Source organism: Bufo gargarizans, chromosome 4, assembly GCF_014858855.1.
Source record: "Bufo gargarizans isolate SCDJY-AF-19 chromosome 4, ASM1485885v1, whole genome shotgun sequence".
In the NCBI taxonomy this organism is placed as follows: Eukaryota; Metazoa; Chordata; class Amphibia; order Anura; family Bufonidae; genus Bufo; species Bufo gargarizans.
In genome coordinates, this window is record NC_058083.1 from 38,832,109 (window position 1) to 38,976,287 (window position 144,179).

The 144,179-nt window shown below is 46.5% G+C and overlaps 1 protein-coding gene across 1 annotated transcript; it reads right to left on the reverse strand.

The window, feature by feature from the left end:
* Positions 1 to 1,925: 1,925 nt before the first annotated feature.
* LOC122935058 (cytochrome P450 2K6-like) lies at positions 1,926 to 91,398 on the reverse strand. The gene is made up of 10 exons (XM_044290781.1): positions 91,323 to 91,398; positions 90,962 to 91,149; positions 56,661 to 56,823; positions 25,897 to 26,046; positions 24,748 to 24,908; positions 24,365 to 24,541; positions 6,162 to 6,303; positions 4,224 to 4,405; positions 2,919 to 3,060; positions 1,926 to 2,215 (listed from the first exon to the last, which is right to left on the reverse strand). Exons 2-10 carry the CDS (start codon positions 91,133 to 91,135, stop codon positions 2,037 to 2,039), a joined length of 1,470 nt encoding a protein of 489 aa, XP_044146716.1. The 5' UTR covers positions 91,136 to 91,149; positions 91,323 to 91,398; the 3' UTR covers positions 1,926 to 2,036.
* Positions 91,399 to 144,179: the final 52,781 nt, after the last annotated feature.

The following is a 144,179-nucleotide window of genomic DNA, read 5'->3' on the forward strand; positions in this document are numbered from 1 at the left end:
ATTCGCCCCCCATTGACTTACAATGGAGTTCATGACTGATCCGTCTTGGGTATGTTAGAGATAATACAACCGGATCCGTTCATGATGGAGATGGTTGTATTATCAGTAACTGAAGCGTTTTTGCTGAACTCTGCCGGATCCAGCAAAAACGCAAGTGTGAAAGTAGCCTAACAGATGCTTGTTATCTGAAGTTACATCTGTTCAAAGTACTGTTCTTTTGCTTGCAGAATGCATTGCGTTGTGTGCTCTAAGTGTCAAGAATTTTTGTGTCTCCTTTACTGACAGTAGAAACTAAGCATTGTGTACCTTTGTACACGACAGTTGTGTTAGTGATGTTCAACTGTTTCAATTTCTTAGGTCTCTTATTCCTCTTCTTAAATGGAAACCTCACAAGAGAAGATACCATCTATCAGATAACAGATATATAAAGATGTAGAGAAATAGCAAGACATTTCAGTAACAAACAAATTAAACATTAACAAAAAAATAAATAAAAATAAAAAAGTTTCAGATTTCGTTTATTTATTCATGTTTCTTAAAAATACCACCACCTCAAACATTACAACACCCAATTTTTAAAATAACTTTTCTTGATTTTCTTGATTAGACATAGCACATGTAGTACTCATAACCTTGTAGTATCCTCATAACCATAACAGCCCATACAATACACTTATCACATTAGTTATTGTGACTGGTAAAAGCATAAAAGAGTGAATTACTTTCTTGTTCTTCAGCTTTCCCATGGATATGCATTAAACTGAACAAAGATGTCTTACATGTCATGTATTCATTCAAATATATATACAGTACAGACCAAAAGTTTAGACACACCTTCTCATTCAAAGAGGTTTCTTTATATTCATGACTATGAAAATTGTAGATTCACACTGAAGGCATCAAAACTATAATTAACACATGTGGAATTATATACATAACACAAAAGTGTGAAACAACTGAAAATATGTCATATTCTAGGTTCTTCAAAGTAGCCACTTTTTGCTTTTATTACTGCTTTGAACACTCTTGGCATTCTCTTAATGAGCTTCAAGAGGTAGTCACCTGAAATGGTCTTCCAACAGTCTTGAAGGAGTTCCCAGAGATACTTAGCACTTGTTGGCCCTTTTGCCTTCACTCTGCGGTCCAGCTCACCCCAAACCATCTCGATTGGGTTCTTGTCCGGTTACTGTGGAGGCCAGGTCATCTGGCGCAGCACCCCATCAACCGGATGGAATAGCATGCCACTGCAAGATGCTGTGGTATATAATTCCACATGTGTTAGTTCATAGTTTTGATGCCTTCAGTGTGAATCTACAATCTACAGTGTGTCCAAACTTTTGGTCTGTACTATATATATATATATATATGAAATATTGGATATATTAGTGATGAGTGGATCGGTTCATCCCGCTATGGATAAACCTAATTCATTCAATATATTATTTGCACTGTGGCCCAGGAACTGTCTGTATAGCGATGATAAAATGTATTCTTTCTGATAAGGCTATATTAAGATGGTCGCCAGTATCGGGAGACCTTCTTAATCTCGCACATGCACCTTTACTGTGAGAAGCTGCCCATGCACGAATATACTCCACTACAAATCCAAACCCAGATTCATTATGATTGTGGAATGTGCCAAAAATCCTTGGTGTGGATTTGTGATGATGCATATTCGCGCATGCGCCGATGCTCATAGTAAAGACGTCTTGAGAGATGGGCAGCCATCTGTATATAGCCTCATTAGAAAGAATACATTTTAACATTGCTATACAGACAGTTCCTTGGTCATCCGTAGTGGGACAAACTAAGTCAGTCATTATTATATTAGTGCTTCCTAAAAGAAAACAGGACATCACTCAGCTCTATTTACCTAAAAAATTTAAGGTTACAGCTGGTGGTAAAAAGGCTTCTAGTCTGAAATGGTTTCCTCACATCTACTCTAGATATCTGGCTAAGTGTTTGTCAAAATATATATTTTTTTTTCTGAATGTTTGTAAAAGACTATGGCATGAAGGATTGATGTAAACCAAAGTCTATCTACGTGGTACAGCACACATTGTATAAGGCTTGGGGCAATTAATAAACCCAAGTCCTGGAGTAAGGTCCAGTTCTGCTCCCGGTGGTGAATGGAATATGAAATTTTGCAACAGTGATGTAAAGAAGATAAATATCTCCATCTTAGCCAAGCTCTTTCCAATACAACTTCTTTTTCCTAGAAAGTAATACAAATAAATACAAGAATAAATAATTAAAATCATTTTTGCTTTGCTTTTTTAAACTTTTTTCTAATTTGTTTCCATCTAAACCAATGGGTCAAAAAGAAGCAATTCCACAGCAGTTTTTATCATTTTCTTTTTTTTTATTATCTGTGTTAATTATGATTGTAAATAAACAGGTTGATACTGATAAAAAACTATTCTAAGGTTGAGTTCACACTTCAGTTTTTTGGTCAGTTATTTCCATCAGTGATTTTGTGAGCCAAAACCAGGAGAGAAGCCTATTCAGGGATAAGGTATAATGGAAAGATCTGCACCTGTTCTGTGTTTCTGACTCGCACCTGGTTTTGACTCACGATAACTAATCGAAATAACCGATCAAATAACTGAAGTGTGAACTTAGCCTAATGCCTCATGTACACGACTGTGTGCTGGCAAGGCCTGTGCTGCGGCCGCAATTTGCACAGACAGTAGGGCAGATGCATGCGGACGTGGACCCGGCTGGGCAACGGCCAAGGCTGGGCAACGGCCATGTGCAAGAGGCCTAAGTCTGTAATAGTTATCAAGGCATTACATCCGTTAGTGCCCACACATGCCTTTGAATCCTCGTGTCCTAACAATATTTTATAGTTTAATGATAAGTAAAGCAATACAGTGACCTGATCCCTCTGAAGCAAAAGTCAATTTTATTGAAGTTACCTAGTGAGAATGGTATGAAGGCATCTTTCTTCGCAAGTTTTCCATTGGAGTCAAGAAAATGTTCTGGATAAAATTTGTCTGGTTTCTCAAAGAACTCTTTATCTCTGAGAGCCGAATGAAGGAGCATAATCAGAGTTGTTCCCTGAAAACAAAAATGAGCAAAAATAATAATAGTAAGACATTTTGGAATAGAATGATTTACCATATATACTCGAGTATAAGACGAGTTTTTTGGCACATATTTTTGTGCTCAAAAAGCCCCCTCGTCTTATACTCGAGTCTCGATTTGGCCGACCTGAAAATGCCACTGCAGCGAGCGGCCCGGCCGTCACTTAGTAACGCTCCTGCTTCCTGAAGTGGGAGGAGCGTTACTAAGTGATGTCAGTCACACGCCGGCCAGCCAGCTCCCGCTCGCTGTAGTGCATTCATCCTGACAGTGAGTACAGAGGCCGGACCTGTTATCAATAGGAGAGAGATTGTTTTGCACAGGAATAACACTTTACACGCAAAGGCAGTTATGTGCGCAGTTTAGGACACGAGGGGACACATAGGGCCATGAGGGGGACCAGCATAAGATGCTATATGTCTTATGCTGCCCCCCCCCCCCCTCATGGCCATATGTGTCAAAGCACATATCCCCTATAACAGCGTCCTTATAAGTGTCCTCCACAGATCCCCCATAACACTGTCCTCCACAGATCCACCCCATAACAGTGCCATCCACAGGTCCCCATAAGTGTCCTCCACAGATCCCCCATAACACTGTCCTCCACAGATTCACCCCATAACAGTGCCACCCACAGGTCCCCATAAGTGTCCTCCACAGATCCCCCATAACACTGTCCTCCACAGATTCACCCCATAACAGTGCCACCCACAGGTCCCCATAAGTGTCCTCCACAGATCCCCCATAACACTGTCCTCCACAGATCCACCCCATAACAGTGTCATCCACAGGTCCCCATAAGTGTCCTCCACAGATCCCCCATAACACTGTCCTCCACAGATCCCCCACATAACAGCGTCCTCCACAGATCCCTCACATATGCTGCATTTCCCACCCTAGTCTTATACTCGTAAATCTAAGCATTATATTTTCATGTGTTAACAGAGTTAATTCAGTTTAGTATTGTACTACCTATAGGCCACAGCCTTTCAAGTTCCTACCACCAATTACCCCTTAGTCTCCTCTCATTTTTTCCAGACTGTCTAACCAGGGTATATGGCTGAAATAACCATACTGTAATTAGACTTTTGAACAGCCTAAGAGGGAAAAAAAAATAAAAAATGATAGAGCTACAGTACCTCTGGAATAAAATAGCCTCTAAATGTAAAATCTTCAGTAACTGAACGGAAAGTAGTTGGTGAGAGATCCACAAATCTGAGAATTTCATGGATGACGGCATCTGTATACGGCATTTGTTTTCTGTGCTCCATTTGAGGGCAGGCTGATCCGATCACTCGTTCAATTTCATTTTGCACTTTTTCTGTCAAAGCATAGATGTATAAATATGTGCACCTTAAAATGCATGTTAACACATTTATATAATTTGTGGAATTACACAGAGAATACTATCAGTCACTGATAACACCTGCCCCATGTACAGCTATCAGTGACTAAATGCTATCTCTGCATACACACTTAGGGCTTGTTCACACGAATGTATTTTGCTCTCCGTATACGGGCCGTTTTCTGTGTACCGCATGCGGTCTGTATACGGAACCATTCATTTCAATGGGTCCACAAAATATGCGGACAGCATTCTGTGTGCTGTCCGCATCCGTTGCTCTGTTCCGTGGCCCCGCAAAAATTATGAGTTCTGTCCTATTCTTGTCCTTTTGTGGACAAGAATAGGCATTTCTATAATGAGCCTCCAGTTCTGTTCCGCAAATTGCGTAAGGCACACTGGCGGCATCTGTTTTTTGCGGATCCGCACGGCACGGTCGTGTGAACAAGCCCTTACACCGAGAATACTACCAATCACTGATAACACCTCCCTGTGTACAACTATCAGTGACTGACAGCAATCTCTGTATACACACTTACACAGAGAATGCTATCAATCACTGATAACACCTCCCCCATGTACAACTATCAGTGACTGACAGCAATCTCTGTATACACACTTACACGGAGAATGCTATCAATCACGGATAACCCCTCCCCATGTACAACTATTACTGACTGAGAGCCATCTCTGTATACACACTTACACAGAGAATGCTATCAATCACGGATAACCCCTCCCCATGTACAACTATTACTGACTGAGAGCCATCTCTGTATACACACTTACACAGATAACACTATGCATTATGGAAGCACTTATTAGTACCAGGGAGCGGTAAATACAGCACTCCTTGTGATGGCTCTGTACTCACTGCTCCCTGGTCTTCTGCTGACAGCGCACGCTGTCCTGTGTCCTTCACACAGCGTGAGGACGCAGGCACACTCTGTGACCTCACGCTGTGTGATGTTGGGTCACAGAAGAGCAAAGCAGGAAGAAAGCAGAATCACAGGGAAGGTTGAGCCAACTGGAACAGGAGAGATGTTTTATTTTATTTTTTCTTTGATCTGTGGACTGATCTAAGGTCTGATTGGGGGTCTAATTAACATTGGGGGTCTGATCTGAGGTCTGATTGGTGGTCTGATTAACAAAGGGGTTCTGAGCTGGGGTCTGAGTTTGGGACTAATTCACATTAAGGGGTTTGGCTGAGGTCTAATTAACATTGGTAGTCTGGGCCGGGGTCTAATTACTGTGACATTGGGGGTCTGAGGTCTGGTCTGAGGTCTGATTGGGGGTCTGAGCTGAGGTCTAATTAACATTGGAGGTTTGAGCTGAGGTCTAAATAAAACTGGTGGTCTGAGCTGAGGTGTAATTAACATTGGGGTTCTGATCTGAAGTCAGATTAGGGGTCTAATTTACATTGATCTGAAATCTGATTGAGGGTCTAATTATCATTGAGGGTCTGATCTGACGTCTGATTGGGGTCTGATTCAAATAGGGAGTCTGAGCTGGGGTCTAATTAACATTGGTGGTGTGAGCTGGGGTCTAATTAACATTGCAGGTCTGAGGTCTGATTAGAGATCTGAGCTGAGGTCTAATTAACATTGGAGGCCTGATCTGAGGTTTGATTAACACTGGGGGTCTTATCTGAAGTCTGATGCTAAATATTTTTTTCCTAATTTTCCTCCTCTAAAACATGCGTCTTATAGGGTGAAAAATATGGTATATTTCTTACTCTGAATTTCCGGGTATTTCATCATGAGCAGAATAGCCCATCTCAGTGTGATTGCCGTAGATTCCACTCCAGCTGCAAACATATCTACCATCAGACCAGTCAGATTATCATTGTGGTAATACTGTGTGGATTCCAGATTTCCCTGGAAAATAAGAGAAACATCATAAATACAGAATGCTAAAGACCGGCATTTGACATGCTGCTCTTAACAGAAACCCTGCTGAAGGAAGATCCAACTAATTTATTAAGAGGTGCATGTCTCTTAATAAATGTGTCACATATTTTACTGTTTGTGTGCCGGAACAGAAATCTACTCCAGCCAAGCGCTGCGGTCCATTTCTGGTGTAATTTGCTCCAGCTTTCTGACACACATGTATATAAATGAAGAAGGCCATGGGACTCCTGCCAAAGCCTGCCTCTTTCCACTCATACCGCACCGTCCGTTTGGAAAAGTGGTGAGGGCATCAGTAAAAGAAACACACAGAAAAGTAGCCTAGAGTGTGAGGGCATGAACCCTATTGTCTTCAAAATAGATTTTTTTTTAACTGTAATGTTCATTTATAGAACAGGGAATAATCTATGCGTTTGCTCACTTGTTTGGTTATTGCCGGTACCTTTACAAAAAGTGAGTATTAGGGAACGAGAGCTTGTACATGCTTAGTTATCAACCAAAGTAAGAAGAACTTTTTGTTGAGGTTCTTGGAGGAGCCGGAAATCAATTCCAGCACTGCTTCCTCTTCATTACACTGCCTGTTGTCTCGGAAGTGCAGCATAATTACATGTACTCACTTGAATGGAGAGAGTACTTGAAATTACACTATGCCACCACTACCAGGGAAACAACCTGTAGTGTAATGAAGAGGAAGCAGCTGCCTGGAGCACCGCCTCCTCTTCAAACAACCACTGTTGATCAGATATTGATGACTAGAGATGAGCAAATTTCTCAAAAATTTGATTCGGCCTGTTTGACGAATTTTCTGAAAAGATTTGATTTGATCTGAATTTATTTGCGGTGAATCGTGTTAAAAAACAGCTATTTCCTGGCTGCAGAGAGCCTGTATAGTGGTGTAGAACACTGTGCCTTGCAGTAACATGCATAGGGAGTCTGCTGTGGTAATGAAACAATACTATGAGTCAGTATGACACACACATGACAGGCGTCGCTCTTAGAATCACTGCACACTTCACTTATTTGGGCAGTTACGGTGTCAAAACTGACCAAATAACTCAAGTGTCAACTCAGCCTTACAGGTCAATGTTAGCGCCAGTTATAAAGAACTGTACAGAGGCCCAAAATCCCACTGTAGTGTGAAAGAGCATACTCCATTTACACCGTCGTCAGCTGATTCCACACAGATGTCTACAGAACCTGTTCTATGAAAAACTTATACAAGTAGAGCCCCCCCTGACAGAGTGGAGAGGGTGTCAGCAGTAAATTTGTGTTGACATCACTGATTATTTTGCCCTTCCTCTGATTTATCAAACAATACCCCACAAAAAACGGATCCTGTCTGTTGAGGATCTGCCATCACTCGGTCAGCATTTGGTCAGTATTCCATCAGAATTGCTAAAGCCAAAAAGAAACAGGAGTGAATCCAAAACAGAGATGACACGTGAATGTAATATTTGCATGTCTTCTGTGTTTTGTACCCTCTTCTGCTTTTGGATACAAAATCATAACCCAATTCTGATGGGACCATACAGGGGCCATACAGCTGCTACACAGGACACTATACAGGATCCGTTGTGCGGCTCATTTTTCCATCCTTCTGAGAGATCAGAAGAAGGGTCAAATAAATGATGATGTCAACCAGGCCAAAAGGCAAAATAGTGGTCATGGAGTGGGGAGAACAGCTTGAGAAGTCTACAAGGTGGCCCAATGACATAGTGTTGAGGTAGCAGCAGCATGAGGAGACCACAAAGTGGCCCAGTGACATAGCGGGGAGGTGGCAGAAGCAGCAGCATGAGGAGACCACAGAGTGGCCCATTTACATAGTGTTGAGGTGGCAGCAGCATGAGGAAGCCACAGAGTGGCCCAGTGACATAGTGTTGAGTAATCAGCAGCATTAGCAGGCCACAGAATGGCAAGGTGACATAGTATGGAGATGGCAGAATCAGCAGCATGAGGAGGCCACAGAGTGTCCTAATGACATAGTGTTGAGTTAGCAGCAGCATGAAGATTCCACAGAGTGGCACAAATGACAAGTGTGGAGGTGGCAGCAGCATCATGAGGAGACCACAGACTGACCCAGAGACAAAGTTATGAGTTGGCAGCAGCATGAGAAGACCACAGATTGGCACTGTGACATAGTGTGGAGGTGGCAACAGCAGTGTGTTTTTTTTTAATATATGTCAGCTGCTGAAAATAGTGTTGCCATCTGCAGACTGTGCTGTTAACCCATAAGTCGCGGTAAGCCCAACACTCCAGCATTAAGAAGGTACCTGGCCTCCCATCACCAAGCCTAGTGGGAGCAACGCCGTCAGAACCCACAAAGCCACACTCCCGGCGCTCCACGTCCTGCCTCTTCTCCTTCTTCTCTCTCCTCCCATTTGTTCTCCACCTTCCACCGTGCCGTCGTCGCGCTCATCAGGCAGAATGCAGTCTTCCGTGGCCCAAATGTTCGAACGCAAAAAGTTGATGATGCCGAATAACCCTCTTGACCAACGGCTGACCGCTGGCTTATCGGAACAGCTAGCCTGCCAACCACTGCCATATAAACTGGTGGACTCGAAGGCCTTTAGAAAATGTGTGGCCATTGGCACACTGCAATTGAAGGTCCCCGGACGGAAATATTTCTCCCAGAAGGGCATCCCAGAGCTATTTTGCCACGTTCAGCGGCAAGTGAATATATCTCTGGCACACAGTGTAGGTGTCAAGATACAGCAGACCACAGACATGTGGTCTAGCAAACATGGGCAGGGAAGGTACATAACTTTTACTGCCCACTGGGTGAACTTTCTGACGGCTGTCAAGCATGTAACCCGGGGCTCCTGTGTGGATTTGGTGTTACCGCCAAGGATTCATGCAGGCTTGCCTCTTCTTATCCTCCTCCTACTCCACCCTTCATCTCCTCCTCGGCTGACCCCTCCTTTTCCACTGCTACCGCCTCTTCCTCTCCTCCCCTCAAGCTCCCAGAACCTATTTGACGTCATAGATGAGACTTTGTCATGCTGTGCTGTGGCTGTTGTGTCTGGAAGCCAAGAGCCACATCGGTCCTGCACTGCGTTCGGCTTTGCGATCACAGGCTGATCAATGGCTAACCCTGCTCAATTTGACAGTGGGTAAAGTGGTGTGCGACAACGGTGCAAATCTGCTGAGTGCGCTGAAACAGGGCAACATGAAACACGTGCCGTGCATAGCACACATCCTGAAGTTAGTCGTGCAGTGATTTATTGCCAAATACCCCGGGGTCCAGGACGTCTTGCTGCAGGCCAGGAAAATCTCTGGCCATTTTAGAAGTTCTTACACGGCCATGGCTCGCCTTGCTGACTTTTAGTGGCGACACCACTTGCCCGTCAGACGTCTTATTTCTGACAGCCCGACGCGCTGGAACTTCACCTTGTATATGCTTGATAGGCTGCTCCAGCAGCAACTTGCTGTTAACTACTACCTGTATGAGCTCTGTAGCAGGACAGGTTCTGGGGAGCTTGGTTTCTTTTCACCGTGCCAGTGGCTGCTCATGCGCGACGCATGCAGACTTCTGCTGCCATTTGATGAGATCACCAAACTGGTCAGTTGCAGCCAGGGCGCCATCAGTCACATCGTACTTTTATGCCTTTTTTCTGGAGCATGCATTGCATCGTGTCATTGATCAAGCTGTCGAGGAGCAGCAGTTGGAAGATCAAGAAGTCGCAATGCTGAATGAAGGGGGGGCTACTCCATCTGAGTCTGAAGAGGAGTCAGAGGAGGATAGTGGCTGGGGGGAGGAGAAGCAAGAAGAGCAGGCTTTGAGTGGGACTTTGGTGTTGTCCGTGGCTGGGCGGAAGAGACTCAGGACGACAATCTCCTAGGTTATGAGCAGGAGCCAGGGCGCTCCACTGCTTCCAATTTAGTGCAAATGGGGGCCTTCATGCTCCAGTGTTTGAAGAGAGTCCCCCGTATAAAAAGCATAAAAGGCAAGGACCAGTACTGGGTGGCAACGTACTTAGACCCCCGGTACAAACACAAAATGGCGGACATGTTACCAGCATCACAGAGGCCGTGCTGCGAGAAATGTTGCATTCTGCTGTTGCGAGCGCTGGCAGAGGAATTTCCACCCACAGCGAAACTGGTGCGGGTACCAATCCTACCACGCCTGCAAGAAGAGGATGGTTTAAAGATGTGTTGGTCACTTCGGATATGAGATCATTCTTGCAGCCAACCCAATCGACAGCTGCCCTCCGGATCCAGCCTCAGGGAATGCTTAGACCAACAGGTGTCCGACTACATAGGGTTAACGTCCGGTGTTGATGCTCTGAGAAGCGAGGAACCCCTGGACTACTGGGTGTGCAGGCTTGACCTGTGGCCAGAGCTGGCACAATTTGCCATGGAACTCTTGGCCTGCCCCTTGTCGAGTGTCCTGTCCGACATTCAGCTCAGCAGGAAAGATCGTGACTGATAAGTGCACTCGCCTAGCTCACAAACTACCTCACATTTGTAAAAGTGAATGAGGCATGGATCTCGGCGGAACACCTGTGACGACCACATGTATTATAATTTCCTCATGCCAGCTGTAACATAGTGAGAGGTTTGGTCTGGGAAAACAAGTATTTTACTCCCAGCATGTGCTGCTGGGCTGATTTACAGCCAGGTGAGCTCAAATACCAGACCATTTTTTTAATACCAGTGCGGGTTTTGGCAGCACTTGGCTGTCCTTAAATAGGCAGAAGCCAGGTCTCTGCGTTGGGATATGGGAGCCTTGTGTCTGGATGAAGACTTGCTATCAGCAAGGACTCTTTGAGGCAGAATTGCTGCATGGTGTGAATTACCACCAACACCGCAAGGTGACTTTTTGTTTGAATATGACTGCTTGTATTGTCACTTGCCTAAAGTGTGAATAAAACACTGAACTGTTTGATCCAAATAACTTGTTGTTCCCTCTATATTGTGTCCGCTAATCCTGTCTACCAGAGCGAGTCCCCACAATTGGTGGAGGATGTGGGCAAAAGCAGTGAGGCTGGCGTATAACCAGGTATATTACAACCAGTGCCCCATGACAAAATGGAGGCTGTTGTGAAGGTCCTCATGGAGGCTAATCTTCAGCAGCGAGAGACAAACCTGCAGCAACGCGAGGCTAATAAACAGCAGCAGGAGACTAACCATTTGCTGCTGCAACATATGATGGCTTTGCAGACAGCAGGAGCAACACTCAGCATCCACGATGCCCGGAAAGCAGTCCGTGCCGCGATTCCGAAGATGACCCCCGCAGACGACATCGAATCCTACCTGGATTGACTTACTCCACCTCTTGCAAAAGTGGCTATAGCCTGATGTGCTGAGTTCCCCGGCTATGCTGGATAGACTATTAGCCGATATGTTCTGGAGGGTTTTGCCATACCCTCTCCAGCACTAGATTGGTCAGGTGTCTCCTGGCAATACCCTTGAGATGGTGGACCTGGTGGAATGCAGCTACCAGGAATCTAAAGGAGGGTTCTTTTGGGAGGGGGTTCGGCAAACCCCAGAAATCTCCACCCCAGGCCCAGAGATTTGAGTCGATAAAACCCACCCAGGATGTACCCACGGCGGACCTGGCTCCGATAGTCTGCTGGTGGTGTCAGGAGCCTGCCATGTAAGGGCTGACTGTCCCCATCGGGTAGAGCCCATGGACACTAACTATGGCTACTATCAGTCACTATATGCCAGGAGGCTGTGTGCAACAGGTACACCAGAGTCTCTATATCACTGGAAGTGGGAGACACTCTGGCGAAGACTCTGCTTGACTCAGAGTCTAGTGACCCTAGTAAGGGCTACCCTGGTGCAGTCTACTGAGTATACTGGCTGGAAAGTCGGAGTGATGTGCATCCACAGAGACTTAAAAGACTACCCCACCGCGCTGGTGTCTCTAACCAGATGGACCCATGAGTTGGCTGTCACCAGAAATGTACATTATGAACTCACTGTTGCCTGCTATGAGAGTGACTGATAGCCATGAGACAGGGGTAACCCTAGCAGAGTGGCCCAGCTCAGTGGGGAGACCAGAACTCTGGGAACCTGAGACCTAAGGTCCAGCGGTATGGGTGACCGCCACTTCGGTGGAAGAGGGGGAGACAACCCCGCTAAGTGTGGTGGTGGGAAACATGGAGGTATTACCGCTGATTCCAGATTTGGCAGATCTCAATGTCTCCAGGTATAATTTTGGTACCGCCCAACATCGGGACCAAACCCTATTCCGCGCCTGTGAAAATGTGTTAATAGTAGATGATGAACCACAACAACCTGGGCAGAGTCAGTGTTTCCCCGTTTTGTGGTTCATCAAGATATGTTGTATCGGGTAAACCAACTACGGGGTGAGCCTATTGAACAGTTGGTGGTCCCCAAGGCTTATTGCAAGCTTTTGTTAGATCTATCCCGTATATCACTGAAGCTAGTAAATGTACCCTTTAAAATTTCATTTTTAATATAAAAGTTAAAATAAGACCCACCAAGGTATAGACAAACAAATATATAGACAAAATAGACAATATGAATATTGGGACAGATAACCCACTGGACTTAAATCTAGTGATTAGAGGCAAAACAACTGAAGGGTTACTGCTATGCGGTTACTCACAATACCGTAGATCATAGGTGGGATGGTATGAAGAATAATACGTCCAGAATTAGATCAACAATTCTTGATAGATGTCGAATGGTGGTAAATCGAAATGGCCCATCAAGGATATGATAATGAAGACAACTTGCGGCGCACATATATGGATAGGCAAAAAAATGGGATGACTATCCCTAACAGCCTATACTATCCCTACCTAGAGCAGGACAGCACCCCCATGTGGGAGAACTATCCTACTTAAATACGTTGCCTCTAGAATTAGAGTCCCTGCCTGAAGTATTCCATACTAGGATGCCTAATAAACAACAATCAGGAAGTCCAAGGGGTGTCCCAAATACAAACTCTCCAAATGCGTTTCCCCAGCTTCAATATGAAGGTTCATCAGGGGAGAAAACAAGTAGCACAATGGCTGTGGCGATAGTGGCCAATGTGATGACCAGCGGTGCGCATAGATTACTGCCACCAGTTTAAATACCCACTCACCTGATGCGACTGCGTCCTCATGTTGTTACTACGCATGACGTCATGATAGACACCCGAGTTCTCATGATAATCCCGGGAAGCAAAGCGCATGCGCAAGGACTCTGTCATGCCCGTAATCACAGGTCTCGTGTTTTCTAGGACGCTGGCTGTAAAAAGTAGCAAATAGATGGGAGATGAACCTTATACCTACGTCCCCCGCACCATGGCAACCAGGCATACACATACAATGTCCACAAGATAACAACAACGGTTCGGGGTAAATATCAAGAAACCTAATAAATCAATCGTAAACATTGGCCCAAGTATGTGGGTAAATAAAGGTCAATGGAAGTAAATGTATGGGAAATTCTTGGCCAAAGACAGATACAGGCCAAAAATATAATAACTCAAACATTATGACTATCCTTGACCACAATAGATAAATAAAGGTGGAAATTAGGCATTCTGTAGGTCCATGTATGAATGACACCATCCTGCAACCTAATATCGAGATCAAGAAATGATATGTAGTCATCATGTAATTTGTGTGTAAAATGCATACCAATGTCATTAGTATTAATGACCAGCATAAACTCCAAAAAGGCCTTTCTAGGGCCACTCCACAGGAGAAATAGGTCATCTATGAAGTGGCCCCAGAAGATGATATATACGGTGTCCACCACTGATCATCGGTGAAGACAATGGTATTCTCTCACTAGCCCAGGAACAAATTAGCATAGGTAGGCACACATGTACTACCCATTGCAGTGCCCCTGAGCTGGTGGAAAAATTTGTGACTTGGGTTGAGCGAACCCGAAGTGTAAAGTTCGGGTTCGTACCAAACTTTAGGATTTTTGGAACCCGAACCCGAACATTTTAGTAAAAGTTTGGATTTGGGTTTGGTGTTCGGCGATTTCTTAGCACTTTTTGAAAGGCTGCAGAGCAGCCAATCAACAAGCGTTTAACAGTTTGACCTTAGAAGCCATCACAGCCAGCATGCATGGCTGTGATTGGCCAGTGCAGCATGTGACCCAGCCTCTATATAAGCTTGAGTCACGTAGCGCTGCATGTCACTCTGCTGTTACTAGTGTAGGGAGAGGATGCTGCTGGTGATTTCAGGGAGAGAATAGGAGAGAATCTGTGATCAGAACTCAAATCTAACTCAGCGATCTACATACATTTAGTTGTGTGGGTGCAGTGCACAATTTTTTTACCCTGCCCTGAGCCCAGTGACAGAAAAAAACTACTTTTATCCGTCTGTTAGTTAGGTGGGCGGCGGCTGTCATTTTATGCAAACTCAGTGCACCAGAACTGCATCTGAGCTTTTGTGACATTCAAATCCAAGCTTGAAATACTGCACTAATAATCTGGTTTTAAAAAATAATCACCCTTTTTTGGCAATACACAACATCTGGTGCATTTGCAGGATTAGTCGGTGTGCAATTTAAGCTAGAAATACAGCCATCATTTTCTGGGTTTTTAAAAACACCCTTTTTTGGCAAAATACACAATTTTACAACCCTTGCAGCAACAGCACATGTGAAATTCAAGGGTTATATACTGCTGTCATATTCAGTTATTAAACAAGCACCCATTTTGGGCAACAAACTTAGATTGCGGCCTAGTCTGGATCAGTATGTGTGAGACACAACCTTCACATACTGTGGTTCTATTCAGTTATTTGAAATACAGCCATTTTGGGCTAACAAATTTAATTGCGGCCAAGTCTGGATCAGTCGGTGTGAGATACACCATTTATATAATGTGGTTATATTCTTCTATTAATAAAACACCCTTTTTTAGGCAAAATACACAATTTTTCTGGCCTTGCAGCATCAGCACGTGTGAAATTCAAGGGTTATATACAGCTTTTATATTCAGTTATGAAAAAACACATTTTTTGGGGGCAATATCTAACATCTGGATTAGTCAGTGTGCAATTTTAATTAGAAATGCAGCCATAATTTTCAGGGTTTTTAAAAAACACTTTTTTGCCAAAATACACAATTTTACAGCCCTTGCAGCATCAGCACATGTGAAATTCAAGGGTTATATACTGCTGTCATATTCAGTTATTAAACAAACACCCATTTTGGGCAAAAAACTTAAATTGCGGCCTAGTCTGGATCAGTACATGTGAGATACACCCTTTACATACTGTGGTTCTATTCAGTTATTTGAAATACAGCCATTTTGGGCAAACAAATTTGATTGCAGCCTAGTCTGGATCAGTTGGTGTGAGAAACACCATTTATATACTGTGGTTATATTCTATTAATAAAACACCCTTTTTTGGGAAAAATACAAAATTTTTCTGGCCTTGCAGCATCAGCACCCGTTTTGGGCAAAAAAGTTTATTTTGCTGCCTTTGCTGCATATATCATTGTGAGATACACCCTTGACATACTGTGGTTCTATTCAGTTATTTGAAATACACCCATTTTGGGCAAACAAATTTAATTGCGGCCTAGTGTGTATCAGGACGTGTGAGATACACCCTTTACATACGGTGGTTCTATTCAGTTATTAAACAAATACCCATTTTGTGCACAAATCTTTAATTGTGGCATAGTCTCTATCAGGGCGTGTGAGATACACCCTTTACATACGTTGTTTCTATTCAGTTATTAAACAAACATTATTTTGGCACAAATCTTTAATTGCGGCCTAGTCTGTATCAGGGCGTGTGACATACACTTTACATACAGTGGTTACATTTAGTTATTTGAAAAACACCCATTTTGGTCAAAAATCTTTTATTGCGGCCTAGTCTGGATCGGGGCGTGTGAGATACACCCTTTACATACAGTGGTTACATTCAGTTATTGAATAAACACCCATTTGGGCACAAATCTTTAATTTCGGCCTAGTATGGTTCAGGGCGTGTGAGAGACACCCTTTACATACTGTGTTTCTATTCAGTTATTAAACAAACACCCATTTTGCGCAAAAAACTTTAATTGCGGCTAGTCTGGATCAGTACGTGTGAGATACACACTTCACATACTGTGGTTCTATTCAGTTATTTGAAATACAGCCATTTTGGGCAAACAAATTTAATTGAGGCCTAGTCTGAATCAGTCGGTGTGAGATACACCATTTACATACTGTGGTTATATTCTTCTATTAATAAAATACGCTTTTTTGGGCAAAATACACAATTTTTCTGGACTTGGAGAGCCAGCATGTGTGAAATTCAAGGGTTATATACTGCTCTCATATTTAGTTATTAAACAAACACCCGTTTTGGGCAAAAAAGTTTATTTTGCAGCCTTTGCTGCATATGTCATTGTGAAATACACCCTTTACATACAGTGGTTCTATTCAGTTATTTGAAAAACACTAGGATTGAGGGAACCCGAACTGTAAAGTTTGGGTTCGTACCGAACTTTAGGATTTTGGGACCCCGGACTCGAACCCGAACATTTCAGTAAAAGTTTGGGTTCGGTGTTTGGTGCTTTTTGAAAGGCTGCACAGCAGCCAATCAACAAGCGTCATACTACTTGCCCCAAGAGGCCATCACAGCCATGCCTACTAATAGCATGGCTGTGATTGGCCAGAGCAGCATGTAACCCAGGCTCGATATAAGCTGGGTGCAGGGAACTATTGTTTTACCCTGCCCTGAGCTCATTGACCCAAAAATACTAACTTTTAGAATTCTGTTAGTTAGGTGGGTGGCGGCAGCCATTTTATGCATGCTCAGTGCACCAGCACTGCATCTGAGCTTTTGGGACATTGCAAATCACCATTTCTTTGGGACAAGCTACAACATCTGTATTAGTCAGTGTGCAATTTAAGGTAGAAATACACCCATCATTTTTTTGGGTTTGAAAAACACACTCTTTTGACAAAAAAACACTATTTTCAGGCCTTGCAGCATCAGCACGTGTGAAATTACAGGCTTATATACTGCTGTCAAAATCTATTTTTAAACAAACACTCATTTGGGCACAAAAAGGCAGTCTCTTCTGCTTTTTGATGACTCTGTTAGCAGGGTTTCCCAGGGCCATCCACCTAGCCCTGCCCCAGAAGTGGAAGAGATTGAGTGCACCAATGCCCAACCACTTTTTTTCAAGATGAGTACATGGGAGGACCATCGCAGCACTTCTCGGATGATGACGAAACACAGGTGCCAACTGCTGGGGATTTCAAAAGTGTGCAGACCGACAAGGAAGGCAGGGGTAAAGACTGGGTCGAAGATGATGTGGAGGACGATAAGGTCCTCGACCCCACATGGAATCAAGGTCATGCGAGTGACCTATGTAGTTCAGAGGAAGAGGCGGTGGTTGCACAGAGCCACCAGCACAGCAGAAGAGGGAGCAGGGTGCAAAAGGGGAGCGGCCGTCCTCTAGACAGTACGCCTTCTACTGCCCACCGCAGCAAGGGACCGAGCACACCAAAGCCAGCTCCGAGGAGTTACCTGGCATGGCAATTCTTCAGACAATGTGCTGACGACAAGACACGAGTGGTTTGCACGCTGTGCAATCAGAGCATGATGCGAGGCATAAACGTTCTAAACCTGAGCACAACCTGCATGACCAGGCATCTAAGTGCAAAGCACGAGCTGCAGTTAAGTAGACACCTTAAAAACCAAGAAAGGTCTCTGGCTTCTCCTGCTTCCTCTTCTGCTGCAGTCTTGGCCTCTTCATCCACCTCTGGAGTGACAGTGCCACCTGCCACCCCGCAAACAGAGGATCTGCCAGCTACACCACCACCACCTGGGTCACCAAGCATCTCCACAATGTCCCACAGAAGCATTCAGCTTCCATCTCCCAAACACTGGAGCGGAAGATGAAGTACCCCCTACCCACCCGCGATCCCTAGCCCTGAATGCCAGCATTTCAAAATTACTTGCTTTTGAAATGCTGTAATTCCGTCTGGTGGAGATGGAGATTTTTAATAGCCTTATGGCGGTGGCTGTACAATAGTACATCGTGCCCAGCCGCCACTACTTTTCCAGGAGATCCATCCCTTCCCTGCACAACCAAGTGGGGGACAAAATCAGGTGTGCACTGCACAATGCCATCTGTGGCAAGGTGCACCTGACTACGGATACGTGGACCAGTAACCACGGTCAGGGATGTTATATCTCCATAACAGCACACTGGGTAAATGCAGTGGCGGCTGGGCCTGAGGCGGATAGCAGTTTGGCGCATGTCCTTCCACCATCGAGGATTGCAGGGCGCTTCAGTTTGCCTCCTGTTGCTTCCTTCTCATTCTCTCTGCTTCCTCATCCTCTACCAGCTCCTCATCCGGTCAGCGTAACACCTTCACCACCAACTTCAGCACAGCCAGGGATAAACAACAGCAGGCAGTTTTAAAAGTTATCTGTTTAGGGGACAAACCCCACACCTCGCAGGTACTGTAGATGGGCCTTGAACAACAGACCGATGAGTGGTTTGTGCCAGTCAGCCTCAAGCCTGGCCTGGTGGTGTGCGATAATGGGCGAAATCTCGTAACAGTTCTAGGACTAGCTGGTTTGACACACATCCCTTGCCTGGCGCATGTGCTGAATTTGGTGGTGCAGAGATTCCTTAAAAATTTCCCCGATATGTCAGAGCTGCTGCATAAAGTGCGGGCCGTCTGTGCGCGCTTTCGGCGTTCTCGCCCTGCTGCTGCTCGCCTGTCAGCGCTGCAGTGTAACTTCGGCCTTCCCGCTCACCGCCTCATATGTGACGTGCCCACAAGGTGGAACTCCACCTTACACATGCTGGCCAGAATGTGCGAGCAGCAGCAGGCTATAGTGGAGTTTCAGCTGCAGCATGCACGGGTGAGTTACTCTGCGTAACAGCACCACTTCACCACCAATGACAGGGACTCCATGCGAGACCTGTGTTCCTTGTTGCGCTGTTTCGAGTACTCCACCAATATGGCCAGTGCCGATAACGCCGTTCTTAGCGTTACTATCCCACTTCTATGCCTCCTTGAAAAAACACTGCTAGCGATGATGGAAGAAGATGTGACAAAGGATGAGGAAGAGGGATCATTTCGTAGGGTTTCAGGCCAGTCATTCACAAGTGGCTCCGAGGGTGGGTTCCTGAACCCGCAAACGCCAGGTACACTATTGTCCAGCCAGGGCACAGCTCTGGAGGATGACGAGGTGGAGGATGAGGAGGAGGAGATGGAGGAGGAGGAACCTTGTTCACAGCAGGGTGGCACCCAGACCAGCTCATGGCCATCACTGGTGCGTGGCTGGGGGGATACAGAGGACACAGACGATACACCTCCCACAGAGGACAGCTTTCCGTTGCCTCTGGGCAGCCTGACACACATGAGCGATGACATGCTGCAGTGTCTCCGCAACGACCGCTGAATTGCCCACATTCTAACTTGTGCTGATTACTGGGTGGCCACGCTGCTGGATCCCCGTTACAAGGACAACGTACCATCCTTAATTCAATCACTGGAGCGTGATCGTAAGATGCGCGAGTACAATCGCACGCTGGTAGACGCGCTGCTGGTGGCATTCACACCTGACAGCGGGGGCACAGTGGAAGCACAAGGCGAAGGCAAAGGAAGAGGTCGCCAACGCAGCTGGGGCACTGCCAGCACCTCAGAAGGCAGGGTCAGCATGGCCAAAATATGGAAAAGCTTTGTCAGCACGCCACAACAACCAGCACCACCAGCTGATATGGAACGTCTTAGCAGGAGGCAGCATTTCAACAACATGGTGGAGCAGTATGTGTGCACACGCCTACTCATAATGAATGACGGGTCTGCCCCCTTCAACTTCTGGGTCTCCAAATTGGGAACATGGCTTGACTTTGCCCTTTACGCCTTGGAGGTGCTGGCCTGCCCTGCAGCCAGTGTATTATCTGAACATGTGTTTAGCATGGCAGGGGTATTTATCACAGATAAGCGCAGCCGCCTGTCCACAGCCAATGTGGACAAACTCACGTTCATTAAAATGAACCAGGCATGGATCACACAGGAATCGTCCGTACCTTGTGCAGAATAGACATGTATACCGGCACTAACCAGCCATTGTTATACTGCAGCACAATTGCTCATTATTGTATTTTTGATATTTCCAACTCTTTTGGAGTGTACACCCTAATAAAAAAAAAAATATAATAATTAAAACCAAAAACCAGTGTTGGCTACCTCGTCCTCCTCCAATGCCGCTTCCACCTACACCGCTACGTCCACCGCATCCTCAAACTCCTACTCCATATGGAACTCCACCTCATAAATCAAATATATATTATTATTTTTTTATATGTAATTTATTTTATGTCATTTTACTACTTTGTCTGTTACATTTTCGGGTGAGATTCACCAATTTTTGGTTGGAATGTACCACTGCTATACCTAGTAGACAGCTAAAAAAAATACACAAAATTGTCTGCAACACTTTCTGCTGAAATTCACCAATATTTGGGTGTAATGTACTACTGCTATACCTAGTAGACAGGTAAAAAAAAAATGTCTGTTACATTTTCTGGTGAAATTCACCAATTTTGGGGTGTGATGTACCACTGCTATACCCAGTAGACAGGTAAATAAAAAACACAAAATTGTCTGTTACGTTTTCTGGTGAAATTCACAAATTTTTGGGTATGATGTACCACTGCTATACCTAAGTAGACAGGTATAAAAAAAAATATTGTCTGCAACATTATCTGGTGAAATTCACCAATTTTTGGGTGGGATGTACCACTGCTATACCTAGTAGACAGGTTAAAAAAAATTGTCTGTTACATTTTCTGGTGAAATTCACCAGTTTTTGGGTGTTATGTATCACTGCTATACCTATTAGACAGGATTTTTTTTATTTTTATTGTCTGTTATATTTTCTGGGGAAATTCACCAATTTTTGGGTGTGATGTACCACTGCTATACCTAGTAGACAGCTAAAAAAACAAAACAAATTTGTCTGTTACATTTTCGGGTGAAATTCACCAATTTTCGGGTGTGATGTACCGCTGCTAAACCTAGTAGACAGGTAAAAAAAAAAAAAAAAAAAAAAAATTTGTCTGTTACAATTTCGGGTGCCATCTGAGTCTACGGCTTCAGGTTCAAATCCTTAACCCACCCAAATGAATTATATCTGGTGGTGGGAACAAAGGAGATGCCCTTACATAGCAAGCTGACTTCATTACTATTAAGTGATCTATCTGTTAGATTAATAATCTGCCCATGGTATAACAAAGTGTGGATAGAATTTATTTTGTCTGGGGGCGGTCCCTTAAGTGATAAGGGGTCGACCCCCCCCCCTTGTTAAAAAAAAAAAAAAAACAGGAACCAGATTGTTGATAGGATTGTGATGAATACTGATTTCTTGACCCAGCTATATTTTGGGGATTCCATCTGCCTGCTCGACCTCAACCACGTTTATTCATATATTAATTAGTAACCGGATATTCAGTATCAGAAATATCGGGTTCAGAGGAAAAGATCTCAGTATATGAGGTTGGTTTTTTATTATCCGTAAGTTGTGGATAGGGCCTCTTCTCTTTAAAATCCAACAGATCTCTCCTAAATTGTTTGTGTTTACGTTCCTTGATAGATGACTGAAATCTTTCAGCTGAAGTCTGCAAGCGTGATTCACGCCAGGAAAATTCAGGATCATTTTTATACTCTTGAAGGGACACAGGTCAACACAATTATGGTTCGCTGGGATCATCGGGCGGTAGAGGCTTTCTCCGCTTTGAAGTCGGCCCTGTACGGGTTTTGGTTTTGGTGACACCCGAGTTCATAAGGGAGTTTATAATACAGACTGATGCCTCCGAAGTAGGCCTCGGTGCTGTACTGTCTCGGGGAGGAGCATCCTATTGTCTTCCTCAGCCGTACGCTCACCCCAGCTAGGACCCGGTATAGTGTAGTGGAAAGTGAGTGCCTGGCTGTCAAGTGGGCACTTGAATCTCTCCGCTATTATTTATTGGGGAGAAAATTATGCCTGGTGACTGACCACTCCCCTCTCAAGTGGATGAGCCAGGCCAAGGACAGAAATGACTGTGCCACCCGATGGTTTCTCTACCTACAAAACTTTAAGTTTTCAGCGGAACAAAGGGCAGGCCGGTTACAGGGAAACACAGATGCCCTGTCCCGGGTACAATGTCTGGTGTGTGTGTTCACCACCGCAGGGTTGAACAAAGGGGGGTATGTGAGAGGTTTGGTCTTGGAAAACAGGTATTTTCCTCCCGGCATGTGCTGCTAGGCTGATTTACAGACAGGTGACGTCAAATATCGGACCGGATTTTAAATGCCAATCCGAGTTTTTGCAGCACCTGGCTGTCCTTAAATAGGCAGCTGGGCTCAGAAGCCAGGTCTCTGAGTTGGGATCTGGGAGCCTTGTGTCTGGATTAAGGTTTGCTACCCGTTTGCAGTGAAAACAGGTTGGTGCTGCTATCAGCAAGGACTCTTTGAGGCAGAATTGCCACAAAGTGTTAATTACTAGTGATGAGCGGCAGGGGCAATATTCGAATTCACGATATTTCGCGAATAATTGGGCGAATATTCGCCATATATTTGCGAATTTGCGAATTCATGATCTCCAGGCATTATTTTCTTGATTGCGAAAATTCGCATAAAATTCGCATAAAAATTTTGCATAAAAATTCGCATGAACTGGTATTCTCACAAAATCGAATATATGCAATTACGAATATATTTTGCGATATTCGAAATATTCGCGAATTCTTGAAGTGCCGATATTCGCGATTAAAATTCGCAATTCGAATATTCGTGATCAACACTATTAATTACCACCAACACCGCTGAATATGACTGCTTGCTTTGTCATTTGCCTAAAGTTTGAATAAAACACTGAACTGTTTGATCCAAAGAACTTGTTGTTGCCTCTATTCTGTGTCCGCTAATCCTGTCTACCAGAGCGAGTCCCCACACAGCCCACACATATCCGCCACCACCCAGAACAAAGAATGGTCCTTGTTTTATGTATATGCAGTCGCATAAAATACCATTTCTATCAGGTGAATTCCTAATTTTTGGGGCCTGTACTGGCCGACAGTAACATTTTTATCCAGTGACCGCCTAATGTACATCCAGCCACATCATCACAAGTTCTTTTCTGTCAGGTGCATACCAAATTTTTGTGGCCTGTACTCCCATGGCCCAAAAAATAATTCTTCTAGGCTCCAGCAAGGCACATTTTTAAGAGTTTCCCTTTAAGACGCATAAAAATGGCCCCTGATTAAAATACATATTTTTTGTGTTAATGTTTGCCAATGACCCCTCTCTCGTATGTCACTGTCCATGTTCTGGGACTATTTGTGCACTTCTAGTAAGTATTTGGTGGCTCGCGAACACGCATTAGCGAACCATCCTGGCCGATGTTCGTCCATCACTATTTCCTAGCACTTTCTCTGGCGCCTGCTAACGTCTTTCCCTGCACTTAATACACTGGCAAATGGCTGAATCCAAGATGGCTGAGGCTATTTATAGGGCTGTGACATCACAGGGTTAGCTGGCTGCTGATTGGCTGCATGCATGGCATTGTTGGTGATTCCTCGTTTCTAGAGTTCTTTCCTCTATGTCCTAACATGTGCAGTAGCCATTTTTTTTAAAAATGTGATTCGTTACCACGAAGCGTCAGTAAATTCGGATTGGGTGCAAATCAAATTTTTCCCAAAATTTGGATCGAATTCCACTTTGTCAACTTTGATTGGCTCCTCTCTGATGATATAAGCTATCCTGAGGATAGGTCACCAATATAAACAGGCTGCACAATCCTTTTAATTTGTATGGCAAGGAATGACTCTCCAATTAATTGCAATTCATCTGATCGCCGTCATAACAGTCTAAAATTAATGTAATGTAATGCAGCAAACCTTGCAAATGCAAAAATTTGTGTCTTTCTCAAAATGTTGTGTCACAACTGTAGAGTACTGAATCAACACTTTGTGTTTGGTCAAGCAATTTGCATAATTAATTAAATAAATTGTGGTATGTTTTGATTATTTTTTTCATTGCTGCATTTGTTTGCACAATTTTTTTTCTGAATAAAAACGGATACATAATTTATCATACCTCTAGTTGCTTGGCTAAGAAGGCATCAACAAGGTTCCTTTGGTCATTTACATCCAGTTCTTTCCTTTGTTTTCTAAATGTTTTTCTTACAAAGCTCTTAAGCTCCTTCATATTTTTACTCATTGTTCTGTGAGGTCCAGGCAGCCATTTAAACAGAAATGGAAAACTATTGTACAGCTACAACATACATGAAATACAAATACATGTTTTACAAATTGAACTTAAAGAGATAGATAGATAGATAGATAGATAGATAGATATTAAATGCAAAGTCATGAAACAGATATAAGACAGACAGGCAGACAGATTGATAGAGAAAGAGAGAGAGAGAGAGAGAGAGAGATACAAAGATAGATAGACAATATACTGTAAGAACCACTTACCATGACCCAGGGACTGTTGAGAAGTTTTGTATTTTCAGTAACTATAGCAAAAAGCTTCAGTATGGTTGGATCTTCATATTCATATCTTTTATTCAGCAGTATAGTCACAATTATATTGGTTACAGCAGATTTAAAAATCATCTGATTATCACAGGGCTTTCCTGAAAAAGAAAAAAAGAAAAAACATGATTTTCATTTTTTAACAGATTTTCTTTGCATTTGTTTGACACATCAGATTACATGATGTTGATACCCAGAATGTGCACCTGAGAAGTCACCTCAAATAATAGGTGCATGTTACTCTATCTTATATCCATAGAAGGTTATAAATGTCCAATAGGTGGTGGTGGTGGTGATGGGACTCCCCTTTGCAACGTAAGGTGGCTGTCTGCAAAGAGGGGTAGTAGCTAAGGGAATTGTTTCAGTAAGTCCCATTTACTTCATAGGCATGGGAGTAGCTATACGGGGTGCAGAGGTAGCAGTAGCTACCAGGCCCAGGAGACTGAGGGGGCCCAAAGACCCTTCTGCCACATAAGAAGACACCAGTGTTACAGAAAGTGCATGCTGGTCAAGATACCTCTGATTGGCTGTCGCTTCCTGAACCAGGAAGCCCAACCTTGTTGTCTTGATAACTGTATGCAGGCGGCACTGCCTGATGAGGAGCGCGCCGTTGGAAGAACATGACAGTGATCCTCTATACACAGGATATAACTGTGGGGGGCTTTCCACTGGCACCCCTATCGATCACGAGAACAGGGACCCTGTACCCCATGGAGTGGCCACTCTGTCAACTTTGATTTGTCATGTTTGTAATGGAAAATTCTTAATTTGTTTCACAACTTGTATTTATTGAATAGAGTGCTTGGTTTTAATCAATTTATGTTAGAAATGTAACCGTTGACCCCTACAACCAGGGAGGCCCCAAAATAGGTTGCATTTTGAACATTGAAGCTATTAATCTGAAACATTCCATGAATATTATCCTTGATGACAGAACCAGCAAGCAAGATCCTATTTTCTTACTGTTAACTATATAACAGAGATGACTATGTCAAATATGTCTTTAGGCAGAAAACCCCTGTAACGACCATAGGCACCATATTTGATGGGGTGATGAACTACTAAGGAAGTGATGAATTATCCACTCACCTTCATATAATCTTATTTTCTGAATTAGGAATTCCGACTCTTCAATGATCTTATCTTGTATGGTTTTTTTCCCCATTCCATAGTCTCGTAAGGTTGAGAGTGTAAATCTTCTCATCGCTTTCCAGTTGTCTCCATTGGAGAAGACGACACCTGAATGAAAGAGATATGTAGAATGTGATACATAATGTCTACAAAAGAACATAGTGAGGGTATGGCAAACCCCATTTCATAAGGAGCCCCTTAGGATGGGAACCCTGAAAGCAGACTGAAGCCATTCACTATTTTATATTGTGGTATTATTTGGGACTTGAATGGCAGTACTATGTGGAAACTATATGACAGTGTTAGGCTACTTTAGCACTAGCGGCATGGACCTCCGGCAGGCTGTTCCGTCGGGTGAACAGCCTGTCGGATCCGTCCTGCCGTTAGTGAACGTGTGCCCCTGGACTGACGCTACGTCCCCATTGACTATAAAGGGGACAGGGTTGGAGTTCCGTGGGAGGCACGGCAGCGAACGGTGAGAGGCTGCCGGAATAAATGTCGGACATGTCGTAGTTTTATTCCGTCAGCCTCTCGCCGCGCGCTGCCGTTCCTCCGCCCCCGCCCCCATTATAGTCAATAAGGACAGAGCGTCAGTCCAGGGGCACACGTTCAGTAGCGGCAGGACGGATCCGACAGGCTGTTTACCCGACGGAACAGGCTACCGGAGGTCCGTGCCTCTAGTGTGAAAATAGCCTTATATAGGATCTTTAAGGTTTAATTATTTTAGAGCTTGAACAAACATTTTGACATTCGTTTTGCTTCAGGTTCGCCGAATTTTTTAAAATGTTCGGTTAAGTCCTAATTTGATTCTACCTGAACCAAAATAACTCCAATAACCTGAAAATTGGAATATGCCACTCTCCCATCTCTGATGATGATTCCCCCTTTTCATACATTTTTTATGACTTTTTCTCTGCTCCTTCCCTAAACTCTTGAACATAATGACACCAATAGCAAATAATGTCAGAGTGACACTGACATATATCTATGGGTAAACACATGGCTGATGGTTTTTAAAATCACCTCACCGTCATGTGCTTTTTCATATTCCAAAAATTAGCTCTTACAGAAGTTGATTGTGTTTAAACACACACAATGCTATTGCAAAGAAGACAATGTCTTGTTTGAGAAGCAAGCTTCCATATGACACGCACAACTGTTACTTGTGAGAAAAGAGTGGCTCATTGGGTCCAAGCTTCCAAAAATGATATGTTCAAGGGGCATTCCGAGATTGTTCTTTTATATTTCACTAGCAAAAGGACTCGGCTTTGCACGGGTATATTTCATCTATTTTATTTAATGTTTGTGAGTATCGTTAAAAGATATTGACAGTATCCACTATACCAATAATATCTACAGGACACCTCCCCTTTAATAGTGACCTCCTCAGCGGCCTGCCCACTTAACAGTAACATCCACAGCGCCCTCCCCTTTAACAGTGACATCCACAGCGGCCGCCCCTTTTTTAGTGACCTCCACAGTACCACGTCTCATTAACAGTGAGTTTCACAACAACCCACCCCCTTAACAGTGACCCCTACAGCACACCACCCCTTAACATTGACGTCCATAGCGGAACATCCCCTTAACTGTGACCTCCACAGCACTCTGCTCCCTTAACAGTGTCATCCACAGCTCCCTGCTCCTTAAAAAGCTGACCTACAGCAGTGGGAAAAAAAATGGCTGGTTAGTTATGGAAACCTGGTGTAAAACTGTGTGTATGTTAAGACTAAGGGCCTGTGAGCTTCTATTGGCTGATAAGGGTCATTTGTAGAGTTGAGCGAACACCTGGATGAATTAGTCTGCATGTCATAGCAGAGAATGAGGCTTCACGTCAGCCACCACTGCAACAGTCCATTGGCATATATTTAGGCCCAGCACACAGGCAGAGGAGAGAGGTCCCGTAACAGAAAATCTGTCTTCATGTCAGCAGAGAATTAGTCTGCATGTCATAGCAGAGAATGAGGCTTCACGTCAGCCACCACTGCAACAGTCCATTGGCATATATTTAGGCCCAGCACACACACAGGCAGAGGAGGGAGGTCCCGTAACAGAGAATCTGGCTTCATGTCAGCAGAGAATCAGTCTTCATATCATAGCAGAGAATGAGGCTTCACGTCAGCCACCACTGCAACAGTCCATTGGCATATATTTAGGCCCAGCACACAGGCAGAGGAGAGAGGTCCCGTAACAGAGAATCTGGCTTCATGTCAGCAGAGAATCAGTCTGCATGTCATAGCAGAGAATGAGGCTTCACGTCAGCCACCACTGCAACAGTCCATTGGCATATATTTAGGCCCAGCACCCAGGCAGAGGAGAGAGGTCCCGTAACAGACAATCTGGCTTCATGTCAGCAGAGAATCAGTCTTCATGTCATAGCAGAGAATCAGGCTTCACGTCAGCCACCACTGCAACAGTCCATTGTCATAAATTTAGGCCCAGCACCCAGGCAGAGGAGAGAGGTCCCGTAACAGAGGATCTGGCTTCATGTCAGCAGAGAATTAGTCTGCATGTCATAGCAGAGAATGAGGCTTCACGTCAGCCACCACTGCAACAGTCCATTGGCATATATTTAGGCCCAGCACACAGGCAGAGGAGAGAGGTCCCGTAACAGACAATCTGGCTTCTTGTCAGCAGAGAATCAGTCTGCATGTCATAGCAGAGAATCAGGCTTCACGTCACCCACCACTGCAACAGTCCATTGGCATATATTTAGGCCCAGCACACAGGCAGAGGAGAGAGGTCCCGTAACAGACAATCTGGCTTCATGTCAGCAGAGAATCAGTCTGCATGTCATAGCAGAGAATCAGGCTTCACGTCAGCCACCACTGCAACAGTCCATTGGCATATATTTAGGCCCAGCACCCAGGCAGAGGAGAGAGGTCCCGTAACAGACAATCTGGCTTCATGTCAGCAGAGAATCAGTCTTCATGTCATAGCAGAGAATCAGGCTTCACGTCAGCCACCACTGCAACAGTCCATTGTCATAAATTTAGGCCCAGCACCCAGGCAGAGGAGAGAGGTCCCGTAACAGAGGATCTGGCTTCATGTCAGCAGAGAATTAGTCTGCATGTCATAGCAGAGAATGAGGCTTCACGTCAGCCACCACTGCAACAGTCCATTGGCATATATTTAGGCCCAGCACACAGGCAGAGGAGAGAGGTCCCGTAACAGACAATCTGGCTTCATGTCAGCAGAGAATCAGTCTGCATGTCATAGCAGAGAATCAGGCTTCATGTCACCCACCACTGCAACAGTCCATTGTCATAAATTTAGGCCCAGCACCCAGGCAGAGGAGAGAGGTCCCGTAACAGACAATCTGGCTTCATGTCAGCAGAGAATAAGTCTGCATGTCATAGCAGAGAATCAGGCTTCACGTCAGCCACCACTGCAACAGTCCATTGGCATATATTTAGGCCAAGCACCCAGGCAGAGGAGAGAGGTCCCGTAACAGACAATCTGGCTTCATGTCAGAAGAGAATCAGTCTGCATGTCATAGCAGAGAATCAGGCTTCACGTCAGCCACCACTGCAACAGTCCATTGGCATATATTTAGGCCCAGCACCCAGGCAGAGGAGAGAGGTCCCGTAACAGACAATCTGGCTTCATGTCAGCAGAGAATCAGTCTTCATGTCATAGCAGAGAATCAGGCTTCACGTCAGCCACCACTGCAACAGTCCATTGTCATAAATTTAAGCCCAGCACCCAGGCAGAGGAGAGAGGTCCCGTAACAGAGGATCTGGCTTCATGTCAGCAGAGAATTAGTCTGCATGTCATAGCAGAGAATGAGGCTTCACGTCAGCCACCACTGCAACAGTCCATTGGCATATATTTAGGCCCAGTACCCAGGCAGAGGAGAGAGGTCCCGTAACAGACAATCTGGCTTCATGTCAGCAGAGAATCAGTCTTCATATCATAGCAGAGAATCAGGCTTCACGTCACCCACCACTGTAAGAGTCCATTTTCATAAATTTAGGCCCAGCACCCAGGCAGAGGAGAGAGGTCCCGTAACAGAGGATCTGGCTTCATGTCAGCAGAGAATCAGTCTGCATGTCATAGCAGAGAATCAGGCTTCACGTCACCCAACATTGGAACAGTCCATTGGCATATATTTAGGCCCCGGCACCCAGACAGAGGAGAGGTTCATTCAACTTTGGGTAGCCTCGCAATATAATGGTAAAATGAAAATAAAAATAGGATTGAATGAGGAAGTGCCCTGGAGTCCAATAATATATGGTTAAGGGGAGGTAGTTAATGTCTAATCTGGACAAGGGACGGACAGATCCTGTGGGATCCATGCCTGGTTCATTTTTATGAACGTCAGCTTGTCCACATTGGCTGTAGACAGGCGGCTGCGTTTGTCTGTAATGACGCCCCCTGCCGTGCTGAATACACGTTCAGACAAAACGCTGGCCGCCGAGCAGGCCAGCACCTCCAAGGCATAAAAGGCTAGCTCTGGCCACGTGGACAATTTAGAGACCCAGAAGTTGAATGGGGCCGAACCATCAGTCAGTACGTGGAGGGGTGTGCACATTTACTGTTCCACCATGTTAGTGAAATGTTGCCTCCTGCTAACACGTTGCGTATCAGGTGGTGGTGCAGTTAGCTGTGGCGTGTTGACAAAAGTTTTCCACATCTCTGCCATGCTAACCCTGCCCTCAGAGGAGCTGGCATTGACACAGCTGCCTTGGCGACCTCTTGCTCCTCCTCTGCCTTGGCCTTGGGCTTCCACTTGTTCCCCTGTGACATTTGGGAATGCTCTCAGTAGCGCGTCTACCAACGTGCGCTTGTACTCGCGCATCTTCCTATCACGCTCCAGTGCAGGAAGTAAGGTGGGCACATTGTCTTTGTAGCGTGGATCCAGCAGGGTGGCAACCCAGTAGTCCGCACAGGTTAAAATGTGGGCAACTCTGCTGTCGTTGCGCAGGCACTGCAGCATGTAGTCGCTCATGTGTGCCAGGCTGCCCAGGGGTAAGGACAAGCTGTCCTCTGTGGGAGGCGTATCGTCATCGTCCTGCCTTTACCCCAGCCACGCACCAGTGATGGACCCGAGCTGCGTTGGGTGCCACCCCGCTGTGAACATGCTTCATCCTCATCCTCCTCATCCTCGTCCTCCTCGTCCTCCAGTAGTGGGCCCTGGCTGGCCACATTTGTACCTGGCCTCTGCTGTTGCCAAAAACCTCCCTCTGAGTCACTTCGAAGAGACTAGCCTGAAAGTGCTAAAAATGACCCCCTCTTCCTCCTCCTCCTCCTCCTTCTGGGCCACCTCCTCTTCCATCATCGCCCTAAGTGTTTTCTCAAGGAGACATAGAAGTGGTATTGTAACGCTGATAACGGCGTCATCGCCACTGGCCATGTTGGTGGAGTACTCGAAACAGCGCAACAGGGCACACAGGTCTCGCATGGAGGCCCAGTCATTGGTGGTGAAGTGGTGCTGTTCTGTAGTGCGACTGACCCGTGCGTGCTGCAGCTGAAACTCCACTATGGCCTGCTGCTGCTCGCACAGTCTGTCCAGCATGTGCAAGGTGGAGTTCCACCTGGTGGGCACGTCGCATATGAGGCGGTGAGCGGGAAGGCCGAAGTTACGCTGTAGCGCAGACAGGCGAGCAGCAGCAGGATGTGAACGCCGGACGCGCGAACAGACGGCCCGCACTTTATGCAGCAGCTCTGACATGTCGGGGTAGTTGTGAATGAACTTCTGCACCACCAAATTCAGCACATGCGCCAAGCAAGGGATGTGCGTCAAATTGGCTAGTCCCAGAGCTGCAACGAGATTTCGCCCATTATCACACACCACCAGGCCGGGCTTGAGGCTCACCGGCAGCAACCACTCGTCGGTCTGTTGTTCTATACCCCGCCACAACTCCTGTGCGGTGTGGGGCCTGTCCCCCAAACATATGAGTTTCAGAATGGCCTGCTGACGTTTACCCCGGGCTGTGCTGAAGTTGGTGGTGAAGGTGTGTGGCTGACTGGATGAGCAGGTGGAAGAAGAGGAGGAGGAAGCCGAGAAGGAGGAGGTGGCAACAGGAGGCAAAGAATGTTGCCCTGCGATCCTTGGCGGCGGAAGGACGTGCGCCAAACAGCTCTCCGCCTGGGGCCCAGCTGCCACTACATTTACCCAGTGTGCAGTTAGGGAGATATAGCGTCCCTGGCCGTGCTTACTGGTCCACGTATCTGTGGTTAGGTGGACCTTGCCACAGATGGCGTTGCGCAGTGCACACTTGATTTTATCGGATACTTGGTTGTGCAGGGAAGGCACGGCTCTCTTGGAGAAGTAGTGGCGGCTGGGAACAACATACTGTGGGACAGCAAGCGACATGAGCTGTTTGAAGCTGTCTGTGTCCACCAGCCTAAATGACAGCATTTCATAGGCCAGTAGTTTAGAAATGCTGGCATTCAGGGCCAGGGATCGAGGGTGGCTAGGTGGGAATTTACGCTTTCTCTCAAATGTTTGTGAGATGGAGAGCTGAACGCTGCCCTGTGACATGGTTGAGACGCTTGGTGACGGAGGTGGTGGTGGTGGTGTTGGTGGTACATCCCCTGTTTGCTGGGCGGCAGGTGCCAACGTTCCTCCAGAGGTGGAGGAAGAGGCCGAGGCGGCAGCAGCAGAAGAGGCCGAGGCGGCAGCAGCAGAAGAGGTAGCAGGGGGAGACTGAGTGACTTCCTTGGTTTTAAGGTGTTTACTCCACTGCAGTTCATGCTTTGCATGCAGGTGCCTGGTCATGCAGGTTGTGCTCAGGTTCAGAACGTTAATGCCTTGCTTCAGGCTCTGATGGCACAGCGTGCACACCACTCGGGTCTTGTCGTCAGCACATTGTTTGAAGAAGTGCCATGCCAGGGAACTCCTTGAAGCTGCCTTTGGGGTGCTCGGTCCCAGATGGCGGCGGTCAGTAGCAGGCGGAGTCTCTTGGCGGCGGGTGTTCTGCTTTTGCCCACTGCTCCCTCTTTTGCTACGCTGTTGGCTCGGTCTCACCACTGCCTCTTCCTCCGAACTGTGAAAGTCAGTGGCACGACCTTCATTCCATGTGGGGTCTAGGACCTCATCGTCCCCTGCATCGTCTTCCACCCAGTCTTGATCCCTGACCTCCTGTTCAGTCTGCACACTGCAGAAAGACGCAGCAGTTGGCACCTGTGTTTCGTCATCATCAGAGACATGCTGAGGTGGTATTCCCATGTCCTCATCATCAGGAAACATAAGTGGTTGTGCGTCAGTGCATTCTATGTCTTTCACCGCTGGGGAAGGGCTAGGTGGATGCCCTTGGGAAACCCTGCCAGCGGAGTCTTCAAACAGCATAAGAGACTGCTGCATAACTTGAGGCTGAGACAGTTTCCCTGGTATGCATGGGGGTGATGTGACAGACTGATGGGGTAGGTTTTCAGGCGCCATCTGTGCGCTTTCTGCAGAAGACTGGGTGGGAGATAATGTGAACGTGCTGGATCCACTGTCGGCCACCCAATTGACTAACGCCTGTACCTGCTCAGGCCTTACCATCCTTAGAACGGCATTGGGCCCCACCATATATCGCTGTAAATTCTGGCGGCTACTGGGACCTGAGGTAGTTGGTACACTAGGACGTGTGGATGTGGAAGAACGGCCACGTCCTCTCCCAGCACCAGAGGGTCCACTAACACCACCACGACCATGTCCACGTCCGCGTTCCTCACTAGATGTTTTCCTCATTGTTATGGTTCACCACAACAACAAAAATATTATTTGGCCCAATGTATTGTATTCAAATTCAGCGGGATATAAATTTGAGGCCTAGTATTTAGGCGCTGGGTGACCGGTATGGATTTACTAACAGAATTGGACTTGGAAATGCACAGTAGCGTGTGTGTGAAGTCATTCTGAATGACCCTATGTGCACCTTGAATATTATATACCCTTTTAGGGATAGATTTCAAATAGCTCTGATATAGCAGGAACCACTAAATTATGAAATTGCTAAATTGGGAATTGTATTTCAACCCAGAACAAAAAATGTGCTTTGGCGGACACTAAATAACTTGCCCATCCACAACAGGACAGCGGTAACGAGAGATTTAGCGGGATATAAATTTGAGGCCTAGTATTTAGGCGCTGGGTGACCGGTATGGATTTAGTGACAGAATTAGACTGGGATATGGCCAAAAAATAACCACACTATTGCTGGTTAAATGCACTTGGTGTGACAGCTTGACCAACCACACTACTGAGGGTTAAATGCACTTGGTGACGGGCGCAGCTTGCCCCTGATGTAGTATATGGCCAAAAAATGAACAGACTATTGCTGGGTAAATGCACTTGGTGTCACAGCTTGACCAACCACACTACTGAGGGTTAAATGCACTTGGTGACGGGCGCAGCTTGCCCCTGATGTAGTATATGGCCAAAAAATGAACAGACTATTGCTGGTTAAATGCACTTGGTGTCACAGCTTGACCAACCACACTACTGAGGGTTAAATGCACTTGGTGACGGGCGCAGCTTGCCCCTGATGTAGTATATGGCCAAAAAATGAACAGACTATTGCTGGTTAAATGCACTTGGTGACGGGCGCAGCTTGCCCCTGATGTAGTATATGGCCAAAAAATGAACAGACTATTGCTGGTTAAATGCACTTGGTGACGGGCGCAGCTTGCCCCTGATGTAGTATATGGCCAAAAAATAAACAGGCTATTGCTGGTTAAATGTACTTGGTGTGACAGCTTCACCCTGATGTAGGCTTTAGCCAAAAAACAACCACACCATTGAGGGTTAAATGCACTTGGTCGCAGCTTGTGCTGGCGCACCACAAGACACAAAATGGCCGCCGATCACCCCAGAAAAATGTGACTGACAAACGGTCTGGGCAGCCTAAAAACAGTGAGCAATTGAGTATCAGCAGCTCAATGATCCACAGCTGCAGATCGATCAATAATCAAGTCCTTTGGAGGAGTTAATCTGCCTAATCTCGCCCTACTGTCGCAGCCGCAACCTCTCCCTACGCTAATCAGAGCAGAGTGACGGGCGGCGCTATGTGACTCCAGCTTAAATAGAGGCTGGGTCACATGGTGCTCTGGCCAATCACAGCCATGCCAATAGTAGGCATGGCTGTGATGGCCTCTTGGGGCAAGTAGTATGACGCTTGTTGATTGGCTGCTTTGCAGCCTTTCAAAAAGCGCCAAGAAAGCGTCACAAAAGCGCCAAGAAAGCGACGAACACCGAACCCGAACCCGGACTATACAGTTTGAGTTCGCTCATCCCTAGTCATGTGACCAGGCTTTTATTGGCTAATGTATTTTTGGGGGAATATCTCAGGAACAATACATCCTAGAGAGCTGAGACCTGCTCTAAAACCTTCCCGGACACCTGATGAACCAGTGTGCCAAATTTTGTAATTTTAAATGCGATGGTGCGGATGCCTTTAGCGGACATACACACACACATACAAACACTGAGATTTATATATTTGATGGTTCCCCACCTTGCAGTGGCGTACATAAAGAAGTAAGGACCACATAGCAAGGCTCAAACCAGGCCCCTCACACAGGACAGAAGGGTTTCTGCCTAAACCCCATTTCATTTGCTAAAAGATGTTACTTTTAGAGGGTAGAGTCCTGACCAAATTTCTACCTCCAGTAGAAGAGGAGATAATCCCAACTAAGACTGGGCCCCCTCTTGTCCTGGGCCCCATAGCAGTTGCATGGTCTGCTGCTATGGTAGTTACGCCCCTGCCACCTTGCTATGTATTGTACCTTCGTAATATACATTTAAGTTTCTTCTGGGCTTTAGATCGGCAGCTGAGCCACATGGTATACCCTCTCCACGTCGTCCTTGCTCCCAGAACAAGAGTCATTCATTGTGCACGTGTTTCAGGTGCTCGGTTTCTACCCACCATGAACATGTCAATCAGCAGTGATGACGCTTTCATAGAATGCCCCCTTGCCCTCTTTGGACACTGAGCACAAAATATCAGCCTACTACCACCACCAAGCCAGCAACGCTTGATATCAGCAGTCAGTACCAGTGGCTGCCTGACTGTACTTACATATTATGTTGTGACAGCTCCTGCACAGATTCAATACGTGATATTCTGCCATCAGGGACACTCAACACTGCCACCACAATCCACTGCATCTACTGGACTTCATCATAACAGACCATATAGTTTTACTTTGGTGAAAGGAACAGAGCTCAATATGTTGCAGGGTCTATTCCTTTCTCTAAAGTAAAAGTTTATGGCATCCAAGTGGGCAGACAGCCTTACCTCTTCTTCTGAAGCGTGACATTGTGTGCGTGTGTGCAGTGGAGTAGCGTGGGGTGGGCATTTGCCAATAATAATAATACTAATAATACAGAGGGGGTAATAATAATAATACAGAGGGGGTCATAATAATAATAAAAATACACAGTGGGTTATTATAATATGCAGGGGGAATAATATTATGGGGAATGGGGGACTATCTGTATGGCTCTAGCACAGTATTGGGATACAGGATGACAGTGTTGAGAGGAGAGGATGATAGTAAAGTGAGGAATCACATATATTTTTTCTGTGAAGAGACGAGAAGCATCTGAAAGAAGGTATCATGGTGGTCTAATCTCCGAATGAGGATGTTGAGGAAAGAGTCAACATCCCAGGAGACATCACTGGATGTAACAGGTATGGTGCTGTATTCTACTGTATATTTCATAGCGATGTATGTAACGTGCCTCCAAATATCTGTTTCATGGTAGGGTTGGGGGGAGGAGATTGACAATTTGGCCCGCACTGCCGCACACTGGCCCCAGACTTCAGGTCACACTGTGTGTGTTCTGAATTCTGGGTCCTCACACCCATCTACCACAATATCTGTACTCAGAAAGTTATCACTGTGTTATCTGAGGAGTTACGTAGGACTGCAAGTTACATCTACTACATTTTCTGTTAAAAGGGGCGTGCCCAGTGGCTAGGGGGGGGGTGCAATTTTTGGCTTGTCCCGGGTGCTGGAAACCTACGCTACGCCACTGCATAGGAGGCAACAGGAGAAATTGCCTGGCAGAGATCCCACACTTCTGATACTGTGCCTGAAGTATAACTTTCTCTTTGTGTCTTCATGTATTGATCTTCCCAGTCCACACAGCAGCCACAGAGTTAGTTACTGGAGCAGGATGGCTGCTGCTTATCACCTATCTGTGTTCCAGACAGACAACAACTTCAGGGCAATGTTTTGTGTCCTCTATCGCCCTTGCCCCGTCACAGACTTCTGCCCACTTGTCTCTCTTCTACTTTACACAAGCTATGTCTCCCCAATAACTCCTGATATCAGTGACATGATGTAAATGTCTCAGGAGGTTATATTAGTACTGGAACGTTATGATATGATATATGATATAAATTTCTCTGGAGGTTATATCCAGGGGTGCACTGCCAATTAGGCGAGGTGAGGCGAGTGGGGTCGGCGGCAGGGTCGTGGGAAATGAGCGCTTCCATTGTCAAAGTGCTCTTCTTTCTATATTCAACTGTATCGCCAACCTCTGGACAGCGATACTTTCTAATGCTGTTGTGGGGCATTGGATCAATGTCTACTTGCCCCGTTCCCTCTGATAGGCTGCAGGCACTAGGTCTGAAGTCTATCAGAGGCTGGTGCAGGAGACCTGATGATGTCTCAGCTGGCAAGCATATACCACTGGACCCGCATCGCTAACAGCCACATGGAGGTAAGTAATTTTTTATTTTATTTTTTCATTTGGCAGCATGTTGTTGGGCTACTATAGGGAAGCTGAGGAGAGGAGCACTATGGGGGCATCTACTGTGGGCACACTAAATTGGGGCACATTGGCTCTACTGGAGGCACTAAGAGTGGGTCATTTTGTACTGGCACACAGAAGCGAACATTGGCTCTACTGTGGCACTATGGGGACATTGGCTCTACTGTGGGCACTCAGAGGAGGTATTTTTTGTACTCTAATGTGGGGGGGGGGTTGTACTAGCACAAACTAAACAAAAGGTCTTTTTTTTACAGGCACACATTATAAGTGGGTGATTTCTGTACTTGCATACATTATAAGAATTATTACTAGTGGGGGCTATAGGGAACATGATAACTATTATGGGTACTATCGGGGCATTATTACTTCTGGGGCACAGTGTGGACATTATTACTATCGGGGCTCTTTAAGGACAATGCTACTACAAAATGAACTCTGGCAGAGAATTATTACTATTTGGGGACAATATTACTGTGAGGGGCACCCTGGCACACTATCAGCCTTGCTCAATTATTTTTGGGGAACACTATGTTTGCAACGCTATTACTGTCATGGGCACTATTTGCTGGGTGAAGTTACCTTTAGAGTAATGTGTACCAATAATTATTGCAGGGGGCTAGGGCTGCAGTAAACAATAATTTTAGTAATCAAGTATTCTATCAATTATTTTTTACGATTAATCAAGTAATCTAATAAGAAAAAAATAATTAATAGACTGTTTTCCTTTATAAAAACTCATAAGACCCCCTGCCATCAGTCCCCAACACCCTTATTTCCCCCCTGTGCGATCAGCCCAAGTGCATCAGTGCCCCCAGTGCCATCAGCTCCGTTCCCCCAGTGTCTTCAGCTCTCCCCCACCCCAGTCCCCTTCAGCTCCACTCCCCCAGTGCCATCAACCCCTCCATGCCATCCATTGCAATGTCCCCGACTTCCCCAATGCCATCAGATCAGCCCCTCCATGTCCCCTACTCCCCCAGTGCCATAAGACCAGCCCTTCCATGTCCCCCAGTGCCATCATATCAGCCCCTTCATGTCCCCCATTGCAATCAGATCAGCTCCTCTTTGTCCCCCAGTGACATGAGATCAGCCCCTCCATGTCCCCCACTCCCGTCTGCTCCTCCATATCATCCATTGCTGGATGTCCCCCTTCAGTGCCATGTCCCCAGTGCTAGTGGATCCTGACGTCACACAGCTTCGGGTCATAGTGTGTGCTTACGTGCACTATGATCTGACGATGTGTCAGGATCCAGTTCAGCGCGGTACCGGCCCGCTGGTGACCACAGATCGGTAAGTAATAGCAAGCGCTTCACTCCCGCTCTGTGGTCACATGACACAAACAAATCCTCGATGCATGATTTTTTTGGCGTCAAATTACTTGATTCAATCAAGTAATCGTTTCAGCCCTACAGGGGGCACTGTCTGTGTTCTACTAGTATTTTCAGGGGGATTATCAGTTTCTGCAGTTTAGTATTGGGGAGCACAGTGAGAACAGTATTAGGGTGGCAAGATAAGGTCTTCAGAAGGTGGAAGTATGATGGAAAAGTAGGACTCTAAGATGTCTGTTTGTCAAACTCTGCATAGTTGTATTTTGTAGCACTGTATGTAATGTTAGGAGGTAAGGGGCAAGGTTGAGAATTTTCTACTATACAGGGGGCACAGAGGGCATTACTACTGCAAAGGAGGATAGGGCATTACTACTACAAAGGGGCACAGAAGGCTACTATTAAGAGGGTACAATGGACATTACTACTATGAAGGGGGACTATGGGCATTACTACTCTGAGGGATGCACAATGGGCATCACTACGGTTGAGGCAGCACAATGGGCATTACTACTATGGAGGTGGCACAATGGACATTACTACTGTAGAGGGGGCACAATGGACATTACTACTGTGAAGGAGGCACAATGGCAATACTACTGTGAAGAAGGCACAATGGGCATTACTTCTATGAAGGGGCACAATGAGCATTACTATTATGAAGGGGCACAATGGGCATTATTACTATGAAGGGGGCAGAGAGGGCATTACTACTGTGAAGGGGGATAGGGCATTACTACTACAAAGGCGCACAGAAGGCTACTATTAAGAGGGTACAATGGACATTACTACTATGAAGGGGGACTATGGGCATTACTACTCTGAAGGAGGCACAATGGGCATCACTACTGTTGAGGCAGCACAATGGGCATTACTACTATGGAGGTGACACAATGGACATTACTACTGTAGAGGGGGCACAATGGACATTACTACTGTGAAGGAGGCACAATGGGCAATACTACTGTGAAGGAGGCACAATGGGCATTACTTCTATGAAGGGGCACAATGAGCATTACTATTATGAAGGGGCACAATGGGCATTATTACTATGAAGGGGGCAGAGAGGGCATTACTACTGTGAAGGGGGTGTGCATAACTGTTATGGGGCACAGAGTGTGCATTATTACTGTGAAGGGGCACAATGGGCATTACTACTGTGAAAGGGCCACAAGGAGAGCATTACAACTGTGAAGGTGGCACAGATAGGGAATTTCTACTGTGAAAGGGGCAAAGAGAGGGCATAAATACTGTGAGGTGGGCACAATGAGGGCATAACTTCTGTGAAGGGGGCAAAATGAAGGGATAAGTACTGTGAGGGGGCACATATCCTGACAAAACTACTGTGAAGGTTGTACAATGAGGGCAATGGAGTACAATTTTTTTAAAAGTATTGTGGGAAGGGTGTGCCAGAGCAAGGAACCGCCCGTGTGCCAAACACCCTAGGCACGCCACTGCTAGAGTGTTATAACAGGAGCAGCTTATATCAGTCATACAGTCATGTGAAAAAATTAGGACACCCTTTGAAAGCATGTGGTTTTTTGTAACATTTTTAATAAAAGGTTATTTCATCTCCGTTTCAACAATACAGAGAGATTAAAGTAATCCGACTAAACAAAGAAAACTGAAGAAAAGTCTTTTCAAGATCTTCTGTAAATGTCATTCCACAAAAATGCCTATTCTAACTGAGGAAAAAGATAGGACACCCTTGCCCCTAATAGCGAGTGTTACCTCCTTTGGCTGAAATAACTGCAGTGAGACGGTTCTTGTAGCCATCTACCAGTCTTCGACATCGGTCTGAGGAAATTTTACCCCACTCCTCAATGCAGAACTTTTTCAGCTGTGAGATGTTTGAGGGGTTTCTTGCACGTACAGCCCTTTTCAAGTCACCCCACAGCATCTCAATGGGATTCAAATCTGGACTTTGACTTGGCCATTCCAGGACTCTCCATTTCTTCTTTTTCAGCCAATCTTTGGTTGATTTACTAGTATGTTTTGGGTCATTGTCATGTTGCATGGTCCAGTTCCGCTTCAGCTTTAATTTTCTAACTGATGGTCTCACATGTTCTTCAAGCACCTTCTGATACACAGTAGAATTCATCGTGGATTCTATGATGGTGAGCTGACCAGGTCCTGCTGCAGCAAAGCAGCCCCAAACCATGACACTTCCACCTCCATGCTTCACAGTTGGTATGAGGTTCTTTTCTTGGAATGCTGTGTTTGGTTTACGCCAAACATGTCCTCTGCTGTTGTGTCCAAATAATTCAATTTTGGACTCATCTGTCCAAAGAACATTATTCCAGAAGTCCTGGTCTTTGTCAACTTTATCTCTGGCAAATTTCAGTCTGGCCTCGATGTTTCTCTTGGAAAGCAAAGGTTTCCTCCTTGCACACCTCCCATGCAAGTTAAACTTGTACAGTCTCTTTCTGATTGTAGAGGCATGTACTTCTACATCAACAGTAGCCAGAGCCTGCTGTAGTTCTCGAGATGACACTTTAGGGTTTTTGGAGACCTCTTTTAGCATCTTGCGGTCTGCTCTTGTGGTGAACTTGCTGGGGCGACCAGTCCTGGGCATGTTGGCAGTTGTTTTGAAAGCCCTCCACTTGTAGATTATCTTCCGGACAGTGGAATGGCTGATTTCAAAATCTTTTGAGATCTTTTTAAATCCCTTCCCAGACTCATAGGCTGCTACAATCTTTTTTCTGAAGTCCTCTGACAGCTCTTTTGCTCTCACCATGGTGCTCACTCTCACTTCAACAGTCAGGAGCACACCAAACTAAATGTCTGAGGTTTAAATAGGGCAAGCCTCATTCAACATGCAGAGTAACGATCTACTAATTATGTGCACCTGGTGTGATATACCTGTGTGAGATCTGAGCCAATTTAAGAGGGAATACATGTGAGGGTGTCCTATCTTTTTCCTCAGTTAGAATAGGCATTTTTGTAGAATGACATTTACAGAAGATCTTGAAAAGACTTTTCTTCAGTTTTCTTTGTTTAGTTGGATTACTTTAATCTCTCTGTATTGTTGAAACGGAGATGAAATAACCTTTTATTAAAAATGTTACAAAAAACCACATGCTTTCAAAGGGTGTCCTAATTTTTTCACATGACTGTATATGATTTAAATGTATCTGGATGTAACTGGAATATTGATTGTGATAGCAGACCTAGGAGTTGGCCTGTGGGTGCCTGTTTACTGTATATATAAAGGATGATAACAGCAAACAGGAGTGAATGAGCACTGTGTGATGCATATTGTGCCTTAAAAAAGTATTCATACCCCTTGAACTTTGCCACATTTTTTCATGTTATTCATGTTAAATATATTTTATTGGGATTTTATGTGATAGACCAACACAAAGTAGCAAGTATGTGTATCTGTAATGAATAAAAATCTGAAAAATAAAATCCAGTGTGACCAATTGTCTTTAGAATTCGCCTAATTAGTAAATAGAGATGTCGCGAACATAAAATTTTCCGTTCGTGAACAGCGAACGTGGATTTTCGCAAATGACTGCGAACGGGCGAACCGGGCGAACCGCCATTGACTTCATTGGGCAGGCGAATTTTAAAACCCACAGGGACTCTTTCTGGCCACAATAGTGATGGAAAAGTTGTTTCAAGGGGACTAACACCTGGACTGTGGCATGCCGGAGGGGGATCCATGGCAAAACTCCCATGGAAAATTACATAGTTGACGCAGAGATGGATTTTAATCCATAAAGGGCATAAATCACCTAACAATCCAATTTTTTTTTTAACAACGTGGTTTAAAACATCCAGTGTGTGTATACGATCAGGTATGATGTTGTATCGATCAGGTAGTGTAAGGGTTACGCCCGCTTCACAGACATTGACAGACCAAACTCCCCTTTTAATGCACCGCAAACCACCGCAAACAGTCCATTTGCCCAACCGCAAACTTCCCATATTCACAAGGTTGGATACCAAGCTAGCCATGTCCCGTTGATGTCATTGAAGGTTTCTTCCTCCACCCAGCCACGTACAACACCAAGGGTCCCGGAAAGGTGAATTGAATTGATTTTTCGAATGGGGAGATGGTTAAAAAAACGCTGTCTCCCTCCCCTTTGTTTGAATCCACGGTCACTGCGTCTGCGCCGTGCAATTTACTGTCCCATCCGATATGAGTGCTATTTTCTATAGTTCTCTCTTCTCATCTGTTTAATCCCTGTTATGTCCCCAATCTGGGGTCCATTTATTAAATGGATTTTTCGAACGGGGAGATGGTTAAAAAATTGCTGGCTCCCTCCCCTTTGTTTGAATCCACGCCACGGTCACTGCTTCTGCGCCGTGCAATTTACTGTCCCACCCGATATGAGTGGTATTTCCTGTAGTTCTCTCTTCTCATCAGTTTAATCCCTGTTACGTCCCCAATCTGGGGTCCATTTATTAAATAGATTTTTCGAACGGGGAGATGGTTGAAAAATTGCTGTCTCCTGGGGGCGGAGCCTGCGCCGGTCTGAGATGGCCGCACTTTGCTGAGCTCCTGCACCACAGCCGTCTATAACACTTGCTATCAGCAGCTATTAGCCTCAACATGGTGAAAATTGGTAACCCTAAGCTCGGTGAACACCCGATTCTTCAAAAGACCCTTCCAGCGAGCGGCGAAATGGACAAGTTTATTAAAAAAGCGGCATCCTCGTTCGTGGCGCGGGAATCTAAGATGGCGCCGACTCAGCCTGCACAGCCTCACAGAGCCAGCGCACAGGAGAAGTCCGATGATGACAGTGACGCCGACGAGCCGCAAGGTAAAGGGACTCTCCCCATAACCCGGCACTACCTAAAACATACCCTGTGCAAAGCTATGGAGCCGATCCTCAGCGAGATAGCGGCCATGCGCCAGGACATGAGGCAAGTGGGGGACAGAGTGGAGGCCCTTGAGACCCACCAGGCCATGGTTTTGGAACACCAGAAAGCCACATCTAACTCACTACAGAAGTGCAGCGCCTATCTCAATGAGCTGCATAATGCCCTGGAGGACCAGGAGAACAGGGGGCGCCGCAACAACCTCCGGATACGAGAGATTCCTGAAACGGTGGCCCCAGGAGACGTCCCAAATGCTGTCAAACATCTCTGCATATCACTCCTGGGCCCAAATTTCACTCCAGAAATAACACTGGAGAGAGCCCACAGAGCTCTACGCCCCAAGCCTAAAGCAGAAGACCCCCCTAGGGACATAATTTGTACATTTCTTAATTTCCAGGTCAAAGCTGCAGTGCAAGAAGCGGCAAGAAACCACCCGGATATTGTATTCGAAGGGGCACAAGTATCCATTTATCAAGATTTAGCCCCCTCCACGCTCAGAAAGTGCAGGATCATGAAACCCTTGACAGAATGGCTACGTTCGAACAAGATCCAATATAAATGGAACTTTCCGTTTGGGCTATCTTTTACCCAGGAAGGACATTGTTTCAATATCTCTTCACATTCGGACTTAGATGCAATGTATGATGTCCTGCAAATCCCTCCCTTCCAGATTGAAAATTGGGACTTATTTCAAGATATTGCTGCACTTCCAGAAGTCCCGACCGTTACGCCCTTCACCTTGATGCACACCCCTAAAGCTCATAAAGTGGGTAAAAGAGGAAGACAACTAACCCCAAAGAGACTTACCCAAGACCGGTGAACTCAACTAGGGCAAATCCTGTTTTTCGATTGTCATTACCTGAATGCTATTCCAGAATCCTTTCCATACATCCTAGAACGGACGACAGCGGACATCTCACGGAGTGGACTTGTCTCAGTGAAGTCTGGAGAAGTCTTAACCATTTGATATAATTTACTGTCTGTCTGTATCCCCTATGCTCTCTACCCTCCCCCCCCCCTCGTGACCCTTTGTCACTTGCTCGTATCTGTCTTGCGCCCTCACTTATCATACCTATTTGGTCTGTCAGCTCTGTCCAATTTCTCAATGTTAATATTGCTTAGTTCCCCGCCACTAGTCAGTTGGCCTTCTCCATAAATGTTCAATAGTTTCTCTCTTACTATAGGAACCTACTATCCCATGTAGGCTGCTTATTAACGTGCTAGACAGCACACAATTTGGTCTGTAGACCTCATTCCCCCCATGATGACTAGCTTAGGGGCGACCCTACGCTTGAAATGTTATTTTTTTGTTCTAATGTTTTCTTTTTTTTCCCCGGTTTGTTCTAAGGTACATGATACTATTGTCATATCACAGTAGAGGATTTCACACCAACTTTTGGACCAAATCCTTTTCTTCAGACTAGCTGACTGGCACCCCACCGGTAAGTGCTCTCCCCTGGGGGACTGACACATTGATGCACCTCGATCCCCACTCACTAATCAGCCATGGCTGATCTACAAATTGCCACCTACAATGTGAGGGGATTTAACTCTCCATCTAAGAGAAGCCAAATTTTTGCGATGCTACGCAAAGAGGGATCAGATGTGTTGCTTCTCCAGGAGATACACTTCAGGTTCAACCATTACCCCAACCTGGAATTCTCACATTATCCTGTGTGGTTCCATTGTGGTGGTAATTCGTCGGCGTCCGAAGGTGTTAGCATTGGTTTTAAAAAAAAAGTCCCATTTAAATACTCAGAGCATACTCAAGATCCCGAAGGGAGATATCTCTTGGTGAAATGGAATATAGGCCCTCAGATATACACCTTTTTGAACCTGTATGCTCCCAACACCAAACAAACATCCTGGTTTTCCAACATTTACTAAATCATTGAGTCCTTCAAAGATGGTATTGTTGTGCTGGGAGGCGACTTTAATATTGCCCTTGACCCACTACTAGACTCATCCTCCCATAAATCATCTCACTCACTGAACTCACTAAGACAGGTGAGAGATGTCTTCTGGAACCTACACCTGGTTGACTCTTGGCGTACTCTGCATCCTAGTGATGTAGACTACACCTTTTTTTCACATGTACATAACACATACCATCGTATCAACTACCAGTTTGTATCCAAGGAACACCTCCAGCACTGTTCAGCGGCCAAGATTGGTTCTATTCACATATCTGATCATGCACCTGTTTTCCTCACAGTCACGTCCACTGCACGCAATGCCTCATGCTTTAACTAGCGTCTAAATGAATCTATTATAGGAGATCCCAAGGTTATCACTAAAATCTCTTCCCTACTAGAGGAGTACTTTAAATTAAATACTCACCCTTCTCTCTCCTCTCAAACTCTTTGGGACGCTCATAAGCCCTTCATAAGAGGACACTTCATTAGCATTGGATCATATATTAGGAAACTTAGGGAACAAAATATAGCATCTCTCCTCACTAAAATTAAAAAACTTGAGACCCTACACAAACGCTCCTTAGCCGATTCTCAGCGTCAAGACCTCTCTAGTCTTAGAGCAGAACTGAAAGCTTTATTGCATGCTAAATCCGCTAAATACTATCTGAACTCGCAGCATAAATTTTATGCTCACGGCGATAAGACTACTAAGTTCTTAATGAATAGAATTGAGGCAAGAAGAGACAGCAATTACACACACCAGCTAAATTCCCCAAATGGTGAGACCATTTTCTCTACAAATCAAATAGCTAATCAATTTAGAGCTTTCTATGAGGAGCTATACAACATCCCTTCCCCCCCATCCTCTGAAACCCACCTGTCTTTAATCTCCTCCTTCTTGGAGGCGAATACCCTCCCTACGCTTACTGATACTCAGAGAACCCTACTGGCAGCACCCTTTTCAATTGAGGAGCTATCTGTAGCTCTCTCCCAATTGCCCCTGGGAAAAAGTCCTGGCCCCGACGGCCTCCCGTCATCATATTACAAAACATTTAAGACTCAACTACTCCCGCACCTTCTTAATGTATGCAATTCTGCAATACAAGGTAATGCCGTTTCTAGGGATATGACAACTGCACACATAGCACTGATCCCCAAAGAAGGGAAAGATACCAAACTCTGCGCAAACTACAGACCTATTTCCCTCCTAAATATTGATCTCAAACTTCTAGCCAAAATGTTGGCCAACCGTCTTGCAAACTTCCTTCCCTCTTTGACACATGGGGACCAGGTAGGCTTTGTCCGCAATAGGGAGGGCAAAGATAACACAACGAGGGTTATCAATGCAATATGCCATGCCAAACACACTTCCTCTCCTCTCCTTTTACTTAGCACCAACGCAGAAAAAGCGTTCGATAGAATCAATTGGACATACTTGAGGCAAGCCCTGCTGGGCTTTGGTCTACCTGGTCCCTTTGTTCAAGCGATCTTTGCTATGTATGCACAAGCCACTGCCCTGGTAATGGTTAATGGTAGTCTCTCATTGCCCTTTCACATACACAATGGTACCCGTCAGGGTTGCCCCTTGTCCCCCCTCCTATTTGTGTTGGCAATGGAACCCCTCCTGTCCACATTTAGGAAAGATCATAATATTAAAGGCCTTAATTTGGGAGGAAGGGAACACAAAATTGCGGCATTCGCCGATGATGTAATGATCATGACGACAAATCCTACTACTTCTCTACCTTATATACAAAGTCACTTGCAACAATATAGCTCCATCTCAAACTTTAAGATAAATGCTAGTAAATCGCTTATTCTTACACTAGGAATATCTGCTCATACCAAATCCTCATTGATGAAAAATTCCCCCTTTAACTGGTCTTTCCCCACCATCACTTATCTAGGAGTTAAAATCGGCCCACACATCTCAGATCTCTTCTCCCTAAACTACATCCCCCTTAAAAACTCTCTATTTAAAGCCATAGACAACTTACAGACTAGGGCTCCCATGCTATCCTGGTTTGGGCGTCAAAATCTTCTTACCTCATTAATCTTACCGCGCCTAACATATCTCCAACAGGTCCTCCCAATCCCTATACCTAACTCCTTTTACACATCCTGGAAACAAAAGTTTAGAACTTTCATATGGAATGGCAAAAAAGCCAGACTCTCATACAAACTTTTAGCCCATCCACGTCAGCTAGGAGGCATTGGCCTCCCAGACCCAGAACTGTATGGAAAAGCAATACTATTAGCTAGAGCGGTAGATTGGCTCCGCAACCCTACTGACAAACCTTGGGTAAACTTAGAACAAAACATATTAGGCATTCCTTTTCGGACTGCTTTACTAGGTCATCACTTTCCTCCACATATACCACTGCCTAACTACCCAATTCTAAAAGCAACACTGGACGCCTGGAGATGGCTGAACTCCTCCCACTGCTCAGTTCCCTTCCCTTCCCCTATTCTGACAGTTGCAGATATCTTAGGTACGTCCTTTCCAATATTATTGCAATCCTCCTCCAAACGTATTAAATCCTCCTCTTTGCCTATCAGAAATCTCTTGGATTCCCCTGGGAAGCGCCTGGAGACAGATGTCATACATACCCTACTCAACCCCTGCCCATGTGACCTTACTTTAATCCCTCACATTAGGTCTTTTCTAATAAGAAACAATACCAAAGGTGAACTCCTTCGCCCAATAGGCTGGCTTGAAGCTCTCATCATCAATCCCAAACCCCCGAGAAAGCTAATCTCACAAATACATAGCAAACTGCAGGCTCCACCACTTATCTCCAAACCATCTTTCATACACAACTGGGAAAGAGAAACTGGGATAACCATACCTATAAGTGATTTGCCAGATTTATTTAACCTTCCCCACAAGGCTTCCCGATGCGTGCGCATTCAGGAAAATGGATACAAAATACTGACCCAATGGTATATTACTCCATCTAGACCTGCCCATTTTGCTGAATCCTCCTTAGACAAGTGCTGGAGGTGTTCCGAGGAAACTGGAACCTTCCTCCATATCTGGTGGAACTGTCCAGCAATTAACAAATGGTGGTCGGACATTTTTCATCTAAGCAACCAAATATGCCAAGAATCTGTAAAGATGTCTCCATTTGGTACATTGCTGTCCCATTACACAGAGGCAAACCAACCCCCTCCCAACTATCTCTTTAAACAACTCTTGAGTGCAGCACGCCTACTCATCCCCAAACATTGGCTCCAGACATCATTGACAACAATTGAACAATGGAAGCTTAAGGTAGACCAGCTCTATCGCTTTGAGGAGCTATCTGCTTGGGAATCCCGTACACACCCTGCCTTCCTGAAGCGTTGGTCACTCTGGTCCACTTTAAGGTTTTCCAGCTGCGCTTAGCCACACTTCTTCCCCTAGAACATCCATACCTCTTTCTTGCTTGATGGCAGCTCTCTTACTGTCGCATACACCCCTTTGCGATATCTCTGGTGCTCTATTGTCATAACTCACACAATATCTAAGCCTTCTAAGTTTAGACATGCCTATACACATGTATATGCCTTTGATATCATAGCTCAAACAATATCCAAGCCTCCTAAGCTTAGACATGCCCATACACATGTACATGCCTTTGAACCTGATTGGATAGCACTTTCTATATACAGCTTGTTGTGAATATGGTCAGCTTAATCTAATAATGTGTCCGACCGGGTCCTGTTGGTCACTGATGTTCTTGCTTCCTCTATATATGCATGATTCTTATGCTATCGAATATTATGTACCTTTTCCATGTTACATTATACCCTGTAACCTACTGTCATGCTTTACGGCTATGAAAATAAAATAAATAATAAAAAAAAATAAAAAAAATTGCTGGCTCCCTCCCCTTTGTTTGAATCCATGCCACGGTCACTGCGTCTGCGCCGTGCAATTTACTGTCACACCCGATATGAGTGCTATTTTCTGTAGTACTATTCTCATCAGTTTAATCCCAGTTACGTCCCATGTCAGGGTGGGATTGCCCTTTGTGAAAAAAAATTTAGCCCGGGTATCTTCGGCTGCCTTCACAGTGACAGACCAAACTCTGATACACCAAACGGAATTGATTTTAGGAACCGGGAGATGGAAAAAGCAGCTTGGTCGATCCTCTTACTCCCAAGTTGGGGCACTGCGCGTGTACGGAGCAATGTGCTGTGACACCCTATATGAGTGGTGTCTTAACTAGTACTATTCCTATCAGTTTAATCCCTGTTACGTCCCCTATCCGGGGACATGTGTCGAATTGATTAACCATTGTCGAATTAACGAACCATTACGACATCCTGGAATAATTTAGTTCTGAGCTTTGTACTTGATTTGTATTGGAATTGTTGGGGATTTTTTTAATTGTCTGCATTATTTCTAATAAACTATTAAGAGATTTTATTATGATTTTTATTTTATTTTATGTATTAAAAACCCACCCATACAACTTAAAAAAAGATAAATAAAAAAATTTAAGTTTTTTCTATGAAAAAACATCTAGCCGTCCCGATCGCTTTTGGTCTGATCATAATGAAGCAACGGCCTTATCATCTGGGGTGTGGCAACATTGCCAACACACTCATAGAGGTGATGATCGCTTCATTGTGATACGCAAGCCCCTTCACCACAACAAGGTAACGATCACGAAAGGGGAATTAACACTTGTATGTGCCTTTTTTTTGTTTTGTTTTTGCAGCCACAGTGCAGCACCAAAGACCAGAAAAATTAGGCATGTACACATGCCTGGAAAACAATGTTATTGTTGCAGCCGCTGTTGTAGCAGCGGCCGGAAAAATTGATGTTTTCAAGGCAGAAAGGTGACTAAAACATTGCGGCTTGAACCCTAGTTGGTGGCGGAGAATTCACGAAAGTCATCCTGTATGCAGACATTAAATACAGCAGCGTGGGGACCATTTTGAGGCCAAGGCATGTCAGGCCTTTTGTTAGTTAAACGTATCCCCTACTGTCAGTCCCTTCGGGATCCATGCCTCATTCATCTTAATGAAGGTGAGGTAATCAACACTTTTTTGACCGAGGCGACTTCTTTTGTCAGTGACAATGCCTCCTGCTGCACTGAAGGTCCTTTCTGACAGGACACTTGAAGCAGGGCAGGCCAGAAGTTCTATCGCAAACTGGGATAGCTCAGGCCACAGGTCAAGCCTGCACACCCAGTAGTCAAGGGGTTCATCACTCCTCAGAGTGTCGATATTAAGGCGAGGTAGTCTGCCACCTGTCGGTCGAGTTGTTCTCTAAGGCTGGATCCCGAAGGGCTGTGGCGATGTGTAGGACTGAAAAAGCTCTGCATGTCCTCCATCAACAACACATCTGTAAAGCGTCCTGTCCTTGCCGCCGTGGTCGTGGTAGGAGGAGGATTTCTTTCACCTCTTCCCCAGTTAGATTCCCGTTGTGCTGTGACATCCCCCTTATAAGCTGTGTAAAGCATATTTTTTAGTTTGGTTTTGAACTGCTGCATCCTTTCTGACTTCCGGTAATTTGGTAACATTTCCGCCACTTTCTGCTTATACCGGGGGTCTAGTAGCGTGGCCACCCAGTACAGGTCGTTCTCCTTCATCCTTTTTATACGAGGGTTTCTCAACAGACATGACAGCATGAAAGACCCCATTTGCACAAGGTTGGATGCCGAGCTACTAATTTCCCGTTCCTCCTCCTCACTGATGTCATTGACGGTCTGTTCTTCCCCCCAGCCACGTACAAGACCACGGGTCCCAGATAGGTGACAACAACGAGCACCCTGGGATGCCTGCTGTGGTTGGTCTTCCTCCTCCTCAAAGCCACATTCCTCCTCTGACTCCTCTTCCTCATACTCCTCTTGCAGCGTTGCCGCAGGTCCGGCAAGCGATGATGACAAGGCTGTTTCTGGTGGTGATGGTGACCACAACTCTTCCTCTTCCTCTTCACGCTCATCTACAGCCTGATCCAGCACTCTTCGCAGGGCACGCTCCAGGAAGAAAACAAATGGGATGAGGTCGCTGATGGTGCCTTCGGTGCGACTGACTAGGTTTGTCACCTCCTCAAAAGGACGCATGAGCCTACAGGCATTGCGCATAAGCGTCCAGTAACGTGGCAAAAAAAATCCCAGCTCCGCAGAGGTTGTCCTAGCACCCCGGTCATACAAATACTCGTTGACGGCTTTTTCTTGTTGGAGCAGGCGGTCGAACATTAGGAGTGTTGAATTCCAACGTGTCGGGCTGTCGCAAATCAAGCGCCTCACTGGCATGTTGTTTCGGTGCTGAATGTCTGCAAAGTGCGCCATGGCCGTGTAGCAACGCCTGAAATGGCCACACACCTTCCTGGCCTGCTTGAGGACGTCCTGTAAGCCTGGGTACTTAGACACAAAGCGTTGTACAATGAGATTCAACACATGTGCCATGCACGGCACATGTGACAACTTGCCCAAATTCAATGCCGCCAACAAATTGCTTCCATTGTCACACACCACTTTGCCGATCTCCCGTTGGTGCGGGGTCAGCCACTGATCCACCTGTGCGCTCAGGGCGGACAGGAGTGCTGGTCCGGTGTGGCTCTCTGCTTTCAGGCAAGTCAACCCCAAGGCAGCGTGACACTGTCGTATCCGGGATGTGGAATAGCCCCTGGGGAGCTGGGGGGGTTCAGTTTATGTGCAGCCAGACGCAGCAGCAGAAGAGGACTCAGCCGAGGAGGTTATGGAAGAGGATGGAGTAGGAGGAGTAGAGGAGGTGGCAGTAGGCCTGCCTGCAAGTCGTGGAGGTGTCACCAACTCCGCTGCAGAGCCACGCATTCCATGCTTGGCAGCCGTCAGCAGGTTGACCCAATGCGTAGTGTAGGTGATATACCTGCCCTGACCGTGCTTTGCAGACCAGGTATCAGTGGTCAGATGGACCCTTGCCCCAACACTGTATGCCAGAGATGCCTTGACTTCCTTTTCAATCACCTAGTAGAGGTTTGGGATTGCCTTATTTGAAAAAAAAATTTGTCCGGGTACCTTCCACTGTGGTGTACCAATAGCGACAAATTTTTTGAAGGCCTCAGACTCCACCAGCTGGTATGATAAAAGCTGGTGGGCTAAGAGTTCCGTCAAGCCAGCTGTCAGACGCCGGGCAAGGGGGTGAGTCTGTGACATTGGCTTCTTACGCTCAAACATTTCCTTAACAGACACCTGACTGTGGGCAGATGAGATGGAACTGCTCAAGGTGAGAGGCGGAGTGGCGGGTGGTTAAGAGGGGGCAAGAAGAACAGCAGTGGTTGACGTGGCTGAAGATGCTGGACCAGGAGGAGGATGGTGGCTTTGAGCTTGTGTGCTGCTTCTACTCGTCATCATGTGTTGATCCCATAGGCGTTTGCGACGACCTCCCCCTGCTTCCAACTCGTCTCCTCCTTCTCTCTGTCTCCCCTTCTGAACTTTCCCCCTCTTCTTTCTCTCTTCAAGCAGACACCCACGATCCACAGACACATCGTCATCATCAACCGCTTCACTTGTATCTGACACCTCAGCAAAGGAAGCAGCAGCGGGTACAACATCATCATCACACTGTACGTCCATGTGTGTAATGCTGCCTGACTGAGACATATCCCTGTTATCTACATCCCCTGGCAATAATGGTTGCGCATCACTAATTTCATCCAACTGATGTGTAAATAACTCCTCTGAGGGATCAAGTGAAGCGGCTGTGATTGCTGTGGTGGTAGTGGTGGTGGTGGCGGCGGGCGGGAGAGTGGTGACCAAAGCTGAGCTGGAGGAGGATGGTGCGTCAAGGTTCTTAGCGGAAGCTGTTGAAGATTGGGTGTCCTGTGTAAGCCAGTCAACTATTTTCTCTGAATTTTTGGGGTTCAGGGTACGTGGCCTCTGAACACTGGGCATTATTCCAGGGCCAGTGGAAATCACAGCACCACGAACACGACGGTCCCTGCTGGGTGGCCTGCCTCTGCCTGTCATTTTTTATTAGATAAGTGTTACTATGCGTGCAAGGTACTGTGCCACTCTATATAAGTGGTGGGCAGTGGGCACAGTACAGTCTGTGTGGGCCTGGCTGACACACATGGGCTTGCAAATGTGATTAGATCACAGTTAAATTTTAAATATAATTATTTTTTTCCTGAAAGGTATTTGGGCGAATGACACCCTGTAACGGTATGAGTGCAGGCCTAACCAGCCACTAGCCAGTGGACACAATAGAGTATGTGTAGGTGCCTGACACACACGGGCTTGCTAATGTGATTAGATCACAGTTAAATTTTAAGTAGAATTTTTTTTTTCTGACAGGTATTTGGGCGAATGACACCCTGTAACGGTATGAGTGCAGGCCTAACCAGCCACTAGCCAGTGGACACAATAGAGTATGTGTGGGCGCCTGACACACACGGGCTTGCTAATGTGATTAGATCACAGATACATTTTAAATATAATTTTTTTTTCTGAAAGGTATTTGGGCGAATGACACCCTGTAACAGTATGAGTGCAGGCCTAACCAGTCACTAGCCAATGGACACAATAGAGTATGTGTGGGGGCCTGACACACACGGGCTTGCTAATGTGATTAGATCACAGTTAAATTTTAAATATAATTTTCTTTTCTGAAAGGTATTTTGGCGAATGACACCCTGTAACGGTATGAGTGCAGGCCTAACCAGCCACTAGCCAGTGGACACAATAGAGTATGTGTGGGCGCCTGACACACACGGGCTTGCAAATGTGATTAGATCCCAGTTAAATTTTTAATAGAATTTTTTTTCCTGAAAGGTATTTGGGTGAATTACACCCTGTAACGGTATGAGTGCAGGCCTAGCCAGCCACTAGCCAGTGGCCATAATACAGTATGTGTGGGCGCCTGACACACACGGGCTTGCAAATGTGATTAGATCACAGAAAAATATTAAATATAATTTTTTTTTATCTGCAAGGTATTTTCTGTCACACCCTGTATGAATGGTGTGCACTGTGCACACAGTGCTGTCTATGACTGAGCCTGCAGCCTCTCACACACGGGCAGCCAGGCAACTGCAATATATATATATATGAAAAAAAAAAAAAAAGCTGACTGATGTACTAGCCCTGAAAAGGGCTTTTTGGGGTGCTGTCTGGATGCTGTCCTTACAGCAGATGAGTCTGTGGACACATAACACTGCCCGAGCTAACGCTTTCCCTATTGAATCAGCAGCAGCACTCTCCCTCCTCTCTCTGTGAATGCAGATTCCGAATGAATCTAAAATGGATGCTGTCCAGGAGGTGGGAGGGTCTGGGAGGGAGGGTCTGCTGCTGATTGGCTGGAATGTGTCTGCTGACTGTGAGGTAGAGGGTCAAAGTTTACTCAATGATGATGCATAGGGGGCGGACCGAACATCGCATATGTTCACCCGCAACAAGCTATGTTCGCCGGGAACTATTCGCCGGCGAATAGTCCGAGACATCACTATTAGTAAATAGAGTCTATCTGTGTGTAATTTATTCCCAGTATAACTACAGCTGTTCTGTGACGGCCTCAACATTAGTGATCAAATAGCATCATGAAAACCAAGGAAACCATCAGACAGGTCAGGGATAAAGTTGTGGTGAAGTGTATAGCAGGGTTAGGTTATAGAAAATATCCCAAGCTCTCAACATCTCACGGAGCACTGTTCAATCTATCATCTGAAAATGTATTGCACAGCTGTAAACCTACCAAGACATAGCCTCCACCTAAACTGACAACTCAGGCAGGTAGATCACTAATTAGAAAAGCAGCCAAGAGGCCCATGGTCACTGTGAAGGAACTGCAGCGATCCACAGCTTAGGTGGGGCCAAGTGTGTACTTCACATATCTGGCCTTTATGATAGAGTGGAAAAAAAAAGCCATTTTACAAAGCAAGCCATAACAAGTACTGTTTGCAGTTTGCCACAAGCAATGTAGGGATCAAGGCAAACATATGGAAGAAGGTGCTCTGGTCAAATAAGACCAAAGTTAAACATTTTGGCCTAAATGCAAAACGCTATGTGTGGTGGAAAACTAAAACTGCACATCTTCCTGAACACAGCATCTGTAATGTGAAACATGGTGGTGCCAGCAATATACTGTGGGGATGCTTTTCTTCAACAAGGATAGGGAAGCTGGTCAGAGTTGATGGGAAGGAGGATGGAGCTAAATACAGGGCAATCCTGGAGGAAAACCTGGTAGAGGCTGCAAAAGACTTAAGCCTGGGGCAGAGGGCAACAACCCTAAAAATGCAACCAGAGTTTACATTGACATGGTTTAGATCTAACCATGTTCATGTTGTAGAATGGCCCAGTCACAGTCCAAACCTAAATCCCATCGATAATCTGTGGCAAGACTTGAAAATTGCTGTTCACAGATGTCTTCTATCCAATCTGACTGATCTTGAGCTATTTTGCAAAGAAGAATGGGCAACATTTTCAGCATCTTGATGTGCAAATCTGGTAGAGACAAACCCCAAAAGACTTACAGCTGTGATTGCAACGAAAGCACTTTCCAGATTTTTAGTTATAAAAATTTTTGAAAACCATGTATCATTTTCTTTTCTCTTCTCACATACAGTGCTTACTACTTTTTGTTGATCTATCACATAAAATCTCTACAAAATACATTTAGGCCTGTGGGTGCAACAAGAAAAAAATATGGAAACGTTCAAGGGGTATGAATACTTTTTAAAGAAACTGTACAGGTAAGATCTACCCCATCAGCATTTCAGTGCAACAGACAGCCTAGCAGAAGGAAAAAAAAGCCCATGGTGTACTCACTATACCTAACAGAGCCACACTCTTGTACATATTCTCTAGACACATCCACAAATTGCATATAAGCTTATTACTTATTATTACTTTTGCCCTAGTCTGCAGGAAGTAAACAGAGGAGACAACCCTGAATGATGGATCTTGAAGACAGCAGCTTAAAGCATAATGGGAAGGCAGAACTCACAAGTTCAGGGCACAGACTTACCAAAGTCTTGTGTAAAGAATGAAAATATTGGTAAACGTGGTTTTGTCGTCAATATTTCAGCATGGTTGGTGAAAGCATCTTTAATGGTGTCATAGCCGCTTAGGACGATTGATTTTGATGGTCCTAGCTGGATACTGAAGACTTTACCGTACTCCTTAGACAACTGTGAAAACAGGAATGATTATATAGTTACCAAATGAGCTACGATATTATTTGCAACATTCTATGTACGTCTATAACTAGAGATAAGTGAAGTTTAATAAAATATGAAAATATTTTTCTTATGTTATGTTACTAAGTCCTTGTATAGCGCTCTAGAGGAACTCAATCCGATCGAAGCGCTTGTCGACGGCTATATTGGTGGGCCCCTACGTCATCCTACACAAAAAGCCAGGTCTTAACCAACTTCCTAAATTCCAGGTAATTTGATGTTGTTCTAATGTGTTCTGGGAGGGAGTTCCAGATCTTGGGGGCCAATACTGAGAAACGTCTGTCCCCCCTTGTCTTGAGGCGGGTTCTTGGCACCGACAGAAGGGAGGCTGAGGTGGATCTCAGTTCTCTAGGAGGATGTCAAAACAGAAAAAGAAATACACTGATTTAACATTTTTTGTTACCTTGTCCGCCCCAAAAAATGAATAAAGAGTGATTAAAATTTTGTCATCACCCAAAAATGGCACTGATAAGGAAATTAGCACTCTAGTATTCTGATGGGAATACTTTTCTAATTTTCAAGCGTTAAAGGTTGGGTACTCCACCCAACTTTGGATTAATGACCTCCCAGAGGCTATAGCAATCACGCTGTGCCAATCCCAAATAGTGACACTGAGGTCCTGTGAGCTACCAGTGGATGGGACTGATTTATCATGTAGTAGTTAGTATACTATGAAGCTGTAGTGCTCACTGACATCTTGGGAATGCCGAAGACAATGTGCCTAAACACAGCCATGGGACACTTTACAGCCTGTCCTAGGAAGCCACAATGTGTGAGGAATGTCCCAACCCCATACTTTGCAACCAGTTACCGTGACAAAACAGTGTGGTGGTAACTTATAACAATTACAAGGTAAGAAATAGAGTCACCTGTGAGAGAGGGATTTGCTATGTCTCTTGCAGCCTAAGTCCCCCGAAGGAAGACCCACTGAGGAGGAGAAGATTAGGAAGGTATGGGGTTATACTGTATATCTGGGAGAAATAGAAAGTGGTGTACGTCTAGAACTATGGCCACAGATACCACAGGTGTAATACAGTTGTACTGCCTTAAGGATGAGAGAGATGTTTGCAGACTATATCCTGTTATGCAAAAATGTAACCTGGACCTTAACACTGATAATAGGAGAACATGTAAAAACACCAAAAGGGAAAGATTAGCGAATGGTGGAAAAGGTCCTGTTAGTCAAATTTCTACATCTCTTCCAGCATCAGTGAAACTTAGACCGGGTACCTGCTGTCTTTAGAGAGACCACCCTTTACAAAGAGTCACTGGAAGTGCTCCACAGTATGGAGACTTACGCTGGGTTTACACCTGAGCGTTCGCGATGGAGCGCTCTGTATGCGCGATTGTACGGGCGTTTGCAATCGCGCGTTCCCGCTGAAGTCTATGTACGGGAACGCGCGACAAGACGCCCCAAAGAAGCTCATGTACTTCTTGGGCGTCGGGCGTTTTACAGCGCGATCGTACGCGCTGTAAAACGCTCAGATGAGAACCATTCCCATAGGGAATCATTGGTTCTTGCCTGCTGAGCGTTTTACAGCGCGTAGGAACGCACTGTAAAACGCTCAGGTGTGAACCCAGCCTGACTGGCAACTCTCCACAGGTAAACAATATGCAAGAGGTATCTCTCAAGGAAAGAGAACCATTACACTACTGCCATCTTGTGAAAGTGGCTCCCTATGAGTATAAAATCTAATTTTGTTTTCCCATAGAGCATTGCCAAGAAGTCTCCATACCATGAACTTCTTATAATACACACACACATGTGCCTGGAGGTGGTTTGGACAGCGAGGTAAGACTACTTTCACACTTGCATTTGTAATTCCGGTATTGAGACCTGGCAGAGTTTTTCAATAACGCAATTAAACTGTTCTGTTTAAAAATTATGAATTTGGGGGGGAACGTGGCCTATAGCTGGATGGTGTAGACGTGATTTGCCATGGCTCCTGCGGATGGGATCTAATTCTATGCCATCCACCGCATTAACATCGCCACAGGGCCCCAATTCCTGCAGTTCTGCGCTCCACTCATCACCCAACACAGTTTGAACCAATAAATAGATCAAGATAGGGACCCGCTCACCACTGTCCCCTCAAGGTAGGTGCTCTAGTCCAGAAATTGAGACACCCCTCAAAAAATGGTCTAAATAGTATAATGTATTGGACTGGCACTCATATATGGAATAGGAACATGGTTTATTATAGTAATAAAATAAGGATAATATCACCTGTCACATATATAATTTCAATAAAGAAGGATAATATCACCTGTTACATATATAATTTCAATAAAATACAATATTAATACAATAAATCATAAACAAAGCCAATATCTTAAGAATCTTAAAAAATCAAAAATATCCAATGGTGCAGGAGCTGATGGCACTTGATGTCTGTAGACCTATGTGGTCCTGGATGTAATTGGGTAGACAATGGTGCCGTCGGTTTCTGCAACCCTAAATGGTATTTCCTTTAAACATCCATTTCCATGTGCTACTCCAACAGCAACTTATTGGGTCCCATAGGTCTTTTGTGCATTAGAAATGCCCCGTATCCACGGAATTCAAGGATATCCCAATATTCAGTGCTTTCAATAAGCCGATGCTTTCAGTAAAACAATTCTCAGTGAGACAGTGTATCTTTGTCCACAATAACTTTATACTGTTGCAAGCAAATGTCAATGATCAGCGCTTTGAATAGACCAATGTTTTCACTGAAGCAACTTTCCACTAGGACAGTGTAACTATGTCTGCAGTTAACACTGTTGCAAACTGGTGGTCTGCTATTTGTGATTGCCGACAAAGTAAGTCCTTAGTAGAGCATACCTCACACAGGAACATCACGTGAGAAGCAGCGGTGAGAAACACAAGGGACGTTAACACCGCAGCCGGGACGCCGGCATATGGAGCGGAACTAAAGATTACTTAATAGTCCCATCGAGCAGAGCGCAGGCGGAGGTAAGCCCACACCCGTGGGGAAATACATAAGAGGAACAATATCCCTCTACAAAAAGTGAAACCTATCACGATAAATACCGCTGTTGTTGCATGAGGAATGAACGGAGCTATTAACCTGCAGTATATGGCAGTATACTCGTGCACAACAGCACACAGTGATTTAGTTGTTACCCCTCTACTAAGGACTTACTTTGTCGGCAATTACAAATAGCAGACCACCAGTTTGCAACAGTGTTAACTGCAGACATAATTACACTGTCCTAGTGGAAAGTTGCTTCAGTGAAAACATTGGTCTATTCAAAGCTCTGATCATTGACATTTGCTTGCAACAGTATAAAGTTATTGTGGACAAAGATACACTGTCTCACTGAGAATTGTTTTACTGAAAGCATCGGCTTATTGAAAGCACTGAATATTGGGATATCCTTGAATTCCGTGGATACGGGGCATTTCTAATGCACAAAAGACCTATGGGACCCAATAAGTTGCTGTTGGAGTAGCACATGGAAATTTATGTTTAAAGGAAATACCATTTAGGGTTGCAGAAACCGACGGCACCATTGTCTACCCAATTACATCCAGGACCACATAGGTCTACAGACATCAAGTGCCATCGGCTCCTGCACCATTGGATATTTTTTTTTTTTTAAATATTTTTAAGATATTGGCTTTCTTTATGATTTATTGTATTAATATAGTATTTTATTGAAATTATATATGTGACAGGTGATATTATCCTTCTTTATTGAAATTATATATGTGACAGGTGATATTATCCTTATTGTATTACTATAATAAACCATGTTCCTATTCCATATATGAGTGCCAGTCCAATACATTATACTATTTAGACCGTTTGAACCAAGTTGGGAGCTTCTACGACCCAGGCTGCCCAAGATACATTTGCAGCCTAACCAACCGGACAGATCCCCGGCCTCGATTTTCAGCCGCGGTGCGGCCCGAGTGGCAGCACTCCATGTCAGAGACCGTCTGATCCATCTTTAGACCCCAGCGGGGCTCGGAGGGGATTAAACGGAGACCAAGCCCCATCAGGTCAGCGCTCTCCCCCTGCCTCCCCTCACTCACCGGGTAAGACGAGTTACATCGCCATAGCGGTGGCGCCATCTTGGAGACGGCGTTCTCCTTCTCCAGCATCCTCCCTCGAGGGAGCAGAAGTTCTCTGTGCCCGCCGTGTACCGGATCCACGTTAGGGGTGAGTGATTCACAGTGAAAGCCCCCAGCTAAGTGCCCTGGGCTGGAACCCACTCCACATCCCCAGCCAGCTAATATATCATAGGGCTTCAGTGCTCAAAAGCTTCTGCCAATCACAGCAGTTTGCAAAAATCAGTACAGCAGCAGCACTGCTACATTTCCTTAAAAGGCACAGCCTTCATTTTTTACAGTAGCCTTTCCTGAGAAGGAGAGATCCACACAGGATCACCATATACCTGATAGAAGGCACAGCTTTGATTTTTTTCTGAAACATCTCCTGGAAAGCTAAGGAATGGATGTATAACACCACACCAATCTGGAGGGAAATATAACCTGTTTTCATGTAAACCCTCTAAAATAGCATTACCTTGGGGGGCATGCACGAAGTTCACGGGGGAGGATGTGCGCTGAGTGAGCTCCGTGCCCGCCACTGCTGGAGGGCTGTGAAGCGCTGCCTAGCAGCTCCATGAGCATTGACCAGAGCTTCTAGCCTACCAAGACGATGACTAAAACCAAGAAATCGGGTGCCCAGCCAACTTCCCAGCCTCTATCCCAGTCTATCCCGGCCATCTTCGCCTCTCAGGCCGCTTTCAAAATGGAGACCCCGTCCACCCCAGATGCCAATGAGGACTCTAATCAGGGAGTACCGGGATCCCAATCGCCGGCACCAGCCTCACCCCCTGCATCTCCACCGAGAGACCACTTTCAAAACATCAGACAAATGTTCTGGGATGAACTAGCCCAAGCAGGAATTGAGTTTTCCTGCCAAATTCACGACCTAGGCCAACGTGTCGCTGATGTTGAAGCAAAGGCCGAAAGCATGGTCGATGCTATAGCAGAGGACCGGCATGATATTGATGCCCATGCAGCGCAAATAGAGGCCATGGAGCCTAAATTGGAAGATCTAGAAAACCGCTTCAGGAGGGCGAACCTTCGTATCCAAGAGGTACCAGAGAGTCTCACCTCATTGCATCAAACAGCATCAGAGCTCTTTAAGACCCTGCTGCCCCAACAGGATGTTTCACTGTTGATGTGAGAGTGAGTACTCCCGTACCTGCTCTTCTCCTGTGATTATCAGTTTTTTATCATGTGTCGCATAATCTCACATAATGTTAGGTGGTTTAATTCACCCCACAAGCATAAAAAAACACTGCCCTGATATTGTTTGTCTGCAGAAGTCTCACTTCTCCATCACCTCGTCCCCCTCTTATATTCATTCTCAGTACTCTACCTTCTGTACTGCTTCATCTACATACAAGACAAAGGGTGTGGTTACTCTCTTTAAGAATAATTTCCCCTTTCAGGTTAAACAGACTTATTCAGACTCTGATAGTAGATACCTGATTATTATAGGCACCCTTCATGATACATCCATTTGTGTCGTGAACTCTTACTCCCCTAATGAGCACCCCATTCATTTTTTTCAAGAATTTAGCTGAAATAATTGAACCTCTAGAATACCAATATCTTGTATGGTGTGGGGATTTCAACTTTGTACTGAACACCACTCTGGACAGGTCACACACCTCGGACTCACACCACACATGAGAGCAAAAACAGATCATTAGCGACACTATGCACCAACTCTCTCTCTCAGACACTTGAAGAGAGCACAATGGATCAACTAGGGGATACACTTTCTACTTATCAGCTCACAATTCCCATACTCAAATTGACTTAATTCTTTCCTCAGCTAATGCACTCCCTCTTCTCCTATACAGTAGACACATTGTCTTAGCTTGGTATGACCATGATGTTGTTTTTTTTTGTTTTTGACTTTATACAGTACCTAGAAGGTCGCTTCCTTTATCTTTGCGCCTCAATGAAGCCCTGCTTTCAGACCTTGCAGTCATCCAGACTCAGATTGCCACTGACTTGACCAATTTATTCACCGAGAACACAGTGCCTGATTCCTCTCCACACTGGGTATGGTTAGCCCATAAGGCTTTTATCAGAGGTAAATTAATAGCTATTGGGTCAAAAAAGAAAAAAGATAGAGGACAGGCACAGTCCCAATTAGAGTCTAAGCTAGCTAGACTAGTCCACGCTCAACAACACTCATCCTTATACCTCCAACAGGCCATCCAAGCCACTAAGTTGCAACTAGACTCCATCTTGTCACATAGGACTGAAAAAGCCTTACGCTGGACCAAAGCTAAGTACTATAAATGGGCCAATAAACCTGATAAATTATTGGCTAGGAAGCTCAAATCCCAGCAACCCATTAACCAAGTCCTGCGGATTCAAACAAAAGAAGGCCAAGTCACTAGTAACCCTAACCATATATATCAGACCTTCAATGATTTTTATCAAGCCTTTTCTAAACACCGAAACCCTCAAATGCCTGCACTAACTAACGCCTTCCTCTTCAAAGCCAACCTCTCTAAACTTACCTCTGACGCTCTTCTACAGCTCAATAGGGAGGTATCAGCTGAAGAAGTTGAGATGACCCTTAAAAACCTGAAATTAGGAAAGGCCCCTGGGATAGATGGTCTGACTGCACTTTACTTTAAAAAATTCTCCCCAATCCTTATTCTGCACACAAGAACCTACTGTAACCATCTCCTCCATGGTAATGCAATGCCGGATGAATTCCTGGACGCTTTTATAACAGTTATCCCCAAGCCTAACAAGAATCCTTTGTCCCCAGCTAATTATAGACCGATCTTATTATTAAACCTTGATGCAAAGATCTTCACATCACTTCTAGCTAGCAGATTAAACCTTTTACTTCCACTCTTGATCCATCCCGATCAAGTTGGATTTATCTCTCAAAGAGAAGCCCCTGATAATGTTCGCAAAATTCTCAATGTAATCTCTTTGTCACATCAGCATCAACATCCTCTAACCTTACTTTCATTGGACTGGACCTAGAAAAAGCCTTTGAGTGCCCTGGAGACGTGCATGATTGCCCCATTTTCATGGCCTGCATTTTTTTGGGATACAAATCCTATCCCTATTGACCTTAAATCCAAGGTCCTATTGCCTTTCTACGCTATCAAACTATGGCGACCAGTCCGTTTTAAGGCTGGCCTCCAATCCAGGCCCGCTCCCCTCTTTCCTCTACTGACTAACCCGGCCTTCCCACCTGGGATGGACTTGAGTGGTTTCTCATGGTGGTCCGCCAATCGCTTGACAAAACTGCATGACTTCCTTATTGCTGGTAAATTACCATCTGCAGATCAGTTAAGGTCTAAATATTCTATTCCCACATCTGAAAGCTATTGTAATGATCGGCGTCACGCACAGGGAGGAAAACAGGGAAAGCCCTGCCCAAGGGAGAGGGAAAGGTGGTGACCCCTAACTCACCTTGCGGCTGGCACCTGACTGTCCTGACGTCCCTAGACGGGTTCCTCACCCGTGCGGCGATCACGTGCCTAAACCCTGGCTTTCCCTGAAATGAGCCCTAGATAGTGAACGGGCCGGTAGGATCGCTAGTCCGCACCACTGCACTAAGAGGGTAACACCAGGGAGAGGATAGACAAATACAGACAAACACAAACACCCAGGTGGGCGACCACAGCAGTCCACAAAGGTCCAACAGGGATCCGCAGGGTAGCGTTCTACAGCAACAATCAGAGAACGCAGCAACACAGCTCCAGTGGGTCAGAATAGATGTCCAGGCAGGAAGCTCTATCTCTGGCAACCAGAGAAGTGTGAGAGAGGAATATAAGGAGGTTTGGGAGTGCTGGGAAAGGAACAGCTGAGGAGAAGGAGCTACGGATCCCTGAGTGAGCCAAAAGGGTTTGCAAAGCAAACCCAGAAAGCTACCATAAGGAAAACAGCCCTATCTTAAATAGAACGTGCAGCCAACCGCTGCGACTTCCTGACCCCGGGTATAACGGAGTCAGGCGTGGTTCTCGATAACCTCGTGACAGCTATAGACTGATTTTGTCCTTTTGGCGGTCCATTGTGGGGACTATCTCATCCATTTCCTGATCTTCTTTTGAACGTTTTATCTTACATTCTTTTAGAAAAGTAGGACTGATATCTATTCTCTATTGTTGGTTAAATACTCCATCCAGTGATATCAAGCTGCCCTATATGTTAAACTGGGAGGAGGACATCCATTGCTCAATGTCTTTAGCTAGATGGCACACGTGTTGTGAAACTATCGCCAGGGGCAGCTGGCAAATATCCCTGGTGGAAACTTCTCTTAAGGTCCTCCACAGGACCTATTTAGTACCCGAAAGGCTACATCATATATATCCATCGGTCTCACCTCTTTGTTTCTGAGGCTGCATCGCTACTGGATCAATGTACCATATATAGTGGGCATGCCCTGTAGCTAGCTAGTTTTGGTCAGGAGTTTGCGCAGTATTGTCGGACGTTTTAGGCATCAATTTCCATAAGACCCCATTGGTTTGTCTCCTTGGAGATAAGCCTGTAAGCTTAAAATATGCCCCATTTAAATTGGCCCCACACTTTCTGCTCGCGGAGAGCATTCACATAGTGGCCAAATGGCGATCCAACACCCTCTGTCTTTTTGAGGTTGTGCAGCGGATGGATCGAATGGCCATATATGAAATAATTGCAGCCACTATGGGGGATACGATAGAATCATACTCAAAACTCTGGCAGTCGTGGCTGACCTGCTCCCACACTTTTCACAGGATACCGTACTTGTTATTATAAAGTTGGTTAGAGGTTCTTGACCCCCCCCCCCCATATGGTACACTCTGCCTGCAACACCTGCCCCCTCCATGTGGCTAAGAATTCCAAAAAGCCTTACTTTTAACAGGATACCATGTTTTTGTTACCTGTTGTATGTGAATCTATTGATTTTATTATTATTATTATTATTATTATTATTATTTTGTTGTTCTCTTGCTCACCAATCCCTGGTTGCTTGATACTACATGCATAAAACTATACGCTTATCATTAACCGCCTCCTGCGTGAGGTGCAATTCTGCAATATTTCTTTTGGTTGTGTAACCGTACCTTTTGCTATTCTTTAATAGAGTTGAGCGGACACCTGGATGTTTAGGTTCAACGGGTTCGGCCGAACTTCACTAAAAAGTTCGAGTTCGGGACCCGAACTTGACCCCGAACCCCATTGAAGTCAATGGGGACTCAAACTTAGAGCACTAAAATGGTTTTAAAAATATCATGGAAAGGGCTAGAGTGCTGCAAATTGCATCAAAATGTGGTTAAGAGCATGGCAAGTGCTCTGCAAACAAATGTGGATAGGGAAATTACTTTAAATAATATAAAATACGTAAAAATTAAAAATAATAATCTTGATCTAGGAGGACGAGGTCCATATGGATTAGGAGGTTGAGTAGGTGGTGGATGTGACGGTGTAGGTGGAAGCGGCAGTAGAGGGTACACTTCAAAACATTGGGAAATATAACCTGTGATAACCCCCTCCAGTCATGCTAAACACACGTTCAGACAATACACTTGCTGCAGGGCAGGCCAGCACCTCCAAGGCGTAAAGGGGAAGCTCAGGCCATGTGCCCAATTTGGAGACCCAGAAGTTGCAGGGAGCAGAACCATCAGTCAGTTCGTGTAGGCGTGTGCAAACAAAACTGTCCCACCATGTCGCACGTCCCCGTGATGTTCACGATCCAATTAGATATCTGCTCTATCAACTTTCGATGTTCCTTTCTGCGACTACCATGTTAATCATGGTTAGTGGCGAATCAGGATTCCACCCCAGAGAGAGAGCGTGAGAAAGAGAGACCACATCCAAGGGAGATCAATGGATGAAATGTAATTGTGAGCGGAAATGTGGGAAAAGCTATTAAAACGGAAGAATTGAAGGAAAGGAGGGGGCGCGCGGCAATTACCCACTCCCAACTCGGGGAGGTAGTGACGATAAATAACAATACAAGACTCTTAAGATGCCCTGTTATTTGAATGATTAATAAAAAATTATAGGGAATGTCACTGGGGTATTTTGGATTTGGAAACTTTAGCCAGGAGAGGCCGTGCTGCCGCTTTGTTTACTCTAGATAACTTCTGCCTAGTCGCACGTTCCTCTGATGTCCACCATCCAGTTGGATATCTTCTCTATCAACTTTCAATGTTATTTTCTGAGCCTACCATGTTGATCACGGTTATCAACGAATCAGGGTTCCATGCCAGATAGGCAGCGTGAGAAAGGGAGACCTCATCCAAGGACAAATTATTAAAGCAGAAGGATCGAAGGAAAGGGCCTGGCTGCTTCTGCTCCTCCTTGTCACCACCAGACATCTGAGAAGCTCTGACAGACGTCTTTCAGAACCTCCTCCTTGAGGTTCCTTTTGTTTTGCTTTCATTTTCTTATCTCGTTAGCCTCTCTCAGCTGTCATGTAGTTGCACTGATTGCATCCCTTTAAATCCCTCCCCATACTGCATCACTTTGCGGTTTATATTCCTTCCTGGAGTGTGTGCATGCTGATGCTACTACTGAGTCTTCTACAGATAAGTTTTGTTCATTCATTTGTGTTTTCCTCTTTGCTGGATCCCAGGTGACCCTGACTCCCTTCGTATCTAGTGTAGGGAGCCGGTGGTCGTGTCCCCTCACTATTATAGGGTGTTCCGGTGTTATACAGTCGAGGTACGAGGATATGCAATCATCTACCATTGAGATTTTCGCATAGGCTGAGCAGTTAGGGAGAGAGCCAGGTCTGTTGCAGGGCTCTCCCTTTTGTTCCTTAGTTTTGGATCCAGTCAGTCGGATCTTCATTTTGTGTCTTCTTGTTTTCTGTACACCTTCCGTGACACTCCTCTCCTGTCACCTGTGTAAAAAAAAAAAAATTCTCTACGCATTGCTTGTGTTCAAATGTCCTCCTCCTCTAGCTCAGCCCCCACAGGGCTCATGTGGCCGTGAGATGTAGTCACTAAGTCAGATTACGCAGCATGTGCTCCAGGACATGAATCAGTGGAATGACGTTGTTCATTTCGTAGTCCTGGCAACTTACCAATAAAATGGCCTTCTCAAAAGGGCCTGAGCAAACGGTGTTAGCCACTGGCTAACATCGAAGTTACAAAGGGGAGTACCTCTGTCCGACTGTATTATCAAGAAATTGTACAGGGACTTTCCCTGTTCATATAATCGGTCCAACATATGGAGGTTGGAATTCCAACATGTGGAAATGTCGCATATTAATCTATGTTGGGAGACGCCGGTGTGCCGTTGCAGCTCAAGGAGGGTGTGCTTTGCGGTGTATGAGTGGCTGAAGTGCATGCAAAGTTTGTTTTGGCCATGTTCAGGATGTCTTGCAGATAGGGTGAAGACTTCAGTAACCGCTTTACAACCAGATTGAACACATGTGCAATGCAGGGCACAAGGCTCAGCCCTCCTTGACACTATGCCGACACCATGTTCTTCCCGTTGTCGGTCACCATGGTTCCGATTTTGTCGAGGAGAAAGCCAGGATTCGATTTCACAGAGTAGTTCATCCCCTGTGAGTCTCCTTGCCCTGCACATGTGGTATGCTGGAGGAGCACTGTGAATTGTAACTGCAGTGGAGGCTGAGAACATGGTGGAGGATGAGGAGGCATAAGCGGACATTGTCGCAGGACCAACGTCGTGACAACGTGGAGGCGGAAGCGGCGTCACCTGGCCAAGTTGCTGGTGTCACTGGGTAGGAAACACATTTATCCAGTGGGCAGTAAAGGACATACAGATGTAATAGAGTTGACACACATGCTTTATGAGACGTGTTATCTAAACTAAATGAGTTATGCAAACACCTTCAATTGCTTTTCAATGGCTTTTGTTTTAAGATAACGTGATGAGTTAAGAAATTTGAGTTAAGAGTTTGTGTGTTAACCCTGCTACATCTGTATATTGTCCTTGACCGTAGTTACAGCTCCACATGGTGGCGCAGCTGTGCACATTGGTAGACACCGACAGGCTCAATGACTGGCCCACCTTCTGTTCTATATATGTGTGCAGGGCTGGTACTGCCTTTTTCGCAAAGAAATAACGGCTTGGGACTCTCCACCTTGGCTCGGCACATGCCATCAGTTCTCTCAAAGGTGCAGAGTCTATCACTTGGAAAGGGAGGGACTGCAGCACCAGCAACTTGGCCAGGAGCGCGTTCAGCTTCTGCGCCGTTGGATGAGTGCACGCATACTGTTGTGTCTTGGCAATCGCTTCGGTGATCGATTGCTGATGGAATGACTGACGAGGAATGGGAGGATGAGGAGCAGGAGCTTTATGACTAGCAGATGATAGGCAGGCCAGACAGCTGCCTTCAGCTGAGGTGGTGGAGCATTGACTGCATGAAATTGGTTGCGTGCCACTGGGTGATGCAGCGGTTGCTGCGGCAGGCAGGACCACCACATCGGAGCCACGTTTCTCCAAGGCCACTTTATGGTGAAACTGCATGTGTTGATGCAGAGCCGTGGTGCCAACATTGACACCTTTGACATGCTTCATCTTCTGCCCACAAATTGGGCAAATGGCCATGTTCACCTCCTCCGGCGGCCTAACAATAAATTGCCACACCACCAAGTATGGCATTTTCCCCCTAACATTCTGCACTGACTGCCTGCTATTGTTGCCTCCGTGAACCCCTGCACCCCTACCTTTCTGGGCCTACCCCGGGCACGTTTGGCTCCCGACCTCCCACTGCTGCCACCCTGCTGATTCACAGCCACGCTACCACCCTGCTGGCTTAGCCGCTGCCTCATGCGCAAGCTGCCACCCTCTTCTCCTGATGATAATAATGAAGCCCCTTTGCCTGGCTTCCAAGTGCGATCGGCTACATCATCATCATCCGCTACTGTCTGCACGTCACTGATGACACCAACAGTCTCAGGGCCAGGAGCCTGACCGCTCACAACACCTGCTTCCATGCGACTCTTATCATCACTACTTGCCTGCCTACCGGAGGTAGGGGCGGATGTCTCCTCCAAATCTTGGCTGGGCAGCAGCTGCTGACTGTCCTCTAGTAGCTCGTGGAGCCAAGCCATCAGCATATAATACTTCTCGCACTGAGGGGACTGAAAATGACAAGGGAAGGTTTATGAGAGGTGGGGGCACAGGGCATGCTCCCTGGCCATGCCAACTAAGAGTCGTGTCAGAGGAACCCACCGACTCTTGACTGGGGGTGTCTGATGTCACTTGAGATGAAGTTAAAGACCAAGTCAACCATTTTAGCACCGCTGGATTGCTGGTCTAGACTTGACCGCTAGATGACACCGGGAGCTCAGGCATCTCGCTGCGAATCCTGCTGCAACCCCCCCTTCTTCTGCTGCCTGCGACAGAAACATTTTGGCAACTGCCCGTTCCCTTTGAAGGGCCTGTCACTAGAGTTGAGCGAACACCTGGATGTTCGGGTTCAAGAAGTCCGGCCGAACTTCCCGGAAATGTTCGGGTTCGGGATCCGAACCCGACCCGAACTTCGTCCCGAACCCGAACCCCATTGAAGTCAATGGGGACCCGAACTTTTCGGCACTAAAAAGGCTGTAAAACAGCCCAGGAAAGGGCTAGAGGGCTGCAAAAGGCAGCAACATGTAGGTAAATCCCCTGCAAACAAATGTGGATAGGGAAATGAATTAAAATAAAAATAAAATAAATAAAAATTAACCAATATCAATTGCAGAGAGGTCCCATAGCAGAGAATCTGGCTTCACGTCACCCACCACTGTAACAGTCCATTGTCATATATTTAGGCCCCGGCACCAAGGCAGAGGAGAGAGGTCCCATAACAGAGAATCTGGCTTCATGTCAGCAGAGAATCAGTCTTGTCATAGCAGAGAATCATGCTTCACGTCACCCAACACTGGAACAGTCCATTGTCAGATATTTAGGCCCAGGCACCCAGGCAGAGGAGAGAGGTCCCGTAACAGAGAATCTGGCTTCATGTCAGCAGAGAATCAGTCTTCATGTCATAGCAGAGAATCAGGCTTCACGTCACCCACCACTGTAACAGTCCATTGACATAAATTTAGGCCCCGGCACCCAGGCAGAGGAGAGAGGTCCCGTAACAGAGATTCAGGCTTCATGTCAGCAGATCCACTGTCGGTCACCCAATTGACTAATGCCTGTACCTGCTCAGGCCTTACCATCCTTAGAACAGCATTGGGCCCCACCAAATATTGCTGTAAATTCTGGCGGCTACTGGGACCTGAGGTAGTTGGTACACTAGGACGTGTGGCTGTGGCAGAACGGCCATGTCCTCTCCCAGCACCAGAGGGTCCACTAACACCACCACGACCATGTCCGCGTCCCTTACTAGATGTTTTCCTCATTGTTACCAATCACCACAATAACAAAAATATTATTTGGCCCAATGTATTGAATTCAAATTCAGGCCTTTTTTTACAGACACCTAACACTATCTATTTAGGTACCGTATTACACTAATAAAGGCACAGCAGTAACGACAGATTTAGCTGAATATAAATTTGAGGCCTAGTATTTAGGCGCTGGGTGACAGGTATACGTTTACACACAGAATTAGACTTGTAATTGCACAGTAGCGGGTGTGTGAAGTTATTGAGAATGACCCTATCTGCACCTTGAATCTGATATACCCTTTTAGGGATAGATTTAAAGTAGGTCTGATACAGCAGAAAACACTAATTTAGGAAATTGCTAAATTGGGAATTGTGATTCAACCCAGAACAAAAACTGTGCTTTGACGGACACTAAATACATTGTAGTACAATGTAACTTCACTGCAAAATGGCAATTAAGACGTATTTTTTTACTATTTCTACACCACAAAAAAAGAAATTTAACAATCATAATTTACCACAGAATGGCTAATGGGACGTACGTTCGATTCCTTTTAATACACCCCATAAATTGCTGTAGTACAATGTGACTTCACCGCTGAAAGGCAATTAAGACACATATACTTTGTGTATATATATAGACACTCACCTAAAGAATTATTAGGAACACCATACTAATACGGTGTTGGACCCCCTACGTGGCATTGATTCAAGGTGCTGATAGCATTCTTTAGAAATGTTGGCCCATATTGATAGGATAGATTCTTGCAGTTGATGGAGATTTAAGGGATGCACATCCAGGGCACGAAGCTCCCATTCCACCACATCCCAAAGATGCTCTATTGGGTTGAGATCTCGTGACTGTGTGGGCCATTTTAGTACAGTGAACTCATTGTCATGTTCAAGAAACCAATTTGAAATGATTCGAGCTTTGTGACATGGTGCATTATCCTGCTGGAAGTAGCCATCAGAGGATGGGTACATGGTGGTCATGAAGGGATGGACATGGTCAGAAACAATGCTCAGGTAGCCCGTGGCATTTAAACGATGGCCAATTTGCACTAAGGGGCCTAAAGTGTGCCCATAAAACATCCCCCACACCATTACACCACCACCACCCGCCTGCACAGTGGTAACAAGGCATGATGGATACATGTTCTCATTCTGTTTACGCCAAATTCGGACTCTACCATTTGAATGTCTCAACAGAAATCAAGACTCATCAGACCAGGCAACATTTTTCCAGTCTTCAACAGTCCAATTTTGGTAAGTTCGTGCAAATTGTAGCCTCTTTTTCCTATTTGTAGTGGAGATGAGTGGTACCCGGTGGGGTCTTCTGCTGTTGTAGCCCACCTTTCTTTCTGATTCTGACATTTAGTTTGGAGTTCTGGAGATTGTCTTGACCAGGACCACAACCCTACATGCATTGAAGCAACTGCCATGTGATTGGTTGACTAGATAATTGCATTAATGAGAAATAGAACAGGTGTTCCTAATAATTCTTTAGGTGAGTGTATATATATATATATATATATATATATATACACACACACACACACACACACACACACACATACATATATAGTGGATATAAAAAGTCTACACACCGCTGTTAAAATGATAAATAATTTCAGAACTTTTTCCACCTTTAATGTGACTTATAAACTGTACCACTCAATTGAAAACCAAACTTAAATCTTTTAGGTGGAGGGAAGAAAACAAAACAAAAACTAAAATTATGTGGTTGAAAATGTGTGCAATAATATATTATATTATAACTGGGGATGTAGCTGTGTTCAGAATTTAGCAATCACATTCAAAATCATGTTTAATAGGAGTCAGCATACACCTGCCATCATTTAAAGTGCCTCTGATTAACCCCAAATAAAGTTCAGCTGCTCTAGTTGGTCTTTAATGAAATTTTTTTTGTCACATTGCACAGCAAAAGCCATGGTCCACAGAGAGCTTCCAAAGCATCAGAGGGATCTCATTGTTAAAAAGGTATCAGTCAGGAGAAGGGTACGAAAGAATTTCCAAGGCATTAGATATACCATGGAACACAGTGAAGACAGTCATCATCAATTGGAGAAAATATGGCACAACAGTGATATTACCAAGAACTGAACGTCCCTCCAAAATTTATGAAAAGACGAGAAGAAAACTGTCTGGGAAGATACCAAGAGGCCTACAACAACATGACCGGTGTATTGTCGAGTCGCTTACCTCTTAAACTCCACTCCCCCTCCCAATAATGACAGACTCAGCAAGTGGATTATATGGCCACAGCAGCCTTTTATTAATAACATAAATACAAATAAATATCATAAATACATAACTTAACCCTTGGCCTTCCCACCTGAAGGCCCCGCCCTAAAACCTTACCAAGAACCCATGAATGCCAACACGGGGAGGGTCCTTGGAGCCCCATAAATGACGGATAACTGGCCTCGCCCTCAGTTAAATTACCTCTAGCCGATAAACGCCAGCTCAAAGGCAGGAACCGGTAACCAAGGGCAACCAACTTGGGCCGCTACCCGCCATATCACACCTTAAACCAGTACCTGGGGAGTCCAGAGCCTCCTTTGGCTCCCTCCCCACCACGCCAGAGCCACCATAACCACCAACTCCAAGGACCCCCCCACCGCCCCAGGCCGCTATGACAAAGCTTACCCTCCAATCACGCAAATTGTGGATCCACAAAACATGGACACTAGCAATGTGCTTTCAGCAATTTGCCGGCACTATAATAGAAAATGCCTAATCTTGTCCTGGTTCTCTTCTGTCCCTTTGTTTACTTCCAATAAAACAATCTCTGCCCCTCCCCCTGCACTGCTAAGGGAGTGAATATAAGCAGTGATGGTCAGTTTGCAGTGTTCACCAGCGAACACATGCGGGCTGCCATCTTTAGTAACGTAGACTCACCCAACCGGCGATGCACAGGTAAGCCCTTACCTGTGCCTGTGCCTGAAGCTGGTCTGAAATCAAATGCAGTCACCGGGATCAGGCAGTTCTGAGATGAAGGCTCCCAGTGGCTGTTTTCGGAACTGCCTGCTCCCGGTGAATACATTTGATTTCAGACCGGCTCCCGGCACAGGTAAGGGCTTACCTGTGCATCGCCGGACGGGTGAGTCTACCTTACTAAAGATGGCAGCCCGCATGTGTTCGCTGGCGAAAAACTGTGGACTGACCATCACTGAATACAAGTACTGCCCTGAGTGACATGTCTGCCTGCTGGGAGACTTAGCAGCATGTTGTATGTGTAGAACTACAAGTCCCAGTTGTATAATGACACTGATGAGGGAGTGAATACAAGAGCTGCCCTGAGTGACATGTCTGCCTGCTGAGGGACTCTGCAGCATGTTGTATGTGTAGAACTACAAGTCCCAGCTGTATAATGACACTGCTGAGGGAGTGAATACAAGAGCTGCCCTGAGTGACATCTCTGCCTGCTGGGGGACTCAGCAGCATGTTGTATGTGTAGAACTACAAGTCCCAGCTGTATAATGACACTGCTGAGGGAGTGAATACAAGAGCTGCCCTGAGTGACATGTCTGCCTGCTGGGAGACTCTGCAGCATGTTGTATGTGTAGGACTACAAGTCCGAGCTGTATAATGACACTGCTAAGGGAGTGTATACAAGTGCTGCCCTGAGTGACATGTCTGCCTGCTGGGAGACTAAGCAGCAAGTTGTATGTGTAGGACTACAAATCCCAGCTGTATAATGACACTGCAGAGGGAGTGAATACAAGTACTGCCCTGAGTGACATGTCTGCCTGCTGGGAGACTCTGCAGCATGTTGTATGTGTAGGACTACAAGTCCCAGCTGTATAATGACACTGCTAAGGGAGTGTATACAAGTGCTGCCCTGAGTGACATGTCTGCCTGCTGGGAGACTAAGCAGCAAGTTGTATGTGTAGGACTAAAAGTCCCAGCTGTATAATGACACTGATGAGGGAGTGAATACAAGTACTGCCCTGAGTGACATGTCTGCCTGCTGGGAGACTAAGCAGCAAGTTGTATGTGTAGGACTAAAAGTCCCAGCTGTATAATGACACTGATGAGGGAGTGAATACAAGTACTGCCCTGAGTGACATGTCTGCCTGCTGGGAGAATCAGCAGCATGTTGTATGTGTAGAACTACAAGTCCCAGCTGTATAATGACACTGATGAGGGAGTGAATACAAGTACTGCCCTGAGTGACATGTCTGCCTGCTGGGAGACTCAGCAGCATGTTGTATGTGTAGAACTACAAGTCCCAGCTGTATAATGACACTGATGAGGGAGTGAATACAAGTACTGCCCTGAGTGACATGTCTGCCTGCTGGGAGACTCAGCAGCATGTTGTATGTGTAGGACTACAAGTTCCAGCTGTACAATGACACTGCTGAGGGAGTGAATACAAGTGCTGCCCTGAGTGACATGTCTGCCTGCTGGGAGAATCAGCAGCATGTTGTATGTGTAGAACTATAAGTCCCAGCTGTATAATGACGCTGCTAAGAGAGTGAATACAAGTGCTTCCCTGAGTGACATGTCTGCCTGCTGGGAGAATCAGCAGCAAGTTGTATGTGTAGAACTACAAGTCCCAGCTGTATAATGACACTGATGAGGGAGTGAATACAAGTACTGCCCTGAGTGACATGTCCACCTGCTGGGAGACTCTGCAGCATGTTGTATGTGTAGGACTACAAGTCCCAGCTGTATAATGACACTGATGAGGGAGTGAATTCAAGTACTGCCCTGAGTGACATGTCCACCTGCTGGGAGACTCTGCAGCATGTTGTATGTGTAGGACTACAAGTCCCAGCTGTATAATGACACTGATGAGGGAGTGAATACAAGTACTGCACTGAGTGACATGTCTGCCTGCTGGGAGACTAAGCAGCATGTTGTTTGTGTAGAACTACAAGTCCCAGCTGTATAATGACACTGCTAAGGGAGTGAATACAAGTACGGGTCTGGGATTGATGTTCTGAAGATTGTATTATTTTCCCTTATAACATGGTTATAAGGGAAAATAGCATTCTGACTACAGAATGCATAGTATAATAGGGCTGGAGGGGTTAAAAATAAATTTAAAAAAAAGTTAACTCACCTTCTCCTCTTGATCGCGTAGTTCCCGGTCTCTTTACTTCTTGAATGAGCTGTGGGCTAAATGACCTTTGGTGACGTCAGATCACATGCTCCAATCACATGGTCCATCACCGTGGTGATGGAGCATGTGATCTGACGTCACCACAGGTCCTTTAGCCCACAGCTCATTCAAGAAGTAAAGAGACCGGGAACTACGCGATCAAGAGGAGAAGGTGAGGGGGCGTGGCTTGGCCGCTGAGAGGAATGGCCGCTTGATCTCACAGATCCTGCACCTCAGCGTGTACAGAGAAGCTTCCCAGAGCTACGGACACTGCCTCCTCTACGCCTGCTTTGGCGATAAAGCTGGACACCCTCCTGGACAACATGGGCAAGTCGAAAAGGCAGCTTCCCAGGCTGCAAAGCGGAAACCTGGATGGCTTCTTTGAGCGGGGCCCAGCTAAAGATGGCGCAGGCTCCCGCACCGGAATGCGTGCCTCATCTCCTCATGGCAGCGTGTCGCCGAGAAGCCCTTCTAGATCCTCCTCACCCCCGCTGGAGCCCGACATTCTCTCTCTAACAGAAACTGAGTTTCCTTCGCTCCCACTGACACCTAGTGACCTGGGGACTCCAGGGGCTACAGCTACACAGAGCGGCGCCATTACTGACCTGGCAGGGCTCTCTCCATCTTGCAGCCCCCAGAAACAAAAGCCGCGTTTGGACCCATCATGCTCTCCTGAGGTCAGTACGGGATCATGGGCACAAGCGGTGATTATCCCAGCAGTGGTTCCTTTTAATGCATATCAGGCCTCAGATAAGCCATTATGTGAAGATTCCATGAAAAATATGCTGATGGCCTTGCACCAGTCCCTGCGTGCAGACATGGCAGGGCTGATTAACCCCCTGGCGTCCAAAGTCAAAGAGACTTCAGATAAGCTTTTGCACGTGGAGAACAAAATGGCAGATTTTGCCACTTCACAAAACAACATTATAGATGCTCACAATGACTTAGCTGATGAACTGGAGACTATTAAGAGCAAGTTAGCGGATATGGAGGACCGTTCCAGAAGGAACAATGTGAAATTCCGGGGCATTCCAGAAGAAATAGCACCCCGAGATTTACAAGCGTATCTCAAGAGCCTCATAAAAGCGTTGTTACCTAAAATACCGGTCCCTGACATGATCATTGATAGGGCACACAGACTTCCGAAACCACCACATCTCAGTGCTGATGTTCCAAGAGATAAGATTGCTCGGATCCATTTCTTCCACACTAAGGAAGCCTTAATGTTAGCAGCCAGAAACTGCAACAAACTGCCTGCTCCTTTTCAAACAGTCAGACTTTTTGCTGATCTTTCCATGGCGGCTCTGAGACAAAGGAGAGAACTGCAACCGATCACCCTGGCTCTCAGGGATAATGATATTCCGTATAAGTGGGGCTATCCGCAGAAATTGCTGATCCGTAAAGATGGAAAAACCCACGTGGTGAAATCTGTTTCAGATGGACGAGAACTACTATTGTCATGGGACATCTCTCCCCAGATGGAAAGAAGAGGGAATCGCAACCGGGATGATCGAGTATTCGCATCTGGAACTCAAGATGACTGACTTCCTTACACAGAACTTACAAGGTTTCTGATAAAACACAAGGGAGCTGTTACCAGTACAGTGCCACAGGTCGTCAGAGGTTTATTGAAATGGAGACCAGGTTGCATTCTTCACAAGGGGTCTGTTGTCTAACCTTTTATTTTAGGTGCGGTCTCTATGCTGAAAGACTCCGTGTAGTTGAGGCTCCTCTCAGCCTCATTTGTGGACTTACGCCACCTTTGTTGCACAGACAGACCTCGCTGTCTGGTGTTACATTACTTAACTTCTTCCTACTGTTCTTCCCTAACCCAATTATTTTTCCTCACCAATTGTCACTTTAACCATCTCTCTGTGGCTACTTGTAATTTCTGCTTATTGTTAGGCAGTTGCCTACCGTTATTGGAGTTGGTTTGATAATCTGTCATTGTCTGTCAGACCGTTCTAAACTTGGTTCCTCATTCCACTCATATGGGTCTTAAAATCCTATCACTGAACGATAAAGGACTTAACTGTCCACAGAAGAGATCATATGTCTGGAAAGAGGCAACCAAAGCTGGAGCGGACCTCATTTGTATCCAGGAAACTCATTTACTACAGGCGGATGCTAAACGTGTGCATAATCGATCTTTTCCTCATGTATTGCATTCTCATTTTAGCAAGAAGTCTAGAGGGGTATTCATAGCTGTCAAGAACTCAGTGGCCTTTACTACCATCTCCTCAAAAGTGGACTCCAACGGCCGATACATCATCCTGGTATGTTCTATCAATAACATCACGTACACAATAGTCAATATATATGCGCCTAACAATCGCCAAATTACTTTCCTGAGAAAATTACTGAAACAGCTAAATTCCTTGAAACAGGGAAAAGTAATTATCTGTGGGGACTTTAACTTGGTGATGGATCGGTCGTTGGACACTTCCAACTTAACCCGGCGTTCTGGGGGGACTTGGCCTCTCTCTTTCATGCAGAGGGACTCATTGATGTGTGGAGAGCTCAAGATAGTGTGGAAAGAGACTACACATTTTTCTCTGCTCCCCATCTCTCATACTCGCGTATTGATATGTTTCTTGTAGATCAAGCCACCTTATTGCATACAATTTCCTCCGACATTGGGCTCATTCAATGGTCCGACCATGCCCCTATACTATTGACCTTAGAGGATTTATATCAGTTCCCACGTGCTCCCATATGGCGTAATGACGCGTATTTATTTTCCAATCCCGAAACAATTAGGGAGTTGTCTGCTGAGTTGCAGGAATTTTTCAACTTCAATGTTGGCTCGGTCGCGGATAAATATATCCTGTGGCAGTCCCATAAGGCTTTTATTAGAGGCTCCCTGATTAGATTAAAATTAGAGAAAGAGAGATATCTCAACTGCTTAAATCTATTGCAGATCTTGAAAATCGTAATAAGCTGTTACCTACAACTCAAGTGTCCTCCTTACTGAAGGCAGAGAGAGATAAATTAGGAAGTCTGTTATCTCGTGACTATTCCAGATCCCTGCTCAGACTGAAGTCGAGATATTATGCCCAGGAGAACAGAGCTGGCAAGCTACTGGCCAATCAACTCAAGGCTCAGCAAACCAAATCAAAAATCCCATTCCTCATACATCCGACATCTAAAGCGAAGCTTCTAGATCCTAGAGACATTGCTGAACAATTCCGTACTTATTATCACAGCCTTTATAACATTAAAGAAATGGTTACTTTACCCGATAACTACTCTGAATTGGTGGAGAACTTTCTGAATCAATCTGACTTACCTACCCTCTCTCCTAACCAGCTTCTTTCGTTAAATGCCCCCCTCACGTCCCTTGAACTCCAAAAAATAGTAGCCACTCTCCCATCCGGTAAATCCCCAGGCCCAGACGGGTTATCTAATGAGTACTACAAACATTTTCTTCCTGTATTGTCCCCCTACATACTGGATATTTTCAATCGAGCTCTTGAGGGAACCCCATTCCCATCTGAGATGCTCACAGCCCTTATAGTTACTTTACCAAAGCCTGGTAAATCCCCGGACACTCCTCAAAATTTCAGACCAATCTCACTACTGAATTCAGATATCAAACTTTTCGCCAAGTTGATTGCCAGTAGATTGTCAGCTATTCTCCCTTCCCTGATCAAAGACGACCAAACAGGATTTGTTAAGGGTCGTATTTCATCAGATAACACTAGAAGATTGATCAATCTGTTTGACCATGCTGAGCGTAATAATCTCCCAATGTTGGCGGTGACGCTGGACGCTGAGAAAGCGTTTGACCGTTTACATTGGTCGTTCGCGTTCTCAGTCCTCCGCAAGATGGGTTTTAATGGCTGCATATTAAACGCTTTCTCTAGTTTATACGCCTCCCCTATGGCTAAAGTATGGGTTAATGGGGTGTTATCGGTCCCTTTCCAGATCACCAATGGGTCCCGTCAAGGGTGTCCCCTGTCACCCCTACTGTTCATTTTAGCTCTGGAGCCTTTAGCTCAGCATATTAGGAGGGCTCCCCTTGTTCAAGGAATAAATATTGGTGGAAGAGACCATAGAATCTCGCTATATGCTGACGACATCATCCTCACATTACCAAGCCCCCTCCAGTCGTTGAGATCCGCTTTTGACATAATAGCACATTTTGGCACACTTTCGTATTACAAGATCAATAATTCCAAGTCACAAGCTCTTTTACTTAATATCCCTCAGACAGATGCCGGGGAGCTAAAATCCAGTTTTTCCCTAGACTGGCAGGATATGGAACTCCCATATTTGGGGATCAAGTTGACGTACCCTTGCTCTCTCCTATATAAACAAAATTACGAGCCTCTCCTTGAAACTATGTCATCTGATTTTTCCCTTTACACCATGAAAGATATATCATGGGTCGGTAGGGTAGCAGCGTTTCAAATGATGACGCTCCCTAAGTTGGTTTATATATTTAGAGCTCTCCCTATCTCAGTTCCAGACCTGTTTTTTCGGAAGGCGCAGGCAATATTATCCAAATATATTTGGAAATCATCTAAACCCAGAATAGCCCAAAGACAGCTTTTCCTAAGGAAAAAGGCGGGAGGTTTAGGATTGCCCTGTATAGGTGACTATCACAAGGCCATTGGTTTGTCACTTGCAAGGGAATGGTGGGACAGGGACTACAATAAAGCATGGCATCAAATTGAATCCCACTAACTTAAGGAGGGCTCATTAAGGGATCTACTAATCAATATATTGTGGAATAGGAAAATTCCTGATCTTTCTCTCCGGACAGTGAAACATGTAGGGAAGCTCTGGTTACACTTTCACAATACGTGTGCAGACTCTACTGACACCTTGTTTTCACACTTAGATACCCGCTCTCTGGAATGGATTTTGAAAGACATCAATCTATGCAGATGGCGGGATCAAGGATTCGAGAGAGTTTCTCAGCTTATTGGTCCTGAGGGTGTTCTCCCGTTTAACAATGCTCAAAAGATGTTTCAGCTTTCAGCTGGAGAGATATTTAACTACCTCAGGGTAAAACACTTATTGGAGTCTATCATTTCTAAGTCTCCCCCCGTACATGTGGGGATCCTTCAGCTTTATTACTCCCAAAATTTACTAAGGAAAGGGACAACAGGACGAATATACGAATATATGGGAGACAAGTCTAAGTTTGCCAAATCCAAACCATTCCAGAAATGGGAGCAAGAACTGGGTCGTACGTTCTCTGGAGATCACTGGACCTCTGCAATAAGTTTCTTGACCTCTAACTTTAAATGTGTTACACACTTACATACAAGGACACTATGAAGCTGGGGTTAAGACACTCCTAAATTGGTACTTTACGCCCAAGAGGCTACATATCATATACCCTACTTCTTCTCCTCTGTGCTGGAGGGGATGTGGAGACGTGGGCTCATTGCTCCATATTCTGTGGGCATGCCCAGTTATCACTGGTTTCTGGAAACAGGTGTTTGTACTGCTGAGGGAACTATCTGGCCATGACATTTCCCCGTCTCCAGATCTCGCTCTTTTATTTCTGGGTATCCAACGCATTCATCCACCATATAGACCCATCACAGGACGCGTTTTACTCGGTGCTAAATTAGTCATAACCCGCCAGAGGAAAAAAGTGATCTCTCCTGATATTTCAGAGGTGGTAGTGGAGTTAAATAACACTTGTCGGTATGAGAGAATGATTCCCCCCTCAATGCTCCCTCCTGCTAAGTATAGATATACCTGGGGTCCCTGGATAGCACACTCGAAATTTTCCCAATAAGTGACCTTTACAGATCGTGCTTATATAGGTGAAGGCGCATAGACTCACTCTCAGATATCTCCATATTTGAGTCCCTCCTGTAGTTCAGCCTACTGATGTGACAGATCCGTTATCGTATGAGTTGTTTGTGGCACTTTGGTGTTCATGTAAAAACACTTAACTGACATGTCTTTGTCCGTTTGGTAATATCATTGCGATATAATATTATTTTATTTGATCTTGGTTTGTGGTTTCTGTTTGTCAATGTTATGCCATACCTTCCATAACAATGGAAATTCTGTTACTGGAACTGCCTCTTTGGTGGTTGCACCCACCTTAACATGTCTTTGTATAGTCATGATATACTGATACTTTTGTTGAAAATCTATCAATAAAAATGTTGAACTCAAAAAAAAGAGGAGAAGGTGAGTTAACTTTTTTTTTTTAACCCCTCCAGCCCTATTATACTATGCATTCTGTAGTCAGAATGCTATTATTTTTCCTTATAACAATGTTATAAGGGAAAATAATACAGTGAATAGACTGTCACCTAGCAACCATGCGTGAAAATCGCACCGCATCCGCACTTGCTTGCGGATGCTATGCGATTTTCACGCACCCCATTCACTTCTATGGGGCCTGCGTCGCGTGAAAAATCGCACAATATAGAGCATGCTGCGATTTTCACTCAACGCACAAGTGATGCGTGAAAATCACCGCTCATGTGCACAGCCCCATAGAAATGAATGGGTCAGGATTCAGTGCGGGTGCAATACGTTCACCGCACGCATTGCACCCGCACGGAAAACTCGCCCATGTGAAAGGGGCCTAAGAATCTTTGTGAGGGCTTAATTTATGCAGGACGACTTGTAATTTTTATTGGTATTATTTTGAGATACATAAATCCTTTTTTATTGCATTTGCTTTTATTTTTTTTGTGGCCTTTTTACAACGGTTCACCTTACAGTATGAATTACATTATATTTATGGTCAGGGCTAGGTAGACGTCGGCGTACGCAGAGACTCCTGCCCTGAGCAAGGTGGCTGAATTATGCCGGGAGCCACGACGAGGGTACACCAAGAAAAGGGGGCATACCCTAGTGAAACCTTGAAAAAGGGGCGGGGGGGAGGGGCGTGAAGCTCGGGCGCCTGGCTGGATGGAAGCGAGAGGAATATATGGCCAGACGCCCCTCCCACAAATACAGGCTGGAACCAGCCTTACCTATTTATGGTCAGGGCTAGGTAGACGTCGGCGTACGCAGAGACTCCTGCCCTGAGCAAGGTGGCTGAATTATGCCGGGAGCCACGACGAGGGTACACCAAGAAAAGGGGGCAAAAGCAACCATTAGTAACAACATTTTATTACATGATTTACAAAGCCAATGAACAAAAGGCACGAGAGATCTCTAATTGAGGATCAGGAATATACCTGGTGTAGCAAGAGGACCGCCACCGCCCCATGCTCCGAATGACGTGAGCAGGCACCTGATGTCGTGAGGCGGCTGAAGCTGCCCCTATGCGGAAGGAATGCCCTGATATAACTTTGGGGTCGTATCCTAGGCCTTGGGCAAGAGCCCGGATGCATGAAATGAACCGTGTGGCGGTAAGGGGTTTGCCGGCGTGCGGCAGGAGAGGACTGTCTGGCAAACCGACCCGGGTGTGTGATGATAATTGGTGCAGCACCTGAACTGGGCACCATATGTTGGAGGATGGATAAAACCTGATAGCGGTAGGGGGACCCGTCTGACTGGTTTTGGTAGAGGGTAGGAGGAGTGTGTAGCAACCTCGGCCCCAAGACAGATGCTGTTTCAACGGGTGACCCTGACGGTTTGGACCGGCTAAAACTTCCCCAGGCCTAAGGAACCCATAAAAAATGAGGTACATGGCTGCTTTCAAGACCAAACTAGTGGAGGGCCCAAAAGGACAACTGTCCAAAGACGAGGAGAGAGCCCTAAACAACTCGCTAGACACGGGTTGCCTACGGCTACGGGACCCCTTACCCTCCTTCTGAATACCCCGAAGGGTGGCCTTGATGACCTGAACCGAGAAAAAGGACCCGCGGTGTGGATCAACCAGCATGGAGTGGTGTTGAAGCCCGGCTAAATAGAGTTTAATGGTATTGTGTGACCGCCCCAGTTGGTAGTGACAATGGGCTAAAAAGGCCATGATGTGAGCAGTTTCGGTATGATGACCCCTTGGATGGGTTCTGGAGAAGTCATCATACGCCCTCAAACCGGCCTGGTAGTTCCTCGCCGTATTACGGGACAGAGATTTTCTGACCAGACCCTTGGCTTCGTCAATGAGGACATCTAGCCCAGGGTGAGAGTGCTGAAATGGGGCACGGGCGCTCCTGACCGATCCGCGTCGGGTACTTCCTGAAAAAAAAACGGAAAATTAAAGCGGGAAAGAGCGTCCGCGGCCTTATTCTGCTCGCCTGATATGTGTATACACCGGAAATGAAAATTGTGGCGGAGGGACAGCCAGACTAGCTTGCGCAAAAATGCCATGATCTTGAGCGACTGGGCCCTGCCTTTGTTAATGATGTCCACCAAGGTCTGACTATCCGTAACAAAGGACACGGAAGAATTAGACCAAAGGTGGCCCCAAACCTGGGCTGCCGCCACGATGGGATATAGCTCCAGGAGGGGAGAGGATTTAAGAGCAGCTGGATCTGAGGCCAATTCTGGCGGCCATCCGGCGGCCAACCAATGGGACCTGAAGATGGCAGCAAACCCGAACGACCCCGCGGCATCAGAAAAGACGAGAGGGGAAGCTGAACCCCACTGTGGCACGAACAGCGAAACGCCATTCCAATTGGACAGGAAACTGTCCCACATGCACAGGTCCGCGATGGCATGACCGTCGAGATGGACGACAGAATCCTGTTCTGGAGCAGAGGGCAACAGGCATAATAATCTGGCGAGAAAGGTCCTACCTTGGGGCATGATTCTGGTGGCGAAATTAAGCATCCCCAGCAAGGATTGCAACTCAACCTTGGTCAAAGAGTGGGACCGGACCGCTTGAGAGATGGCTGATCGAATCCGGTGCAATTTCTCGCTGGGGAGGCTGGCCTCCATCTTAACTGTATCCAGAATTATGCCCAAAAAGGTGACCCTGGTGGCCGGACCCTCCGTCTTGGCGACAGCGACAGGGACCTGAAGACGGGCAAAAATATCCAAAAGAGTGTGAGGAATGGATGGGACCTGACTAGGACTTTCTACCATAAGGAAGTCATCCAGGTAGTGCACGACCATGGATAACCCGCCATGATGGATGAGGATCCAGTGAAGTGCTTTGGCCAGTTGGTCGAAAAGCCACGGGCTACTTTTAGACCCGAACGTGAGGCGGTTGGCGAAATAGTACTTATCTGCCCACTTGAAGCCGTAATACTTCCAAAGCTGTGGATTGATAGGAAGTTGCTTGAAAGCGTCAGCTATGTCTACTTTGGCCAACCAAGCCCCGGCCCCCGCCAGCAGAATGTACTGAATGGCCTCGTCGACCGAGGAATATTGCATTGAATATTCCTCGGATGGGATGAGAGAATTGAGACTCGGGATGGCCGACATATGAGGCGCAGAGAGGTCGTAAATGAGACGCTTTTTATTAGATGAAAGTTTAGTCACGAGGCCAATGGGACTGATGCGCCAAGACTGGAAAGGAATGTCTGAGAACGGACCGATGACAAACCCCTTGTCGACCTCTAGTTGGATGAGAGAGGTGACTGCCTCAGGATCGCTGGCCGCGGATAACAGGTTAGGGCCCGTCCAACAGCCCTGCGGGAGAGTAATGAGGCCCGTATGGAAACCCTCTCGGAACCCATCCAACAAGAAGGAGACAAAAAGCCGATCAGGGTGGTCCCGCAGAAGAGCAGCCAGTAACCCCAAATTAATGTCGGCTAGTCATGAATCCTTGGCTGCCCTCCTGGGACAGGAGGAGCGAGGATGGGCCCGAAAACACAGGGAACAAATATGGAGCGCCCGGCAGGAATTGAAGGCACATCCCTTGGCGTTGAAGTTATTGCAAACCTGGTTGCCCCCGAGGAACACAATGGGTCTGCCCAGCTTATCTAACGACGGGGAAGACCTAGATGACCCAGAAGGACCTGCCGAGGGGGCTGACTGTGGGGCTTGCACCGGATTGGGACACCAGTCGGTAGAATGAAAAATGGACTGGCAGGTAGCACAGAGGGGGGCCTTGAGACCCGCAAAATGCCGGCAAAACAATTCCATATCCAGCTCCGCCCAGCTAGACACAAACTGGAACTGACTTAGAGCGGCCGCGGCTTTAGCTGAAAAAGAACGATGATAATCGTAAAATGCTGTGCCACCGTATTTGTGCCCCAAGTCCGTAATCCGGTACAAGTAAGTGTCCAGCTCTTCCCTGCGATCTGGCTGAGCAGAACACACCACGTCCCTGTAAAGGCTGAAAGCCAGGACAAACTCGGAAATAGAAAGTTTTCTATTAAGCCGAGCATCCTTGGCTCTCAATACCACGGAAACCTCTCCGCAGTTGACGACCCGATTCTCAGAAATATCCTGGGAGGCAATAAGGATGGATGCGAGGTTCACATCCTTGCCCGCCAGGATATCCTTTTTAATATGTTCGGGAACAAAGTGGGAAGGGGCGATCTGAGGTGTGACAGAAGGCCTACCTGCAACGTCCAGTGGAATGGCAGGGGTGACTGCCGACCCTGGAAATTGCGGTGGAACCGTGGGCCTGGATTCCAAAACCGCTACCCTAGCCTGAATGTCCGAAACTGAGCCGGCCAGCCCAGAGATGGACGACTGAATCTGAGCTAGGGCCAGCTGTATAGCATCCAGGTTGGAAGGGCCCGCCATCGGGGCCGGGGCCGTCATCAGCAGGCGATACAATTCGGCCTTGCGGGCTGACGCCGGATGCCGTATCCCCCTGCGGTTGAGCTCGGCGACCAATCTAGGCACCGTCCAGCTTCTTAAAGATGCACCGCTGTCGCGCCCCGAGACGGGAGTCCCAGGCATGGAGATGTTATCGTCCATGTCGGAGGAGACGTGGGACATATTTGACCTGAGAAAAAAGACGAGTAAAGTACACCTGGAAAAAGCAACGATACAGACGTATGCGAAGAGGCCGGACGGAAGACTTGTGAGAAACAATAAAAGTGAAAAAATGCCCATCGGACGAACCACCTACCTGGTAGGACACGAATGAATTTGGAAGCACGGCTCCAAAACCCCAAATGCTAAGGAAGGAGCAGAGAGCGCTCCGGAATTGCCTGGCCGAGAACGTAGAACGCGTACAACTAAAGTCCGAACTAAAAGGGAGGAACAATACAACGACAGAATTAAAGAACATACACAAACCCCCTGAATAAACCGGAGACACTGACAACCTGGGCGATCCAGGGACACTGACAACCTGGGCGATCCAGGGACACTGACAACCTGGGCGATCCAGGGACACTGACAACCTGGGCGATCCAGGGACACTGACAACCTGGGCGATCCAGGGACACTGACAACCTGGGCGATCCAGGGACACTGACAACCTGGGCGATCCAGGGACACTGACAACCTGGGCGATCCAGGGACGCTGACAACCTGGGCGATCCAGGGACACTGACAACCTGGGCGATCCAGGGACGCTGACAACCTGGGCGATCCAGGGACATTGACAACCTGGGCGATCCCAGGACCCCGCAAAAGGGGGAACCGGGAGCCAGCGGCCAAATACCACAGAAAATGCTGAGTTAAAACAATAACGTGAAAAACCCCCTCGACTAGACCGCAAATTCTGGCACTATGATGCAGAAGGTTTTTAACCCTGAAATATAGGCGTGAATTTATCATTATTGTTTTTTTTTTTTTTTTTTTACAACACCCCCCCCCCCCCCCCTTTTTTTTTTTTTTTTTTTAAAATACCAGCCAGCATTGCTGCTCTGAAAATGGGCCCACGAAAAGCATGATAAACCCGCTGGTGACCTGCTGGAGGGGTTTAGGAGGCATGAATGTAGCGAAGCCCCCCTGGACACAGGAGTACCCCTGCAACATAACCTCAGAATTTGTGAATACTACCAGAGCTGACAGCGTGGTTACAAGAGCATACAAACATAGCCTCGCCTTGACACAGGAGTACCCCTGCACCATGACAACCGAATCGTGAGTAGTTTCAGTGCAGACAGCGCTGTTACCAAGGCAAACAAACAAAGCCTGGCCGTGACTCTGCCACTGGCCCTTTAACGCTTTATGAACCTTATGCAGAGCGGCATAAAACGGAAGCGCGCTAAACTAGGACACCGCTCCCCCGATCCAGCCGCCTGTGCCTGCGTGGGCGGAACATGCTGGGGGAGAGCGGCATCCCCACCGGGCAACCCCCCCCCCCAACGCCAGGGACCAGACCGAACGTAAACTGGCTGGAGCGGGGACGCTGAACCCCGATTACCTGGCAGGCTGGCGGCGGAGCTGTCGACAGAGGCCCGTGACCGCGATACCCGGAAGTGACGTCGCTGGAGGAGGGAGCGTAGCCGCAGTGATGCGTGAAGCTCGGGCGCCTGGCTGGATGGAAGCGAGAGGAATATATGGCCAGACGCCCCTCCCACAAATACAGGCTGGAACCAGCCTTACCTATTTGTGTAATGCGGGTCTTACAGGCATGACTATGCTAAATATGTGGAGACAATTTTATTTTTGCAGTTCTTTTAATTGAAAAGCTTTTTTCAATGCAAAATTAATTTTTTGATTGCTTCTATTATACTTTGTACGGCTTATGCAGTACACGCCCTGCTACACTAGATTGACAGGGCCAGGCAGCCTTCACCTTCAACTGACGGCCCTGTGCGCTGGGGAAATCTCACGCCGTTCACTATTCGGCGCAGTGAGAAAGCCGACAGCTGGCGAGCGCCCTTCACTCACTGCGCCTGCGCCAAATACTGAAAGGGAAGGCGCAGGCGCAAGATTTACACGGCAAACAGGGCCGGCAGTAGGAAACCAATGCTGCCTGGCCCTGTCAATCTAGTGTCTAGCACGGCGTGGCCAGAGATGGGAGAACAGAGCCTCTAGGAGCAGGAACCACGCCCCACCTCCCCCCACTGCACCTAGAGGCGAATTAGCATATTAGAAAAGTTATATTTCTGTAGTAACGGGGGCATAGATAAAAGTAGGAATAGACTAGTTAGGTTCAGCTGACATTAGCACATCGCTAATGTCAGCTAGCGTAATAGGGTTAATTCTGGTAACAGAAACCCTTTAAGGGGTAGGTCACTGTTAAGGAGCAGGACACTGGTGAGGTCACTCTTAAGGGTTCTGGGCTCTGTGTAGGTCACTGTTAAGGGTTCTCAGTTCTGTGGAGGTCACTGTTGAAGGGGCAGGATGGGGCAATGTGGAGGTCACAGTAAAAGGAGTGGAGCTCTGTGGAGGTCACTGTTATTGGTGACAGTTAAAAATTAAATAAACAATGTTAAGTGTCGGGGTACATAGGGCTACTAGTGATTTCCCCATAAAAAAAAGGGGCACCCTTGGAACAAATCCAATAAGCACACAAACAGACCAACTATTCATATTTGTGCAGCGCCGGTACTTTTTCTAGTAGCTTTATAATAGTTAATATTTTATGTACTTTATGCAAAAACAAGATGTGCTAGAACGGAATCTGTAACATTGCCTTGTGACGGTCATTCTGACATTAGGCGACTGTATGAGGCCTGAGGCAGATAAGCTGGCAGGATGATCGGAGACAGAGGCCTCACTTTTAGACAAAACATTCCTTGTAGTTCAGTGGTGCATTTTAACTCCTGGTGTACAAGGTATGTGGCATATTCTAAGTAACAATAAAAACTACAATTTGCCCTACAGCTATGTAGATAGAGATTTAAAAAAGTTATGGGTGTCAGAAAATGGTGATGCAAAGAAATGTTTTGCTTTTTTTTTTTTTTTTTTTTTAAACGTAATACAAACTTTAGAAGTTTGGTATTGGCCGTAATAGTTCTGTTCTGCAGAATAATACTTAATCAAATCATTTTTATCGCAAAGTGAACATCACAATATCAAAACCCAAAGAACTTTTGTGGAATTGTGTTTTTGTTATTTTAGTTCTTTATTTTAATTTCAACCCACAAAGAATGTCTTTCCGTTTTCCAATACATGATATAGTAAATTAAATTGTGCCCTAAAAAAATGCAAAATGCTGCAAAAAAAAAAAAAACTGCCGTCGAAATGTAAAAAGTTCTGGCTTTAGGAAGACCGAAAAAATAAAATAAAATGGAAAACCAAAAATTGTCCCAGTCCTTTGAGGTGTTAATATAGTCAATATTTATAATGTCAATCACTTTCAACTTCTCCCGTGCCCAAATAAGAAAGCTTAGTACTGTGATGTCTAACCTCCGGCACTCCAACTGTGGTGAAACTACGACTCCCAAGATGTACACTTGCTTGGCTCCATAGGAATGAAGGGAGCATGCTGGGAGCCGTAGTTTCACCACAACATGTTATATATTGGATTCCCCATTTACTTAACAATGCCCCACAATGACTTCTGTTGTTGCACCGGAATTCTTTTTGATTCAAATCAATTTAGAGAATTTTAATATTTGCTCCGAAAAGAGCAGATGTCTGCACCTTTTTCTTGACACATTTTAAAAGTGTCCAAAAATAGGAGGCATGTATGCTCCAGCTTTTTTCAGAATGGCGTGCACTACCTTTTTGCCACATAAAAAGAAGACATAATGGTAGTCTAACCTTGAGCTGGTGTTAGTAATAGAAACTGTCTACTTCATGCCGGATGCAACAAATCACCCAAGTACTACTGTAAGTCATTTGGTGCATTCTGTGACTGCCTGGTCTATGTGCATAACTATGAGAGAGCATTAGTACATCATCCCCAGCATGGACATTCAGAATTACCTGCATAAATGTTCTGTAGGGTTTATTTCCATCCACAATGTGCATATTTCCAATGATCGGCAAAGGCGGTGGTCCAGGTGGGAAGTTTTTAGAACTTCCTTGTTTATTCTTCTTAAAAGCACTAGCCAAAAATAGGATGACAACGATGGAGAAGAGAAGTATGGCCAGATCCATGGTGAATAAAAGTTCTGTAAAGTATTTAGATGAGAGACAAAGAACAAGTTTAGGTTTGAAAATAAATAATGAATAATAGAAATATAGATTAGATTATATATAGATAGTAGATAGATATGAGCTAGATAGATAGATAGAATTTGAGAATTTATATAAACAAACTATTGAGGGACATTGTTTAGATTACATTGTATTCCAGAAGAAGAAAATCAAGAAAAGTTGGAGAAAAGTTGGTCCTGCGTGGATCCAGTCTTCTCTTTCTATCTGAAGGACTTTTATACTGGTTTACGTTATTACAATACCAATAGCTCCACCTCCATAAAGCCTACACTGGAAATGAAAATGTCAACAGTGTTTATCTTCCACAGTGTGTCAAACTCAGTTGAACGTTCTGTATAATGTACAACTGTGAAAATATTTTATTTATTGATTAATATTTATTTTATGCAATTATATAGCACTGACATATTCAGCAGCACTTTACAGACATTAGCATCACTTGCTTTCTCCAATGGGGCTCACAATCTAAGTTCCCTATCGTTATGTCTTTGGAGTGTGGGAGGAAACCCACGCAAACACGGGGAGAACATACAAACTCCATGCAGATGTTGTCTTTGGCCAGAATCAAACCCAAGACCCCAACATTGCAAGGCACCAGTGCTAACCACTGAGCCACCGTGCTGTCCATACAGTAATGAATATACTAATATTCTCAGTCCGGCTGTCTGGGGAACTCGAATGCAGATGGGGCAGAGTTTGCGTGTGTGTGTTTGGGAGGTACAAGAAAGCCCTGGGATTGGGACTGAATGTGTGTGGGTGTATTTTACTTACAGAGTATATATACACATACCTTCTAGCCTTTGAAAATCAGAAAGAGACAATTGCATTGGCACATTTTTTAATACTAAGCCACACTTTTAACTCTGCCCAATGCCTATCTATACATGTCCAATCCCACCCAGTCCTCTTAGTGCCCCCAGATGGTAATTATTCTCCCTTTGTGCCCATATTGTGCCACCTTCACAGTAGTCATGTCCACCATGTGCCCCAGTCAGGGGGGAACTAACTCTCCTTAGTGAGAGAGCACCTTAATCAGTGTTAGGAGACTTATAGGCCATCTATGCTCCTCTGGAATTTTGGGAGGGAAGGGATGCAAATGAGTTCTTAACAAGCTCTGCCTCTAATGCCACCAGATAGCTGCCTTACATCTGGTGGAATTAGAGGCGGAGCTTGTTAAGAGCTCATTTGCATCCCTTCCCTCCCAGAATTCCAGAGGAGCATGTATGGCCTATAAGTCTCCTCCCACTGATTAAGGTGCTCTCTCACTAAAGAGAGTTAGTTCCCCCCTTGCTCGGACACAGGCCTCTCGCCCAGTTAAGCCAATACTCTCTGCTCTGCACTGATGAGGGGCAATCACCCTGAAACAGCTGCCTGCAGATGAGGTGCTGGCTTATTTATTATCCAAGTCATTTCAAAAGGCTTATTTTAAGAGCTGAACATTGACTTATAGGATAGCTGCCTTTCATCTGGTGGCGTTAGAGGCAAAGCTTGTTAAGAGCTCATTTGCATCCCTCCCCCCCCCCCACATTGTGCCCCCTTCACAGTAGTTATACCCACACTATACCTTGTTCACAGTAGTTAAGACCATACTGTGTCTGCTTACAGTAGTTAAAACCACACTATACCTCTTTCACAATAGTTATGCCTACATTGTGCCCCCTTACAGTAGTTATACTTTCACAGTAGTTATAGCCACATTATGCCCCATTCACAGTAGTTATGTCCACATTGTGCTCCCTTCATAGTTGTTATGTCCATATTGTACCTCCTTCACAGTAGTTATTTCCACATTATGCCCCCTTCACAGTAGTTATCTCCACATTGTGCCCCCTTCACAGTAGTTATACCCACACTATGCCTACATGATGCCCCCAAACAGCAGTTATGCCCACATTGTGTCCTATTCTGGCAAAATTAACAGAGGTCAAAGTGGAGAAGGAGGTTGAGGAGGCGGTGGACGTGGCAGTGTAGGTGAAAGCGGCGGTGGAGGAGGAGGTAGCCAACACTGTTTTTGTTGTTTTTTATTAGTTTTGTTATAAAATTTAGGAAGGCCCAAAAACATTGGGAAATGAAAAAGAGAACGCAAAGAGAAAGTGCGCTGGAGTACAACAATGGCTGGGTGAGGCCGGTATACTTATCTACTCAGCACAAGGTATGGACAAATCCCTTGGGATCTATGCCTGGTGCATATTAATAAATGTGAGCTTGTCCACGTTGACTGTGGACAGGCGGCTGCGCTTGTCTGTGATCACCCCTCCTGCTGTGCTAAACACACGTTCTGACAATACACTGGCCGCAGGGCAGGCCAGCACCTCCAAGTGGTAAAGGGCAAGCTCAGGCCATGTGCCCAATTTGGAGACCCAGAAGTTGAATGGGGCAGACCCATCAGTCAGTACGTGTAGGCATGTGCACATGTACTGTTCCACCATGTTGCTGAAAAGGTGCCTTCTGCTAAGACATTCTGTATCTGCTGGTGGTGCTGGTTGTTGTGGCGTGCTGACAAAGCATTTCAACATTTTGGCCATGCTAACCCTTCCTTCTGAGGTGCTGGCGGTGCCCCAGCAGCGTTGACGACTTCTTCCTCCTCCTCCTCCTCTGCCTTCGCCTTGTGCTACCACTGAGGCCCCGCTGTCAGGTGTGAATGCCATCAGAAGCTCGTCTACCAGAGTGTGCTTGTACTTCCGATCACACTCCAGTGACGGAATTAAGGACAGTACGTTGTCCTTGTAGAGGGTATCCAGCAGGGTGGCCACCCAGTAATCAGCACTCGTTAGAATGTGGGCAACTCGACGGTTGGCACTGGAGCATGTAGTCGCTCATGTGTGCCAGGCTGCCCAGAGGCAACAACAAGCTGTCTTCTGTGGGAGGTGTATCATCTGTGTCCTCTGTATCCCCCCCATCCGCGCTCCATTGATGCCCATAAGCTGCTCTGGGTGCAACCCTGCTATGAACACGGTTCCTCCTCATCATCATCTTCCTCCTCCTGCAGAACTGTGCCCTGGCTGGACAGTTGTGTAACTGGCCTCTGTTGTTGCAGGAACCCACCCTCCGAGCCACTTGTGAATGACTGTCCTGATAACCGTGGAAATGATCCCTCTTCCTCCTCCTCTTGCTCCTGTGCCACATCCTCTTCCATCATCGCCCAAAGTGTTTTTTCAAGGAGACATAGAAGTGGGATAGTAACGCTGAGGACGGAATCATCGGCACTGGCCATGTTGGTGGAGTAATCGAAACAGCGCAACACGGCACATACGTCCCGCAGGGAGGCCTACTCATTGGTGGTGAAGTGGTGCTGTTCTGCAGAGCGACTCCCCCATACGTGCTGCAGCTGAAACTCCACTATCGCCTGCTTCTGCTAGCACAGTCTCTCCAGCATGTGCAAGGTGGAGTTCCACATTGTGGGTACGTCTCATATGAAGCGGTGAGCTGGAAGGCCGAAGTTACACTGCAGCGCAGACAGGCGAGCAGCAGGAGGGTGAGAACACCGAAAGCGTCCACAGACGGCGCACACTTTTTGCAGTAGCTCTGACATATCGGGGTAATTTCTCAGGAACGTCTGCACCACCAAATTCAGCACATGCGCCAAGCAAGGGATGTGTGTCAAACTGGCTAGCCCCAGAGCTGCTACAAGATTTTGCCAGTTATTGCTCACCGGCACCAACCACTCATCGGTCTGTTGTCCCATGCCCGGCCACAACTCCTGCGTGGTGTGGGTTTTTTCCCCCAAACAGATGAGTTTCAAAACAGCCCGCTGTCGTTTCCCCCTGGCTGTGCTGAAGTTGGTGGTGAAGGTATTACGCTGACTGGATGAGGAGGCGGTACAGGAGTGGGCAGAGTAGGAGAAGGAGGAGGAGGCAACAAGAAATGTCCTGCAATCCTCGGTGGCGGTAGGACATGTGCCAAACTGCTATCCGCTTCAGGCCCAGCCGCCACTGCATTTACCCAGTGTGCAGTTAGGGAGATATAACGTCCCAGCCCGTGCTTACTGGTCCACGTATCGGTAGCCACAGATGGTGCTGTGCAGTGCACACCTGATTTTGTCCGCCACTTGGTTGTGCATGGCAGGGATGGCTCGCCTGGAAAAGTAGTGGTGGCTGGGAACCACGTACTATGGGCCAGCCACCGACATAAGGTTTTTAAAAGTCTCTGTCTCCACCAGACAGAATTACAGCATTTCAAAGGCCAGGAATTTTTAAATACTGGCATTCAGGGCCAGGGATCGCTGGTGGGTAGGTGGGTACTTCCTGTTTCTCTCCAGTGTTTTTGGGATGGACAGCTGAACGCTTCCATGGGACAGTGTGGACATCCTAGGTGATGGTGGTGGAGGTGGTGGTGTTGCTGCCACATCCTCTGTTTGTGGGATGACAAGTGCCACTGTCACTCCAGAGGGGGAGGAAGAGGCAGAGACCGGAGCAGAAGAGGGAGCAAGAGGAGCCTGAGATCGTGCTTTGCATTTAGATGCCTGGTCATGCAGGTGGTGCTCAGGTTTAGAAAATGTATGCCTCGCTTCAAGCTCTGATTAAACAGCATGCAAACCACTTGCGTCTTGTCGTCAGCACATTGTTTGAAGAACTGCCATGCCAGGGAACTCCATGGAGCTGACTTTGGTGTGCTCAGTCCCTGGGTGCGGTGGTCAGTAGCAGGCATACTGGCTAGGGGAAGGCCACTCTGTTATTGCACCCTGCTCCATCTTTTGCTGTGCGGCTGGCGCTGTGTGACCACCACCTCTTCCTCCGAACTGCACTTGTCACTCGCATGACCTTGATTCCATGTGGGGTCTAGTACCTTATCATTCTCCACATCATCTTCCACCCACTCTTCACCCCTGCCCTCCTTGTCAGTCTGCACACGTCAGAAAGCCACAGCAACTGTGTTTTGTCATCTTTATCAGAGACGTGTTGCGGTGGTCCTCTCATGTCCATATTTTGAAATATAAGTGGTTGGGCATCAGTGCACTCAATCTTTTCCACTTATGGGGCAGGGCTAGGTGGATGGCCCACGGAACCCTGCAAGCAGAGTCATCAAAAAGTAGAAGAGACTGCTGCATAACTTGGGGCTCAGACTGCTTGGCTGATTTGCAAGGGGGTGAGGTTAAAGAAAGAGGCCCATGGGCTCCAGGTGCCAACTCTGTGGTTTCAGCAGGGGACCTGGTGGGAGACAATGCGAAGGAACTGGAGGCACTGTCAGTGATCCAATCTACTACCGCCTCTACTTGTTCTGGCCTCACCATTTGTACACCAGTATTTGGGCACTGAACATCTTGTCGCCTACGTGCACCTGAGGAAAGAGTTTCATTTGGGCGTGTAGCTGGCACAGATCGACCACGTCCTCTCCCTGCAACCGGAGCTCCACCAGCACCAGCAGCACCACGACCAGGGCCACTTCTCTTATCTGATGCTCTCCTCATTCTTTGAAGTCACCCAACGAACTAACAGACAGATTAACTATAATAATTTTCTCTGCCACGTATGCAGTGCAGGTGTACCTCACACCAAAAATGGGTATATGTCACTGATCGAACTAACAGACAGATGAACTATTCTATTTTTGTGTCAGGGGTACAAAGATGGCGCATTGCACCCACAAAAAATCTCTATAGGTCACCCACCGAATTAACAGCCAGATTAATTATTATATTTCTGTGTCAGGGGTTCAAAGATGGTGCATTGCACCAGTGCAGTTTCTAGGTAAAATTTCTCTCAGGGAGAGTGTCAAAAAAACTCCCCCGAGCTCTGTTCGCTCCGCGGTACAGGAGCTTTTGTTTCCTGTACCCGGCTGACAGGAAGTGCTCACTTAGTGTGCACTTCCTTTCAGTCCGGCCGGGTACAAGAAACAAATGCTCCTGTACCCCGGGCCGGACCGAACAGAGCTCGGCCACGCTACACTAACAACTCAGCAGTCGGCAGCGCAGGCAGGCTGCGCAGCACTGAGCCGGCCGCTCAGGAGGCTCAGCATGAGGGGCGCCGCCGCCCGGCCGCCCGATCCTTTAACAAATTTTTTTTTTTTTTACCTTAACGGGCGCCCCCTGCTTCTGACAGCGCCCCGGGCGGCCGCCCGTCCCACCCGCCCCTAGAAACGGCCCTGCATTGCACCCACAAAAGATCGCTATAGGTCACCCACAGAATTAACAGCCAGATTAATGATTACATTTCTGTGTCAGGGGTACAAATATGGTGCATTGCACCCACAAAAAATCGCTATAGGTCACCCACAGAATAGCCAGATGTATTATTATATTTCTGTGTCAGGGGCGCAAAGCTGGTGTATTGCACCCACAAAAAATTATTATAGGTCACTCACAAAACAAATATCCAGATTCCTAACACTCTCCCTAGCTTTAGCTGCCTGCTTCTTGTCCCTGCGCTACCAACAGCTCATAGGTGGTGCTACACTGATCCAGCTTGTATAGAGGCTGGGTCACATGATGCACCGGCCAATCACAGCCATGCCATTACTTGGCATGGCTGTAATGGCTTCTAAGTGCCCACAGCTTAAAAGCTTGTTGATTGGCTGCCCTGTAGCCTTTCAAAAGCTTTATTAAATGCCCGAATGCCAAACTCGCAAAGTACGGTATGAACCCGAACTTTACAGTTTGGGTTCACTCAACACTAGTTAAGAACATTTATGCCTCACTTCAGACTCTGACTGCACAGCGTGCAAACCAATTGTGTCTTGTTGCCAGTGCAGCATCCCATATATGCGTGTAAAAAGGGACAGTTAAAATATCTGTGTATTTGCAATGTATGGTATTTCGTAATAGCATGCTGGCATTGTCATCGCACCCATTTGCCCCTAGGTGGTGCTGGTGCCACTTATTTGGGGTGTGTCTAGAGCAATGTAATGTAGGGGTGGGCGATATGGCCTAAAATCTATATTGAAATATAATTTAAAGCATGTGCGGTATGCAATATATATTGCGATATATTATTTTCTTCTGTATGTATACAAAAAACACTAATTAATAAACTTTGCAAGAAATTTTTAATGTGTATTGTGTAACACATCTTTTTCCAAACAATGTAAAGATGAAGTGTTAGTAAAACACAAATTTCTTGAAAATAAAGTGCAAAATTTACTTAGGCTCCCTTCCATTCACATCACCGTTTCTCCTTTCTGTTCTCCGGCTCGGTTGAGGAGCAGGAGAACGGAAAGGACGGATTCTGCAGATAACTGACACTTGTGTTCGGATCGGCTATCAGAAAGGTGTCCCTAACCTATCTAACCCCATCTTCAACAAGCAGTAGAATTGTGCCGTAACTGCTGCTGTAGGGCAGCCTAAAGGGGCCAAAAAGCATGGACCTTATTTAGAGTAAATATATACATACCATTACGATGCACGCTTTGAACGCCGAAAACTCTGCCCGATGAAGGTGCGGAATATACCGTACATATCAGCGACTTCTATATACCTTACCTCTTTGTCACGTGCCGTTGTTTTAGGAGGTAGCTAAAGTTGATGTTTTGAAAGAGCGGACGGTAGTCAGAAACGATTTACCCCTATGTTGACGATCATATGAACGTATTGCAAGAAGGTCTGAACCCGGGAGCTGCGGACTGAAATAACAATGGTGAATGTGATAGAAGACTTAATGAAGTCCAACCATTCGCTAAGGGCCCTGCTCGGACACCAACTATTGCTGGTAGCAAATACTACACCTATACTTATCCCTCAGGCCACTGCTTAAATTCTTTCTTATTATTAATAAAGGACCCAAAAACTTAGAGGATGGCATAAGCCGCTTAACTCTGATAATGGATCGGGACGTAATCGCCTGTAGTCGTGACAGGACTTATTAACCTGTAGACGTGACAGGATTTCGTAATTGCCTGAAGACGTGACAGGACTTATTAACCTGTAGACGTGACAGGATTTCGTAATTGCCTGAAGACGTGACAGGACTTATTAACCTGTAGACGTGACAGGATTTCGTAATCGCCTGAAGACGTGATAGGACTTATTAACCTGTAGACGTGACAGGATTTCGTAATCGCCTGTAGTCGTGACAGGACTTATTAACTGCCAGGCGCGAGAGACCCTAATGGCGGGGCCAGGCGTCTGCGAGGGAAGAAATGTAACCTGAAGGAAAGCAGCTATGTTCATTAGGAGAACGGTATCAGAGCGGTGTACTGACTGCCCCCGAGAAAATACTGAGTAACCATGATGTAGCAATGAAAAGAAAAATGCGGCCTTAAGTGGAAGCCGAAGTGATGTATGAACAGGTGGTAGAACGCAGCTCTGGATGTGAGTAGTGCCTGAAACATGGTATGGGCCCAGCTGTGAGCATGAAGAGCACTGTATAACGCAGCTGTGAATGCAATCTGAGATAACAGGGTATCAATGTGATGCAACAGCAACTCATGAACGCAGCTCTAGTGGTGAACAGAGTATAAATTGTTAATGCAGACACATGGACATAGCTATGAAGGTAACACCCCCACATAATGCTGCAGGCTTTTTTTTTTCTTTTTTCCGGGATGGTCACCACAGCACCACCAAAAAAGAAAAACAAAAAACAAAACATAAACGTGTATGAACATGAACCTTGAAGCAACGACAATAAGGCAACATATAATGCACCTATACCCCAGCGCGGAACCGCTGACACATGCGTGCCCATAACATACAGTTTATAGATAAACCACTCTTACCTATAGGAGCATCAGAACTCAAATGCGGGCGCCTCGACTGATCTGCGTGGATCCCCACATGCAGACCCCTGGTATACATACCCCAACTCCTTGCATGTTTGGCATTAGCTACGGATGTGCCCCTGCATGTTAAAAACACACATTTTTTTTTTTATTTTTTTTTTTAATAGAGGAAACCTGCGACCATACCTACACCAGGCGCCTGCTAGGCCAACAACTATAAGCAATGACCCCCAACAAGCCCCTAGACAGCCGAGCATTCCCTAGACCGTTAGCACCCCGCTCTGCTTTGAACCAGAGTACTGTGCATCGCATGCCGCCCTGTAGGCACCATGCCATCAAATGCAATACCACAGCATTTTTTTTTTTTTTTCCTTACCATTGATATAAAACACAGCGTGCATGACTTGAACCAACTAACAACCCTCATTCAACCGTTTAGCGCCCGACTCTGCTACATCTCAGAGCGCTACATGTCGCGGACCGCAGCGTTGGTCCCGTGCAAACCACTCCGATCCTACCGTGAATACCAGCGCCCTGCTAAGACATTCTGCCATCGCCCAGCCGTAAGGAGCCTCCACACCATGCTGCTGTATCCTAGAGCTGACTCACAGGTAGTGAAATCAGCTGACCCGTCGTCAGCCTAGGCCTACAGGAGCCTATAAATAGCCTAGTACCCACCCAGCCTGGCCTCACAGGTGCAAGTAAGTAGCCGTGTAATCAGCCTCTCCTCTCACAAATACAGCAAAATACTAGTATTTTGCTTAACACCTAACTGAGCGTAACGGAGCCTAAAGACCCCATAGACTATAATAGGGTCCGTTCCGTGTTTGGCAGAGCCTCAGAACATGATTTTTGAGCGGAGGCGAAGGTACTGCATGCAGGACTGAGGCTCTGAGCAGACACTGAACGGACCCCATTATAGTCTATGGGGTCTTTAGGCTCTGTTAGGTGTCAGTTATCTGCAGAATCCGTCCTTTCCGTTCTCCAGCTCCTTAACGGAGCCGGAGAACGGAAAGGAGAACCGGTGATGTGTGAACGAGCCCTTACTTATATTGCACAAAAATAAAAAGCTGCACATATTTGAACAAAAAAGCCTTCAAGTTCAACAGGTTTCTTAACTGTAAACGGTGAAAGGGAACCTGACACCTGTCATCAACTTTCTGCTGCCCAGTGCCCATACTAACGGCAGCAGAAAAGAGAGACGGGTGAGTTGATTTCATCAGTCTGTGTAGTTTAAAATAAGTGATTGCCGAGAATAGAGTTGAGCGAACACCTGGATGTTCGGGTTCGAGAAGTTCGGCCGAACATCCCGGAAATGTTCGGGTTCGGGATCCGAACCCGATCCGAACTTCGTCCCGAACCCGATCCGAACTTCGTCCCGAACCCGAACCCCATTGAAGTCAATGGGGACCCGAACTTTTCGGCACTAAAAAGGCTGTAAAACAGCCCAGGAAAGAGCTAGAGGGCTGCAAAAGGCAGCAACATGTAGGTAAATCCCCTGCAAACAAATGTGGATAGGGAAATTAATTAAAATAAAAATTAAATAAATAAAAATTAACCAAAATCAATTGGAGAGAGGTCCCATAGCAGAGAATCTGGCTTCACGTCACCCACCACTGTAAGAGTCCATTTTCATAAATTTAGGCCCAGCACCCAGGCAGAGGAGAGAGGTCCCATAACAGAGAATCTGGCTTCATGTCAGCAGAGAATCAGTCTGCATGTCAAAGCAGAGAATCAGGCTTCACGTCACCCACCACTGCAACAGTCCATTGGCATATATTTAGGCCCAGCACCCAGGCAGAGGAGGGAGGTCCCGTAACAGAGAATCTGTCTTCATGTCAGCAGAGAATCAGTCTGCATGTCATAGCAGAGAATGAGGCTTCACGTCAGCCACCACTGCAACAGTCCATTGGCATATATTTAGGCCCAGCACCCAGGCAGAGGAGGGAGGTCCCGTAACAGAGAATCTGTCTTCATGTCAGCAGAGAATCAGTCTGCATGTCATAGCAGAGAATGAGGCTTCACGTCAGCCACCACTGCAACAGTCCATTGGCATATATTTAGGCCCAGCACACACACAGGCAGAGGAGAGAGGTCCCGTAACAGAGAATCTGTCTTCATGTCAGCAGAGAATTAGTCTGCATGTCATAGCAGAGAATGAGGCTTCACGTCAGCCACCACTGCAACAGTCCATTGGCATATATTTAGGCCCAGCACCCAGGCAGAGGAGGGAGGTCCCGTAACAGAGAATCTGGCTTCATGTCAGCAGAGAATCAGTCTGCATGTCATAGCAGAGAATGAGGCTTCACGTCAGCCACCAGTGCAACAGTCCATTGGCATATATTTAGGCCCAGCACACACACAGGCAGAGGAGAGAGGTCCCGTAACAGAGAATCTGTCTTCATGTCAGCAGAGAATTAGTCTGCATGTCATAGCAGAGAATGAGGCTTCACGTCAGCCACCACTGCAACAGTCCATTGGCATATATTTAGGCCCAGCACACACACAGGCAGAGGAGAGAGGTCCCGTAACAGAGAATCTGGCTTCATGTCAGCAGAGAATCAGTTTGCATGTCATAGCAGAGAATGAGGCTTCACGTCAGCCACCACTGCAACAGTCCATTGGCATATATTTAGGCCCAGCACCCAGGCAGAGGAGGGAGGTCCCGTAACAGAGAATCTGGCTTCATGTCAGCAGAGAATCAGTCTGCATGTCATAGCAGAGAATGAGGCTTCACGTCAGCCACCACTGCAACAGTCCATTGGCATATATTTAGGCCCAGCACACAGGCAGAGGAGAGAGGTCCCGTAACAGAGAATCTGTCTTCATGTCAGCAGAGAATTAGTCTGCATGTCATAGCAGAGAATGAGGCTTCACGTCAGCCACCACTGCAACAGTCCATTGGCATATATTTAGGCCCAGCACACACACAGGCAGAGGAGAGAGGTCCCGTAACAGAGAATCTGTCTTCATGTCAGCAGAGAATTAGTCTGCATGTCATAGCAGAGAATGAGGCTTCACGTCAGCCACCACTGCAACAGTCCATTGGCATATATTTAGGCCCAGCACACAGGCAGAGGAGAGAGGTCCCGTAACAGACAATCTGGCTTCATGTCAGCAGAGAATCATTCTGCATGTCATAGCAGATAATCAGGCTTCACGTCACCCAACATTGGAACAGTCCATTGGCATATATTTAGGCCCCGGCACCCAGACACAGGAGAGGTTCATTCAACTTTGGGTAGCCTCGCAATATAATGGTAAAATGAAAATAAAAATAGGATTGAATGAGGAAGTGCCCTGGAGTCCAATAATATATGGTTAAGGGGAGGTAGTTAATGTCTAATCTGGACAAGGGACGGACAGATCCTGTGGGATCCATGCCTGGTTCATTTTTATGAACGTCAGCTTGTCCACATTGGCTGTAGACAGGCGGCTGCGTTTGTCTGTAATGACGCCCCCTGCCGTGCTGAATACACGTTCAGACAAAACGCTGGCCGCCGGGCAGGCCAGCACCTCCAAGGCATAAAAGGCTAGCTCTGGCCACGTGGACAATTTAGAGACCCAGAAGTTGAATGGGGCCGAACCATCAGTCAGTACGTGGAGGGGTGTGCACACGTACTGTTCCACCATGTTAGTGAAATGTTGCCTCCTGCTAACACGTTGCGTATCAGGTGGTGGTGCAGTTAGCTGTGGCGTGTTGACAAAAGTTTTCCACATCTCTGCCATGCTAACCCTGCCCTCAAAGGAGCTGGCATTGACACAGCTGCCTTGGCGACCTCTTGCTCCTCCTCTGCCTTGGCCTTGGGCTTCCACTTGTTCCCCTGTGACATTTGGGAATGCTCTCAGTAGCGCGTCTACCAACGTGCGCTTGTACTCGCGCATCTTCCTATCACGCTCCAGTGCAGGAAGTAAGGTGGGCACATTGTCTTTGTAGCGTGGATCCAGCAGGGTGGCAACCCAGTAGTCCGCACAGGTTAAAATGTGGGCAACTCTGCTGTCGTTGCGCAGGCACTGCAGCATGTAGTCGCTCATGTGTGCCAGGCTGCCCAGGGGTAAGGACAAGCTGTCCTCTGTGGGAGGCGTATCGTCATCGTCCTGCCTTTCCCCCCAGCCACGCACCAGTGATGGACCCGAGCTGCGTTGGGTGCCACCCCGCTGTGACCATGCTTCATCCTCATCCTCCTCCACCTCCTCCTCATCCTCGTCCTCCTCGTCCTCCAGTAGTGGGCCCTGTCTGGCCACATTTGTACCTGGCCTCTGCTGTTGCCAAAAACCTCCCTCTGAGTCACTTCGAAGAGACTGGCCTGAAAGTGCTAAAAATGACCCCTCTTCCTCCTCCTCCTCCTCCTCCTGGGCCACCTCCTCTTGCATCATCGCCCTAAGTGTTTTCTCAAGGAGACATAGAAGTGGTATTGTAACGCTGATAACGGCGTCATCGCCACTGGCCATGTTGGTGGAGTACTCGAAACAGCGCAACAGGGCACACAGGTCTCGCATGGAGGCCCAGTCATTGGTGGTGAAGTGGTGCTGTTCTGTAGTGCGACTGACCCGTGCGTGCTGCAGCTGAAACTCCACTATGGCCTGCTGCTGCTCGCACAGTCTGTCCAGCATGTGCAAGGTGGAGTTCCACCTGGTGGGCACGTCGCATATGAGGCGGTGAGCGGGAAGGCCGAAGTTACGCTGTAGCGCAGACAGGCGAGCAGCAGCAGGATGTGAACGCCGGAAGCGCGAACAGACGGCCCGCACTTTATGCAGCAGCTCTGACATGTCGGGGTAGTTGTGAATGAACTTCTGCACCACCAAATTCAGCACATGCGCCAAGCAAGGGATGTGCGTCAAATTGGCTAGTCCCAGAGCTGCAACGAGATTTCGCCCATTATCGCACACCACCAGGCCGGGCTTGAGGCTCACCGGCAGCAACCACTCGTCGGTCTGTTGTTCTATACCCCGCCACAACTCCTGTGCGGTGTGGGGCCTGTCCCCCAAACATATGAGTTTCAGAATGGCCTGCTGACGTTTACCCCGGGCTGTGCTGAAGTTGGTGGTGAAGGTGTGTGGCTGACTGGATGAGCAGGTGGAAGAAGAGGAAGAGGAAGCCGAGAAGGAGGAGGTGGCAACAGGAGGCAAAGAATGTTGCCCTGCGATCCTTGGCGGCGGAAGGACGTGCGCCAAACAGCTCTCCGCCTGGGGCCCAGCTGCCACTACATTTACCCAATGTGCAGTTAGGGAGATATAGCGTCCCTGGCCGTGCTTACTGGTCCACGTATCTGTGGTTAGGTGGACCTTGCCACAGATGGCGTTGCGCAGTGCACACTTGATTTTATCGGATACTTGGTTGTGCAGGGAAGGCACGGCTCTCTTGGAGAAGTAGTGGCGGCTGGGAACAACATACTGTGGGACAGCAAGCGACAAGAGCTGTTTGAAGCTGTCTGTGTCCACCAGCCTAAATGACAGCATTTCATAGGCCAGTAGTTTAGAAATGCTGGCATTCAGGGCCAGGGATCGAGGGTGGCTAGGTGGGAATTTACGCTTTCTCTCAAATGTTTGTGAGATGGAGAGCTGAACGCTGCCGTGTGACATGGTTGAGACGCTTGGTGACGGAGGTGGTGGTGGTGGTGTTGGTGGTACATCCCCTGTTTGCTGGGCGGCAGGTGCCAACGTTCCTCCAGAGGTGGAGGAAGAGGCCGAGGCGGCAGCAGCAGAAGAGGCCGAGGCGGCAGCAGCAGAAGAGGTAGCAGGGGGAGCCTGAGTGACTTCCTTGGTTTTAAGGTGTTTACTCCACTGCAGTTCATGCTTTGCATGCAGGTGCCTGGTCATGCAGGTTGTGCTCAGGTTCAGAACGTTAATGCCTCGCTTAAGGCTCTGATGGCACAGCATGCAAACCACTCGGGTCTTGTCGTCAGCACATTGTTTGAAGAAGTGCCATGCCAGGGAACTCCTTGAAGCTGCCTTTGGGGTGCTCGGTCCCAGATGGCGGCGGTCAGTAGCAGGCGGAGTCTCTTGGCGGCGGGTGTTCTGCTTTTGCCCACTGCTCCCTCTTTTGCTACGCTGTTGGCTCGGTCTCACCACTGCCTCTTCCTCCGAACTGTGAAAGTCAGTGGCACGACCTTCATTCCATGTGGGGTCTAGGACCTCATCGTCCCCTGCATCGTCTTCCACCCAGTCTTGATCCCTGACCTCCTGTTCAGTCTGCACACTGCAGAAAGACGCAGCAGTTGGCACCTGTGTTTCGTCATCATCAGAGACATGCTGAGGTGGTATTCCCATGTCCTCATCATCAGGAAACATAAGTGGTTGTGCGTCAGTGCATTCTATGTCTTTCACCGCTGGGGAAGGGCTAGGTGGATGCCCTTGGGAAACCCTGCCAGCGGAGTCTTCAAACAGCATAAGAGACTGCTGCATAACTTGAGGCTGAGACACTTTCCCTGGTATGCATGGGGGTGATGTGACAGACTGATGGGGTTGGTTTTCAGGCGCCATCTGTGCGCTTTCTGCAGAAGACTGGGTGGGAGATAATGTGAACGTGCTGGATCCACTGTCGGCCACCCAATTGACTAATGCCTGTACCTGCTCAGGCCTTACCATCCTTAGAACGGCATTGGGCCCCACCATATATCGCTGTAAATTCTGGCGGCTACTGGGACCTGAGGTAGTTGGTACACTAGGACGTGTGGATGTGGCAGAACGGCCACGTCCTCTCCCAGCACCAGAGGATCCACTAACACCACCACGACCATGTCCGCGTCCCTTACTAGATGTTTTCCTCATTGTTATCGTTCACCACAACAACAAAAATATTATTTGGCCCAATGTATTGTATTCAAATTCAGCTGGATATAAATTTGAGGCCTAGTATTTAGGCGCTGGGTGACAGGTATGGGTTTAGTGACAGAATTAGACTTGGAAATGCACAGTAGCGGGTGTGTGAAGTTATTCTGAATGACCCTATGTGCACCTTCAATATGATCTACCCTTTTAGGGCTAGATTTCAAATAGCTCTGATATAGCAGAAACCACTAAATTTTTTAATTGCTAAATTGGGAATTGTATTTCAACCCAGAACAAAAAATGTGCTTTGACGGACACTAAATAACTTTCCCAGCCACAACAGGACAGCGGTAACGAGACATTTAGCGGGATATAAATTTGAGGCCTAGTATTTAGGCGCTGGGTGACCGGTATGGATTTAGTGACAGAATTAGACTGGGATATGCACAGTAGTGTGTGTGTGTGAAGTTATTCTGAATGACCCTATGTGCACCTTGAATATTATATACCCTTTTAGGGATAGATTTCAAATAGCTCTGATATAGCAGAAACCACTAAATTATGAAATTGCTAAATTGGGAATTGTATTTCAACCCAGAACAAAAAATGTGCTTTGACGGACACTAAATAACTTTCCCAGCCACAACAGGACAGCGGTAACGAGAGATTTAGCAGGATATAAATTTGAGGCCTAGTATTTAGGCGCTGGGTGACCGGTATGGATTTAGTGACAGAATTAGACTGGGATATGGCCAAAAAATAACCACACTATTGCTGGTTAAATGCACTTGGTGACGGGCGCAGCTTGCCCCTGATGTAGTATATGGCCAAAAAATGAACAGACTATTGCTGGTTAAATGCACTTGGTGTCACAGCTTGACCAACCACACTACTGAGGGTTAAATGCACTTGGTGACGGGCGCAGCTTGCCCCTGATGTAGTATATGGCCAAAAAATGAACAGACTATTGCTGGTTAAATGCACTTGGTGACGGGCGCAGCTTGCCCCTGATTTAGTATATGGCCAAAAAATGAACAGACTATTGCTGGTTAAATGCACTTGGTGTGATAGCTTGACCAACCACACTACTGAGGGTTAAATGCACTTGGTGACGGGCGCAGCTTGCCCCTGATGTAGTATATGGCCAAAAAATGAACAGACTATTGCTGGTTAAATGCACTTGGTGACGGGCGCAGCTTGCCCCTGATTTAGTATATGGCCAAAAAATGAACAGACTATTGCTGGTTAAATGCACTTGGTGTGATAGCTTGACCAACCACACTACTGAGGGTTAAATGCACTTGGTGACGGGCGCAGCTTGCCCCTGATGTAGTATATGGCCAAAAAATGAACAGACTATTGCTGGTTAAATGCACTTGGTGTCACAGCTTGACCAACCACACTACTGAGGGTTAAATGCACTTGGTGACGGGCGCAGCTTGCCCCTGATGTAGTATATGGCCAAAAAATGAACAGACTATTGCTGGTTAAATGCACTTGGTGACGGGCGCAGCTTGCCCCTGATTTAGTATATGGCCAAAAAATGAACAGACTATTGCTGGTTAAATGCACTTGGTGTGATAGCTTGACCAACCACACTACTGAGGGTTAAATGCACTTGGTGACGGGCGCAGCTTGCCCCTGATGTAGTATATGGCCAAAAAATGAACAGACTATTGCTGGTTAAATGCACTTGGTGACGGGCGCAGCTTGCCCCTGATTTAGTATATGGCCAAAAAATGAACAGACTATTGCTGGTTAAATGCACTTGGTGTGATAGCTTGACCAACCACACTACTGAGGGTTAAATGCACTTGGTGACGGGCGCAGCTTGCCCCTGATGTAGTATATGGCCAAAAAATGAACAGACTATTGCTGGTTAAATGCACTTGGTGTCACAGCTTGACCAACCACACTACTGAGGGTTAAATGCACTTGGTGACGGGCGCAGCTTGCCCCTGATGTAGTATATGGCCAAAAAATTAACAGACTATTGCTGGTTAAATGCACTTGGTGACGGGCGCAGCTTGCCCCTGATTTAGTATATGGCCAAAAAATGAACAGACTATTGCTGGTTAAATGCACTTGGTGTGATAGCTTGACCAACCACACTACTGAGGGTTAAATGCACTTGGTGACGGGCGCAGCTTGCCCCTGATGTAGTATATGGCCAAAAAATAAACAGACTATTGCTGGTTAAATGCACTTGGTGTGACAGCTTCACCCTGATGTAGGCTTTAGCCAAAAAACAAACGCACCATTGAGGGTTAAATGCACTTGGCGACGGGCGCAGCTTGCCCCTGATGTAGTATATGGCCAAAAAATAAACAGACTATTGCTGGTTAAATGCACTTGGTGTGACAGCTTCACCCTGATGTAGGCTTTAGCCAAAAAACAACCACACCATTGAGGGTTAAATGCACTTGGTCGCAGCTTGTGCTGGCGCACCACAAGACACAAAATGGCCGCCGATCACCCCAGAAAAATGTGACTGACAAACGGTCTGGGCAGCCTAAAAACAGTGAGCAATTGAGGATCAGCAGCTCAATGATCCACAGCTGCAGATCGATCAGTTAATCAAGTCCTTTGGAGGAGTTAATCTGCCTAATCTCGCCCTACTGTCGCAGCCGCAACCTCTCCCTACGCTAATCAGAGCAGAGTGACAGGCGGCGCTATGTGACTCCAGCTTAAATAGAGGCTGGGTCACATGGTGCTCTGGCCAATCACAGCCATGCCAATAGTAGGCATGGCTGTGACGGCCTCTTGGGGCAAGTAGTATGACGCTTGTTGATTGGCTGCTTTGCAGCCTTTCAAAAAGCGCCAAGAAAGCGTCACAAAAACGCCAAGAAAGCGACGAACACCGAACCCGAACCCGGACTTTTACGAAAATGTCCGGGTTCGGGTCCGTGTCACGGACACCCCAAAATTCGGTACGAACCCGAACTATACAGTTCGAGTTCGCTCATCCCTAGCCGAGAACCAACGTCACAATCATTGCAGACTGAGCCTTGAAAAGAGTCACGGCCACCTGAGAAGAGTCCTGGTTATTCATGAATTCCTGCTCTCCTGCCCACCTGCTGATGACTGACAGTCTTCTACCTAGCTCCATTTCTATCTAGGAGAGAACTGCCAATCATCAGCAGGTGGGCAGGGAGAGCAGGAGATTATGGATAACCAGGGCTCTAAGTTCTCAGGTAGATTTGACTCTTGACTCTTTTCAGGGCTTGGGCTGCAATGATTATGATGCTGGTTCTCAGGAACCACTTACTTTTAGTTAATGAGTGACACAGCGCTGAAATCAGAATATTTGTCACTATTATGCTGCCGTCAGTGAAGTCAGCATAAAGGTAAAGACACCGTGGTTCTCTTTAAATATACAACAAATTGCAAACTTGCAAATCAATATGTAGTGAGACTGAACATCAGTGTTTATGCTCCTTGGCTGCTGTCATTACATTTAATATCTCCTATTGGTCCAGTCCAGAGGACCTGAGCGTTACTTTAGCAAGATCACACCCTCACTGAATAGTTTTATAAAAATTAAACTTTATAGATATATCCTTTAAAATCACTTAGTGTTAGACAATGAACTCAAAAATGTGATTAAAATTACTCAGGGAGGTCACGTCCCTTCCCTCTAACCTGAACTCCCTGAGTAATTTTAATAACATTTTTGAGTTCCTTGTCTAACAGTAAGTAATTTTAAAGGATATATCAATATCAATAAAGTAGAATTTTAATACAACTATTCAGTGAGGGTGCAAAAGTAAAGCTCAGGTCCTCTGGAGTCGCCAAAAAGGAGATAATAAATACAGGAGTATAGCGCCTGCACGCCTCCTGAGGGGTCCTGTCATTACACTTAATGCACATCAGACAAGGTTTTTCGCCGTTTGTCCACAGTCTCGGGCTTCAGTGCAGATTGGTGGCATGTTACTATATTGCCACTGGTGCTGAATGCCCTTTCTGATGGGGCACTTGTGGCAGGAATGCAAAGATATTTCTTGGCTAGGCTTGCCACCCTGGGAAAATTAGCCTGGTGCAGCCTCCACCACTCCAGTGGGTCAGCTTCTCCTTCTACATCCAGTGCCTGCAGGTAACTCTTAAGCTCAATTTCAATCGCTTCTCTGTCAGTGAGGGCAGCTTGGCCAGGCTGAGCGGATGCATTTTTGAAAAAGCTGCCCAGACTTCGTTTACTCAGCTTGCGGTTGCGTCTCTAGCAGTGCCTGCATTTCTGCTGCTGCCTTTGTGAAGATGAACTCTTTTTGGTCATCTGCTTTATATGATGATCTGAAGCGTGGGTCAACCAAGGAGGTCATCAGTTCTAGGGTCTGAGTACTTCTCATTTAAATACTTGAGAATGGCTCTCTTCATGTCCTTCATCAGGTCCTGGTCAATGTCATTATCAGCTAGAGGAAGAACTGTGGTGTTTAGAAGGTAGTTTATTAGTCAAAATCCCTTTTAGGGACCCTCGGGATATTAGTATTAATATTACGTTGGTCTATTGAGACCTAGAATCCCTGTAGGGGTCCCTAACTAATGTTTAAATTATTTATTTATTAATTATATATTTAAAAATAAATTTTAGAGAAACACACACTCTTAAGAAAAAATTCTTTAAAATTGTCAATGTCTGGTATCATACGGGATAGATCCGGAGTAGTGTGATTGCGTTCACCTTTATTTAATGGGATCCATTGGTAGGTGTAACTCATCCCACCTTTTGTTGTAGGATGATATTAACACTAGCAGTTGTGATAATTATAATTTTCTTATGATCACATGTGGTGTACTAGTGAGGGTATCGCTCCTGCTTAGATTCTCTGTTATTTAACCTCTGTAGACAAGATAGCCATATCGCTAACAATGTTGCTGTTCTCATGTAATTATAACTATTTGCCTCTAACGCTGGGCTGCCTCTAAATCACTGGTCTCCCTCTCTCTATACTGGTTCCCTTCTATCTCTCTCTGCTTGAGAGCAGGCAGCTGCCGGCTAATGGAGTCCGCAGATGCGCAACTTCTTCAAGCACTGGGCGAGACCTGACCGACGTCACATACAGCGTCAGCAAAGCGGGCTGAAGCTGTGTGCACGCCGGCCCTGGCAAGTACAGAGCGGTGCGGAGTCGGGAGGCCAAGGAGCGGAGAGCCATAAGCTTCTGCGCAATCATTCACTACGTGGTCATATCGCGAGGCGGCGATATACACAAAATCCATATCGTGGCACAAATCATATCGCCAATATCGCAATATCGCCAATATCGCCCACCCCTAGTGTAATGTATTGTAGTGAAAGAGGAAAGCAAGTGTATGGAGGAGAGAAACAGGCCTTATCCACTATGTAACTGCAATTTCTTTCCTCCGGGCCCTGATCAATCCTGGAGAGGACAAACTAACAGTAATTGCAGCAGATTAGCACTGGACAGTAAGTCTACGTCTAAATATAAAGCAAAACTAGTGAAGGTTAGAGCTGAGTCTGGCCTATGGACTTCATAAGCACAAGTGACCAAGAGTAACTTTCCAAGTTCCTGGACACAGCTGGATGACCAAGGTGCCAAGTTGTCCTTATTGACTAGAAGCCTATAGTGAACCTGAATACTTTAGGAGAGTATCCTGCAAATAATGTCGCAGAGTTTGTAACGGTCACATCCACACACACACACATGGGGAGGATAGTGACCACTGCGCTCCACCCTCACCCCTGGCCCTGCCTACTTGCCTCACGAGTCCTAAAGACAGGGCACAACTAGACGGCAGTCCCTAACTTAGAATATGTGCTGGGAGGACAGACAAGACAAATAATGGATCGTGAACGGACCGGGTCAAAACCAAGAGAGCAACGCAGTACAGAGGGATAAGCAAAGAATGGTCAGGAGAAGCCGGGGTCAAATACCAGGAGAGTAGAGAAGTACAACAGGAGTTCACAAAGAATAGTCAGGTGAAAGCCGAGGTCAAAATAACAGGAGGGATGCGCAGTACTGGAGGAGCAGGCAAAGGATCGTCAGGGAACAGGAACAGGTAAGCATACAGGAATCAAACAACCTAAATTAACAGGCATCCACCTCCACAATAAAAGGTCTCTCCTGATCAGGCTGGATCAGAATGGGAGCGCTACTGAATGCCTTTTGTAATGTTTCAAATGAAGAAATGGCCTCAGTAGAACAATTCTCCAAATCCCCCTTTTTCTTAGTAAGGTCAGTCAATGGTTTAGCAATTACAGAAAAATTCATAATAAATTTACTATAGTAATTGGCGAAACCTAAGAACCGTTGTAAGGCCTTTAAGGATGAAGGCCTTATCTATTCCTTAATTGCTAGTACCTTACCAGGATCCATATTGAAGGCGTAAGGAGTCAGGACATGCCCTAGAAACAATATCTCCTGTACACCAAAGACACATTTCTCTTGTTTAGCGGATAGCTGATTCTCCCTCAACACCTCTAATACTTGTTTAACATGACACACATGAGATTCGAAATCAGGAGAAAATATCAAAATGTCGTCAAGATGAGTCCAAAAGGCATCACCTGATATTCAAAGTGTCCTGCCGGAGTATTGAACACCGTCTTCAATTTGTCTCCCTCCTTGATTCGGATTAGATTGTATGCCCTTTTCAGGTCAATCTTGGAAAACCAGGTTGCCCCCCAGAACCTGGTTAAATAAATCCGGAATCAATGGGAGGGAGTATCTATTTTGGACAGGGATTTTATTTAATCTCCAGTAATCAATACAAGGCCTAAGACCACCTTCCTTTTTCTTAACGAAGAAAAACCCCGCTCCCATTGTAGAGACAGAAGGTCTAATATGCCCTTTACCAAGGCTCTCCTTAATATAATCTTCCATGGCCTTGTGTTCGGGCTTAGAAAGATTATAAATTCGCCCCTTAGGAAACTTGGCCCCCTTTACTAGCTCTATGGCGCAATCATAAGGTCTATGGGGGGGTAGAACCTCCGGAGTTGGTGATTAGAATACATCAGAATATTCCCTGACTACTGTGGGTAATGTATCAGACTTTACTGAGACCCCAGCCTGTACCACGGACAAGCACGAGTCACACTTAGGTCCCCATCTCACCAACTCACCCTTGGACCAATCTATAGTGGGGTTATGTAATAGGAGCCAAGGCAACCCTAGTACCACCTCAACCGGTAAGTTCTCTGGGACTAAAAGGGAACATCTCTCTGAGTGGCACACACCCACAGTTAGAGAAACCTCTGAGGTACATGACCTTACCGTACCACCAATCAGGGGAGTAGCATCAATAGCCATGACATGAATAGGTGTAGGTAAAGCAAACATTGGAATACCCAATTTAACAGCGTACTAGGAGTCAATAAAGTTGGCCGCTAAACCAGAATCAATAAAGGCCTTACCCGGCCATTTATTTACCCCCAGAGAAATCGTTATGGGTACCAAAAGCTTACATTTAGTAAAATCAGGGTGTACCTGGTCTTTAGGTTGCCTTGCCTTAGGAGATTTGACAGAGAGGACCTTCTTAGGACACTGGTTGATCCAATGGTCAGGATCTCCACAGTAGAAGCACTCTCCACGTCTGCGGCGAAGATTCACTCGGGTCATGCCAACCTGCATGGGTTCCTCGGTAAAGACCTCAGCATTGTCTCTGGGATAGGCCTCTGGCTGGACCACCATCTGAGAAGAGAACTGTCGTTCCTGTCGTCTCTCTCTAACCCATCGGTCAAGTCGGACAACAAGGGTCATCATCTCCTCTAAGGTCTCTGGAAGTTGATAACTGACTAGCAGATCCTTTAAGTTATCAGACAGACCAGACCAGACCTAAACTGACTCTTAAGGGCTGCTTTGTTCCATCCTGAGAGGACACACCACCTTCTGAATTGGGTGCAATACTCCTCCGGCAGGTAGATTGCCCTGAACCAGTGCCTTTAGAGCCATCTCGGCTACCAGAGCCCTGTCTGGTTCATCATAGTGGCTGAAAAAAAAAAATACCCAGGGCCTGAAAAAACCCCTCCACAGATGTTAAACAACTGGCGCCAGCAGGTAGAGAGAATGCCCAGTCCTGGGGATCACCGTGTAGTCGGGAAATGATAATGCCCACGCGTTGACTCTCGGGGCCAGAGGACACGGGGCGCAAACTGAAGTAAAGTTTGCAATTCTCCTTAAAGGAGAGAAACTTCTTCTGGTCTCTAGAAAAGGGTTCTTTGAGCTTAATCTGGGGCTCAAAATGCGGACTGGAGGCCTGAGGAGTGGAAGAACCTTGTCCTAACTCAAAAGAACAGAGTTTTTCCCCTAGATTCTGCACCATCTGCGTCAGGTTAGAGACATGGTCAGTCAGGGTCACCAGAGGATTCATTATACAGTGGTTATTAGGCCTGTTAATCTGTAACGGTCACGTCCACACACACACAGGGGGGAGGATAGTGACCACTGCCCTTCACCCTCACCCCTGGCCCTGCCTACTTGTCTCACGAGTCCTGATGACAGGGGACAACTGGACGGCAGTCCCTAACTTAGAATATGTGCTGGGAGGACAGACAAGACAAATAAAGGATCGTGGATGGACCGGGTCAAAACCGAGAAAGCAACGCAGTACAGAGGGATAAGCAAAGAATGGTGAGGAGAAGCCAGGGTCAAATACCAGGAGAGTAGAGAAGTACAACAGGAGTCCGCAAAGAATAGTCAGGTGGAAGCCGAGGTCAAAATACCAGGAGGGATGTGCAGTACAGGAGGAGCAGGCAAAGGATCGTCAGGGAACAGAATCAGGTAAGCATACAGGAATCAAACAAATCGCCAGGAACCTAAATTAACAGGCAACCTGTGGCCAGCAGGCTGCCTGTTAAATACTAGCTAGATGGGGTCATGTGACATGGCCAGCGTCACATGACCCGCACCAGGAAGTACAGCTGAGCACAGAGTGCCCAGCTCGGCGCTCAGACCTCGCCTGGTTGCTAGGGGAACTGGGGCCGCCGGCCGTGCGGGGGAGACATGCGCGTCCGGGTCGTCCCGCCCCCTATCACCAAGGAGACGAGGACGCTGTGCACGTCCTCACTCCTACACAGAAACGGGATGCCGGCGGCGCTGAGGAGAGCGAGCGCCCCGGCGTCTCATTACAGAGAGTTTGCCTGCCACGAGGGAGAAACTCCCTTATTGGATAGAAAACAGTATATTTAGTACCTGAGTGCTATGGAAAGTGGATTTAAAGTAAATCTAATTAATCTTAACCTGTAAAGCTAAAGTACTAGAGAACTCCCTAACTGACAATTGCATAAACCTGATAAAAGGAATACTACTGAACCTATTTCTGAGTCATCACTCATGCAATACAAGTGAACTGTATCTGTACTGACTAACTGAAGACAATTGATTCAGCAAATGTTCAACTGTTTGATTACAACCGACTCCTCATCATTTCTACTACTACACTCAACATTTTCACCTTACGGTGCGGTCGTCACAAACACAGGAGCCCAGCCACCAAAGCACCTTAAACACCTATACCATCAAGGGCACCTCAACTTCCATCTGGCTGGTGTTCTCTGCAATAGAGAGTGCCCGGAGGATTTAGACTTGTCTTCCCCATCACTGCACGCCGGCCCCCAGGGAGGCAGTGCTAACCGTGAGTACATGCACTAATACCCCCATCGGCCCACCGTAGTCTCACATGTTGCCCCTGCGGACCTGGTCACCGCATCAGCACATTTCCCGAGGAACTGACATGCCAGGGAACTTCTTTTAGCTGGCTTTGGTGTGTGCAGTCCTTCAGAGCGGTGGGCAGTAGCAGGTGTAGTGGCTAGGGGCCAGCTGCTGTAGTTTTGCACCCTGCTGCCTCTTTTGCTGTGTGGCTTGTGCTGCTTGACCACCACCTCTTACTCCGAACTTCACACTTTACTCGGATGACCTTGATTTCATATGGGGTCTCGGACCTCATCATCCTCCACATCATCTTCCACCCACTCCTCACCCCTGCCCTCCTTGTCAGTCTGCACATTGCAGAAAGCTGCAACAGTTGACATACGTGTTTCGTCATCATAATCAGAGACATTCTGCGGTAGTCTTCCTATGTCCTCATCCTCAAACATAAGTTGTTGGGCATCAGTGCACTCAATCTCTTCCATTTCTGGGGCACGGCTAGGTGAATGGCCCATGGAACCCCCAAGCAGCAGAGTCATCAAAAAGTGTAAGTGACCTCTGCATGACTTGGGGCTCAGACTGCTTGGCGGATATGCAAGGGGTTCAGATGGAAGACAGAAGCCTGTGGACTGCAGGTGCCAACTCTTCGCTTTCAGCATGGGACTCGGTGGGAGACAATGTGAAGGAACTGGAGGCACTCTCAGCTATCCAATCTATTACCGCCTCTACTTGTTCTGACCTCGCCATTCGAACAATGGTATTTGGGCCTACAAAATGATGCAGAACGACAAAATGATGCAGAACGTCTTGTTGCCTGCGTGCACCAGAGGAAGATGTTTCATTTGGGCATGTAGCTGGCACATATTGACCAGATCCTCTCTCCCTCCACCAGAAGCTCCACCAACACCAGCAGCACCACGGCCACAGCCACGTCCCTTATTTGATGCTCTCCTCATTCTTTGAGGTCACCCACAAAACTGACAGACAGACAAACAATTGTATTTATGTGTCACGGGTACAAACGAGATGTATCTCATCCTAAAAATGGGTTTATGTCACCCATAGAATTAACAGACAGATTGTATTGTATTTCCATGTCACGTATGCAAAGGAGGTGCATGTCACCCCAAAAAATGGCTATAGGTCAGATACAGAATTAACAGCCAGATAAACAATAGTATTTCTGTGTTACCACTGGAGAACCTTATTTTAGACTGCACCCAGAGCATTATTGCAGACTGCAACCTGAGACTTTTTGCCTAACACTGTCCCTCACTTGAGCTGTGTCATGTCCCTACACTAGGTAGAGCAGAATTCCGGTGCCATGATTGATCTGGCATTTATACAGGCCGGGTCACGTGCTGCCTCGGCCAATCACAGCCATGACAATACTAGGCATGACTATGATAGATTCGAAGTGCCCACAACTAAAAAGTTTCTTGATTGGCTGCTCTACAGCCTTTCAACAAACCTTATTCAGCATCTGAACACCAAACCCGGTGCCCGAACCCTTGATGTTCGATATGAACCTAAAAATTTACAGTTCGCTCATCCCTAAAGGTGATTCAGTGGAACTCAAAAACCATTCCAATTTCCAGGATATCTTTCCCAATTAAAGCAGCTTAGAAGTGTGGGTTCCCTCCACAGGCACAAATCTGCTGTAGGCTTCTCACAATCCTATATGACTACAAAAAAAAAAAAAAAAAAGTTTAAAAATGGTAAAGGAAACGTATTATTCTATGAAATAAAGTCTACAGCTGACTGAGCATGGTGAAAGAGCTCCTGTGGCTTAGCTATTTATATAGCCCTTTTAATGTTCTTTTATAGCCAAACCACACAAATTATACTTCCTCCTCACCTTTAAATCTACTACAGAATGGAAAACTTTGTGGACACTAGCTCTGGGTAAGAATCGTCCGCTTTCAGCATTGCGGCCTAGCCTTGTGGAAAGCCGTGGCCTCAAATACCATCTAGGCCCGGCGGCGTGCGCACGCTGATCGGCGAGAGGGGGACAAGACCTGGTGGCTCACAAGTTTTTGCCAAACTTACCACCCCAGCCTGAGGGTGTGTTCATGAACTGGAATGAGGCCTGTAGTTTTGGCATCCGGGCCATTGATCTGTGGCTGGAACCGAGCAGAGTGAACAAGATAGCAACGCAGAGAGGCTGAACCGGAGGTCCGCAATCTACAGATAACATCTACCTTGCCCACCGGTGCATGGGCCCTTGCGGTAACGCTTACTGCCAGCTACAGTTGAGTCACATCACAGGGGTACCCGTCGCCCACAACACGCGGCCCTGATCTGCACTATTAAGAAGAATGACGGTAGCCACTGGGGTGAGAACACAATCTAACATTCTAACTCTGTGGATGTCCCCTCTCCCTGCTTAGGACGAGACTGTGAAAAAGGACTTAACTATACCAAGACCTGCATTGTACTGGCCCTCATTCACTCACCTCTGCTACTTTCTATATATATTTTTGGGCATTTTTTTTCTTTTTCTTTCTCCTTTTTTTAAGCTAGCGCCACATCTAAGTGCTTTACTGCTCCGATTTGCTATTTACAAGACACTGTGCAGCTTTCACCTCTAAAAGGTACCATGGCTCCACCACTTGGAGGATCAAGATAATCGAGGCAGGAGAAACAATGTACGACTGAGAGGAGTACCTGAATCTGTACCCCCAGAAGCAGTCCCTAAAGCTGTCACAGAAATATGCAAATACCTACTACTTAGAATCCTAGAATGGGCACACAGAGGCTTACACCCTAAACCAAAGCCTAGTGACCCTCCTAGGGGAATCATCTGCAAGTTCTTAAACTTCTCACAAAAAGAACTGGTGATGAAGAAGGCTAGAGAATGCACCAATAATGAATATGAAGGATGAACTATCCTGCTATCTTGCCTTCCAATGGCTCTTTCCCTTTGGGATGATGATCTCTTGGCAAGATAAGAAATTAATCATCAGGACACCAAAATAACTCCAGGATGTCTTCGCAGCTTTGAAGATTGAAGATATGGATATCCCGGATTGGTCAGCAATCAACGATGTCTGTATTCCACCTGAGATCACCCCTCCAAAACTGTGGGAGACTGTCAGTTATGGCAAAGCTCAGAGAATTAGAAAGAAACAAGAAAGCTGACACCTTGTCGCATTCTCACCGATGGAGATTGAGGGACTTTATTTGTAGTGGTAATGGCTACATAGTGATCTACAGTATATATTATGCCCCCACCATGTGCACTCCTTCTCCCGCACTCGGTCATACAGACACTGAGGCCTGGAAGACAGATAGTAAATAGGTCCTCATGCTGTGGGAGCTGCGCAGGGGTTCACATAGGTAAGTGAGGCATTAGGGTTTTTACATGACTCTAGATAGAATTTGAATATATACTCGGTGGTTAAGGTAACTTTGACCTCCTTTTTGCACCACCTAGTTCGGTTCTGGTGTACGAACCTAGTAAGGTTAACTCAGGAGATCAGAGGTCTCCTTCCGGAAAACATTGTTTGGAGGAAGGGTGTTATTATCTTTTGTGATTTTCCTGTTTTTATTTAGATTACAGTCTGCCTACTCTTCCCTTTTTCCTCTCCATTTTCCTGGCCCGTGGAGGTTGATACACCAGCCCGGTTGGCGAAATTAGCTAAACTGAGAAGCTTGTATCAGGGTATGCGTACATGGCTCTTATCTTTACTCTCCCATTATATATCACATGACTAGTGTGCATTTAGTGACTTAAGCCTCATGCAGACGTCCGTTGAACACGGTCCGTGAGATACCGGACTGGCATTGCAGGAGCGCACGGCGTCATTTGTTGCTACGAGTGTATTACTGTACTGCGGCGGAGGCACAAAGCGCACGGTGCCGTGCGCTCCTGCAATGCCTGCAATGCCAGTCCGGTATCTCACAGGCCGCGTTCCATGGACGTCTGCATGAGACTTTACAATGTTAGGCATCTAAAATCCCGACCTAAACGAAGCCACATTCTCTGCCACTTTTATAAGGAAAAAGTACAAATCATGTTCATTCAGGAAACATATTATAAGCATGGCGAGTCCCCTGATCTGCATGCTCATCATATAATATCTAGTATCATAGCACATCCTCACATTCTAATAGACTGGAAGTTAGCATAGGTTTTCATAAGCATATACATTTCACAGTCAAAGAAACGAAAGCAGATGAAGACGGCAGATTCCATTTTGTAAAAGGCTGTTTAGACTCAAAGATGTATACCTTTGCCAACTTTTATGCCCCGAATATAGCCCATTGGCAATGGTTTTCTAACGTGATGCCATTACTGGAGGATTTTAGAGAGGGAATTACCATAGTTGCTGGGGATTTGAATCTGTCGCTGGAACCGACACTGGACTCATCTATGGTTAAATCAGCGGTAACATACAAATCTCTGGCGGCTATAAAAAAAATTATGCGCCTGAGCTCTCTGTTAGACATATGGCGGTCTTTACACCCGACAATAAGAGATTACACTCATTATTCTGCCCCACACAACTCTTATCACAGGTTAGACCATGTATGTGTCACCAAGTGCCTATATAAAAGTGAATGACGTTCTATCCCTGGCAGTCAAAATTAATAATGGGACCAGATATGGACGCCAATTATCACCCATTTTGTTTATACTGACTTTAGAACCCTTCCTACCCTTCGAATTGATAGGTACTTAAGGGTTGTGATGTAATTGTATGCTTTGTGGCTCTCTGAACTTGCGTTCCTAACTGTTTGTTATTATAACTTGGGAAATAATAAAAAGCTTTATAAAAAGAGATTGGCCGATTCATCACTTCATCTCCCACAAAAAATTAAAAATTATAGTATGAATACAAAATGACAGATGGTCCTGCAAAAATTTAGCTTCCACACAGCTCCATACACAAAACTACAAAAAAGGTATGTTACAGGGGTCAGAATATGGCAAGGTTTTTTCTTTTATTTTTTGTATTAAAAGACAAAAGCAACTATAAATATGTGGTATCGCTGTAATTGTACTGACCTGGACAAAGAAAGTATTAGGTCAGTTTTAGGCTAGTTTCACACTAGCGGCAGCCTTCTCCGGCAGGCTGTTCCGGCGGAGGAACAGCCTGCCGTATCCGTGCTGCCGCTAGTGCACCGTGCCACCGGAAGTCCGCTCCAGCACCATTGACTATAATGCGGCAGGCCGGAGGTCCGGCCACAGCACGGCAAACATGCCGAGAGGCAACCGCAATAGAACTACGACAAAACTAGTATAACTGTTGTGGAATTGTGTTTTTTTCCAACTTCACCTAATTTGGAATTTTTACAGCTCCCCACTATATCATATGCAATACTAACTAATGGAATTAGAAAGTGCAACTTGTCCCACAAAAAACAAGCCCTTATACAGCTATATGTCACGAGGGTGTCAAGAGCCACGTCTGACTCCGTTATACCCGGGGTCAGGAAGTCGCAGCGGGTGGCTGCGCGCTCCATGTCTAAAGATCACGTTGTTTCTTAATGATAGTTTTCTGTGTTTGCCTTGCAATCCTTTTTGTCTCACTCAGGGATCCGTAGCTTCTCCTCCTCAGCTGTTTCTTGTCTGTCACTCCCAACCTCCTTATATTCTCCTCTCACACTTCTCTGGTTGCCAGATATAGAGCTTCCTGCCTGGACTTCTATACTGACCCACTGGAGCTGTGAATCCTGGTTGTTGTTCCAGAGTGTTATCCTCCGGATCCCTGTTGGGCTTTTTGTTGTCTTCTGTTGTCGCCCACCTGGGATTATATGTTTAGTCTGTATTGTCTGTCCTCCCCTTGGTGTTTTCCTTTAGAGCTAGTGGTGCGGACTAGTGTTCCCACCGCCCTATTCACTATCTAGGGCTCATCTTAGGGAAAGCCAGGGTTTTAGGCACGTGATCGGCGTACGGGTGAGGAACCCGTCTAGGGACGTCAGGGCAGTCAGGTGCCAGCCTCAAGGTGAGATAGGGGTCACCACCTTTCCCTCTCCCTTGGACAGGGCCTTCCTCTTTCCCTCCCTCTGTGTCACGTATGTGATAGGCACGCCGGTCGTGATATTATATCTGGCCCTTATTTTTTGGGAAGAAGAAAATAAAAATAAAAAATATATATATATATTTTTTTTTTCTCTTTTTCTCTCTCTATTTAGAATCCAGTATGGATCCTATTGCTGCTTTGGCAAAACAACTTCAAGGCCTGTCTTTGGAGGTGGCAGGATTGAAGGCGTCGTTCCTCCAGCAACAGCAGCAAATGCAGCAGACCGCAAGCCCAGCGGTTGCTATGGGTAACCAGGTTGTTGCAGAACCCAAGGTTGTTCTTCCTGACAGATTTTCTGGGGGAAGGGACAAATTTGTGACGTTCCGTGAGGCCTGTAAATTATATTTTAAGCTGCGCCCTTACTCCTCTGGTAATGAAGAACAGCGGGTGGGGATTGTTATTTCCCTGCTTCAGGGGGACCCGCAATCCTGGGCGTTCTCTTTACCCCCTGGTTCCCAGGCTCTCCGGTCAGTGGAGGAATTTTTTAGGGCCTTGGGTCTCATATATGATGACCCTGACCGAGTCGCCCTGGCTGAGTCGAAGTTACGGAGACTCCTACAGGGAGATCAACCAGCAGAGGAATATTGCTCAGAGTTCCGTAGGTGGGCTATGGATACTCAGTGGAACGACCTGGCTCTCAGGAGTCAGTTCTGCTCTGGGTTATCCGAAAGGGTTAAGGATTCGCTTGCGCTGTATGAGACCCCCCTTTCCCTTGATGCTGTTATGTCCCTCTCTATCAGAATAGATAGACGTCTTAGGGAGAGATTGAAATTTCCTGAGCAATTGGTAACCTCTCCCAAGCAGCAGTTAGTCTGTACTGACTTAGACGAGCCAATGCAGCTAGGAGGAACTACTCGTCAGGTCCATCCTCCTGAGGCTCGCCGTAGGCGTGGGGCTTGTTTTTTCTGTGGGGGGAGGGGTCATTTCATTAATGTCTGTCCCTCCTTTCTCAAAAACAAAAGACCGTCGGAAAACTACTAACCCCAGGCTGTGCGGAGGATGTCAGCCGGGGGGTATACGTTTCCTCCATACGAACATCTCAATTTGTGTTATTGTTTTTGGTGTTAAGACGGAGACTATTTCTTTCTTTCTAGACAGTGGAGCAGGGGTAAATTTGATAGATGCCCATTTTGCCCGCACTATGGGTTTGTCTCTCTGTACGCTGCAGAGACCTATTCCCATATTCACTATTGATTCTGCTCCTCTGTCTCAGAGAAACCTCACTCACGTTGTCCATAACTTACACCTTCGGGTAGGGGACCACCATAATGAGTGTCTTTCATGTTACGTTCTGGAGGGCCTTCCCTCTCCTGTGGTATTGGGTCTTCCCTGGTTGGTAGCGCACAATCCAGTGGTGGATTGGCAGGCCAGGGAGATATTGGAGTGGAGTGAGCATTGCAGAGAGAATTGCTTAAATAGCAATTGCTTAGTCGCCTCCATAGCTACCCTACCTACATTTATTTCGGACTTTGAGGACGTTTTTTCTGAAATGGGTTGTCAGAAGTTACCACCTCATCGTCCTTATGATTGCCCGGTTAACCTGATTCCCGGTGCAAAATTACCCAAGACCAGGTTATATAATCTTTCGGGTCCCGAGAGACAAGCCATGAAGGATTATATATCCGAGAGTCTGGCTAAGGGACACATCAGACCCTCTTCTTCACCAGTAGCTGCAGGGTTTTTCTTTGTTAAAAAGAAAGATTGGGGCCTGCGTCCTTGCCTAGATTTCCGCGAGCTAAACCGGATAACCATCCGAGACCCATACCCTCTTCCTCTCATTCCTGACCTTTTTAATCAGATTGTGGGTGCTAGGTGGTTCTCCAAACTTGATCTTAGGGGGGCCTACAATCTGATTCGTATCAAGGAAGGGGATGAGTGGAAGACAGCTTTTAACACCCCTGAGGGGCATTATGAAAATTTTGTCATGCCTTTCGGTCTGACCAATGCTCCTGCTGACTTCCAACATTTCGTTAATGATATTTTTAGTCATCTTATCGGCAGGTTTGTGGTGATATACCTAGATGATATCTTAATTTATTCGGCTGATCTGAAAACACTTAAATTACATGTCAGACAGGTACTGCAGGTCCTACGGACGAATAAATTATATGCGATAATTGAAAAATGTGTCTTCGCCGTTCAGGAAATACAGTTCTTGGGATATCTATTATCTGCTTCAGGTTTCCGTATGAATCCTAGTAAGGTCCAGGCAATTTTAGATTGGGATCTTCCTGAGAACCTTAAAGCACTACAACGGTTTTTGGGTTTCGCAAATTTCTATAGAAAGTTCATTAAAAATTATTCAGTGATCGTTAAACCCCTAACTGACATGACTAGGAAGGGGACAGATTTTTCTAAATGGTCTGACGCCGCTAAAATTGCATTTTCCTCTCTAAAAGAGAGATTTACCTCTGCAACTGTTCTAATTCAACCTGATGTCTCCCAGCCTTTTATTGTTGAAGTAGATGCGTCAGAGGTGGGAGTGGGGGCTGTATTGTCTCAGGGTCCGTCTCCTGGCAAATGGCGTCCTTGCGCTTTCTTTTCCAAAAAGTTATCTACAGCTGAAAAGAACTATGATATTGGAAATAGGGAACTGTTGGCGATTAAACTGGCGTTTGAAGAGTGGCGTCACTTCTTAGAGGGAGCAATCCACCTCGTCACAGTGATTACGGATCACAAAAACCTTCTGTACCTCGAATCGGCTAAGCGTCTCACCCCTAGACAAGCTAGGTGGTCGCTATTCTTTTCCAGATTTAACTTTTTTATCACCTATCGCCCTGGGGCAAAGAATACCAAGGCAGACGCATTATCTCGTAGTTTCCCTGGAGGGGGTAATGTTAGTGATCCGGTACCCATTTTACAAAGAGGAGTGGTTGTCTCTGCTGTACACTCTGTTCTGGAGGGGGAGGTGTTAGAGGCCCAGGGGGATGCCCCGGCCTCTTGCCCCTCAGAGAAATTGTTTGTACCGTTAAACCTGCGTCTCGAATTATTAAAGGAACATCATAATTCGGCACTTGCTGGGCACCCGGGTAGTAAAGCAACCTTGGAGCTATTGTCTCGTCGTTTTTGGTGGCCAAGGTTGCGTCAGGATGTAATGGATTTTGTGTCTACTTGTTCTACTTGTGCACGCGCGAAAGTCTCTCATACACGTCCAGCAGGGTCTTTATTGCCACTTGTCATCCCCAATAGGCCATGGACACATCTGTCAATGGATTTCATCACTGACTTACCTTTGTCTGCGGGTAAAACAGTTATCTTGGTAGTAGTAGACAGGTTTAGCAAAATGGTACACTTTATTGCGTTACCCGCACTTCCTAATGCTAAGACTCTTGCTCAGGTGTTTATCAGTGAAATCGTGAAGCTTCACGGGGTCCCTTCCGATGTGGTTTCGGATCGGGGAACCCAGTTTATTTCTAAGTTTTGGGAAACTTTTTGTTCCCGTTTGGGGGTACACTTGTCCTTTTCCTCAGCTTTCCCTCCTCAGTCGAATGGACAGACTGAGCGTACCAACCAAAACCTTGAGACATATCTAAGGTGTTTTGTGTCTGAAAACCAAGAGGTGTGGTCATCATATTTACCGTTAGCCGAGTTTGCCATAAATAATAGCCGTCAGGAATCCACTGGCAAGTCACCATTTCTTGGTGCATATGGTTTTCATCCCCAATTCTGTACTTTCAAAGAGGGGGGGTCTTCTGGGTCTTCCCGAAGAGGAACGGTTTTCGTCATCTCTTTCATCGGTATGGCAGAAGGTGCAAGCTAACTTGAGAAATATGGGAGGTAAATATAAAAGCATGGCTGATAAGAGACGGTCGCCAGGTCCGGACCTAGGAGTGAATGACTATGTGTGGTTGTCTACTAGGAATATTAAGTTGAAGGTTCCCTCTTGGAAACTGGGTCCTAGGTTCATTGGTCCTTATAAAATAGTAGCCGTCATTAACCCCGTGGCTTTTCGCCTGGAGCTACCTCAGACTTTTAAGATCCATAACGTTTTCCATAAGTCGTTACTCAAGAAGTATGTTCCACCTCTAGAACCATCACCGCTGCCACCTCCTCCTGTTATTGTGGATGGTAATCTGGAGTTTCAAATATCCAAAATTGTTGATTCTCGTCTGGTCCGCCGCTCTCTTCAGTATCTGGTGCATTGGAGGGGTTACGGTCCTGAGGAAAGAATGTGGGTTCCAGCGTCAGAGGTAAACGCCAACAGGTTAGTTCAGGCTTTCCATGCCTCTCATCCTGAGAGACCTGGTCCTGAGTGTCCAGAGGCCCCTCGTGAAAGGGGGGGTACTGTCACGAGGGTGTCAAGAGCCACGTCTGACTCCGTTATACTCGGGGTCAGGAAGTCGCAGCGGGTGGCTGCGTGCTCCATGTCTAAAGATCACGTTGTTTCTTAATGATAGTTTTCTGTGTTTGCCTTGCAATCCTTTTTGTCTCACTCAGGGATCCGTAGCTTCTTCTCCTCAGCTGTTTCTTGTCTGTCACTCCCAACCTCCTTATATTCTCCTCTCACACTTCTCTAGTTGCCAGATATAGAGCTTCCTGCCTGGACTTCTATACTGACCCACTGGAGCTGTGAATCCTGGTTGTTGTTCCAGAGTGTTATCCTCCGGATCCCGGAGGATATCCCTTTTTGTTGTCTTCTGTTGTCGCCCACCTGGGATTATATGTTTAGTCTGTATTGTCTGTCCTCCCCTTGGTGTTTTCCTTTAGAGCTAGTGGTGCGGACTAGTGTTCCCACCGCCCTATTCACTATCTAGGGCTCATCTTAGGGAAAGCCAGGGTTTTAGGCACGTGATCGGCGTACGGGTGAGGAACCTGTCTAGGGACGTCAGGGCAGTCAGGTGCCAGCCTCAAGGTGAGATAGGGGTCACCACCTTTCCCTCTCCCTTGGACAGGGCCTTCCTCTTTCCCTCCCTCTGTGTCACGTATGTGATAGGCACGCCGGTCGTGATACTATATGAACGGAAAAATAAAAAGATTATGGCCCTGGAAATGCAGGGAGTAAAAAAATGAATATGCAAAAATGCTAAATTTTCTAGGCTGAAAGAGAGTTTAGAAACAGAGCTTTATTTAATTAAAATGGTGTCATGTGTGCATCCTGGGACAGATAAACAAGATAGTCAATTAAACAAACCATCATCTGCTGGTATATAAATGTAACTTGCTGGTGGGAAAGGTAAATACAAAGATTAAGATCTTTTTTTAAAGGGAAAGTGAGACTGTGGAAAAAAGGATTAGTATTAATTAGAGACTGGGAAAAATTTGGTTGGCTCTGAATTTATTTGCAGCAAATTACGTTAAAAAACAGCTATTTCCTGGTTGCAGAGAACCTTTATAGTGGTGTAGAATAGAGTTGAGCGGACACCTGGATGTTCGGGTTCGAGAAGTTCGGCCGAACTTCCCGGAAATGTTCGGGTTCGGGATCCAAACCCGATCCGAACTTCGTCCCGAACCCGAACCCCATTGAAGTCAATGGGGACCCGAACTTTTCGGCACTAAAAAGGCTGTAAAACAGCCCAGGAAAGAGCTAGAAGGCTGCAAAAGGCAGCAACATGTAGGTAAATCCCCTGCAAACAAATGTGGAAAGGAAAATGAATAAAAATAAAAATAAAATAAATAAAAATTAACCAATATCAATTGGAGAGAGGTCCCATAGCAGAGAATCAGGCTTCACGTCAGCCACCACTGCAACAGTCCATTGTCATATATTTAGGCCCAGCACCCAGGCAGAGGAGAGAGGTCCCGTAACAGAGAATCTGGCTTCATGTCAGCAGAGAATCAGTCTGCATGTCATAGCAGAGAATCAGGCTTCACGTCACCCAACATTGGAACAGTCCATTGGCATATATTTAGGCCCAGGCACCCAGGCAGAGGAGAGAGGTCCCGTAACAGAGAATCTGGCTTCATGTCAGCAGAGAATTAGTCTGCATGTCATAGCAGAGAATCAGGCTTCACGTCAGCCACAACTGCAACAGTCCATTGTCATATATTTAGGCCCAGCACCCAGGCAGAGGAGAGAGGTCCCGTAACAGAGAATCTGGCTTCATGTCAGCAGAGAATCAGTCTGCATGTCATAGCAGAGAATCAGGCTTCACGTCACCCACCACTGTAACAGTCCATTGTCATATATTTAGGCCCAGCACCCAGGCAGAGGAGAGAGGTCCCGTAACAGAGAATCTGGCTTCATGTCAGCAGAGAATCAGTCTGCATGTCATAGCAGAGAATCAGGCTTCACGTCAGCCACCACTGTAACAGTCCATTGTCATATATTTAGGCCCAGCACCCAGGCAGAGGAGAGAGGTCCCGTAACAGAGAATCTGGCTCCATGTCAGCAGAGAATCAGTCTGCATGTCATAGCAGAGAATCAGGCTTCACGTCACCCAACATTGGAACAGTCCATTGGCATATATTTAGGCCCAGGCACCCAGGCAGAGGCGATGTTTATTCAACTTTGGGTTGCCCCGCAATATAATGGTAAAATGAAAATAAAAAGAGGATTGAATGAGGAAGTGCCCTGGAGTACAATAATATATGGTTAAGGGGAGGTAGTTAATGTCTAATTATGAACGTCAGCTTGTCCACGTTGGCTGTAGACAGGCGGCTGCGTTTGTCTGTAATGACGCCTCCTGCCGTGCTGAATACACGTTCAGACAAAACGCTGGGCGCCGGACAGGAAAGCACCTCCAAGGCATAAAAGGCTAGCTCTGGCCACGTGGACAATTTAGAGACCCAGAAGTTGAATGGGGCCGAACCATCAGTCAGTACGTGGAGGGGTGTGCACACGTACTGTTCCACCATGTTAGTGAAATGTTGCCTCCTGCTAACACGTTGCGTATCAGGTGGTGGTGCAGTTAGCTGTGGCGTGTTGACAAAACTTTTCCACATCTCTGCCATGCTAACCCTGCCCTCAGAGGAGCTGGCCATGAGCTGCCTTGGCGACCTCTTGCTCCTCCTCTGCCTTGCCCTTGGGCTTCCACTTGTTCCCTTGTGACATTTGGGAATGCTCTCAGTAGCGCGTCTACCAACGTGCGCTTGTACTCGCGCATCTTCCTATCACGCTCCAGTGAAGGAAGTAAGGTGGGCACATTGTCTTTGTAGCGTGGATCCAGCAGGGTGGCAACCCAGTAGTCCGCACACGTTAAAATGTGGGCAACTCTGCTGTCGTTGCGCAGGCACTGCAGCATGTAGTCGCTCATGTGTGCCAGGCTGCCCAGAGGTAAGGACAAGCTGTCCTCTGTGGGAGGCGTATCGTCATCGTCCTGCCTTTCCCCCCAGCCACGCACCAGTGATGGGCCCGAGCTGCATTGGGTGCCACCCCGCTGTGACCATGCTTCATCCTCATCCTCCTCCACCTCCTCCTCATCCTCGTCCTCCTCGTCCTCCAGTAGTGGGCCCTGGCTGGCCACATTTGTACCTGGCCTCTGCTGTTGCAAAAAACCTCCCTCTGAGTCACTTCGAAGAGACTGGCCTGAAAGTGCTAAAAATGACCCCTCTTCCTCCTCCTCCTCCTCCTCCTGGGCCACCTCCTCTTCCATCATCGCCCTAAGTGTTTTCTCAAGGAGACATAGAAGTGGTATTGTAACGCTGATAACGGCGTCATCGCCACTGGCCATGTTGGTGGAGTACTCGAAACAGCGCAACAGGGCCCACAGGTCTCGCATGTAGGCCCAGTCATTGGTGGTGAAGTGGTGCTGTTCCGTAGTGCAACTGACCCGTGCGTGCTGCAGCTGAAACTCCACTATGGCCTGCTGCTGCTCGCACAGTCTGTCCAGCATGTGCAAGGTGGAGTTCCACCTGGTGGGCACGTCGCATATGAGGCGGTGAACGGGAAGGCCGAAGTTACGCTGTAGCGCAGACAGGCGAGCAGCGGCAGGATGTGAACGCCGGAAGCGCGAACAGACGGCCCGCACTTTATGCAGCAGCTCTGACATGTCTGGGTAGTTGTAAATGAACTTCTGCACCACCAAATTCAGCACATGCGCCAGGCCGGGCTTGAGGCTCACCGGCAGCAACCACTCGTCGGTCTGTTGTTCTATACCCCGCCACAACTCCTGTGCAGTGTGGGGCCTGTCCCCCAAACATATGAGTTTCAGAATGGCCTGCTGTCGTTTACCCCAGGCTGTGCTTAAGTTGGTGGTGAAGGTGTGTGGCTGACTGGATGAGCAGGTGGAAGAAGAGGAGGAGGAAGCCGAGTAGGAGGAGGTGGCAACAGGAGGCAAAGAATGTTGCCCTGCGATCCTTGGCGGCGGAAGGACGTGCGCCAAACAGCTCTCCGCCTGGGGCCCAGCTGCCACTACATTTACCCAGTGTGCAGTTAGGGAGATATAGCGTCCCTGGCCGTGCTTACTGGTCCACGTATCTGTGGTTAGGTGGAAATTGCCACAGATGGCGTTGCGCAGTGCACACTTTATTTAATCGGATACTTGGTTGTGCAGGGAAGGCACAGCTCTCTTGGAGAAGTAGTGCCGGCTAGAAACAACATACTGTAGGACAGCAAGCGACATGAGCTGTTTGAAGCTGTCTGTGTCCACCAGCCTAAATGACAGCATTTTATAGGCCAGTAGTTTAGAAATGCTGGCATTCAGGGCCAGGGATCGAGGGTGGCTATGTGGGAATTTACGCTTTCTCTCAAATGTTTGTGAGATGGAGAGCTGAACGCTGCCGTGTGACATGGTTGAGATGCTTGGTGACGGAGGTGGTGGTGGTACATCCCCTGTTTGCAGGGCGGCAGGTGCCAATGTTCCTCCAGAGGCGGAGGAAGAGGCCGAGGCGGCAGCAGCAGAAGAGGTTGAGGCGGCAGCAGCAGAAGAGGTAGCAGGGGGAGCCTGAGTGACTTCCTTGGTTTTAAGGTGTTTACTTCACTGCAGTTCATGCTTTGCATGCAGGTGCCTGGTCATGCAGGTTGTGCTAAGGTTCAGAACGTTAATGCCTCGCTTCAGGCTCTGATGGCACAGCGTGCAAACCACTCGGGTCTTGTCGTCAGCACATTGTTTGAAGAAGTGCCATGCCAGGAAACTCCTTGAAGCTGCCTTTGGGGTGCTCGGTCCCAGATGGCGGCGGTCAGTAGCAGGCGGAGTCTCTTGGCGGCGGGTGTTCTGCTTTTGCCCACTGCTCCCTCTTTTGCTACGCTGTTGGCTCGGTCTCACCACTGCCTCTTCCTCCGAACTGTGAAAGTCAGTGGCACGACCTTCATTCCATGTGGGGTCTAGGACCTCATCGTCCCCTGCATCGTCTTCCACCCAGTCTTGATCCCTGACCTCCTGTTCAGTCTGCACACTGCAGAAAGACACAGCAGTTGGCACCTGTGTTTCATCACCATCAGAGACGTGCTGAGGTGGTATTCCCATGTCCTCATCATCAGGAAACATAAGTCGTTGTGCGTCAGTGCATTCTATGTCTTCCACCGCTGGGGAAGGGCTGGGTGGATGCCCTTGGGAAACCCTGCCAGCGGAGTCTTCAAACAGCATAAGAGACTGCTGCATAACTTGAGGCTCAGACAGTTTCCCTGGTATGCATGGGGGTGATGTGACAGACTGATGGGCTTGGTTTTCAGGCACCATCTGTGCGCTTTCTGCAGAAGACTGGGTGGGAGATAATGTGAACGTGCTGGATCCACTGTCGGCCACCCAATTGACTAATGCCTGTACCTGCTCAGGCCTTACCATCCTTAGAACGGCATTGGGCCCCACCAAATATCGCTGTAAATTATGGAGGCTACTGGGACCTGAGGTAGTTGGTATACTAGGACGTGTGGCTGTGGCAGAACGGCCACATCCTCTCCCAGCACCAGAGGGTCCACTAACACCACCACGACCATGTCCGCGTCCTTTACTAGATGTTTTCCTCATTGTTATCGTTCACCACAACAACAAAAATATTACTTGACCCAATGAATTGAATTCAAATTCAGGCCTTTTTTTAAAGACAATAAAACACTATCTGGCTATCTATTTAGGTACCGTATTACACTAATACAGGCACAGCAGTAACCACTGATTTAGCTGACTATAAATTTGAGGCCTATTATTTAGGCGCTGGGTGACAGGTATACGTTTACAGACAGAATTAGACTGGGATATGCACAGTAGCGTGTGTGTGAAGTTATTGAGAATGACCCTATCTGCACCTTGAATCTAATATACCCTTTTAGGGATAGATTTAAAATAGCTCTGATACAGCAGAAACCACTAAATTAAGAAATTGCTAAATTGGGAATTGTATTTCAACCCAGAACAAAAAATGTTCTTTGACGGACACTAAATAACTTGACCAGCCACAACAGTACAGCAGTAACGACAGATTTAGCTGGATATAAATTTGAGGCCTAGTATTTAGGCGCTGGGTGACAGGTATAGGTTTACTGACAGAATTAGACTTGGAAATGCACAGTAGCGTGTGTGTGAAGTTATTCAGAATGACCCTATGTGCACCTTGAATCTGATATACCCTTTTAGGGATTGATTTAAAATAGCTCTGATACAGCAGAAACCACAAAATTAGGAAATTGCTAATTTGGGAATTGTATTTCAACCCAGAACAAAAAATGTGCTTTGACGGACACTAAATAACTTAACCAGCCACAGCAGTAACAACAGATTTAGCTGGATATAAATTTGAGGCCTATTATTTAGGCGCTGGGTGACAGGTATACGTTTACTGACAGAATTAGACTAGGATATGGCCAAAAAATAACCACACTATTGATGGTTAAATGCACTTGGTGTGACAGCTTAACCAACCACACTATTGAGGGTTAAATGCACTTGGTGACAGGCTCAGCTTGCCCCTGATGTAGTATATGGCCAAAAAATAACCAGACTATTGATGGTTAAATGCACTTGGTGTGACAGCTTGACCCTGATGTAGGATTTAGCCAAAAAACAACCACACCATTGAGGGTTAAATGCACTTGGTGACAGGCTCAGCTTGCCCCTGATGTTGTATATGGCCAAAAAATAACCACACTATTGCTGGTTAAATGCACTTGGTGTGACAGCTTGACCCTGATGTAGGATTTAGCCAAAAAACAACCACACCATTGAGGGTAAAATGCACTTGGTGGCAGCTTGTGCTGGCGCACCACAAGACACAAAATGGCCGCCGATCACCCCAGAAAAAAGTGACTGAAAAACGCTCTGGGCAGCCTAAAAACAGTGAGCAATTCAAAAGCAGCAGTTCAATCATCCACAGCTGCAGATCGATCTCTGAATGAAGTCTTTTGGAGGAGTTAATCACTGCCTAATCTCGCCCTAACGTCGCGGCTGCAACTTCTCCCTACACTGATCAGAGCAGAGTGACGGGCGGCGCTATGTGACTCCAGCTTAAATAGAGGCTGGGTTACATGGTGCTCTGGCCAATCACAGCCATGCCAATAGTAGGCATGGCTGTGACGGCCTCTTGGGGCAAGTAGTATGACGCTTGTTGATTGGCTGCTTTGCAGCCTTTCAAAAAGCACCAAGAAAGCGACGAACACCGAACCCGAACCCAGACTTTTACGAAAATGGCCGGGTTCGGGTCCGTGTCACGGACACACCAAAATTCGGTACGAACCCGAACTATACAGTTCGGGTTCGCTCATCCCTAGTGTAGAACACTGTGCCTTGCAGTAAGGCTACTTTCACACTCGCGTTTGGTGTGGATCCGTTCAGATAATACAACCATCTGCATCCGTTCAGAACGGATCCGTTTGTATTATCTTTAACATAGCCAAGACGGATCCGTCTTGAACACCATTGAAAGTCAATGGGGGACGGATCAGTTTTCTATTGTGCCAGATTGTGTCATAGAAAACAGATCCGTCCCCATTGACTTACATTGTGTGCCAGGATGGATCCATTTGGCTCCGTTTCGTCAGACGGTCACCAAAACACTGAAAGCAGCGTTTTGGTGTCCACCTCCAAATAGAAATGGAGACGGAACAGAGGCAAACTGATGCATCCTGAGCGTTTCATTTTCCATACAGAATGCATTAGGGCGAAACTGATCAGTTTTGGGCCGCTTTTGAGAGCCCTGAACGGATCTCACAAACAGAATCTCAAAACGCCAGTGTGAAAGTAGTCTAACACACATAGGGAGTCTGCTGTAGTAGTGAAATAATACTGTGAGTTCGTATGACATGTAGATGACAGGCGTCGCTCTTAGAATCACTGCTCACTTCACTTATTTGGGCAGTTTTGGGGCCAAAACTGACCAAATAACTCAAGTGTGAACTCAGCCTTACAGGTCGATGTTAGCGCCAAGAAGAAGCGCACTCCTTTTACACCGTAGTCAGCTGATTCCACATAGTTGTCTACAGAACCTGTTCTATTAAACGCTTATACAAGTAGAGCCACCTGACTGAGTGGAGAGGGTGTCAGCAGTAAGTTTGAAAAAATAAAATGGCTGCACACCATTATACATACAAACAATAGAGCTAAGAAATGGGGGTCATTCTAAATAAAAGTGGTACAATACCTACTATAAATGAGTCAATGGAAGCTCTTAGCACACATATTTGATCAAACGTGTGTCGGGCCCATCTACCAGGCGTCAAGGTGGCTTCCGCAGATGGGTCCCTAACACTAGTATACTGCCTCTCTTTGGACTTACCTAAGCCTACAATATTCAGGGCAGTGTAGGAACCAGCTACATACGTACGCTTCTCAGAAGCCCCAGGTAGATGGGCGTGTTCAGTCTAAAAAAGCTACCCTCAATTAATACTACAAGAAAATTTAGACTAGAACCTTCAGAATTACAGGTGCATATCTATGAAGCAAATATGATTATAAAAAAGAAAATGGCTGCACGCACACCACTAGACATACAAACAATAGAGCTAAGAAATGGGGATCATTCTAAATAGAGGTGATACAATACCTACTATAAGTGAGTCAATGGAAGCTCTTAGCGCACATATTTGATCAAACGTGTTTCGGGCCCATCTACCAGGCATCAAGGTGGCTTCCGCAGACAGCAGTAAGTTTGTGCTGACGTCACTGATAATTCACAGAGTCTGTAGGTGACGGCAGCATCAGGAGGCCACAAAGTGGCACAATGACAGAGTATGGAGGTGGCGACAGCATCAGGAGGCCACAGAGTGGCAAGGTAACATAGTGCGGAGGTGGCGGCAGCATCAGGAGGCCACAGAGTGGCAAGGTGACATAACGTGGAGTTGGCAGCAGCATGAGGAGACCACAGAGTGGCAAGGTGACTTAGTGTTGAGACATCGGCAGCATCAGGAGGCCACAGAGTGGCCCAATCACAGAGTCTGTAGGTGGCAGCAGCATCAGAAGGCCATGGAGTGGCACAATGACAGAGTGTGGAGGTGGCGGCAGCATCAGGAGGCCACAGAATGGCAAGGTGACATAGGGTGGAGGTGACGGCAGCATCAGGAGGTCATAGAGTGGCAGGGTGACATAATGTGGAGTTGTCAGCAGCATGAGGAGACCACAGAGTGGCAAGGTGACATAGTGTGGAGGAGGTGGCAGCATCAAGAGGCCACAGAGTGGCCAAATCACAGAGTCTGTAGGTGGCAGCAGAATCAGAAGGACACAGAGTGGCACAATGACAGAGTGTGGAGGTGGTGGCAGCAATAGGAGGCCATGGAGTGGCAAGGTGACATAGTGTGGAGGTGGCAGCAGCATGAGGAGACCACAGAGTGGCAAGGTGACATAATGTGAAGGTGGCAGCAGCATGAGGAGACCACAGAGTGGCAAGGTGACATAGTAGTGAGGTGAAAGCAGCATGAAGAGGCCACATAGTGACCCAATCACAGAGTCTGTAGGTGGTGGCAGCATCAGGAGGCCACAGAATGGCAAGGTGACAAAGTATGGAGGTGGCGGCAGCATCAGTAGGGGCAGCATGAGGAGACCACAGAGTGGCAAGGTGACTAGAGATGTCGCGAACATAAAATTTTCAGTTCGCGAACGCCGAACGCGAATTTTCGCAAATGTTCGCGAATGTGTGAACCGGGCGAACCGCTATAGACTTCAATAGGCAGGCGAATTTTAAAACCCACAGGGACTCTTTCTGGCCACATGTCACGGATGGTGTACAGGAAACAAGACAATGCAACATGGACTGGGAAACAGGATCAGCATGCACACACACTCCAGGAAGTAGTATAAGCCACCCAGTAATGCATTATGGGGCGGAATTTAAAGGGATGCAATCAGTCCAACTACATGACAGCTGAGAGAGGCTAACGAGATGAGGAACTGAACCCCACAACAAAGAAAACTCAAGGAGGAGGTTCTGAAAGGCTTCTGTCAGAGCTTCTCAGCTGTCTGGTTGTGACAGTACCCCTCCCTCTACGAGTGGACTCCGGACACTCAGAGCCCACCTTCTCAGGATGGGTCCTATGGAAAGCCCTGATGAGACGAGAGGCCTTAATATCCGTCACTGGGACCCACATCCTCTCCTCAGGACCATAACCCTCCCAATGAACAAGGTACTGGAGAGAACCGCGGACAAGACGAGAATCCACAATCCTAGAGACCTGAAATTCAAGATTCCCATCAACCATAATAGGAGGAAGAGGCAAAGGCGAGGGTACAATGGATTGAACATAAGGTTTCAATAAGGACTTATGAAAAACATTATGGATCTTCCAAGTCTGAGGAAGATCAAGACGGTAGGCAACAGGATTGATGACAGGCAGGATTTTGTAAGGCCCAATAAACCTAGGACCCAACTTCCAGGAGGGAACCTTCAATTTGATATTCTTGGTAGACAACCACACCAGATCACCAACATTCAGGTCCGGACCAAGCACACGTCTCTTATCTGCCACACGCTTATATCTCTCACTCATGCTCTTTAGCTTATCCTGAATCTTTTGCCAAATAGATGACAAAGACGAGGAGAATCTGTCCTCATCAGGTAAACCAGAAGACCCCTCTCCCGAGAAAGTCCCAAACTGCGGATGTAACCCATATGCACCAAAAAATGGTGACTTATCAGAGGACTCCTGATGACGGTTATTTAAAGCAAACTCAGCAAGGGACAAAAAAGAACACCAATCCTCCTGATTCTCCGCCACAAAATAGCGCAGATATGTCTCCAGATTCTGATTGACGCGCTCCGTCTGGCCATTCGACTGCGGGTGGAAAGCAGAAGAGAATGACAACCGAACCCCCAAGCGAGAACAGAAAGCCTTCCAGAATCTGGAAACAAATTGCGTGCCCCTATCAGAGACTATGTCTGAAGGAATACCATGCAATTTGACAATGTGATCAATAAATGCCTGCGCCAGCGTCTTAGCATTGGGCAAACCAGGAAAAGGGATGAAATGCACCATCTTGCTAAAACGGACCACCACCACCAGAATCACAGTCTTCCCCCGAGGAACGAGGCAGGTCCGTTATGAAGTCCATGGACAGATGTGTCCAAGGACGGGAAGGAATGGGTAAGGGAAGGAGAGGACCTGATGGCCGTGAATGAGGGACTTTGGCACGAGCGCAAGTCTCGCAGGCTGCCACAAAACCCTCAACCGACTTACGAAGCGCAGGCCACCAGAATCTCCGAGCGATGAGATCCAGTGTGGCTCTTGCCCCCGGGTGCCCAGCAAGGACCGTATCGTGATGTTCCTTAAAAATCTTGTGTCTTAAAGCGAGAGGCACAAACAACCTCCCAGGAGGACAAAGGTCAGGAGCCTCTGACTGCGTGCTGCCTGCACCTCTGCCTCCAATTCAGAAAAAAGAGCAGAGACCACCAAATGGGACCCGGGTCTTCAAAATTCCCGCCTCCCGGAAAACAACGTGACAGGGCATCTGCCTTCACATTCTTAACCCCAGGGCGGAACGTGACAACAAAATTAAATCTTGAAAAGAACAAAGACCATCTGGCCTGTCTCGGGTTCAGACGCTTGGCTGACTCCAAGTAGGCCAGATTTTTATGGTCAGTAAACACGGTAATAGGGTGTCTGGCTCCCTCTAGCCAATGGTGCCATTCCTCAAAAGCCAACTTGATGGCCAACAATTCCCTATCTCCCACATCGTAATTTCTCTCTGCGGAGGAGAGTTTTTTCGAGAAAAAGGCACACGGTCGCCATTTGGCAGGAGAGGAACCCTGAGACAAGACCGCACCCACACCCACCTCAGAAGCATCAACCTCAACTATGAAGGGTAAAGAAATATCAGGTTGCACCAAGATGGGAGCGGAAGCAAAACTCTCCTTGATATTAGAAAAGGCCTTACGCGCCTCTACCGACCAAGAAGAAAAATCTACCCCTTTTCTGGTCATATCAGTGAGTGGTTTAACAATAGAGGAATAATTCAAAATAAACTTCCTGTAATAATTGGCAAAGCCCAAAAAACGCATTAGCGCCTTGTGATTCTCAGGAAGCTCCCACTCAAGCACAGCGCGGACCTTCTCGGGGTCCATGCGAAAACCAGAAGCGGAGAGAAGAAACCCCAGAAATTGAATTTCTGGAACCGCATAGACACATTTTTCCAGTTTTGCATATAATTTATTCTCCCGCAGGATGAGCAAGACCTGACGTAAATGTTCCTTATGAGTTTTGAAATCAGGAGAAAAAATCAAAATGTCATCCAAATACACTAATACAAATTTTCCCATCAAATGATAAAAAATGCTGTTCACGAAATTCTGAAAAACGGCTGGGGCATTCATCAAACCAAAAGGCATAACCAAATTTTCAAAATGGCCCTCAGGGGTATTGAAGGCCGTCTTCCATTCGTCTCCTTCTCTGACCCTGACCAGGTTGTATGCCCCTCTTAGATCTAATTTGGAAAAGACTTTAGCCCCAACAACCTGGTTAAACAGGTCCAGGATCAGAGGAAGCGGATAAGGGTCACGAATAGTGATACTGTTCAGCTCCCTGAAATCCAGACAAGGTCTTAAAGAACCATGTTTTTTCTTAACAAAGAAAAAACCAGCGGCAACAAGTGACTTCGAGGGTCGTATGTGTCCTTTTCTCAGACTCTCAGAGATATAAGCACGCATAGCGACCCTTTCAGGTAGGGAAAGATTGTATAAACGAGATTTAGGCAGCTTGGTGCCTGGGATGAGATTAATAGGGCAATCGTACTCCCTGTGCGGAGGCAAATCCTGAACTCCACTCTCAGAGAAGACATCTGAAAATTCAGAGAGAAAAGATGGTAAAGTCTTAGTAGCAACCTCAGAAACAGATGTTGTGAGGCAATTCTCTCTGCAAAAGTCACTCCAACCATTTATTTGCCTCGCTTGCCAATCAATGGTGGGGTTATGTTTAGTGAGCCAGGGTAGCCCCAACACTAGAGGAGTAGGCAAACCGCTAAGGACGAAACATGACACATCGTCAACATGAGCATCACTCACAATTAAACGGATATTGTGAACTATGCCCTTTAATGATTATTGAGAAAGTGGAGCGGAATCAATAGCAAAAACAGGAATATCCTTTCCCAAAGTGCACACCTGGAAACCATGAGTTATTGCAAATTGATTATCAATGAGATTGACCGCTGCTCCACTATCCACAAAAATCTCACAAAAAATGCTCTTGCTCTCTAGCGCCACCCTAGCAGGCAGGACAAAACGGGAACTACAAGCAAATGGAAAACCTTCAATTTCCGCCTCAATCCTGCCAATAGTAACAGACGGAACATTTTTAAAAGATTTTTTCCTCTTTGTTTCTTTATTACTCCCAGAGAACTGCCTGAATCTCCTAGAGGGACAAACATTTGCCAAATGATTTATACCTCCACAACAAAAACAAACCCTCCCATGCGGGCTGAATCTTCTATTGTCAGAAGCAATCATCCCCAGCTGCATGGGCTCCTGCTCAGAAGGGGCTGACAGCGACTGAGACCCCTGCGCACAGAATGGGACCACTGCACTGTCCTGGGACTGAGTATGACAGGAAGCAGAGATCTCTCCTCTCTCTCTAAGACGCCTGTCAATACGAACGGCCTGAACAGTCCAAGGAAATAGGCCTTTCATGAAAGGCAAATGCATCTTTCAATCCCTCTGAAAGACCATGGCAAAATTGACTTCGGAGTGCAGCATCATTCCAACCAGTATCAGCTGCCCATCTCCGAAATTCTGAGCAGTATATCTCTGCGGATTGTTTACCCTGGCATAATAGACGTAGTCTAGACTCAGCCAGAGCAATACGATCCGGATCATCATATATCTGACCCAGGGCTAAATAGAATTCATCCACTGAACGGAGGGGTCGTGCCCCCTCCGGCAGTGAAAAGGCCCAGGACTGAGCGTTACCCCTGAGCAGCGATATAATGATCCCCACCCTCCGTTCCTCATCACCAGAGGAATGGGGAAGAAGACGAAAATGGAGTTTGCAAGCCTCTCTAAAATGCACAAAATTCTCACTACCCCTGGAAAACGTATCCGGGAGCGAGATCTTAGGCTCAGAACAAACTCCATGAACGCCAGCTGAACCGGTCACTTGAAGCTGAGAAAAAGTCCCGCGGAGATCAGCTACTTCCAATGAAAGACCCTGAAGGCGTTCAGCCAAAAGTGAAACCGGATCCATGCTTGAGATGGTTTTTGCGGCTTATAATGTCACGGACGGTGTACAGGAAACAAGACAATGCAACATGCATATATGACTCACTGGATCCAAAGCTAAGGAACCAAAAGGGAGACCCCTGCACAAGACCTGGCACTTTCCCTGGCTGCTCAGCCTATGCAAAAATCCCAAAGGTGGATGGTTGCATATCCACGTACCTCGACTATATAACCCCTAAACACCCTACAATAGTGAGGGGACACTACCACCGGCTCCCTACACCAGACACGGAGGGAGTCAGGGTCACCTGGGATCCAGCAAACAGAAAATAACCGATAAATGTACAGCACTTAACTTTGTAGCAGACTGGGAAACAGGATCAACATGCACACACACTCCAGGAAGTAGTATAAGCCGCCCAGTAATGCATTATGGGGCGGAATTTAAAGGGATGCAATCAGTCCAACTACATGACAGCTGAGAGAGGCTAACGAGATGAGGACCTGAACACCACAACAAAGAAAACTCAAGGAGGAGGTTCTGAAAGGCTTCTGTCAGAGCTTCTCAGCTGTCTGGTTGTGACACCACAATAGTGATGGAAAAGTTGTTTCAAGGGGACTAACACCTGGACTGTGGCATGCCGGAGGGGGATCCATGCAAAACTCCTATGGAAAATTACGTAGTTGACGCAGAGTCGGGTTTTAATCACTAAAGGGCATAAATCACCTAACATTCCTAAATTGTTTGGAATAACGTGCTTTAAAACATCAGGTATGATGTTGTATCGATCAGGCAGTGTAAGGGTTACGCCCGCTTCACAGTGACAGACCAAACTCTGACAGACCAAACTCCCCGTTTAACGCACCGCAAACAACCTCAAACAGTCCATTTGCACAACCGCAAACTCCCCATTTGCACAAGGTTGGATACCAAGCTAGCCATGTCCCGTTCCTTGTCCTCACTGATGTCATTGAAGGTCTCTTCCTCCACCCAGCCACGTGCAACACCAAGGGTCCCCGAAAGGTGACAACAAGCCCCCTGGGACGCCTGCTGTGTTTGGTCTTCCACCTCCTCAAAGCCACCTTCCTCCTCTGACTCCTCTTCTTTAGACTCCTCTCTCGATGATGTTTCCTAGGGTTTGACTGACCAGGTTTGTCACCTCCGCAAAAGGACGCATGAACCTACAGCCATTGTGCATGAGCGTTCAGTAACGCGGCCAAAAAATACCCAGCTCCGCAGAGGCTGTCCTCTTTTTTTTTTATTAAAAAAATCTGTTCTTACCAGTTTAATCTCTGTTTTGTCCCCTATCAGGGGCCGGTCTATGGAATAGATTTTAGGAACCGGGAGATGGAAAAAGATGCTTGGTTGGTCCTCCTACTTCCAATTTGGGGCAATGCGCGTGCAATGTACTGTGCCACCAGATAGGAGTGGTGTGTTAAGTAGTACTATTCCTATCAGTTTAATCCCTGTTACGTCCCCTATTATTATTATTATTATTATTATTATTATAAGATGTGTTAAGTAGTACTATTCTTATCAGTTTAATCTCTGTTACGTCTCCTATCAGGGGACGTGTATGGAATAGATTTTAGGAACCGGGAGATGGAAAAAGATGCTTGGTTGGTCCTCCTACTTCCAATTTGGGGCACTGCGCGTGCAATGTACTGTGCCACCAGATAGGAGTGGTGTGTTAAGTAGTACTATTCCTATCAGTTTAATCCCTGTTACGTCCCCTATCAGGGGACGTGTATGGAATAGATTTTAGGAACCGGCAGATGGAAAAAGATGCTTGGTCGGTCCTCCTACTTCCAATTTGGGGCACGGCGCGTGCAATGTACTGTGCCACCAGATATGAGTGGTGTGTTAAGTAGTACTATTCCTATCCGTTTGATCCCTGTTACGTCCACTAGTATTATTATTATTTTTATTATAAGGTGTGTTAAGTAGTACTATTCCTATCAGTTTAATCCCTGTTACGTCCCCTATCAGGGGACGTGTATAGTATAGATGTCACGACCATGTTTATGGCCGTAACTCCTTGGGAGCCGCATACAGTTGCCCGCGGTTTTGGGTTGTTGTGTCAACCGCAGCTGGAGGCATAATGCTGGTTGCCTCAGGTGCGGTTGCCGCGGACAACAGGAGTGTGCGCGGTTTCCTTGGAGTTAGGTGTGTATGTGTGCACTTGTTTATGTATTGTGTGCACTTCCCCTTTAAGTTGGTGTTTCCCTTCCCTGGTGCTGGAAGGGTTAACTTCCTTCCCAGTGTGTGTGTGAGTCACTTGGTGTGTCTGACCGTTGGGTGTGGCCTCTTAGGCCTATAAAGCCTCAGTGTAAGGCAGTAGCCAGAGAGGGTGCTTCAGCCATGCTGGCTGGAGACATCCTCCTGGTTACTTACCAACTGCCAGTGGGGGCCATCCTTCTGGTCATAGCAATTATAATGTCCTTTGGTGTTTGGAAGATGTGTGTCTCTTTATGCTTCTTTATTGCAGTTTATGGATCTGGGTTCCTGTGTGTGGATGTGTGCTTGCTGGGTTCATCTCAGGTTATGTGGACATCAGCCTGCCAGCACAGGGATCCAGTCAGCAAGGCTGTGGCAGGTAGGTGGAACTAGTTCGGTTCACCTGCCATATCCATAAGACTGTTGGTGTTCCCCCTTCCCTGCAGCTTGGCCAGTGAGACCCCTGTTCCTCCGTGTCCAGAAAGAACAGGCTGTCTTACCCTGACTCCTAGTCCAGGGACCGGTCGGAGGGTGAGTTAAGGCTCTGAGGTTCCTGAGCATGGGTCCTCCTACCTTAAAGGTCGGCCCATGCAGCTAGGAGTTAGAGTCAGGTTAGGGACGCGATAGGAGGTGACCTGCTCCCTAATCCTGTTGTCCTGGTCAAGCAGCGACCATCTTCCACCATCGCACGGCTGAGGGTTTCCCCCATCCTCAGCCGTGACAATAGATTTTAGGAACCGGGAGATGGAAAAATATGCTTGGTCGGTCCTCCTACTTTCAATTTGGGGCACTGCGCGTGCAATGTACTGTGCCACCAGATAGGAGTTGTGTGTTAACTAGTACTATTCCTATCAGTTTAATCCCTGTTACGTCCACTAGTATTATAATTATTATTATTATTATTATTATTATAAGGTGTGTTAAGTAGTACTATTCCTATCAGTTTAATCCCTGTTACGTCCCCTATCAGGGGCTGGTCTATGGAATAGATTTTAGGAACCGGGAGATGGAAAAAGATGCTTAGTCGGTCCTCCTACTTCCAATTTGGGGCACTGCGCGTGCGCCGTGCAATGTACTGTGCCACCAGATATGAGTGGTATGTTAAGTAGTACTATTCCTATCAGTTTAATCCCTGTTTAATCCCTATCAGGGGACGTGTATGGAATAGATTTTAGACAACCGCAAAGAGTTGTCAATAGTTGACACACTCATGACATAAATTTTATTCCTCTATGCGTAAATCTTGGTGTAGTGATGACTGTGCTCAT

Excerpts from the sequence above, each read along its gene's own strand:
- LOC122935058 (XM_044290781.1), bottom strand. The coding sequence starts at position 91,135 with ATGGATCTGGCCATACTTCTCTTCTCCATCGTTGTCATCCTATTTTTG. Across the intron at positions 24,909-25,896 it reads GAAAATAAGATTATATGAAG|GAAAGCCCTGTGATAATCAG; the intron begins GTGAGTGGATAA and ends TTTCTTTTTCAG. Across the intron at positions 2,216-2,918 it reads CTTCATACCATTCTCACTAG|GAAAAAGAAGTTGTATTGGA; the intron begins GTAACTTCAATA and ends ATTACTTTCTAG.